General features: G+C 46.0%; 5 protein-coding genes across 13 annotated transcripts; 2 read left to right on the forward strand and 3 right to left on the reverse strand.

Annotated features, from left to right (window-relative positions):
- Positions 1 to 14,430: 14,430 nt before the first annotated feature.
- HEMK2 (HemK methyltransferase 2, ETF1 glutamine and histone H4 lysine) lies at positions 14,431 to 23,696 on the forward strand. Of its 2 annotated transcripts, XM_084873559.1 has the most exons (6): positions 14,436 to 14,752; positions 16,950 to 17,036; positions 18,141 to 18,231; positions 19,364 to 19,447; positions 21,696 to 21,837; positions 22,959 to 23,696. In XM_084873559.1, exons 1-6 carry the CDS (start codon positions 14,619 to 14,621, stop codon positions 23,087 to 23,089), a joined length of 669 nt encoding a protein of 222 aa, XP_084729685.1. In that variant the 5' UTR covers positions 14,436 to 14,618; the 3' UTR covers positions 23,090 to 23,696. The 2 variants fall into 2 exon arrangements, with proteins under 2 accessions (XP_084729686.1, XP_084729685.1); XM_084873560.1 differs by lacking the exon at positions 16,950 to 17,036 and having other exon boundaries at positions 14,431 to 14,752.
- A 2,994-nt stretch (positions 23,697 to 26,690) lies between these two features.
- Positions 26,691 to 75,442, reverse strand: LTN1 (listerin E3 ubiquitin protein ligase 1). Its single transcript, XM_084873528.1, has 30 exons — positions 75,325 to 75,442; positions 70,297 to 70,500; positions 69,496 to 69,594; positions 67,903 to 68,133; positions 63,662 to 63,714; positions 62,121 to 62,301; positions 60,435 to 60,608; positions 59,727 to 59,917; positions 58,743 to 58,878; positions 56,632 to 57,441; positions 56,293 to 56,334; positions 52,745 to 52,934; positions 51,851 to 52,090; positions 50,507 to 50,660; positions 49,634 to 49,778; positions 48,863 to 49,049; positions 47,161 to 47,320; positions 46,310 to 46,414; positions 42,949 to 43,091; positions 41,048 to 41,183; positions 40,692 to 40,836; positions 39,699 to 39,912; positions 38,342 to 38,579; positions 37,944 to 38,018; positions 35,931 to 36,117; positions 34,061 to 34,232; positions 32,798 to 33,018; positions 31,077 to 31,271; positions 30,110 to 30,277; positions 26,691 to 28,859 (listed from the first exon to the last, which is right to left on the reverse strand). The coding sequence occupies exons 1-30, from the start codon at positions 75,364 to 75,366 to the stop codon at positions 28,797 to 28,799; spliced, it is 5,301 nt and encodes a 1,766-aa protein (XP_084729654.1). The 5' UTR covers positions 75,367 to 75,442; the 3' UTR covers positions 26,691 to 28,796.
- Positions 75,443 to 79,366: 3,924 nt separating this feature from the next.
- On the reverse strand, positions 79,367 to 88,405 carry RWDD2B (RWD domain containing 2B). 3 transcript variants are annotated; one of them, XR_014794087.1, is made up of 6 exons: positions 88,005 to 88,405; positions 82,087 to 82,313; positions 81,940 to 82,007; positions 81,455 to 81,817; positions 79,464 to 80,920; positions 79,367 to 79,418 (listed from the first exon to the last, which is right to left on the reverse strand). XR_014794087.1 is itself a non-coding variant. In XM_084873558.1 (6 exons), the coding sequence occupies exons 3-6, from the start codon at positions 82,291 to 82,293 to the stop codon at positions 80,686 to 80,688; spliced, it is 873 nt and encodes a 290-aa protein (XP_084729684.1). In that variant the 5' UTR covers positions 82,294 to 82,313; positions 84,904 to 85,039; positions 88,005 to 88,405; the 3' UTR covers positions 79,367 to 80,685. The 3 variants fall into 3 exon arrangements, 2 of the variants coding, with proteins under 2 accessions (XP_084729684.1, XP_084729683.1); XM_084873558.1 differs by adding an exon at positions 84,904 to 85,039 and having other exon boundaries at positions 79,367 to 80,920; XM_084873557.1 differs by having other exon boundaries at positions 79,367 to 80,920.
- Positions 88,406 to 88,433: 28 nt separating this feature from the next.
- Positions 88,434 to 114,420, forward strand: USP16 (ubiquitin specific peptidase 16). Of its 5 annotated transcripts, none has more exons than XM_084873533.1 (19): positions 88,434 to 88,598; positions 89,187 to 89,419; positions 92,810 to 92,911; positions 94,529 to 94,707; positions 97,705 to 97,808; positions 98,921 to 99,024; positions 100,189 to 100,373; positions 100,836 to 100,931; positions 101,475 to 101,605; positions 101,893 to 101,980; positions 103,120 to 103,198; positions 104,463 to 104,554; positions 104,822 to 104,878; positions 105,709 to 105,885; positions 108,797 to 109,463; positions 110,370 to 110,464; positions 111,032 to 111,118; positions 113,787 to 113,943; positions 114,045 to 114,420. In XM_084873533.1, exons 3-19 carry the CDS (start codon positions 92,851 to 92,853, stop codon positions 114,164 to 114,166), a joined length of 2,481 nt encoding a protein of 826 aa, XP_084729659.1. In that variant the 5' UTR covers positions 88,434 to 88,598; positions 89,187 to 89,419; positions 92,810 to 92,850; the 3' UTR covers positions 114,167 to 114,420. The 5 variants fall into 5 exon arrangements, with proteins under 5 accessions (XP_084729659.1, XP_084729661.1, XP_084729662.1 ...); XM_084873535.1 differs by having other exon boundaries at positions 100,192 to 100,373; XM_084873534.1 differs by having other exon boundaries at positions 88,464 to 88,598; positions 89,272 to 89,419.
- A 917-nt stretch (positions 114,421 to 115,337) lies between these two features.
- CCT8 (chaperonin containing TCP1 subunit 8) lies at positions 115,338 to 127,974 on the reverse strand. 2 transcript variants are annotated; one of them, XM_084873546.1, is made up of 15 exons: positions 127,448 to 127,974; positions 125,867 to 125,957; positions 125,264 to 125,343; positions 123,538 to 123,687; positions 122,921 to 123,101; positions 122,770 to 122,831; positions 121,618 to 121,755; positions 120,569 to 120,747; positions 119,931 to 119,997; positions 119,769 to 119,856; positions 119,573 to 119,688; positions 119,168 to 119,239; positions 118,932 to 119,096; positions 118,619 to 118,738; positions 115,338 to 115,537 (listed from the first exon to the last, which is right to left on the reverse strand). In XM_084873546.1, exons 1-15 carry the CDS (start codon positions 127,505 to 127,507, stop codon positions 115,460 to 115,462), a joined length of 1,647 nt encoding a protein of 548 aa, XP_084729672.1. In that variant the 5' UTR covers positions 127,508 to 127,974; the 3' UTR covers positions 115,338 to 115,459. The 2 variants fall into 2 exon arrangements, with proteins under 2 accessions (XP_084729672.1, XP_084729673.1); XM_084873547.1 differs by lacking the exon at positions 127,448 to 127,974 and adding an exon at positions 126,878 to 126,973.
- Positions 127,975 to 142,014: the final 14,040 nt, after the last annotated feature.

The following is a 142,014-nucleotide window of genomic DNA, read 5'->3' on the forward strand; positions in this document are numbered from 1 at the left end:
ATAATAATAATAATAATAATAATAATAAAATTAAATTTTAAAAAGCCGAAGTGGTTTGGCTCAGCGGTAGAGCGTCAGTCTGCGGACTGAAAGGTCCCAGGTTCGATTCCAGTCAAGGGCATGTACATTGGTTGCGGGCACATCCCCGGTAGGGGGTGTGCAAGAGGCAGCTGGTCGATGTTTCTCTCTCATCGCACTTTCTAGCTCTCTATCTCTCTCCCTTCCTCTCTGTAAAAAATCAATAAAATATATTTAAAAAAAAAAATAAAGACTAGCTGTTCCCTCTTACACAGTTCCACAGAAAGTTCAAGAAATTTGTGGGGAGCTGGCCATTACTCTCAATTTTAGGGTGGTGCATAGAAGAATCATCACCTTTTATGCTCTGCCTTGAAGCAACGAATAAGCATGTCCCCAGAGCAATGCTAATTGGAGGATTCCAGCTTAACCCTGTGACCTTGGTTCAGGGATCACCACGAGTGTAGCCACCAGGTCCAAACCACAAGTACAATCCCACCCATTCTCCTTTACCTGATGGATATTGAGCCAAAATGAAGAAAAAGACAAAAACAAAATACAGCATCTTCCTGCTCAAGGCCATTGTGGGCAGAAGACGTGTCTCTGCATCTCTGAGGGAACAGGAGGCTCACTTATATTTGAGAACCATGTGCCCTGCTCTTGGCCAGTGAAGTGAATCAACAAAGAGAGCACACGGACATGCTCCATTTCCCAGGTTCAAGAGCAGACAGGATGGGGACAGCCCTCAGCCTCCGTTAAGCACTCACTCGGGGGACCTTCCTGGGGTCATGGAAAGAACAGCAGGGGGGCGTTGAAGCCCAGGGCCTCACACAGCTGTGCCCAGGAAGGGGGAGTCAGTTCCTCCTCCATCAAATGGAAGAGAGAACATGGGCCTCCCACCAGCCTCTCCAGGTGCTGCGAGGCTCTGTGTGGTGATGTCTGGACAACGGGGTCCTCACTGGAGGCCTGGCCCAAGCTCAGCAAGGTGGGCCAGCACAGCCCTGGCTCCCATGATATTGTCTGTAAATGACCCAGGAGGAAGGGGGGAAGCAGTCAGGCCAGCACACAATTCCTGAGCCAGTAACAATGTCACCCAGCAGGTCCGAGTCATGTGACCAAGTCCTGGGAATTCATGAAGGAGGTAGGAGTTAGAAGTCGTCTTCATGTCACTGCAGCCAAGACTGCCTACCCTGTTGCCTCTGAACAAGTGATGCTCTGTCCTCTGTTTCTGGAACAGACAACAGGACCACCCACCAGTGCAGACTCTGAGGACAGACAGACTGAGTTTTTAAGGAGATGACCTTAAACATAATTAATTTTTTTGAACTTCACATTCCGTATTCTTAACATGAGGATGTAGTCGTGGCAGGTCCTCACAGGACATGGGAGGGAGTGGCCTGAAAGAAGGGGTGGAAAGTCTGACCTGCGTACCTGGCTGTGGAGACTGGTACGACCTCACTCTTGGCTCCATCCAGCTTGGAGCCAGCTTCTCCGGAAGTGCTTTTTCAGGGCCACCGTTCTCGAGGGACTGTCCCGGCCGGAGAACACGCCAGCACTGATGGCGGCATGCTTGTCCCCAGGCCTTGGAAGGTCACCTTCAGGAACACAATCTTGTGTGTGTGGGGATATGGCTTAGTTTTTTAAGGTGATGTTTGGAAGAGAATAGGGAAATTTTGCATTTTCAATCTATCATTCTTAACTGGATTATTAATAATTTATAATGAACATGCACACAAAAAATACCTAAAAATGTCATAGTGACCAAGGCTGAGGATGGATGGGACATCCCCTAATAGTCTTTTTAAGTAAGAATCTTCAGTTAATGAAAAATTTTAAAGATAGTACAGTATCCTTTCCACCCACCCCTATTATAATATCCACATTATTAATTACTAATGTTAATAACCATGGCACCTGTTCTTACATAAAATTTTGAAGGCTATTTAAATACATATTTAACACCTAAACTATTACTACTACTACTACTACTACTACTACTACTACTCACACACACACACACACACACACACGCACACACACATGAAATGTCAATCAAGTACCCCATAAGCTCACAACTATCCAGGGAGCTGTTTGAGAATTTACTCTGATGCATGTGGCACTTAAAGTGTGTGGCATACAGGAAGAGTTGCTTTTTTTTTTTTTTTTTTTTTTTTTTTTTTTTTTTAATTGATTTCAGAGAGGAAGGAAGAGGGAGAGAGAGAAACATCAACAATGACAGAATCATTTATTAGCTTCCTCCTGCACGCTCCAAACTGAGGATTGGGCCTACAACCCGAGCATGTGTCCTGACAAGAAATCAAACAGTGACCTCCTAGTTCAGAGGTTGATGTTCAACCATTGAGCCACCTGACCAGGCAGGAAGAGAGAGTCACATCCTATCTAATAAAAGAGTAATATGCAAATTGACCATCACTCCAACACACAGATGGCTGCCCACATGTAGTCAAAGATGACCACCCACAGGTGGACACAAGATGGCCAGCAAGGGAGAGCAGTTGTGGGCAATCAGGCCAGAAGGGGAGGGCAGTTGGGGGGAACAAGGCCTGTAGGGGAGGCCAGTTGGGGGGTGGGAGGGAGGACCAGGCCTGCAGGGGAGGGCAATTGGGGGGGGATCAGGCTGGCAGGGGAGGGCAGTTACAGGTGACCAGACTGGCAGGGAAGAGCAGTTAGGGGCAATCAGGCTGGCAGGGGATTAGTTAGGCATCAATCAGGCTGGCATGGAAGTGGTTAGAGGTGATCAGGTTGGAAGGCAGAAGCAGTTAGGGGCAATCAGCAGGCAGGCAGGTGAGTGGCTGGGAGCGAGCAGTCCTAGACTGTGAGAGAGATGTCTGACTGCTCATTTAGGCCTAGATCTAAACGGGCAGTCGGATGGATAGTCCTCGAGGGGTCCCAGATTGAAGAGGGTGCAGGCTGGGTTGAGGGACACACACACCATACACGAATTTCATGCACCGGGCCTCTAGTTTTAAAATAAATGGTGAGCCTAGGAGTTGAGCACCAACCTATGAATCATGAAGCCACAATTCAATGCCTGGGTTTCGGACTCAATCCCCAGTGTGGGGAGTGCAGGAGGCAGCCAATCAATGATTTGCATCATTGATGTTTCTCTCTCTCTCTCTCTCTCCCTCTCCTTTCCTCTCTGAAATCAATAAAAATGTATTTAAAAAGATAAATGGTGATAGGTATGCCCCATGAAGCAATGTGCCGAGTGTATGCGGCTCATAGATACTGGCATGGGAACCCAGTCGCCCCTGGGCTTGGCACCAGCTCTGCCCGACACATTGGGACATCACCCAGGTCCTGCCAGTGTGCGGGGAGCAGACCGAGGCTGTCATGGCGCGTTGGTAGGGTTAGAAATCCCAGCTGCGTTTCAATTGCTGACACATACCCATAAGAAAACAACCCTAATGGGATTATTTAGAAACAAAAGTACAGATCCGTTCAGAAAGGTAAGAAGCAGAGAATCCAAGATGGCTGCACAGGTAAATACCTAGCCACAGCCGCACACAACAATTTCAATAAAATACAACTAAAATATAAAATAGACATTACCCAGAACTACAGGAAAGTCGACTGACTGGAAATTCTACAACGAGAAGCAAGGAGAAAACTAGAAGGAAGAGTTGAGGAGCTGTAAAAGCCTAAGGTACGGAGACACACGGCGCGCAGAGAAGATGGAGCCGGATAGGAGGGCGGCTGAGGCCTGGCTGGCGTTCCCTACCAGGAAGGGGATAAAAGCTCCAACTGTGCTGGGCCCCAGACCCGACAGCGCTGAACCCCAGTTCTAGGCCAGACCCTGGGGACCCAGGCTCAAATAGAGGGAGCTGGGGTTGTGAGGTGGAATTTCAGGGGAGCGGCGAAAGGCAGAGCCCCCGGAGGCGAGCACATTGCGTGCAGAGGAAGGACTGTTGACTCTGCTGCTGGATTGCCCTAGCGGGAAGGAGACAAAGGCTCCGGACTGTGCTGGGTCCCAGTTCCAACTGCTCTGAACCCCAGTTCTAGGCCAGACCCCGGGGACCCAGGCTTATACAGAGGGAGCTGGGCTGTAAGGCAGAACCCTGGGAGAGCGGCAAAAGGAGGTCCCGGGGTCTGCTCTGAACGCCACCTCCAACTCCACTTCCAACTGAACCGAATCCCAGTTCCGGGCTCATTGGGGGAAGAGCCTAGACTGTTTGGTAGCAGGCAAAACTCGAGGGCACCTTTCTCTCAGATGTGCTTGCAGCGAGTACTGAAGGACCCTGAGGAATACTGAGACTCAGGAGCCACATAGGGCGGGGCTGACGGAAGTCAAGGCTGTAGGCTCCACCCTGAAACCCCGCCCCATCCAAGCAGAACACTTTTAAGGCTACTAACTCAGGGAAGCTGCAAAAATGCCGAGACAAGAAAATAGATCACAAACGAAAGAAATGGAGGACAAAAAGCGACTGGATATAGAGTTCAAATCTAAGCTTATAAGGTTTTTCAAGAATTTCCTAGAAAAGGTCGATAAGACCTATGAGGATATGAAAAGGGATCAACTAGAATTAATAAGGAATCAACAAGAAATAATAAGGGATCAACAAGAAATAATAAGGATCAACAAGAAACAAAGAATACATTGTCTGAAATAAAAAATATTATACAGAGTACTAAAAACAGAATGGAAGATTGAAAGGATAAAGTCAAAGATTTGGAACATAAAGAGCCAGAAGACACTCCTCCGCAGAAGCAAGAAGGCAAGAGAATCCAGAAAATTGAAGATAATGTAAGAAACCTCTGGGACAACTTCAAGTGAACCAACATCAGAATTATGGGGGTCCCAGAAGATGAGAGAGAGCAAGATATCGAAAACATACTGAAGGAAATAGTGACAGAAAACTTCCCCCACCTGGTGAAAGAATTGGACTTACAAGTCTAGGAAGTGCACAGAACTCCAAAAAAAAAAGGAATCCAAAGAAGACCACACCAAGACAAATCATAATTAAAATTCCAAGAGCAAAAGACAAAGAGAGAATATTAAAAGCAGCAAGGGCAAAGCAGGTAGTTACCTATAAAGGAGCACCTATACAATTGTCAGCTGATTTCTCAACAGAAACCATGCAGGCCAGATGGGAATGGCAAGAAATATTCAAGGTGATGAATAGTAAGAACCTACAGCCAAAAATAATCTATCCAGCAAAGCTATCACTCAGAATCGAAGGCCAGATAAAGAGCTTCACTAATAAAAAAAAGCTAAAGGAGTTCATCACCGCCAAACCAGAATTATATGAATTGCTGAAGGGGGTTCTTTCGGAAGAGAAAGTAAATAAAGATAAAAATTATGAACAACAAATATGTAACTATCAACAAGTGAATCTAAAAACCAAGGAAGCCGAGACCGGTTTGGCTCAATGGATAGAGCGTCAGCTTGGGGACTGAAGGGACCCGGGTTCGATTATGGTCAAGGGCATGTACCTTGGTTGCGGGCATATCCCCAGTAGGGGGTGTGCAAGAAGCAGCTGATTGATGACTCTCTCTCATCAATGTTTCTAGCTCTCTATCTCTCTCCCTTCCTCTCTGTACAAAAATCAATAAAATATATTTTTAAAAAATAAAATAAAATAAATAAAAACCAAGGAAATTAAAAAAAAAAAAAAACACTGATGAACAATATTAACTGGTGAATATAATCGAATCAGAGGTATGGAAGGGGAGTGAACTGACGATTCTTGGGGAAAAAGGGAGAGGGGTACATGGGAAGAGACTGAACATAAACTGTGCACCTATGGATGAGGATAATGGGGGGTGGGAACCTGGTGGAGGAGAGCAATGGAGGGGAAGGGGGGAGAAAGAGGAACATTTGTAATAATATGAACAATAAAGATTTATTTTTTTTTAAAAATCCGCAGCTCCTTCGCCCCTGCTGACACGTATGTCTGTGCTGGGTCCTCAGTGCACACCTGCTCTGCCCTCCCGACAGCCCCACGTTCTTTCTTGGGAACTGTCCAGAGTAAAAACACCACCCGGACAAGATGCAGGCTGACACCCACCGAGGTACGTGGGCTCGGTGCAGCAAGTGCAGAGACAGTTCTACATGCCTCAGCGATCAAGATGGGATTGGGTCTGGGAAATCGCATAAATGGGCTTACTTGCTTCATTTTTCATGGACACCAAGCCGGTCTCTCCAGACCCTGCAAGTCATGAAGACGATCTTCTTTCTCCTCGCTGTTTTCCTCCTTTTGGCCTCAGGTAACATGAGCCCCTTTGCAGGATGGGCATCGGAGGTGGTGGACCGGAGACCAGGCCTGCCTCAGGGAGGACGTGGCCAAGGTCGGCTCCAGAATCCAAGGGTGCCCTGGGCCCCATGGCCCTCAGGGGACCACTGGCTCCAGGAATGACACTCCCCTCGTGCCTCTTCTACAACGCTCTGCATTGTCTATTGCTCTCTGGGTCGGGTGGCAGGATTGCAGAAACATAGATAAGCCAGGAGAAGTGACCCCATGCTCACCAGCCAATTTCCAGCGTGGGGCGTGCAGGAGGCAGCTGATCTACGATTCTCTCTCATCACTGATATTTCTGTTTCGCTATCTCCCTCTCCCTCCCTCTCTGAAATCAATAAAAATATATCCTTTAAAAAGTTAAAAAAATAAAAACCAAACCCACAGATTTGATAAGAGAATAATATTGTCTGTTTCCCAAAGCCCCCAGAACACTGGGAGCCACGTCTGTCCTTCCTGTTCTGAGACCCGATAGAAACCATTTCCCCTTCCCTCTCAGGGCGGGAGAGGCACCAGGCCATCTAGGACAGAATATTCCCCACCAGTGCCCTCCCTGGCTGTGCCTGGTAACCAGAAATGACTGAGAACTAACCCTGATGGCCCTTCCCTTGTGTAGCCAGGAATGCGGTTTTTGATCAGAAATGCTTCGACCTGAAAGGGAGATGTGTGAAATCCTGTCAGAAAAATGAAGAGCTCGTTACTCTCTGCCGGCGGGCCCTGAAATGCTGCCGCGCCCTCCAGCCCTGTTCCGACAACGACCAGGAGTTATTCCAGAAGAAGCCTTCCAGGATCACCGAGGTGGATCTGACCAGAGCGCCTATCCTACCTTCCTTAAATCTCCCACCTTTCAGGTCTCCTCTCCCACCGCCAGGTGGGTCTCCTCTCCCACCTGTCATGTCCAAGCGCACTTGAGATGCTGCAATAAACATGAGTGGCTGGCTTCCAGCAACGTGTCACGTGCTTCGCCTGGATGGGGACCATAAGTTGCTAACCTTGACTGTCCCTGGATCCTTTTTCTGGGGTTTTGTTGCTGTTGCTGTTGTTTTGTTTTGGTCAGGGAACTGTCCCAAAGACATCTGATATTTCTTTTAAAGGGGGATTCCTGGAGTCTATAAATCAACAGACCTCTAGATTCCTCTCATGAAGTCAGCCCCAAGCAACCTGCTGAGATAGATAGACTATGATGATAGAGACACAAAGATGGATATAGAGACAGAGAAAAATAGAGATAGAGATGTAGATGTAGACATAGTCATAGAGGTAGTTAAAGACAAAGACATAGACATAAATACAGATATAGACAGACAGATAAAGAAATAAATATACACCAGCATGGACAATTATATTAATAATAAATAATGACCTTGCCTGAACTGGTTTGGCCCAGCAGATAGAGCGTCAGTCTGTAGACTGAAGGGTCTCAGGTTCAATTCTGGTCAAGGGCATGTACCTTGGTTGCAGGCACATCCCCAGTGGAGAGTGTGCAGGAGTCAGCTGATCGATGTTTCTCTCTCATCGATGTTTCTAACTCTATCCTTCTCCCTTCCTCTCTGTAAAAAATCAATAAAATATGTATTTTTAAAAAAGCAGAAAGACCTTGGCTAAGATTACCAAAAATAAATATAGATAGAAAGATAGATGATAGATAGATTGATAGATAGATATACCCTGTTTCCCTAAAAATAAGACAGTATCTTATATTAATTTTTGCTCCCAAAGATGCTCTAGGTCTTATTTTCAGGGGATGTCTTATTTTTCCATGAAGAAGAATATGGTACACATTTATTGTTAAATGAAAATAAAGGAAATTTATTACCTGTATATGGTACGGTAGTACGGTAGTTGTCAACACAAACCAGACAAACTGTGAATCCTACAGTATCAAGAATTTACTCATTTATTCAATGACAATCATGTCATCATCTTCTGGAACATCATCATAACAATCCAATTCCTGAATTTCCTGGTGAATTTCTTGTGACTCCATTTCTTTCAGAATCAGTGGACCAAATCTCAAATGTTTAGCAATAGCACTGTCTTTAAATGAGTACTTCTTGTCAAGGTAGCCTGCTTGCAGTGCATTTGCAATGCAACTGTCAGTGATTTTCTCCCATGAATTATTCATCCAAGTCACAACTTCTTGCAGTTTAGGTTTCACAAAGTTTCCACATTGATTTCTCTCCATTCTATTTTCAATGTAGTCATTAATTTCCATGCACAAATTGTCTTTGAATGGCTTGTTTATTGCAATATCAAGAGTCTGGAGATAGGCCGTCATTCCTGCGAGAATCATTATCTGATCTATTTTTCTTTCGTGAAGAAATGTCTTCATGTCTTTAGTGTGGTGAGTGCTGGCTGCATCCCAGACTAGCAGACCTCTTTGGCTTACTCGCATAACAAGTGGCAGCATTAAATCGACCCACTTCCTTATAACTGCTGTGTGGTCCAAACTTTTTCAGTTTCAAGAATAAAAATGCCCAAAACACGTTCTATCTTTTCCTTCTTGCCCTTAGAAATGATTAAAGGTGGGATTTTAGTGCCATCCAGACGAATTGCCAAAATACAGGAAACACTTGCACTTTCGTAAGCAGTGGAGGAAATGTACACTAAGGAGGCACCCCACGGTTCAATTGTTGTTTGAGATGATTGGCCCATAAACACTACAGTTTCATCCATAGCAATCATGTTGGAAAGATTGTATTAAGAGAAGTCAGCATCATCAATAAAGGACTTGAATGCAAGTGCTTGCTTAATAACTTGAGTATCTTCCAACCTAAACAATGTTGTAGATCTTCTTAAAGACAGTTCATTTCGCTGAAGGAAATTATCCAGCCAGTATTGTGATGCTTTGAAGTCTTCGGGGGTTATGTCAAACTGTGGTGCCATTGCAAGGGCAAATTCTTGAATCTGAGCCCTATTCACAACCAAAGCCTTTGCTATCCTGTCAACAACCCATTCACAGATCAGGTCTTCCAGCTCGGAAAATAATGGTTGCCGACCTGATCCATACTTGCGCTTTTTAGCATTTCCCTTGTCCACTTGTTCAATGAGGTTACCATACTCTGCTCGCCATTTTCGGACCAATTGGATACTCAAATCTTCTCTTTGCAGAAAGCAGTAAGATTTTGGCCCCAAGAGTCTTCCACGATTCCTTTCTTGTACTCCACGGAGTAGCTTTTTCTTTCTGTGCTCATTTCTAGGGGTAAAAAAAAGGAATTGGGGTATCAAGGTGGGGGGAGGGGGATCACTTAAAATGACACAGGGGAGATCAGAGGGGTGAATCAAAATGGCACAGGAGAATCAGAGGGGGGATTACCATTTTAGTAACCCCTTTTGATCCTCCTGTGTCATTTTGATCGCCCCCTCTGATCTTCTTGTGTCATTTTAAGTGATCCCCCTCCTCCCACCCCTGTGCCATTGAACACCTTCACCAGATATCCCCCCTACCCCTTTATCAGACATTTACCCCCTGGAGCCTGCCTGGGGACTGTCACTGGGCTTGCTGGGGCCTGGATCTGGGCTGGAGCAGGGTCTGCCACTGACTAAGAACCTTGAGTCATCATGAGGGCAGCCACAAGCATCAGGTAGTGTCACCAGAGACAGACCAGCACTCACCACCTTCGCTGCATCCCATCCGCTCTAATCCTCCTGTTCTTCTACATGCATCTGCGAAAGTCTCCTCCTCTCTCCCGCCCAGCGCTCACCGCTCACTCTGACCTCCACTCCGCCTCCACACAGCAGTGACATCAGGACTCCGCATAACGTCACTGGTTGCTAGACGCCTGTCGGGGTGGCCCTAGTGGCCAGTTTACGGTAAATTAATTTTCATTCTAAGACACAGTCTGGGGGGGCCTTATTTCCAGGGGGATGCCTTATATTTCACTCAGAAGGAAACCTGTAAGTAGGTCTTATTTTCAGAGGATGTTTTATTTTTGGGGAAACACGGTAGATAGATGGATTACCTACTTACCAAAAGCTCGCATGTGTCACTCACCCATGGAGGTTAATTTTTGATCCAGGCCTTTAATTGGAGGCATTGCTGCCTAGGCATTTGTCCTGCTTTCTACATCTGGATTCAAATTTGCTGATGGGCAAATAGCTAGAATAAAACCCTTTTTTTTCTTCTCCCTGCCTGATGCTTCCAGAATTAGGAAACTATTCTTTATTCTTATTTCTACATCAACATAATTATTTCAGTAATATCAATTAAAATGTTATCCTTGTAACAAGACACAATTGGAAACACTGCTTCTATCACCTCAACGGTGACTGGAATGCCATCCTTGTTCCTAGAATTAGGCGCCTAGAATCCGGCTTAAGGAGCAGAGTTGACTTTCGGGAGCCCAGTTCCTGGGTAACAGGTTCCCCAGCCTTATGGGTTCAGCACTTCCTGGCGGGCCAGGCTCCTGGGGGTATCATGGGACCTCAGACATTCTCCATGTCATTTCAGTCTTTCCCCACAAAAACCAGCTGCGAGTGTCTTGCCTCTTATTCTCGGGGGCAATTGATCACACTGACTGACTGTTGTTTCAGTGAGAGGTGACCTTGACACAGACAAGGTCTGTGGCTATGGGACTGCTCGCTGCCGGAGGAATTGTAAGAGACAGGAATTCAAAATTCGATTCTGCCCAACACTAACCCATGCTGTCTGAAAGGACGGATGGCACCTCATTGAATCCTGTGAAATACCCAAACCCACTGGGGCCTGGTCCCTGGACGCGCCAACGGCCGAACCTCAGAGCCTCCCCTTTGTGAGAGCTGACAGCCGGAAAGCCCAGGGGCAGCCCCTGAGCTGGGTGTGAAAGGAGGGTTTGCTGAGAGGCAGAGTGGGGCCGGCAGAGTGGGGCGGCAGCACAGCAGACACCAGGGCCTCGACCTCCGGGCCCCCGAAAGCCCTTCTCTCTGTGACAGGAAGTGCAGCAATGCAGGTAAGCTGAGTCTCAGCACTGTAAAGCCTAACTAACATCTATCTAATCAACCACAGCCTCAGTGAGCATCGAGTGTTTTGTTGTGGCTTAAGTTATAGCAAATGATCTTTGTTGTTTTTCTGATCAGAAGTCCTGCTCTACAGTCATGTATGACTTTTGTTCTTTAATTTAGAAAATAAATAAATAAATATTAAAGTTGTTTGGTAAACACTGGAAACACATCAACATCCTGGGAGGAAAACAATGTATGATGAGAAGCGTGCAGACTAAGGGTTGACCCACGTGGATGTCTGTGAGTGTCACACCCAGCAGGTGGCAGCAGAGAGCACATGCCCTGGGCAGTGTTAGGAGGTTGCTTCCACTCACTGTCCCTAAGGAAAGGGAGTAATAGAACCTTTCTCCTGACTTTCCTGTCCGAACTGTGTCATGGTAACCAACAGATTCAGGACGAAAAGCTTTTCTCTGCAAAAGTAACACAACTGATGAATGAAGTAAGGATAGAATGAGAATGTCACTATTTTGCAAACACATAGGGGACTAATGATCTAGCCTGTAATGAGAACAACGACTGGTACTGCGTGCCTCCTAGTAGACGTCACGCTGTCACCTGTTAAGCCCACCTATGCTCTCCCTGGAACCACCTCACCAACCCAACCCATCCCTAGACAAGCCTCCTCCTGGATTATTTCCAAGAACACTCAAGATGCCTTATCATTTCCTTGGAAAACACTTCGGAATACATAACCCAGAGAAAAATGTAATCACAGTGCTATTTCCACACCTGGAAAAAAACTAGCACTTGCTTCTTAATATAACTCAACAGTCAGCGAGTGTTCAAATGCTCTCAGGTTTCGTAAGCGCTCTCGTCAGTCAGTTTCTGAGAACTAAGTCCCTAAAGGCCCGCATAACGCCATTGGCCGTGTCTGAAATAGCCCCTCCCCCTCAAGTGTGATTGACATAGCCATGTTCATAATGACCGCTCCCCTCAGCCCAGACAAAGTCACGCTATTTTACAAAGTTGCACTCTTTTAATTGTCATGAATTAATAGCAAAAGAACAAAGGCAGATTGTTCTAGTTTATTGTTTCCATAATTAGCAAGGCATAGTTGACACGCTGCATACACATTTGGAAACTAGACAGCATTGCTGTGTCTTCATTCTGTTGTGGCCGGCAAGGCCCAGTCGAGGCAGGGCTCCAGATGGCCAGCAAGACCCTATGGAGGCAGGACTCCAGGTCAGGGAAGGAACGAGCAACCAGACCCACAACAAAGAATGTAGCATAACTTTTAGTCATAAAATAGTTCTGTTGCAAGGCTCAACCCCCAGGCAGGCATGTCCTGTTTCCAGTAGCCGCAAGGCAGGACAAACAGACCAAACCAGGTCATACAGAGATTGCTTAAGCGGAAAATAAACCCCCACCCCAGGTGTTGTATAAACTTTAAATGTTACTGTACTAGTAGAATTTTTCTATAACTTATAACTGACGTTTCTTTGTTAAAACTTTTAGCCAATCATAATCTGCCAGGCATCTCTAAGACAGGGATAAAAGTAGCATGCTTAGAGTGGGTCAGGGCTCTTGTTGCAGGGAGGTGGGGGGGAAGACTGCTGGAGGAATGCATATAGACAATTATAAGAAAAAGGCAAAGGGGAGAAGGAGAAATAAGTATGGGTCTATAGCAGTTGGGTCTATAGCTAAAACCTTAGGAATACCATTCAAGTCTGTGGACAAATTCTACTGCAATTATCACACTAAATATTAATCTTTGGGGATCTTGAGTCACTGAAGAAAAAAGGCTTAGTAAATTCATAATAGATCAGCTCAGGTAAACTAGTGAGGAAGTGTATAGTATATGTTAAAATAATCTTCATCAAGATAATTTTTGAAGTGTCATCATTTAAAGGGGGAAATCAGCTGCTATTGGAAAAATGCCTTTCATAGACAAAGTGATGGATAAATGAGGCCTTACTGTATTTAGTCTTCTCAAATGTATTGTTTCCTTTTTTAAATGTTATCTTCAGAGAGAGATCTGCTTGCTTATTACTTGCTTAGCTATCTTTAATTATATGATTTGCTCCTTGTTCAAGTTGTTTATGAAAGTGTCACGATAAAATATAGTGACCTACAGAAAAATGACTTATAGGCCTAATTCCATTCCAAGAATTCAAGGGACTTTCCAAATTAATTTATTTGAATTCTACTTGGAATTTGCAGTTCAGAAAAGAGAGACACTAATGTTTTTATCATCTATAAAGTTAGGGTTTCTAAGCAGATGATTTATGTTTAACTTCCAGAAAACTAACTTCTTAAGTATCATCAAGTTTTGTTACAGGTGTTAACGAAAAAACCATTGAAACCTGTAAAGAATTTTTTTAATGAGTTTATTTGAGCCAAAATTGTCGACAATTGCCGGGAAGCAAAACCTCAACGGATTGAGATAATGCTCCGAAGAATGGCGAGTTACATTTCTCTATTTATACACCGAAATCAAAGGGGGGACATAGGTGGGTTACATGAAATTCATTGGTGATGGAGTAAGGAGGCGGGAGAAAGCAAAGCGGTGGGAAACTCCTGGGATTGGATAAAAAGTAAAACGATGGACGTGTACTCAGGTGAGTGCAGGAACAATTAACATGATAAAGAAGGAATTTGAGGCATCTGTCCTGGCGCCCACCACATTTGGTTGTGCCCCAGGGGCTCCGGAAAAAAGGGAAGTTACAAGTTACCCAGACATCTCACAGATATGTTATCTTGGAGGCAAAAAGGCAAATGGGCTCAGTAAAAAGATCAAAGTTGATCTTTGTCTGGGAAAATATCTGGGACATGACTACCTACTATAACCTGTTAGATATTTAATTTTCAAACCATCTTTTGTGGTTATCTTAGGTCTCTGGGTTTGCAAGACTGCCACGCAGGCCTTCCCTGAGCTTGTCAGGTTAGCATGTGGCTTTTTTCTTTCACACAGGTCTCTGTCCACAAACAAATGGTGTGTAGTATATGACCTTACTGATCTATTTAACTTCCAAGGGTTTTATTTGACAACAATCTTGAAATGATTGATTTGTTTTTCAAAGAGTCAGATGTTTTTTCCAACCCTCTGTCATTTCTTAAATGAATCTGGATTAGCGAGGTGTAACCACGTAATTTTAAATTCTTTGCTAACTAGGAATAGGAAATTTGTAAATGTACAATAAACATTCCGCTTAGTCAGAACGATTGAGGATGACTGTCAGGTGCTCAGCTACAAAATGAAATAAATTTACATGTTCAAAAAATAAAGCAAATGTCAGAAACTGCAGAGTAAGCAACTGTTCACTTGGAAGTTCCAAGAGAATTTACTCCGTCAGCCATCAGCCCGGCGTCACCGGCCCGCCCTACGCCCGGCGCTTTGCGCCTGCGCGGGGGACGCTCTGGAGCAAGATGGCGGCGCCCAGCCTACCCACTCCCGAGCACGGGCACGTGGGCCGGGGCGCCTTCCGCGACGTGTACGCGCCCGCGGAGGACACCTTCCTGCTCCTGGACGCTCTGGAGGCGGCGGCGGCCGAGCTCACACGGTGCGAGTAGGCGAGAGTCCCCGTGGGACCGCGGTCGGGCGTCCTGGAGGCGGCGGCACCGGGCCCAGGAAGTGACCGGAGGCGAGGTCCACCGGGCAGGTTAACACCGGAAGCCGTCACCAGGTTCCCCCCAGAAACAGTAGCGAGGGCGCCGGGGTTCCCTCGGGTCGGGGTCGGGGTCGGGGTCGGGGTCGGGGTCGGGGTCGGGGTCGGGGTCGGGGTCGGTGTGGGTATCCGGGCGACGCGCGCTCCGGGCGGCCTTCCGCACCTTCCCAGCCGCACCGGCCCCCGCGGCTCTTTAACGCGAACGAGGAAGACCGGCCCTCGCGTCGCTGAGTTTACCCGGAAGCCGCCGGCGCCGGGGCACAAACCGGAAGTGAGGTTGAGCTCCCAGGATGGAAGTGATTGTGTTAATTCTCCCTGGAAGATATTTTTCTGGTTGATTTTTAGAAAGAGAGAGGGAGAGAGGGAGGGAGGGAGGGAGGACAGAGCGAGAGAGAGAAAGAGAGATTGTAGAAACTTAGTTACCCGCAGCCTCCATGGTAGCACCTTACAAATAATAACACTGACCTGTTGAAATGCTCACTGTAAACTTTAAATTTAATGACCGAAAAGAACGAATGCCTACATTGTCAATTTTTTAAATGAAAGGAATTTGGGTAGTTAGATGTATTTTAAAATTAAGCCTTGAAGTGGCCTTTCTCAAGATGAAACAGCTATGTGTTCATTCCTCTTTAAAAAAAAAAAAAATATATATATATATATATATATATATATATATATATATATATATATATATATATATATATATATATATATATATATATTATTGATTTTTTACAGAGAGGAAGAGAGAGAGAAACATCGATGAGAGAGAATCATCAATCTGCTGCCTCTTGCGCACCCCCCACCGGGGATGTGCCCGCAACCAGAGTACATGCCCTTGACTGGAATCGACTCCAGGACCCCCCCAGTACGCAGGCCAACACTCCATCTACTGAGCCAAACCCGTTTTGGAACATTCCTCTTAAACTTGGTTGGATTTTTCCATGTATAAAATGGCCCGACTATTATTACAAACTAGTTTTCATTGTAAACTATGGAACTTTTGAAGTTACTGAAATCTAGACTAAAACGTTTTCTAAATCATGGCATATCAATGATTTACAAGCACAAATTGGGCTCCACAGTATGCTGTACAAGAACCTAATTTTGTTTTAAAGTTTTGGATATTTCTGGTATTGGAATTTTATTTATTTATGCGGTCATAACAGTTTATTTAAAATATAAACTGCCTGGTAAGAGTCAGTAGACCTTCCTATAGCATAATAAAGGTTTATCAGCTATGGGACTGGTTCCTAAAGTTAGGAACCCAAAATTCTGTTAGTGGGTAATTGGGGAATTGGGTATTAGTGAGACCCCCTAAATCCCACCAAACCTATTTCTGTAGTGGGGATACTTGGTGCTTTTCACACCAGATATGTTTGTAGTTATAGGTAAGGAATTAAATTTAATTGAAGGACAAAATACAGTAGAATGGAGATACTCACTGGCAGCCTTAAGATTATTACTAATACTTTAAGATCAAATACTTCGTTTTCCCAATTTAGTATATAGTACAAATATGGGATTTCTTTGCTGCTCTAAATCTGTTATCTGTAGAATGGGGTAACTTTCCTTCCCTAGGATATGCTGACGGGTTTATGAATGTTAAATATGTTTAAATTATAAAGAAATGTCTTTCACAAATAAATATAATAATCTAACTATCATTTTTGGAAATACTAAACTAGGAACTCCTCCTGGAAAGAATTGTCTTTCATATTAAAATGTCTAACCCTAAATTAACAATATTTCATAGCTTTTATGTAATATGCTATAGAAATGAATTGAACGCCAACTATTACTACATAGTAATAGACCACTATATTACTATCGATATATACTACATACAACATAGACTTAAACTACATACCCAAAATTTTAACAATTTTGAGCTGTGCAATATTAAATGAGGACAAAGCAGTTGTCAGAAAATTAACTCATTTATAAACTTATTTTATATTTGTATATTTTTGTGACATCCTGTACCTCAGGTGGATGGTAATAGGGGAGAAATGGGTTAAAAGGAGCGTGAGAGTTCTTTCCTGTGATGTGTGTTTGCTGCAGCTGCAGTAACGGACTTTGTTTTGTTTAGAGTGGAGCTATGCCTGGAAGTGGGATCGGGGTCTGGAGTGGTATCCACATTCTTGGCCTCCATGATAGGCCCTCAGGCTCTGTACCTGTAAGTGTAAGGAGGTCAAAGGCACTCAGAGATTCATTGTACATACTATTAGGTATTGCATGAATGAAATCATTTCTGTAATTAGATAATATGTACCTGATGGCGTCTGTTTTAGTAAGAACTCAGAATGCACATGAACTTCCCTAAAAATTGTAACTGCGTGTTTTATTCCATCAGAATGGATAATTATAGAAGCTGCATAACAATTTTAGGTCATCTCTAAATTTGAATTTTTTGAGGTAAATAGTTTATCACAAATTAATTGGAAGTTACCAGAATTTCTTTTGAAAGTTCAGAATATAGAAATTATAAAGGTAAAAATTACCTATAAATGTTATCACATGTTTGCTTCAGTTTTTTTTTCCTGTTTCCTATTTTTCAGTTAATATGGTATCATAAGCATTTTTCTTCCAAAAATTCTTTAACACCTAGTCAGTCACTGGTAACTGACACTATAATTTGCATCCAGAAGATGAAACAGGCGTGGTGCTTAATGGTTTAAATTTTATTTTTCATGGCTGTAGAGTATTCCTTCATTGGATTCATAATTTAATAACTTCCTTCAGATGTGCATGTGGTTATGTGTATTCTACTTTTGCACATTATCCTAGATAATAAAAGGCTAATATGCAAACCAACCGAACAATGATGTGCACTGACCCCCCTGGGGGCAGACGCTCAATGCAGCAGCTGCCCCCTGGTGGTCAGTGTGCTGGCAGCTGGGGTCACAGCTGACCAGCACAGTGGCGGTGGCGGGAGCCTCTCTTGCGTCCACAGCAGTGCTAAAGCCACTGGGGAGCGGGCCTAAGCCATCACTTGGACACTTCCCAAGAGCTCCCAGACTACACTGCAAGAGGGCACAGGCTGGGCTGAGAGACCGCCCCTCCTCCCTGTGCATGAATTTTGTGCACTGGGCCTCTAGTATCAATATAATCGCCTTCTTTTTTAATCAATGTAATAAATCTTTATTCTTTTCCTACCATTATGAAAATATTCATTTTTTTAAAAAATCTGTTTCACGAAAAAGGAATGGAATTCCTTGAATTTTTCAGAAACCAATCTGTCCCCTGGGCATAGGATATAGTTCTTCCTTTTCTGTTGTAGGTGCACTGACATCAACCCCAACGCAGCAGCTTGTACCCTGGAGACCGCACGCTGTAATCAAGTCCATGTGCAGCCCATAATCACTGATCTGGTGAGATGTTACTCCTTGCCCAATAATAATTAATTTCCTTTTCAGACAAGTTAGGGTCAGCAGGATTTAAGTCAAAGATACTTGAGTGATTAATTTTTAACCCACTAAGCAGTATATCTCACAATTTATAAGTTCTTGACTGATATAATAAATACTTTGTCCACAGTTCACGGGGGATTTCTGTTGACTTGTGTACAGCAGGCTCTGTCTGTCACAATGACAGAATCCACTTCAAACTGGCTTCACTCGAGTGGGTGGTTTCAGGCACAGCTGACTCTAGGAACTCAACTGCCGTTACAGGCGTCCTTTCTTGGGTCTGAACTTCTCTCTAGTGGCTCTGTTCCTAGGAAGGCCTCCCTGGTGGTAGCAGGATTCTTTCCTGTCTGCATCTTATTCTCCAGCAGCCCCCATGGAAAGAAGCCCTGTCTTCCAGCAAAAGCCCCAGAAGGACTCTAGCGTGGATCGGCTGGGGTCATGCATCTTTCTTTCAATCTAAATCCTCATAAAACAGTTCTCCTGGTTGTAGACAGTAAATACTTAGCTCAGAGCCTATAGATTTAAAGCTGTGCTGTCTGTACAGGACAAATGTACCAATTAGACCTTCCTCCTCACTTCTAAACGTGCAACCACGTGTCACAACATGGGCTGAAGGGCTGTGTCTCCTGAACACCATCTTCATTCTGATAGTCTTATTTCCTTATTTTTAGGGAAATTCATATAATCTTTATCTGAGTAAAAATGTAAAAATATTCCTCTCCACTTCTGTTAATTAGTGTAGTTTGACACATTTTTCTTTCTAAAAATAGATATTTTTTAATATGGTTGATTTAATTTATACTCTGGTTTAAAGTCTGACAGTTGTTTGCCGGGACCGGTTTGGCTCAGTGGTAGAGCGTCGGCCTGCGGACTAAAGGGTCCCGGGTTCGATTCCGGTCAAGGGCATGTACCATGGTTGCGGGCACATCCCCGGTAGAGGGTGTGCAAGAGGCAGCTGATCGATGATTCTCTCTCATCGATGTTTCTAGCTCTCTATCCCTCTTTCCTCCTCTCTGTGAAAAATCAATAAAATATATTTAAAAAAAAAAAAATTAAAAAATAAATAAATAAAGTCTGACAGTTGTTGAACATTTAGGTCAAAGGCTTGCTACCAAGACTGAAGGAGAAGGTTGATCTTCTGGTGTTTAATCCCCCATATGTAGTGACTCCGCCTGAGGAGGTAAGACATAACAGAATTTAATCGTTAATGCTGTCTACTGCTTCCTTTCTAAAGGCAAGCGAATTTCATCATTCGATGTCATCTGTGGATTAACACAAACTGCTCTGATTAAACTGACCCATTGCCGTCCTTTAAATTGCATTCGAACCGGGCCATGGCATTTAAATTCATGTGTGTGTAACTGTGTGTGTGCATGCCCTTTAATTCCCCTTAAATTCTCATAGGAATTCTTTTTGAAAGTTTCAGGTTCCCTCCTCTCAAGGGTATTATGAGGCAGTGTGTGTGGGAAAAGGAGGAAGTTATGAAGGTAAAAGATAAACTTAGAGGTTAGATCCGGGAGAGAGAATATACTGGTGATAGAGGTGCATACAGAAAGTTGTGGCTGTACTTACTAGTGTATCTAGACACACACACACACACACACACACACACACACACACACACACGGGAGCTGTTGGGTGTGTCCCTGATCTGAACAGGTAGGTCAAGGTCTGGTCCCGCTCAAGGCTGCAGGCCTGGCTTGACTCTTCCCTCCTGAGGGACACCTCCCTCCTCTGGGTGTAAGAATGTGGTTGGTGCCAGCTGATCTTCCCAAGGGCCCATCCAGTGTGAGCACCAACACTGGCTGAGCATCCCTGGGGGGCAGATCAGCAGGGCCAGCCCAGAGGGCCTCTGTCCACCTGGGAACAGAATGGAGAAGGGCCTGGCCAAAGCTGCCTTCCCAGGCACCTGTCCGCAGACGCCGCACTAAGTGCAACATCTGGAGGAAGGCACGAACCTGGAAAAGGAAGGAGTCCTAGGAATGCCAAAAGGGAAGTCTCTAGGAGGAAAGTTGGGACAGAAACAGGAAGGCGTGGATTTTCTCAGGATTCACTTTGTGGAAAGTTGTACATTGAGGAAGATATGAGAATAACTTAAATACAAATGAAATTGAGCAAGTGGACACATTGAATGTTCATCAATAACTATATATGATTATTTTCCATCATAAAATGTTATCCAGTCATTAAAAGCAAGTTAGAACTCAACTAGAGTACATGAAGAGATTTCATAAGGTATTGCATAAGAAAAGAAAAATATACATAAATATACATAAAATTGATGATTGAACTATTGCCTCATTTTTCCCCCAAACAGTGGGAAAATTAATTTTTTATCATTATTTTCTAACTTTATAATTGGAAAATACTATTTTCCTAATTTTACAGATAAGGGAGGAAATGAATTCACAAAGACTACAAATTTATACAAGGTCACAAATGCCTTTTGTATGGCAGTAAAATACAAAATACGTACTTGTTTGATGACTGTTACTTGTCAAAAAGAATAAGTTTGAGCCTGGCTGGTGTGGATCAGTGGTTGAGCGTCAACCTATGAACCAAGGAGTCATGGTTCGATTCCATGTAGGGCACATGCATGGGTTTCAGTCTTGATCCCCAGAAGGAAGCATGTAGGTGGCAACCAATCCATGATTCTCTCTCATCATTAAGCTGTTAACCGAGCGGGACTTATAAATACGTCAAACGTAAACAATATCTGGAACAAGGAGGACATATGAATACGTCCTTGAAATATATGTTGCACCCTGAAACAGACAGTATATATTTTTTGTAATCTTTATAATTGTTTGTAAAATTTATAATTTTTTAATTCGATGTTTCCATTTTTTTTGTTGGTATTCTTTTCTATTTGTTTGTAATTTTGTATTTTCCTTTGTGCTTTATATATAAGTAAACGAAAAAATATATATTTCATTTATTTTAATTAAGTATAAATAAAAAATAATAATAATATGAAATTACATCCACCGGGCGTGATGTACTGACACGTCCTAGTGAAAGAATATGCGCCCATTATACGTTGCATAATTAAAAAGGGAACTCCCTGGTTAACAGGTTAATGTTTCTCTCTCTCCCTCTCCCCTCTTCTCTGAAATGAAAAATATATATATTAAAAAAAGATTAAGTTTGTGCCGAAATTAGTTTGGCTCAATGGATAGAGCATCGGACTGCGGACTGAAAGGTCCTGGGTTTGATTCCGGTCAAGGACATGTACCTTGGTTGCAGGCACATCCCCAGTAGGGGGTGTGCAAGAGGCAGCTGATCGATGATTCTCTCTCATTGATGTTTCTAACTATCCCTCTCTCTTCCTTTCTGTAAAAAATCAATAAAATATATAAGAAAAAAAATGACTAAGTTTGTGATTCTGAACGTAAGTTGAGTCAAAACAATCTTTCCACTGGTCACAGGTAGGAAGTCATGGAATAGAAGCAGCGTGGGCTGGTGGCAGAAATGGTCGAGAGGTCATGGACAGGTTCTTCCCGCTGGTTCCAGATCTCCTTTCGCCAAGAGGGATGTTCTATTTAGTCACCATTAAGGAGAACAATCCAGGTATGCAGACCACTATCAGACTGTACTCTATAAAGTCACCTGGGATGGTAGAATAATCACTGACCACCGATAGTGCGGAACTCATGCTGGAAGAGGGATTGTAAGAGGCTGGTTTGGGTTTTTAAAAAGGACCGTCCTGCGGTGGGAATGGCAATTCAAACACAAAACCTTTTTTCTTCAACACTTCACCCTCCATGTTGTGAATTCTCTCTCCTCTGGTCTTCATGCCCTTGAAAATTCTGCTGTGCACATTTAGCTCATCTGAAGTTTTATCATGAAAGTGATCTCATGTTATGGATGTTTATGCCTTAGCTTTCAGATTGCTTTGTAACTAAATTGACCATGTACACCTCAGGGTTTGATTTTTTTATGTTATACCTATATCCTCAGCCCTTCAAATCACATTATGACTACTAGGTTTTTGTTTTTTGTAACTCCATTTTCTTAGTTCAGTCTTCAGTGTTGTTTGTAAAAGGGAAGGTTTTTTGCTTTTTTTCAATGCACCTAAATGAAATGAGCTATTTTTATTTTTATTTTATTTTATTTTATTTTTTTTACAGAGAGGATAGAGAGCTAGAAACATCAATGAGAGATGAACATCGACCAGCTGCCTCCTGCACACCCCCTTCTGGGGATGTGTCCACAAGCAATGTACATGCCCTTGACCGGAATCGAACCTGGGACCTCTCAGTCCGCAAGCCGACGCTCTTTTCATTGAGCCAAACCAGTTTCGGCGAAATGAGCTATTTTATTTACTATCATTGTCCCATGTTACTGTACACTTGGTCCAAATCTTCATTGTTATTTTTTATCCAAAGGGAAGGATTTGAGCAGAGAATGGAGCTAAACAACTAAAAATCTTATTGCTGTAATAACAAGGAGGCTCCACTGCAACACAGGCCATTCAGTCTGGCTAGAATTCTCAGTATCACCTGGAGGGTACAAGTGCTCCCACCTTTGTCAAGTCCAAATTCACTGTAGTAGAGTCCTGCTTGGGGTGCATTGTTTTCTCAGATGAATATAATTTATAAATAGTCTGTATATTATTTATTAAACTGTTTAGCTATCATATACACTTCACCAAATGATTTGGTTTACCTTTGTTTTAATTTCCGTTTTAGAAGACATTTTGGAAACAATGAAGGTGAAAGGTCTTCAGGGGACCACTGCACTTTCCAGGCGAGCGGGCCAAGAAATGCTTTCGGTCCTGAGGTTCACCAAGCCCTCGCACGCTGTCTGCTCCCCGTTATAGCGAACTAGCAGCCCATCGCCCGGTACCACACACAGCAGGCTGCCCCCGACTCCGCAGGAGCTGGGAAGGAGCCGTGCCCGCCGTCTCCTCTCTGGGCTTGTGTTCGGCTGTGGGCTGGCCCCCCATCCCTGTCCCTGTCCATGTTCACTCCGGCTCCAGGGGGGCATGAGCCAGGGCTCAGCAGATCACCAGCCCCTTGTCTCCATCTCCGTTATGGGCCTCACCTGCGTGCACAACCTCCTTCTGTCTGGTTGTGACCCATTGTGGCATCCTGGCCTAGTTTGCATATTCTCTCTCTCTCTCTCTCTCTCTCTCTCCTCCTGGCCTAGTTTGCATATTCTCTCTCTCTCTCTCTCTTTCTCTCTCTCTCTCTCTCTCATTTTCCAGCGTATGAGACGACTTTTGAAACAAAAGTCAACCGAAAATCGGGGGTCGTCTTATACGCCGAATATATCCCAAAAATAGGCGAATATAGGCCTAAACCTATGTTTTATCTGTAAAATTAGGGGTCGTCTTATACACCCGGTTGTCTTTTTCGATTGACTTTTTTTCATTTCAAAAGCCGTCTTATATGCCGGAAAATACGGTGTGTGTGTGTGTATGTGTGTGTGTATAAAAATATGTATTACATTGAATATACATATGGATATACTAGTATATACTGTGTGTGTGTATGTGTGTATAGATTGGCTGAATGTATTCACCGTATTTTAAACTGAAGTAATTTTTGGTTAACAAGTAAAACTCAGAAATTCGTCAAATAGAGAAAGGTAAGAGGTCTGGGCATCATCTTTCACCTATGAATCAAGCCTGCAGACATACTTACAGGAAGTGCAAGGAAATATGTACACTGGGTATACTTGGTGTTTACATATAAACGATAGTTATATTATATGTGAAAGGCCATCATTTCAGCATTGCCTAAAACAGCACAACAAGGAAGTCAGCCAATGTGCCATCACCAAAGGGGTTGGTAAAGTAAGTTACAATATGCCCAGGATCCTGAATGAGTGACATCTGGCCATCAAACGACTCGGATCTGTATGGCCTGAACCAGAGGGGTTCATGACATACTATTCAGTGAAAGAAATGTTACAGAACAGTATTGTCCCGCATGTTTATTTTTAAAAGACCCACAGAGAGGGTAGATTGGTGCATATAGAAGTCTCAAAGACATCAGGTGGGAATGGAGGAACTTTTGCTTTTTTGTAGCAGCATTTGTACAAGGATAATGTATTATATAATTTTAAAAAATTTAATTAAAAATTTTTTAAATATACTTTCACTTGTTATTGTATTTATTCTATTATTTATAAATTATAATTTATAGTGGCCCAGTGCACGAAATTCATACACATTAAAAGAGAATTAGAGGAAATATATTGCTATTTGCCCTTTATAATAGAAGTGTTGAGATGAAAGAAAATTAGTAAAATGTATATGAAAATTATCCTCTTGTCAGAGTCTGGGGCCTGCCCCGGGACCCAGAGTCAAGTCCCCAACCACCAGTGCACGCTTCAAAATCGCAAGAGACTGAGACCCAGACCCAGCTGGACCCATCCCTATTGGGCAAGATCCAGACCTGGCCAGCCCCACCCCCATCAAGCCCCACCGGGGGCAAGGGGAAGTGGGGGATGGGGGAATGCAGCCTCAGGTCCCTTGGCCTGGCACCAGGCAGGGGGCACAGCCTCAGGGCCCGTCAAGCCCCGCCAGGTGGGAGGTGCAGCGGGTTGGGGCAGGTGTGTGTGTGTGTAGCCTCAGATCCCCTGGTGCATGCTGGGCAGGGGGCGTGGCCTCAGGTGCCCCAGCACACCCTCAGGTCCCCTGGCTCAGCACCAAGGTAGGGGAAGCATCCTTGAAGTCCTTTGTCAAGCCAAGCCAGGCTAGGTGGCGCAGCCTGAGGTCCCTGCTGATATTTGTTATGGGAACCCCACCTCCGCTGTCGGTGCAAGCCATCTTGTGATAGCATGAGGGTTAATTTGCATATTACAGCTTTATTATTCTCCTCCTTGGTATTTTTTTCCCTATCTTTTATCCTTTACCATATATTTGTTTTCTTCTTGCATAGATATTGCAAATTGCTATACATTTTTTCTTAGACCAAGAATTATATGCAAATAGAGGCCTGATGCACGACAATTCATATACCGGGCCTTCCTTCCCCTGGCTGCTGGCACCACCTTCGCTCCAGCCGGAGACACCCTTCCACCTTCCCCCGCTGCCAAGGTATGGAGTGACTGGGGTGGTGCGGAATGCCTGCTGGGTTAATTAACCCTGTTGGGTTAATTTGCATACTCCTCCCGATTGGCTGGTGGGCGTTGCGAAGGTATGGTGAATTTACATCTTACTCTTTTATTAGTATAGATAAACTGACCACTCAAGTGCAGTGGAGGAGATGCCTATCCAAGAAAAGTCAGAAGAACAAGGGTTGAGGACTCTACTCTTCAAGGTTAATTAAAAAAAAAAAAAAAAAAGTGTAGAATTAACACAGATAAATAGGTCAGTGGAACAGAACACACCCGGGAATTTGGCAGCACGAGAAGGTGCAGGAACCTGGGACAAGATCCCGCTTCCTGCACCTTGTGATGCTGTGAGAACTAGCTATCCATATGGCTCAGGAGTTCCATGGTCCAGCACTCCAACATTTAATTCCAGGTGAATTAGGCATAGAGTTTTTTTTAAGCCCTGGGGAAAGAACAAAACTTTAAAGATTGACAAATTTGACTAAATCTAACTGGGAAATTATATACAATTAAAGAAAGCCACAGACCACATTATAGCCAAGCCCCGGCCAGTGTGGCTCAGTTGGTTGAGGCTTGTCCCATGCACCACCTGTTCAATTCCTAGTCAGAACACACACCCTGGTTGTGGGCTCAATCTCTGGTAGGGGGTGTGCAGGAGGCAGCTGATTGATGTCTCTCTCTCTCTCCCACTCTCCCTTCAACAAAAATATTTTAAAAGTCAAGCCCTGTACTTGAAGAAACCTTGTAATAGATGAACATTATAATCAATAAGATGATAAACTTACAAAATAATGACCAATAAAGAGATGAAATGAAGTCTCTTGGTAGACAGGTAAATAGAAATGAAGATGAAGACCTACCATCTCACAGCTGCCCAGGGAGGAAGCGTCCTGTGAGACTGAGTGCTGGAGAGGAGGAGGGAAAGCAGAGGTCCCTTGGTGCACACCCCGGGGAGAGCAGCCTGAGCCCACCGGAAGCCACAGAGCAGGCAGCCCCCAGCTGCGGTCCCTTTGGGGCATTTACCCAGAACATCCAGCACATTTGCACAAGAAAACACATCAGGAATGCACAGGCAGCTCTGTTAAAAATGGCAACCAACACCAATCGGGATGACCGGTAGTGGGGGAACTGGTGAGTGCACAGATGTAATCTGACCCTAAAAAGTAGTTATATTGAGTTAAAAAGCAAGTTATGAAATATAACATAAAAAAGGATATCACAAATATGAATTTTTAAAAAAACAACTGTATATTATTTATGAACACAACACGTGATAAAGTGTAAACTCTCAAATAGGAAGGAGTCCCACCAATTTCAGTTTAGCTCCAGGGAAGGAGAGGCGAGGCCTCAGAGAGGAGTACAAGAGAGTAACATTTTATTTCTTTAAAAATTAGAAGCAAATGTGGCAAAATAGTCTGTGAAGAGCACAAGGGCTTTATATTATTACTCTGTATATTTGACATATTTTGTAATTAAAAAGAATTTTAATGGGCACATATGGCAATAACAACAAAATAATAAATTATTATTCACAGCACAAACTAATTTACTAATAACTTAGTTATTTAAACTATGGAAACTTATGTACATACATTAGAGCATGTTCTACAGAGAGTTAAAAATAAATCCTAAAATTTGCAATTTACATTAGGGTTTTAAGTTAATAATTTTGCTAATGGACTTTGAATCTCATGCACGTTAAAATGTCCCTACACTATAATGTAAGGGGTGTTCTCTAGAGTTGCCAAAGCTACGGAAATAAAACTTTATTAGTGTGGTACTCTGAACGCCAGTCTTCTTTGGAAAGCGCTCTCCTCAGCAGGGACCAGGAACAAGCACTATGTACAGGTGTATGTACAGCTCGCGGAGTCGGCGCGTCTGTGTGAGGAGTGGTGCCCACTGGCTACAGGCTGCACAGCACAGGGCCGAGCCCCGCCGGAAACACTGCTCCCTCTCTCCTTCCCTCCCTCCCTCCACTTCCTGCCTGGGGTTTGGGTCGGAGGCCGAGAAGTACCAATACTGGAAAAGCTTTATAAAACAATTTTTAAAGAAAAAGTGTACCTTTGAAAGAGAAGTAGAGAGACCTGGGAAGATTGGCCGTTTGAAGAGGGTGAAGAAGAGGTAGTAGGGTTTTGCTATCTGCACTTACTGAATCTCTGAGCCTCGACGTGGTAGGATATCAAATACTAAGAAGAAATTCAGGAGACAGACAGAACTGGGTAGAACTCTGCACCTACAAACACAACTCCAGAGATTGAAACTCACATAATGTCATCCTCGACAGCAATACTCTGATCACATTCATACTATTTCAACAATAACCATTTGGTGGTGAGCGGCTGTTTTATTAACATGAACTGCTTTTGCCAATTAAACATTTGCAAGAGATGATTAGTTGATCTTTCAAGTGACCTGGCTGCTAGATATGCTAAGATTCCCCAGGGATGAAAGATTGCAATGAAATTATTCCAAGTTCCAAACCTCACACGTTCTGTTTTGGGTACATTGTTATGGTGACACTGCTGTGACAAAGGCAGGTTTCACTCTGCTCCATGTCAGCCTGTCCTATTCCATGGTACTTTGTACTGAAATCCTTAACTTGACTAGAAAAGTTAGCTTCCTCAAATCTAATTTAATGTAACTTTGGCAGTATGAAAAGCAAAATTCCCTTACAAAATTGAAAGTCATCTACAGCATTTAATTTTTTTAAATTTCCTCCATCACCAATCTTAAGTTTCAGAACGACTCATTAATTTTCTTCCTCCCTCTCACAGAAGGCTAAATGCCACTCTGCTTCATGAATAAAGTAATCTGATTCCTGTTCTCTCAAATTCTCACGTAACTGAGTAATAATTCACGGACGAGTCTACAGTTCAAATGCCACTGGCGCACGGAACCTCTTCCACAGCAAAGCTCCGTGGCAGGAGTTCATCCCTAACAACGAAGGCCAGGAAGGCCTGCTGCCTTGCTGAGGGAGGACTACAGAGCATGCTTCAAGCAGCTCAAGATAAACTATATTGATAGCTTAGTCATTTTTATCATTAATCTACAAATAGCAAAATGCTAATTTTGACATAACTAATAAATAAGTCTTAAAATATTGCTAGGTATAAATCTTCCCTCTCAATTCTTTTGTCTCACTGGACTGTTCTAGAACATAGATCAATGCAAATTCCAAATCTGTAATTTAGGGGTTTTCCATATTTACTTTTAAATATACAAAGAGATTAAACTATTTTATAAATATTTTCTCTCAAAGACGTAATATTCATATATAATATCCGTAAGTAAGAGAAACTGTTACAAACCAACGTAAAGGTAAGTAGACCAGAGTGCAGGGCCATTCCATTAACAAGGGCCCCGAGCAGGCTGTTTAAGTTCGCTCACTGCCTCCGCACAGCGCTTCTGGGCGGCCCGCCCACTGCCTGTGCTTTCCTTCAGGGTCGCTTCCAGGGGGGAAGGTCTCAGAAGAAGGTCTCACGACAGAGTGGACAAGTGGATTTGTTGCTCGATGTAAACCATTTGTACTGAAAAAGAAAAGGTTTTAAATGTTCAAAGAACTTCTCAGAGTTGTTACGTTACCTCTACATCTAAAGGTACCTTGAAACGATTCACTGAGAAAGGCGGACCACTGACAGCTCCTCCCATTCATCTCCAAACCACCACTCAGTGTCACTTACAAAGCTACAGTGTGGCTCTTCCCAGGGCTCATGCACCCCGGCTGAGACCGGCCAGGAACACCTCCAAGCAGCTAATGTCCATGTGCCCTTTAGGAAGAGCAAGAGTGCCCTGGCCGGCCTGGCTCAGTGGCTGAGCGTCAACCTACGAACCAGAAGGCCAGGGTTCATTCCCGGTCCTGGCCCTGCACATCCTCCGGTTCTGGGCTCAGTCCCTGGGTGGGGTATCAAGGAGGCAACCAATGATTCTCTCTCATCATGGATGTCCTGTCTCTCTCTCCTTCTCCCTTCCCCTCTGAAATCAATAAAAATAATTTAAAAAATAAAATAAAAAGAGCCAAGTGCACTGATGCCAGATGGCCCTCAGTTCCACATTTTTTCCGTTCACTTCATGGTCTAGATTAGGGGTGTCGAACTCAATCAGAGAAGGGGCCAAAATCTAAAATCCAGCCTAAATCGCGGGCCGAATGGTTTACTGAACAGTCATAAACTGACAATGTCATAAACTGACAGCGGAGTGCAGTGATGACAGCGTGGTGCGGGCCACATTGCAAGGCCTGGCGGGCTGGATTTGGCCCGCGGGCCTTGTGTTTGACATATGTGGTCTAGATCTTATAAGACCACCTGTTTGAGCACTGAGACCTGTATTAGAAACACCCAATGATCAAAATGCTTGCATACCATTTTCTTGCTACCATTTTCACTAACTTACTATTTACTTTGTACAGATTTTTAAAAACCAACTTAGTATGTCTCCCATTAACTACAATTAAGAGTTTATTTTTCATTGTTTTCTTTTCCAAAGTTAGATATATTTTATACAGAAAGTAATAAATAAGTTAATTTCTTTTCTTTCTTCTTTTTTTTTTTATTTTATTGATTTTTTTACAGAGAGGAAGGGAGAGAGATAGAGAGCTAGAAACGTCGATGAGAGAGAATCATCGACCAGTTGCCTCTTGCACACCCCCTACCAGGGATGTGCCTGCAACCAAGGTACATGCCCTTGACCGGAATCGAACCTGGGACCTTTCAGTCCGCAGACCAACGCTCTATCCACTGAGCCAAACCAGTTTCGGCAGTTCATTTCTTTTTAGACTCACCAAACAGGCTGAGTGGAACTTCTTCTTGCATGTTCTACAGGCTTTTTTGGGAAGAGAATAGTTGAACCCATGGATGACTGAAAAGCAGATCATGCAATCTTCAACACCCTCAAAGCGTTTGTCTACATTATTTTTCCATAATGCTAAGCCTTCCATAATACTTCCATTCTGTTAACAAGAAGAAAACAGGAATATACAATGAAAACAACCAATCAGTTATTCAACTTCAAAAATTTTAAAGTTGACTTTTAACTTGGAGAAAAGAAAGTCTGTGTTGCTGTATTCACTTCTTTTAAGTTTTATGAATATTGGTTTTCAAAATGAACACCGAAATTTTGGGACAGATAAATCTTTCCCCAGTGAAGACAGGATTTAAAAAAGGGTTTTGCACCAATACTTCAAGGTTCAGTCTCAGCTTGTTGCTTTATGAAACTCTTGCTAAGTCAATCATTTAGATTTTTTCTGAATTTTAAACTAAAACAATCATTTTATCTTCCCAGCTGCCGATCGGCTCCAGCTCTAAACACTGATGAATATATTTACTTTTTTAAAAGTTTTCTTTACTGTGCAATGTTCACAATGTGTAAACAAAGCTGGAAAGATTTATAGGTGTTTAAAAGTTAAAGGTCTTTAAAATACTGGGATTTCTATAATCTAGAAGTAGAGTTGAAATGTTAGACTAAGAGTAGCTTGGAGGGCATTCATCTGTCTGGCATCTTACAAAACAATTCCACTCCAGTCCTTTCCTTAATCACGACGTTTGTTCTGTGTCATTTATAACGTCAATGAAGTCAGATCGATTCCTCTCACACACCAGGGATTACCAAGTCACTCAGCACATATCTGTGCCACCCAAGGGCCCAGGCAACCCATTTCCACCTCAAGCAGGAGACGTGTGTCAATCTCCTCCACGGGCAGGAGCCGAAGGGGCCCTCAGTGTGGAGGCCAAGTGTGAGCGGGAACAGACCTGATGGGTGAGGTAGGTGCTCAGCTGCAGCATCCAGTTCCGCCACTGCTGCACGGCCACGCCCACGCGCCGCCCGCTCTCCACGGAGATGGAGCCCAGCGGGTAATTGGACGGCAGCTGTATTATCAGCTCGATGACGATGTCCTCGATGCTGTAAGTGGCCATCACTTCGCGAGTAGTGGCGCGAGCCTTCACCTGCACCACATGGACGGTAACGTTGGTTTTGTCAAATTTCTTTCCTTTTTTCACTCAAAAAGCATTTCAATAGGTCGACTATTAGCAGCCAAAGTTTTCATTCAAACAAAACGCAGGTAAACACTTTCACTTATTAGACATCTCTATTTCCTAAGCACCTGACAGTCGTCCCTCGGCACCCACAGGGGACGTAGCAGGACTCCCTGCCCCCACGAGTGAGTCCCTCTGCCCGTGGGTCCACAGCCCTGGAAACCAACTGACTCTGGACCCGAAGCTGCTGAGCCGTGGACGGAGAACCCACTGGTGAGGAGAGCTGAGTGTCTTTTGTGGTGGTTTAGGACATTCCAAGTGTATTTTACTGGGAATCCACTACCATAGAATGGTTTTATTTTATTTTATTTTATTAGCTTTACCATATAACACTACTTTCTGCCTAAACAGACAGGTTAATCATCACCGCTTGCCTTCCAGGGCACCCGATGCCACGCGTCTGTCAAGTCTCCCTCTGCAGCAGATTCTGAGTTTCACAGCACAACACGCACCCTGGTTCTGGTTTTCGTTCAGCATTGCAAATGCGTGAGACACCAATGACCACCCTTCACAACTCTACTCTTCTGACGCCCGAATTTCCAGGCTAACACCTTGCATCACCTCGAATGTCTCCTCCAGCTCCTCCCAGCTCTTCAAGCTTTAATAAATTTCCACACAATTCCCCAACACCCGTTACGTTCTCATCAGCACTGCCCAACCAGGCCTGCCCCTGCTCACAGCACTCCCCACACGCCTCAACCCCGCGCTCTCCAACAGCCCAGGTTTCTATCACGGTCAGAGCGGCTGCACAGAGGTAAGTCCACTGCCTCCGCCTCCACAGGAATGGTCAGCGGCTGCACAGGACCACACGCTGCAGATGCTCGGGAGGCCTTTGCCAGCGTGACTGACCCTTCGTGGAGCTGCCTGCACTGACGGCCGCCTGCAGGAGCCTCCTCCCCACGAACTCAGTTCCTCGTCCTCCTCGGCAACTACAGAAACCCTCGCCCCCCGCCTGGGCTTCCGCCCCTGTTCCCGCAGCGAACGCCTCTCCAGCGAACGTCTCCCCAAACTCCGGCCCTCACAGCACCTTCTCCATCGTCTCCCCTCCCTCAGCCAGCGGTCCTCCCGTGGCCACACCTTCTCCTCCGTGTGGTCAGTGTCTCCCCTCCCCTGACCAGAGGGCACGTCCCACAGGCCAGGCCCTAGTACTGACCACCTTGCTCGCACCCAAGCCTGGACCCGGATGCGTCCAATATATACTTTACCAGAAATGATGAATGTTCAGAAACTCCTTGGTGGGGCTAATGAGATTTTACCCGTTTTAATCTATGCTTTAGTAGGAGAGTTGATGCACAAGAGTCAGAAAACACAGTAGGCAATTTCTGTGAATTCTAAATCAACGGTCCCAATTGTGATACTTAACTCACTACAAATGTCAGCCACAATCATTTAAATCACCTTTAAATCACATTTAAAACACGCAAGACCACACTAACCGTCATGCCATTGAACAGCTGTGTGCTCGTCTGCACGGCGGTGATCTCCTGGGAAGACAGCACGCTGCTGACGTACTTGCTGGTGAACCTGTCGACGATGTTAAAGACGCGCTTCTCGCTGCTGTTCCACCACAGCCGGACCATGGCGGGCAGGTCCTTCAGCGTCATGTGGTAGACGGAGCAAGCCAAGTGCGGGATGTGGTACGGCAGGGTGGTCATTTCTGGGGGGAAAGCAAAGCCTGCTTAGCAACACGGAACCCACACACAGAATAACAGGCTAATTCGAGTACTTTCTCAGAAAATCCCAGTTCCTCACGGGAGGACTAGCGTCCCTACAGCAAACATTAAAGCTGGGACTGGGCCATATTAGCTTTTTCTACATATTTAAAATGACCCGTTACCATCGCAAACAGCATAAAAAGAAGATTCCAACTGACCCTGGAGAATCTGCCTGGAAACAGCGTTCTGTGTTTCACACGAAGAGTCACCATGACAGGAAGCACAGCTTTAAAGGGGGAAGAGACGACGGAGGAGCCCTGCCTCCTGTGCTCCCAGTCTTCACGCGAGTCCCGGAACACCCACCTCAACCTCAGCCCGCCGTGCTCTAAGGCAGCGGCCGCCGCCCTCTCGGACCTCACGGACACCGGTGGTCCACGGAGGTCTGCCGGGTCTAAGGCATTTCCACATTATTCCGAGGAATCCATTAAGTAGAACAGCCTGAGCCCCGGCTAAAACCTGAGCTCACAGTGAAGGAAAGAACTTGTACTCATCTTTGTTTCCCCAACAGCAGATGCCTGATTACAGGCTACAAACCATCCTCACATGACACACACCTGTTTACAGAATAAAATGTAAGTCTCAACAATCTAGGCTTCAAAATGTGTTAAATTCTTAACGTTATCCATGTGAGCACGTGACAAGTACTGGACCTTGAGGGACAAGGAGTTCTCCAGATGGGTTCACAGGAGAGCCAGCCCAGAATTTAACACATTTTGAATGAATGTCCTACTTAGAGAAACATAGAAGGATTTGAACTCAGGCCCCATCTGGGGCTCAGCTATACCCTCAGGTCTGAACCTTCTCCAGGAGAGTTCATTTGTGTGTGCACACACATACCACGAACACACACACACCACACGTGCACGCACACCACACACACACACGCCAAGTACACACCACCATGCACGCACACACCCCCACCCATCTCCACACACACATACTGCACATACCACACACACAAGCATACACACACACACCACTGACCTCTGATACTCAGCTGGACCTCCTCTGTGAAGAAGGTCTTGGGCTCCTTGCTCGAGAGCTCGGCGGCTGCCTCGGGGCAGGTCGGGTTTTCGGGCATGAGCCTGAACAGGTGATAGAGCAGTTTGTTTAAACTCTTGGTTTTCCGGAGGTACATTGAATACAGAGCCCGAAGCTGGTGGAAAGCAAAAATGTGTTAGTAAACCCCGCTAAGCCAAGATCAGTCGGTAAGAACAAATCAAAGTAAAACAGACTGCATGAGAACAGTAAGAAAATGTTTAGGGGACATATGTAATACTTTCAACAATACAATTTTTAAAAACCATTAATCTGAGTACTCAGAGTTACACAGAGGAGTCCCGCAAAACAGATGCCACATCCCTCCTTCCCCGATGGGTCATGCGATGGCCCTGCCTCCTTTCCGTATCGACCTGCAGACGCTGTCGCTCCTTCATCACGTGACACGTGCTCTGAGGTCTCACCCCAACAGGCTCCAGGAGGCACACCTGCACTTGGAGCCCCTGACGATTCACTCGCTCTCCCACGCCTCCCACCCCCAGGCCCTCGTCTCTGGAAACCTTGCTAGAACCAATTCCGTTTCCTGGCGGACCCGCCCCACCAAGACCCTGCAGCGTCCCTGCAGGACAGCACCGCCAGCAGCCCGCCTGTCGCTTTAGGATCGGGAGCTTCAGGGAAAACCAGGGGCGGCCCAGGAGAGCCGGCCCACGGGCACTGTGGGCACCTGTGAACCCATCTGGAGAACTCCTTGTCCCTCAAGGTCCAGTACCTGTCACGTGCTCACATGGCTTTAACATGATTTCCTCCGTGCATCCGCAGAGCTCCTCCCAGTATAGATGCTGAGGGCTCAAATGCGGGGATCAAGCCATCATAGGGTTTCAAACCGATTCTTAAAATACGTTGATCCAAGTACCTTTACCATGAAGCATTCTGGGGGCACTATTTTGACCAAGTACCATACTCAATGTTACCAACAGGAGGCCCGGCCATGCTGGGCCTCTCGGGACATGGTGAGACACATCACCTGGGCAGAAGCCCTCCTGCTGAAAACCAACCAGCATCTAACCACCAGCGAAGTCAGAGCCGAAAAGTCTACAAAATAACTGACCTGGTGAGCTCCCAGAGAGAGAAGAAAGGTGGGGCTCGGGCCACGGGGAGGCGCGGGCCACGGGGAGGCTCGGGCCACGGGGAGGCGCGGGCCACGGGGAGGCTCGGGCCACGGGGAGGCTCGGGCCACGGGGAGGCTCGGGCCACGGGGAGGCTCAGGCCACGAGGAGGCTCAGGCCACGAGGAGGCTCAGGCCACGAGGAGGCTCGGGCCACGGGGAGGCTCGGGCCACGGGGAGGCTCAGGCCATGGGGAGCGAGGCCTAAAGAGAAACCAAGTGATTCCGACACCAAGGTCAATGGTGTCCTGTAACCTGATTCCCAAGATACAAAGGTAAAGAGGCCACTCATGACCCACTGCACCAAGAGGCGGGTCCTGCCAACAGAAGACCCATAATTGAAAACGTGCATCGGCACGGAGTGCCCACACGCTCAATCTGAAGAGGTAACCCCTCCTCTGGGAAAACGTGCCCAGGAAGTCACTCCACCAGACTGACTCAGTCTACAGGAATTCTCCAAGCTGGTATCTGCCTTAAAGATGTTAAAATAAATAGATACACTGGAGTGCGTCTTCCAAGTGGACCTGAGGCTGCAGAATCACTTGGGCACAATTACTGTCTAGGACATTTCCCCACTTAGCGAGAACGGCAGGGTGACATGGGTCGTATGCACACGCCTTCTTCTGAACACGGCTTTAAATTTGGCGGATTGGCCGAGGACAGGCTTGTCCGAGCTCCCCAGGGTGCTGACCTGAGAGGGAGAGGCTTTGAAGAAGGTGAGGATCAGCTTCCAGGTGAGGAGGTATCCCAGCACCGAGCAGAACTCCTCGCTCAGCGGCCGGATCGCCACAATCTGCCCCACAGGCACACCGCCAAGGATGCTCTCCAGCTGGTCCTCTTGCGTGTGGAGAAGGGACATCAGTGCTGCCGGCGGGGACCTGGGAGGCGGAGACACCCCACTTTCTGCACAATGCACCCTCAACGGCTGTCAGCATGCTTACACTTCAGACGTTTCAGAAAAACCACTGAACAATCTCCTTTCATAGATTCACCTTGAAATCCAAATTTCACATAATGGCAATTATAGAAAATGAAAGACCTAAAATATATATCATTTATACATGAAAACATATGTATTGTACATTATATATTTCATATTAATAAAAATGTAAATATAACATATATCACATGTAAAATATTTTTAAATATGTAAACTTTTAAAGTATATATTTAAAAGTTACTGGCTATAAAAATATGGACTCTAGAAGTTACCACTTAGTATTTAAACATCTGTTTCAACCTTCTGCTTTATAGATGGAAAAATCACACCCTTCACAAAGCTGAAATGCCTCAAGCCCCTGAGCGACTGAAGAACAGGCTACCAGGTCCTGCCAGGTTGTGTCCGTCCTGTGTGTCCCCCACCTGCAGTGGGCGCCGAGACACAGGCTCAGGAAGCTTAACAGTCACAGTCACGGCAACGCAGGCCCATGTGCTCCTCTCTGAACCTCCAGGTCACCTGGGAGGCTCTCTGCAGGGGAACCTGTGAGACCCTGGACCCTGCCCTTCACCTGTGTCCTCTGTGGCTCCGGCCCATGCCCACCCCCACGGGTCTTCCAGCTTCTGCATGTTTTCCTCCACCACACTGGCCTTTCTCTACTCCAGGCTCAGTGGAGAGTGTTGGCCTGCAGACTGAAGGGTCCGGGTTTGATTCCAGTCAAGGACACATGCCCGGGTTGCGGGCTCAATCCCTAGAAGGGGGTGTGCAGGAGGCAGCCACTCCAGGACTCTCTCTCATCACTGATGTTTCTATCTCTTTTTCCCTCTCCCCTCCTCTCTGAGATCAATAAAAATATATTTTAAAAAACGAACATTTATTCAACACTGTATCCTCCCCTCAGCATTTTAAAAATATATATTTTATTGATTTTTCACAGAGAGGAAGAGAGAGGGATAGTGAGTTGGAATCATTGATGATAATTTTTTTTTAAATATATATTTTATTGATTTTTCACAGAGAGGAAGGGAGAGATAGAGAGCTAGAAACATCGATGAGAGAGAAGCATCGACCAGCTGCCTCTTGCACACCCGCAACCAAGGTACATGCCCTTGACCGGACTCGAACCCGGGACCTTTCAGTCTGCAGACCGATGCTCTACCACTGAGCCAAACCGGTTGCGGCCTCCCCTCAGCATTTAATCAACACTTTGCACTAAATGGGTGTTCAAGTGATATTTGGCCACAAAAAATACCATGTGGCCTAGGAAATTTTACTAAACATTAGCAAACTAAAATATAATTAAGGAGCCAAAACCGGTTTGGCTCAGTGGTAGAACGTCAGTCTGCGGACTGAAAGGTCCCAGGTTCGATTCCGGTTAAGGGCATGTACATTGGTTGCGGGCACATCCCCGGTAGGGGGTGTGCAAGAGGCAGCTGGTCGATGTTTCTCTCTCATCAACGTTTCTATCTCTCTATCTCTCTCCCTTTCTCTCTGTAAAAAATCAATAAAATATATATTTTTTAAATTAAAAAAATAAAAATAAAAAAATAAAGTAAAATAATAACAAATTAAAATATATATATATATAATTAAGGAGCAATTAAGATGAGAAACAATCCTTTTGGGTGAATTCCAGATTTCATGTACACCTTATAGATAGCTGAGAACACCTGCTGAATGATTACACGCTCCACCGGGGGAAGTCACTCTACGTGAGGTCAGTTATGACACTACAATAAGCAATAAGCACATCATTAAAAACCTTACAAGGCTGGTTCTTCCTCTTCGTCTCCGTATGACTTCAGATTATCCTGATCATACTGTGGCAATTCTGGCATCAACCTGCAAATCAGAACATTACTTTAAATTACTTTATTTTGAATTGTTTTAAAAATCATGTTTAAGAGCAGAAAGACCAATGTAATGAATGTATTTTTTAAAAGTTTCCTGAAATAACTACCTATGGCCAGGATTATCTAAATGTAAACTCCACGGAGAACACAGCGAAAGATCAAAAACCTGGCTTTCCTTAAAAAATGCATAGTCAAGTTTACTTCATTTTTCTGTTTTGTTTTGTTTTTTTACTTTAAATGACTTTAAAAGTGTTAAAACTGAACATATATTCTATTATTTTAGAGCGCCATGACATCTATTCAGACTCTTACTTGTACAGCATGTGATAAACAGCAATTTGCACGGGCCGAGCTCTGAAGAGGAGTAACGGGGCCAGTGTGTTCAGTAAAGTCTGGAGATGTTCCGGCAAGTTTGTTTTCTGGCCGGCAATCAATCTTGCAGGGAGCTTGTGACCCACAAGCTGATCCTTTGGGATGTATGTTAGTGTTTCACACATGGGCTTTAGCACAGCATTCTGAAAGGACGTTTCAGAGGTATCTCTGCTTTCTCCTGATGACAAAAAGAAACACACACATGCATAGCCCAACACAAAATGGGAAGCACAGCCTGACTGATTCACAGGTGATCGACATCATTACAGAAAATGCACCTGGAAAACAAAAGAGCCCTGGCCGGTGTGGCTCAGTGGGCTGGGCATTGTCCCGGGCACCAAGAGGTCACTGGTTAGATTCCCAGGCAAGGCACATGCCCAGTTGTGGGTTCGATCCCCACGAGATTTGTGCAGGAGACAGCCAATCAGGATTTCTCTCTCATCAATGTTTCTCTCTCTCTCTCTTTAAAATCAATTAAGAAAACTATATTAAAACTTAACATTAGCCGAGACTGGTTTAGCTCAGTGGATAGAGCGTCGGCCAGCGGACTGAAAGGTCCCAGGTTCGATTCCAGTCAAGGGCATGTACCGTGGTTGTGGGCACATCCCCAGTAGGAGATGTGCAGGAGGCAGCTGGTCGATGTCTCTCTCTCATCGATGTTTCTAACTCTCTATCCCTCTCCTTTCTTCTCTGTAAAAAATCAATAAAATATATATTTTTTAAAACTTAACATTAAACCAACTATAACTCTAGAACCATGAACTGAATACATTAACATTAAATGTTCCATGACTTCTATTTTCCTCTTAAAAAAAGGCAGGCTTGAATCTATCTGTGCCATCTGGTTACTCCCACTTTATTTTTTTATTTTTTAAATATATATTTTATTGATTTTACACAGAGAGGAATTGAGAGGGACAGAGAGTTAGAAACGTCGATGAGAGAGAAACATCGACCAGCTGCCTCTTGCACACCCCCCACTGGGGATGTGCCCGCAACCAAGGTACATGCCCTTGACCAGAATCGAACCTGGGACCTTTCAGTCCGCAGGCCGACTCTCTATCCACTGAGCCAAACCGGTCCCGGCTGGTTACTTCCCACTTTAATCTGCAATGGCCTTCGATGCCATTTTCACCTTCCCATCGTGACTGAGCATAGGCTGCTCGGAGATGCCTGATTCTCTGGCTCTGGTCTTCTCTTCTGCTGGACTGTGTGACTTACAAACCCACAGATGCTGCTTGGAATTTTCTGACAAGTCGTTTTTACTGAATCTCGTGATTACACCCTTTTTACTTGCCTGTAACCGTCACCAAGAGAGGTAAAAGCAAACTGTGGATGCCTAGGGAAAAAAACTCTTTCCATTCACTGACGAGGTTTGCAGGAAGCTGGCCGGCAGGGTCCGGCGTGGTGGAGGCGAAGAAGGCACTGAGCTCACAGGCCAGAGCACAGCTGACGCAGGCCAGCAGCTGCACCAGGGGCACCGAGCGCAGGGCGTAGTTCTCACGTGTCGTCTGGGAAACAGAACGAGCCGGTCAACGGGCCTCTCCCAGAACAGCCACAGGGCCACACAGCAAAGTCCCTTTCCGTTCCCAGGGACCCTGGGAGAGTTTACATCCAAACAATGTTTAAATTAAAATACTAGAAATTGCAATCAACCCATTTATTCTGAAATGTTCTATTTTATTTTTAAAACTACAAAACAAAATAGCATCAATGACCACTTAGCAAGTGGGATGCATTAAAGACACATTTATAATCTTCCCAGGAGCCCTGCTGACTGGGCATTATTAAATTAAAATAAGGACACTGATGCTCAATGAGGTCACGTTTAAAGCCCCGGCCACAGCACACAGCCAACAGCGGGCGAGGCAGAGACTCCAACCAGGTCCCCTGACCCCCTGCACGCAGGCACCCACGAGGATCTCAGGAAGACGCCGATCAGTTACTCTGGCAATACTGACAGTGTGTTTGAAGAATAACTCAACTAGAACCCAAAGTCCAACCATCTTGTCGTGGACAGAGAAAACCAGAAAGGCTGGGCAGCAGATACTACATTAAAATGAGGGAATGAGAAAAATAAAATAAAATAAAATAAATAAAATGAGGGAACGAGGAGGTCAGCTCAACAGCGTTGGGAGGCGGTCATGGAATGACAATGACCCTGTCCTTGAACCGTCGTCCCGTGAAACGAGAGGCGGCGAGGAGTCCGTCCCCAAAGGCACTAGTCACCATCGTTACGTGAACGACACGACTGGGCGGGGTTCTGATCTGCAGACTCCCGCGCGCTCACCTCCAGCCAGGCCAGCATGGCGCACATGATGAAGTCCCACTCCCTCTCGGCCAGCGGAGGGGAGCAGCACCTCAGAAACAGGGAAAGGAACCGCACGATCTCTACGTTCAGTCCCAGGACCGCTGGGCTCACTCCTGACAGGTCACTGTGACGAGGACAAAGCAGAGCAGAACAGAAGCATTAAAGCACTCTACAGACCACATCCCTTTAACCTTACATCTTATGAACGAGCGACTGAAATGACCACCGTTCTACACTCTGCAGACTCATCCTGTTACTCTGCAGAGTTGACTATAAAATACACGCCCTGGTCCAGACTGTATACACGGAGGGAAACAGTATAAAGAATCACCCACCAACTGAAAAGAAAAATATCTTCGTGGTCTTTCTTCCAGCACATTAGGATGTCCAGTATGCCATGCAATAGCTCTCCATCGTCTATGCTTCTGGTTTGCAGACAAGAATTTACAATGGCAAGATGTCCAAAACCTCCTAAAAGGAAATTCAAAATGAATATTAACAAAATGTAAGTTATACTGCTACTATAATAAAGACTACTTTGAGCTAGATCAAAACTTTCTTGGAGCCGAAACTGGTTTGGCTCAGTGGATGGAGCATCGGTCTGCGGACTGGAAGGTGCCAGGTTTTATTCCAGACAAGGGCATGTGCATTGGTTGCGGGCACATCCCCCATGGGGTGTACACGGGAGGCAGCTGGTGGATGTTTTTCTCTCATCAATGTTTCTGGCTCTCTGTCCCTCTCCCTTCCTCTCTGTGAAGGATCAATAATTTTTTTTTTTTTAAAGAGAAAGCTTAAAAAAAAAAACACCTTTCTTGGACAGAGGGGGTGTTAGAGGCACCAACCTCTATGCAGTTGAAAATCTGCACATAACTTTCGACTGCCCCCAAACTTCCTCGCCCCATACCTATAAAGAATTGGTTCCAGGACCAACCCCCGCCCTCACAGACCCTAAATCCTTGGGTGCTCAGGTCCCCTGTATAAATCTGCCAGGAACACGCACTGCTGGCCTCTGCACCACAGGTAGCAAATACCCGGGCCACACAGGGGAGCTGCACACTTATTGAGAAATGTGTGTACGAGTGGACCACCCGCTTCAACCATGCATTTCAAGGGTCAACTGTGAATGCATCTCCTCTTCCTTCAAAGGCAGAGCTTTTTTTTTTCTTTTTTTTTTAATTTTCCTGGCAAAATAGAAGAGACTCAGGTACCGGGTGAAGAAAAGCAGGTTTCCAGTTGTTCATATAAAAAATAACAATGAATAAAATAACACAAGAATAAACTCTGTTTAGCATACTCACAACTGAAAACCTACTTCTGTATAACCAAACTGATTTTCTAAGAAATAAATGTCTTTGTCTCATCAATTTGGCTGAAAGACCAAAACCGGTTGTCAAATATCAACACATCACTCTAACCGGTTTGGCTCAGTGGATGGAGTGTGGGCCTGCAAACTGAAGGGTCCCAGGTTTGATTCTGGCCAAAGGTACAGGCCTGGGTTGCAGGCTCAATGCCAGTGGTGGCCATGCAGGAGGCAGCCGATCCATAATTCTCTCTCATCATTGATGTTTCTCTCTCTCTCCTTCTCCCTTTCTCTCTGAAATCAATAAAGAAATATATTTTTAAAATATAGCAAAATAAAATAAAAAGTCTCCTTTTATAAATTCATTGGGACTTTTAAGAGCAACCCAGCCAGTGTGGCTCGGTGGTTGAGCCTTCATCTATGAACCAGGAGACTGTGGTTCAATTCCCAGTTAGGTCACATGCCCAGGTTGCGGGCTCCATCCCTGGTGCTGGAGGCAGCCAATCAATGATTCTCTCATCATTGATGTTTCTCTCTCTCCCTGTGTCCCTTCCTCTCTGAAAATCAATAAACGTGTATTAAAAAAAAGAACTTTAAAAAAATACAACAAAAGCTGTTCCCTCTTTTGCCTTTCTGTGCTCACTCCCTGGCTGACAGTGATACAAGGCACTGCTCACAGAGCTAGAAGCAACCAGAGGGTCTTGTGGTTGTCGGTCTTCCCTGAAGTCCTAGCACTTCTGTCCCACACACGGTGACAGACACTCTCCACAGACACTACTCCCGCTGCCCATCGCCTTGTCCTGTAGCAGAAGCATAAACTAGGAGTCAATTAGCTAGAATTTATCTCTGCGAGACTTGGGTTCAGATATTAAGAGACACTTGTTTCAACTCAAGCAATAATTAAAATAACAGAATATTTACTATCAGGAAACTAACCATTCGTTTTGCAAAGGTCTTCCCTGGCCCAGGCCCGAAGGGCAGGCACACACAGAGCTATGAATTCTTTCTTGTCGTCCTCGGGCAGAAACGGACAGAGGCTTTGGATGGTGTGCATCTTGCCTTCCGTTAGGGGGAAAAACCTGTGTACAGAAAAGGTGTGAATTATATTTGCCCCAAGTATGAGTTATTTCAGAAATGCTTACTCAGACTCTTCTGGATGATGAGAACGCACACAAATGCAACGTGCTGCTGCTTTCTCCTTTAACGTGCTTCTAATTTTTAGAACGAGCACGTGTGTGTGTGTCCCCCTAAATGTGGCTGCTCTGAACTGCACATACAGTGCGTGGGTAAGCTCTCTGTGGGAGCCCCCGAGGCCATTCACGTGGGAGCTGAGATTTGCGCATGTGTGCATAGCGGGGCTCACCTATATAACAAGGTCACACTAAACATGATTAGCTGCCGCTTCCATACTTGAATACAAAATATATAAGTTGTTACCTGTCACTTACATACTTTGTAGATTTTTCTGTCAGAACACAGAGGTACAAACTGTTCTATTTTAAAACAACATGACTTTAACAATTAGAAACAAAAACATCCCATGCTATGCACATGTCAGAATCTAACTATGTCTCTGTTAGTGGACACTGAGGTTTTCTCCCCGCAGTTTTGCTCTTATTTAAATAGTAGATGTTCTGAGCACACGTGCAAACACCTGTTCTGGCAAGATTCCTGGAATTAGAATGAGATCAAAGGACCGAAATGTATTGCACTCTAGTCATTTCAAATTGCTTTCCAGCACACACACACAGGCTCCATTGTGCTTTCACCAGAATGTACACACGAGCGTCTTGCTATGCTCTCAATGAACCTTTTACATTCCTGGTAACATGGCAGATAACATAGGCTTCTCTAAATCTGACTTCCATCATTGCTAATAAGGCAAATCCTTTATACAGTACTTTACATTTCACCTGTGAATTACCTTTGACTATTCGATCTGTGAATTACCTGCTCAAGTCCTTTACATATTTTTCAATTTGGATTGTTTTACTAATTAATTGAAACTATTATATATTATGGACATTAATTCTTTACTGATTGCAAATGTTTTCTCCCATTTTGTCACTTGGCCTTTAATTTTGCTGTATTTTTGTCATACAGAAGTTGTTGTTTCTTTTAATATATTTTATTGATTTTTTTACAGAGAGGAAGGGAGAGGGAGAGAGAACCAGAAACATCGATGAGACAGAAACATCAATCAGCTGCCTCCTACACATTCTACTAGGGATGTGCCTGTAACCAAGGTACATGCTCTAGACCAGAATAGAACCTGGGACCCATGAGTCCGCAGGCCAATGCTGTCTAAGCCAAACCGATTATGGCAGAAGTTTTGTTTTTTTAAAAAAAATTTAATTCTGACCCGGAGCAGCTGGTTGTGGAACGAACCAGAGCAACAGAGGCCAGGCCCGGAGCAGCCAGGCCCGAAACAGCTCGCTCCTCGCCTGTACCTGCCCACGGCTGCCTCTCAGACATGGCTGGAAACTTTTGCGGGAACTTGAGGGTCTGCTGAATCAAGTGATGAAGGCTTAGATCTGGATGTGTTGAGTTAGTATAGCGCTGGGGTGTTGATCTGTGAGTGCCTTGGGTGGGGCCTGGATGAGGCTGGTTGACCTATTTGAAAATGTCTTTTGTGTGAAGTGTATCATTGGGCATGTGGAGGTATTATTGATATGAGAAAATGCTAAGTAACAGATTTACTATCTGAAAAGGGATTTACTATCGGGGAAAGGGAGGGAGGAAGAGACTGAACATAAACTGTGCACCTATGGATGAGGACAATGGGGGATGGGGAGGGGGCAGAGGGTGGGGTGGGAACCTGGTGGAGGGGGGAAGAAATGAGGAACCTTTGTAATAATATGAACAATAAAGATTGATTTAAAAAAAAAAAAATTTAATTCTGGAGTGTGAATACAAGGTATATGCAATGCAATCAAACTATACACTTAAGAATGCATGTCAGTACTAATTAGTTCTAATAGTTTACTAGTTAATTCCCTACACTTTTATAAGCAGAAAAAATATTAAATTATGCTGAATAAAACAGCCAGTATCAGAAGATCATAAAGTGCATTCCTTTACATCACAGTCCTGAGTGATGTAATTAGAGGGAGGACAATGGACTGGTGAGGGATGAGGAAATGGGACCAGGGGAGGTGGCTGTGGCTAGCAAAGGTAACACAGGATCCTTAGGATCAAAACTGTCCTATATCTCATCCTGAGACTTTGGTGGTTGGTGGTCACACATGTGATCTACACAGAACACACATGAAGCAAACAACCACATGTAGCCTGGTCAACAGATCGCATCAATGACATTTTCTTTATTGTGAAATTGCACTAACTGAGGGGGAAACTGAACTATGGAATCTCTTTGTATTATGTTTATTATTTGCATGTGAATACTGAATTATCTCAAATAATAAATCTATAATTATCTCAAAGTACTAAGGTTTAACAATTTTTAAATAAGAATTACAACACTGACATTCAGTTCACAATCCTGTTGTGCCAGAACACATACACGTCACCCTCGAATACTTTTCAGAGGCCAGTCGATTCCAAGCCCTTGGAGAGCCTCAGCCAGTGCTGCCTCGGGTGCCCGGCCCCTCTCTAGCAGATCGGGCTACATCCCTCGCACGTCCGACCACAGTTTAGTTCTTTGTCTTGAGGACGTACTTACTGAATTTCTAGAATATGCCTCCACAGGATGACCCTACAGAGAAGAGTAAGGAACTTTCCATAGAACAAATGATGTCATGGAAAAGGATGCAGGAGACAGAAAAAGGAAAGACATCAACAGAGATTTTGGGGGAAAGAGAACAAGTTTATGAAATGCTACCTGTGTAAAACAAGTATGAAATTCTACAACAAAGTGTTATAAAGCCGAAACCGGTTTGGCTTAGTGGATAGAGCATCAGTCTGTGGACTGAAAGGTCCCCGGTTCGATTCCAGTCAAGGGCATGTACCTTGGTTACAGGCACATCCCCGGTGGGGGGTGTGCAGGAGGCAGCTGGTTGATGTTTCTCTCTCATCAATGTTTCTAGCTCTCTATCCCTCTCCCTTCCTCTCTGTAAAAAATCAATAAAATATTTTTTAAAAAGTGTTATAAAGTTAAAACTGCTTATTATAAAAGTGTGTTCCAAGCCTTAAACGATCGAAATTGTTTTGTCTTTCTCGTTTCCTTTAACTTAATTTCTGCATCTCCTAGACCTTGTTTTCCTGATTCCTTAGCGACTAGTAGTTGGAGGGAGCCACGGTGGTCACATCACAAAGATTAAAAAGTAAACAGGCATACCCTTCTTTCCTTCTGTAAAGCTGTTTTACGTCCTCAGGTGAAACACTTCTTGAAAGGATCAACTTAGCAATTATGAGAGACCACAGTGTGCCATGTTCCATGGATCTATAAAAGGAGGGAAAAACCTATTTAGAAAGGGTACTTATACAGATTTTTAAACTGTTACGGAATTCAATCAATTCTGGGTTTCTGTTACAGAAACTACCCAGGACTCCTGCACCAAACAACTGCCATGACGGGGAGGGCTGGGAGCAGAGCTCTCGTGACAGAACTTCCCAACACAGGGCAGCCCAGCCCCCGGTGTCCCCACGTGGGCGCCCTTACAGCAGGCCTGCGCGACGCCAGGCTGAACTGGGAAAGGACACATCCGGGGACCCGGAGGCTGGCGGACTGAGGGACTGCGGAGGCGAGTGCGGGCGGGCAGTGTGCAGGGGGACTGCGGAAAAGCCCAGTCCAGCGGTCAGCCAGCAATTTCAGCCACAAGACACCTGCCTGCTGCGACCTCTGCGAGGACGTATTCCCACCCACTCCTCACCCCGGGAGGACTCAGGGTTCTAAGATCAGATGCAACGCGAGCCCCCAGCAGCAGAAGGGGCACAGGAGGCAAGCTGAAGCCACGCCCACAGGCTGTTCCTTCATCGCCTGCCCCTTGAACACATTTTTACATTTAATAACACCAGCCAAGCTCAAACATCTCCCCAGAAAAACAAAGAGTACCTAGTACCCATAAGTTTTTATCAAAATTTTGGATTAATTTAGATCATCCTCTGACTGAAAAACTGGTATGAAGAGGGCTTAAAGCCATAAAGTAGTAAAATGGTTGTTTAAAAAACGGAAATAGAGAGTTTTACCTGTTGAACAGCAGGTGCAAAAGGCCAGACGTATTGCCGAGCCCACACAAGTTATCGTAGGTAATGTCCATCTTCTCCAGCATTTCACGGAAGCCGGCGAGGGACGCAGGGGGGCTGTCCAGCTCCGCGCACCACTGCAGTGCGTAGAGCAGCTCTGTGGCTGAGAAGGGCGCCCGTCAGCATCTGCGCTCGCCCACAACCACCATCCTGTCACTCCGCCCCTTTCCCACCACTGCTTTCTGTCCACTGGTCTCAGATCTGCAAACTGACTCGAATCTGCTTTGGGGTCTTCGAGATAATGAGCACTGAGAACATGTGTTTGATACAACATACCACTCCTCTCCCAAATCTTATTTCGTCCCTCCTGTAGTAGTTAGAAATGTGACAGGAGCCTTAGTTACCAGATAAACACCTAAGGGGTCCAGGCCTGAGTGAGACATTCCGACCAATGTGTTAAGAATGGGACAGCAGGATACAGCATGGGGCGGGGCCTCGGTGACTGACACGGCTGCCTTCCAATGGGCTGTCCACAAAGTTATCAATTAGAAACTACAACCTCCCTCACGGGACTGTTGAGAGAATTAAATGACCAAGTATCTTTCACAAAACCTGCCATGTCAGAGATTTTTATTATAAATTTAGTCACAACTCTCCTTTATAAATCCATGTGTGATTTGGATTTTGAAGTCAGAAGGCTAGAGACCTGGCTAATATCTAATCCTCTCCTTTTCAAGCTAAGTAATTCTAAGCAAGTCAAGATAAGAAAAACAGCCTGGCCAGTGTGACTCAGTGGTTGAGTGTCAACCTATGAACCAGGAGGTCACAGTTCTATTTCTGGTCAGGGGACAGGCCCGGGTTGTGGGCTCCACCCCCAGTGGGGGGACATGCAGGAGGCAGCTAATCAATGATTCTCTCTCATCATTGATGTTTCTCTCTCTCTCTTCTCTTCTCAAATCAATAAAAGTATTTTTAAAAATTAGGAAAGGAAAGATAAGAAGAGCAGTAGCATCTAACTGATAGGGTTGACGAGATTGAATACATGATGCTGTCCGTTTGGAATCAGGGATCCAGTGAACAAAAAAGACGATGCTCTCCTTCCCTGTTCTGCTTTGGGACAGGTTCCCTCTGAGCATCATCCTGTGTGCGCAGCTCCTACCCTTCACAGCACGTGGAGCTGGCCAGTCCGTGCTCCTGCCTCCTCGGCACAGCCTCCGCCCAGCGAGGTCCCGGCTAAGGGCTGCCCCTGAGCCGACACAGGAACTGGAAAGGCCCTCCCCCCCAGCGCCACCCTGTACGGTCACACGGACCGGGAGTGTGCACCATCTGAGCCCACTCGCGAGGAAGAAGGTTCAGCCGATGGAGACCGAGAGACAGTGGTCCACACGTTACATTAGGTCAGGCCCTCGAGGAGCCACCAGACTCGCTAGATGCTCTACTGGCTCAGGACACAGGGTCGCTGATGCGGATGTCCTGCTGGTCTGAAAAGTGTTCTGACACCAAATTCTGCTCAACACCTGACGAGAGCCAAGATTCCGCTGTTTCCACCCGACATGCAACTGAACATTCATCACTTAACTGAGCTCAGATTTCCCATTCCTAAGAGAGTTAATTAGGAGCTGAAGATTCTGGATTCTTGAAAGATTTAAATCGCAGTATAATCAAAAGTATTTCAAAATTTGTATTTATGCTCATATATACTTACTTATTTTCTCGAGCTCATTATTTTCTAGGACTATTTCCTTTTTCAGTGCAACTAATATCATTTTGCTCATTAATGCCGAAGTACACAAATGGCTAGGGAGTTTCTTTGTATCTTGTTCTTTATAATCTGCTTTGAAACACTCATAATTCAAACTCAGTCGTCCTTCTAAAAGAGGTCTATGCAACCACTGCAAAAATATAAATTATATGCACAATCATTACATATTCTATTTACCATCTAGTGTACAAATGTGACAAGAAAAATACAGTTATCAGAACATTCACATTGTCATTAAAATGACTTCAGAAATGAAGCTGCATCCGCTCACTATTAGTCTGTTAGCACCTTAGTTCAGGGGTCTTCAAACTACGGTCCGCGGGCCACATGCGGCCCGCAGAGGAGTCTGATCCGGCCCGCCAGGTTTTTTGGGCAGTGAGCGCAGCCGAGGTGTTACAGTAGGAATTAGTAGTTCATATAGTCCGGCCCTCCAGCTCTCTGAGGGACCGTGATCTGGCCCCCACTTTAAAAAGTTTGAGGACCCCTGCCTTAGTTTGTTAGAAGCCTAGGCTTTGGTTTCTGCTGCTGGAGCCTCCCACATGCACGTTCCTGCAGACCCACGGACATCACACACGATACAGAGCATTCAGAGGCATCAGAGCAAAGAGAGCTCTATTCTCACTCACTTGCTTTTCTTCGCCAGAAATGAATACATCTACGCTCACACAAAATCCAAACCTCAGAGTGAGAAATGCTCTCCGGCCTCAAACATACCTGCTTCGGCAGCAACCGTCTCATCCTCTCCCACTCCCGGTGGTCTGGCATCACACTCGCAATGTAGATGCCCAGAAGGGACGCGTCTTCACTCTCTAAGAGCTTCTTCAGCAAATCGTCAGCAGCAGACAAGAGTCCCTGGAGACTGAAAATAACGCAGAGGACTCAGTCGCTGCTGTTAGGCTGAATGACCTCACGCCCTGGCACATGGTCAACGCCCCGGCAGGCGACAGCTGACCTGAACGAGACGCCAGAGCAGCACAGGCAGCAGCCTTTCCACGCCACTCCTCCCACACACAGGCCCACGGGGGACGCAGGCCCATGACTGTGATTTTAAATTGAGTGATACTTCCACCTCAGCACGAAGGGAACCTGACCTATTTCAGACCCGATCTTTCTGAAACACAGCTCCCTTCTTCCATAAAAAGAGCACGGTGACCAGAAAATGTTTGTCTCAACCCCGAAGGCCTCTGGGTGCATCTGATTAGTTTTCACTTTAATACGTGGATTTAGTAAGAGCTGTGACGTACACTGCAATTCAAATGCCTTAGAACAGTGGCTGTCAGACGGGCCAGGTAACCAGGCGAGAACGACCACATGACCCGCCAGGAGGCTGCGGTTACACCACCCAGGGGAGACGGAGGACAGCACCAGCACCCGCCACCGGCAGCAGCCAGGAGTGGGCAGGCCTGTCACGCCGTCATTCTTCCTTCCAGGAGCTTATGATCCACGTGGAGAAATCCTCTCGGGAGTCCTAGCACTTTCTTACCTAACAAGTCATTTTCCACAAGCACCCACACTAGTATGAAGCCTGACTAAGGACAATGATCAAGTAATAAGAGATGGTGTGCAAATGAGCACAGAAATGGTCACCTCGTAATGTCCAGAGACGGAGACTGAGCCTGGTTCTTCAGCCATAGCGCCGACGCCCGCAGGAAGGCACTCTGCTGAACTGGACGGCCAGGATGGTGGACCAACAAATTCACGCCAGAGAGCCACGTATTCTTCAGTTTACAGATAAGAAAGTCTAAAATCAAAATGTCAACAGTAATTTGTAAACCCACTGAAGTAAGTATAATCATTATAAAACATCTGAAAGAACTCACTGCAGATCTCAGATTTCTAAGGTGCCATTTAAAAAAGAAAACAGCCCTGGCTGGTTTGGATAGAGCATTGGCCTGCGGACTAAAAGGTCCCAGGTTCTATTCTGGTCAAGGGCACGTGCCCGGGTTTCAGCCTTGATCCCCAGTAGGAGGCAGCTGATCAATGATTCTCTCTTATCCTTGATGTTTCTATCTTTCTCTCCCTCTCCCTTTAACTCTGAAATCAATAAAAATATTTAAAAATAATAATAAAGAAAACCAAATTGCTATTCAACGTCAAACAAAATGTGTTATAAATATGCAATAATAAAGCTAGCTCATGCCACGTCAGGTAAAAAATGGTAAGATTTTTAAAGTTAGATTTTTTTCTGCTCTGAAATCCTTTAGGTGTGAAAAATAGTATTCCTTTTCCAAATATAGAAGTTAGCACTGAAGAAGGGTTGGAGAGGAGGGCTTCCTATAAGTAGCATTTTTTAAATATTCCTTTTATAAATAAGTCTAAATTAACACAAGGCAGAATATAATCCTTAAAGAAGGCAATCTAAATTTCATTTTGACATACATCAAGATTGAAAGTTTATTAACATTGCGGACGGAACATGAGAATTCTTGCTTCATATTACATAGTGTTTTACAAAGTATCATACTTTCAAAAGATATTTGTTTGTAAGAACATGTAATAAATAACTTCAAAATGTAATGGGTATTTAATTTTAAAGCGTGCCTTTAACATTTACGTAAAACATTTTTGGTTCTCGTTCAATAGAAACTTATCTGGCTACTGGTAAAGCTAGCAATAAAACTACTGGCCTGCATGTGTTAAGAGAAGGAAAGAGATATTAATAAATGTGGAAACTGAGGCATGAAGAAAGTAAGCAAACTGCCAGAGCTCCCGAGTAAAGGGGCTAACATTCTAACCATGGTCCTTGCAAAATGCTATCACAGAAGAACTTAAACATCACATCCATATACATCCTTAACCTGGTTTCAAAGCTGAAAGTGTTTATGATTTGTAGTCCTTTACTCAAAAGCATGACTCCGTTAACGAAGCCTCGCACTGACATGCGAAGGTCCGGGCCAGAGTGCAGCAGAACCGGTGAGCAGGGGCTGTTACCTGGCAGGCGGGCGTTGGCTCTGCTCTGAGCACACAACTGAAAGAGAGTGAGCAGCAAGTCTTCTGAGGATGGCACCAGTAGGTGCCCTGTCGCTGAGCTGAAATAGGCATAGGCCACATTGCAGGTGAAAGACACTGAAGAGTCAATACTGTCAGCTTCTGACAGTTTCTTTATGTTGGATAAGGTTTCATGAAGTTTAACAATAATTCTTTCAACATATACCTCTCCAATCAAGTAATCTAGAGAAAAATAATCACAAACAATAGAAAATATTAGCAGTATAATTTTGAATAACTTCCACTTGAGTCTATGTGTTAAAAAAGAAAAAGAAAAAAAAAAGGTGCTAGTGTATTTGACAAAAGAAAATCCTATCAGCCAAACTGTTCTCACATAGAAAAGCCCTCACATGAAAAAGCAGTTCTAGCCCAGCCGGCGTGGCTCAGTGGTTGAGCATCAACCTATGAGCCAGGAGGTCACGGTTCGATTCCTGGTCAGGGCACATGTCCTGGTTGTGGGCTCGATCTCCAGTGTGGGGCGTGCAGAAGGCAGCCAATCAATAATTCTCGCTCACAATGGATGTCTCTCTCTCCCTCTCCCTTCCTCTCTGAAATCAATAAAAATAACACTTAAAAAAAAAAAGCATTTTTACATTAGATTTAAAAACAATGCTCTACAAAATTAGAGCGAAGAACTTTGCTAAATTCAAAACCCTTTAGAAATAATAAACTAAAGATATTAAATGTCATCCAAGTCATGCTACAAAGATAGCAAACATTTAGGGTACTTATAAAATTAAGATATTTTAATGAAGTAAGTCTTGTTATTCTCAACCAATAATATGCAAACTTAGGAGCATGAAACCCACGGAAAGAGGAAGCCGCAGTGTTGCCTACCGTTGTTAACATGCTGGGATAACACCAAGCTTAAGAGCGTCCATCTTTCTGAGAAGTAAGGTTCAGAAGTCACTGTGGATTCCAAGTCCTTGTTGCAAAGATGACTTGCCAAGGTTACCAACTTCTCTCCAAGGATATCTCCTTTCAGCCAAGAAATTACTAAAGCATGTTTATCTGAACTAGAACATGCCTAAAACCACAATTGGAGCCATGGTTAGGAATAAGATCAGCATGTTATCTGCCTGAGGGAGGCCTCGTCCCAGACCGCATGCCTCCCTTTGTCACGGGGCCGGCACACGCCCCCTCCTCCTCACGTCTAAGGCTGGGCCTCCTGCTCCCACTAGGCCTTGCTCACTGCACTCCATGCTCTTCTCATCCGCCTCCCCCACCATGAGTACCCCCTCTTACCCACTCATCTCAATCCCGCCTGCTTTATGAACCCCATCTTCTCCAGCCCATGCTCATCGCTAACTGTCTCAGACTGTCTAAGGCACTTACTGGACTGTATTATTATTTACACTGTTTCATCTGCGTGTGTCTTGTTTCCAATGAGACTGTCAGTTCCTTGAGAGCAGAGACTGTCTTAAACTTCTTTGACACCTATCAACACTGCAGACATGCTCAACAACAGAGGGCTCGACTTTGAGGACACTTTTTTAAAATGCTCTATAGGTATGTAATTTTGTTCATTAATTTTTTAAAGAACAATTAATATGTAATAATGGAAAATTACTTCAATAGGAGTAATGGGACTTATTGTTTCTACAAATTCTTTGAAATAGTTACCAGGGCCAGATATCTGACAGCAACTGGTTTATTTTCATGGGGTGGGGAAGCAAGGGAAAAAGGTGTAAATCCACCCCAAGAGCATGCTGATCCATGTTCCCCGAGCTTCTTTTGCTTTAAGGGCTGAGAAGAAAGGAATTTGCAACTTGGTTCATTTCAAAGCAATCTATGGAGAAAAAAAAAATCCAAGTGTGGATTGGGTGGTGCCTGAAAAACTGTTTATCCTTTTACTTAAAAAATTGTAGGTAAAGGGGACATCTGTGATATTCTCAATAAAAATGAAAAAAAAATTGTAGATAACCAGTGCTTTTATTTTAGCCCAAGCTTTACCACTATTCTGGCTTTATGACTTTGGACAAATCTTTTTAAAAAATCCTCACCTGAATATATGTTTTCATTGATTTTCAGAGAGAAAGGAAGGAAAGGGGTGGTGGGAAAGGAGGGGGGAAGGGAGGGGAGGAGGGAGGAGAGGAGGGAGGGAGGGAGGGAAGAAGGCAGGGAGGGAGCCTCCCATATAGGCCTGGACCAGGGATCCAACTAGCACCTTATGTGCGCTGATGGGAAATCAAACCTGAAACCTTTTGATATGGAATGACATTCCAACCAACTGAACAACCGACTGGACTAGGGCATTGGATAAATCTCCCTCTCTTTTTTAATATTTTTATTGGTTACAGAGAGGAAGGGACAGAGAGATAGAAACGATGAGAATCATGGATTGGCTGCCTTCTGCACTCCCCACACTGGTTATTGAGCCTGCAACCCAGGCAGATGCCCTTGACCAAAATCAAACACAGGACCCTTCAGTCCACAGGCCAATGCTCTATCCATGAAGCCAAACCAGCTAGGGCTGGCAAATCTCTTAAATCAACCTGCACCTATTTCCTAATGTGAAAAATGAAGATTAAACTAGAAAATCTCTAAGGTCCCCTTCTAGATACAAAATTCAGGTTGTTTTTAAAAAGGGTGACTATAGGACTCTTCTCAGAGTATGAGGTTGCATTAAAAAACAAGGGAAACTAGAGTTTAGACAGCTACAAAATAGGCTTTCTTACTACAGTTTATCAAATAAACCAATCTATTTTACAGAATCCAGAAAATAACCTTCTGAATAAAATGTGTCTCAGGTTAGCAAGATGTGAAATTCAACTTCTGTTTTAACCAAGCTACAGAAAGAATGAGACCAGCTCTAAGGAGAGGGAGTGCCTCCTACATGCACGCGAGGGAGGCAAACCCTGCCCAGGAGGACGACCTCCCAGCACGTGTCTGGACTGTGTGCAGGTCCTTTCCAAGACGGCAGTGAGCACACTGCTCTCATCAGTCCCAGCTCCCTGGCTCTGACTCTAGACCCGCAGGCAGCGCTGTTAGTGTGGCTCCATGCCGCCCGCCTATGGGGAGAGAAGGCACTGGATAAGGCGAATGCAAAGATGTGCCTGGTAGGTCACATTTCTCGTTAAAAAACAGTAACGTTCTGTTTTTCTTTTGTAAAAACAAACTATTGGGGGAAATGGGAAGTGACTGTTTAACTGGCAGAGCTTCAGTTTTGCAAGATGAAAAAGCTCTGGAAACCAGCTGCACAGTAACGTGAGAGCACATAGCACTACTGCACTGCACACTGAGAAATGGTGAAGGTGGGAAATTTTACTTATGTTACACCACCACTTCACTTTATTTTTAGTTATTTTTTACTGATGGGAGAGGGAGAGGGAGGGACGGAAAGAGGGAGGGAAGGGGGGAGAGAGAGGGGGGGGGGAAGAAGAGAGAGAGAAACATTGATTTGTTGCTCCACTTATTTATGCATTCATAGGTTGATTCTTGTATATGCCCTGAACAGGTAACAAAACCACAACTTTGGTCTATTAGGAAAACGCTCTAACTGAGCTATGTGGTCAGAGCTGTAACATAATTTTAAAAGAGAGAAAAGCCCTAATCGGTTTGGCTCAGTGGATAGTGCCTCAGCCTGAGAACTGAAGGGTCCCAGGTTCAATTCTGGTCAAGGGCACATGCCTGAGTTTCGGGCTCAATCCTCAGTGTGGGGCCTTCCCGAGGCAGCCAATCAATGATTCTCTCTCATCACTAATGTTTCTCTTTCTCTCTCCCTTCCTCTCTTAAAAACAAAAAACAAAATCTTTTTTAAACAGATAGAAAAACACTTGTAAATTAAAGAGTTATCTGTGTAAAACTTAAAAATAACCTAAAAATGCTTTAAAAATGTAGGTACTTAGTCCTAAAATTTCTAGGGGTAGAAATGTGTTAAGTTACATCTGTACCTTCATTAGGAAATACTGAAACTATTTTAACTTTCGAAATTGCTTATGTTCCTTGATTTATTTTCATTATTCTCATCACCAATTTCTTATTTAGTCCAGAGGCCATCAAAGGTTGGAAGCTGGGCCAACAATTGCCTGATGTGTTCTAGTCAAAGCTAGAGCCACTCAGTCCCTTTATGTAGAAGGAAAAGTAATTGGGGTAAGAGTAGAAATTTCAGCCTCTGTTTAAAAAATAGCTTTTAACCCTGCCTTTGTTACCTGCTAAGAAGAAACCCTGGATATTCCAGAGACTGTTCATCCGCCCCTGATACGCCTAACCAGAAAAACACTGCAAAAAGGCAAGCACCAACGTCTTCCCAGCTACAGGAAGTTACAAGGACGAGGAAGTCCTCCAACAGACACCTGACCGCATTCCAGGGAGTGATTGGGACTGCGGCGTTAATGTTTCCACACTCATAAACACACAAAGAAAGGAAATCATCCCTGTGATACCTTTTCAATGATCTGAAGAACCGAATTCCATTTCAGATCCACCTAAAAGAAGAAAGAGTCAGGAACAATCTCTGAACGAACAGTACACATATAGAAGTACATTAAGTAACCTGTGATCACTGAAAAATAAAACCTTTCTAGCTCGTCCAACTGTAACGCATGGAGTGAAAGCACTGACCCTTTTACTTCCAAGCTCTTGTCTCACCGCTTCCCAAGTCACAGTCACCACGCTGCCTGTCCTCAGAAACCACCCCCTCACCACCCAGCAGGACCCACTTTTCTTGTCTGTGATCACAGGTGGGTACACCATTCCTCTGAAAAGATACCCAGCAGTAATACCTCAGTGAGATCATCCAGGATGTCTTTCCTCTCCTTCTCATCCTTGCAGCAACAAAGGGCACTGTACAGAATGTCCACCACGAAGCCGGCCTCCGTCCTCGTGTCTTCGTTTAGCCAACCCACCACTTTCTGGTATAAGAACTGCACTGCCGGGTTTCTCTGTATAAGTTTGGCTATTTCCAGAGGTTTGGATTTGGTGATACTCGGCTTTTCATCACCTAGTAGCATCTTGAATACTTGGGTTGAAGAGAAGGAACTGAGCAGAGTGGAAAGAAACCTCAGGTGTTGCTCTGACTTCTGTTCGTTGACATAATTAATACTCATCTCTGCTAGTCTGCAGACTAAGTCTTCCAGCGGTTTCTTCCGCCGAGGAGACATCAAGTCTGAGTCGGGAGGGGCGGGGAGAGGCTTAGCCACTAATGCACAGATCTCCCTGTGCTCCCCTTCGGAGGAGGCACGCTTCTCGTTCTGGTCGTCACCTTCAGGGACCTCATCAGCAAACCTAACCTTACCCGCTCTTTTGGCACTTGACTTCAGTGAGCTCTTCGGCTTCTGAAGGACCTGCAGTAGGCTCGATACACCTGAAACACACTTCACATCAGCTTCTGGCACGTTGATCTTCTTGTAACAGACCTCGGAGAGTCTTTCCCAGAAATTCAGCAGCACTTTCTCAAAGTTCTGAGCAGCTTTATCGTTTTTCTCCATGTCTGCTTTGGCTTCCCAAGAACTTAAAGTTTCTGCTAAATAGTCAAAGAGTTGCCCATCATGCAATCTTGGGTCTTTAAGAACTGTGTCAATCACAGGAATCAGCTGAAAAATAAGGTGAAACAGAAAAGTTCAGTTTTCAGGAGAAATACGTAACATTTAAACAAGGTATTTGCAAAATATTATAAATGTTCATATTTAATGAACGAAAAACATGGATTCCCACCCCCGAACTCTGAAAAGAGTTAACTTGAAAATAATTTTCATATCATAGAAAGAGCATAATGATTTCACACTATTCCCCCTGCATTACTTTGTTTTTATAATGATTAACCAAGATTACTGTCATTAACAGATAATATAGTTTTCTCTTCATCTTCTGAAGTTATTCAAGTTTTCTTATTTTCTAAGCCATTATGAAAGACACAGAAGACCTACAGAAATCAGAACCCTTTTTATTAAATTACAAAAATAAGAGAAGTTAACTATCTGTGAAAGCAAGGAGGATCTGGGCTTTTATTGTATCAATATTCCACCGTAAGAGCCATTATTCCAAAACCTGCTTGTATCTCTGGTTCTAAAAGCCAAGCACAGCTGTTCACAAAAGGATACAAGGCCCTGCCGGGCGTGGTTCAGAGGCTGAATGTCAATCCAGGAACCAAGAGGTCACAGTTCAATTCCCGGTCAGGGCACATGCCCAGGTTTCAGGCTCAATACCCAAGAGGGGCATGCAGGAGGCAGACAATCAATGATTGTCTCATCACTGATGTTTCTCTCTCTCTCCCCTCTCCCTTCCTCTCTGGAATCAGTAAAAATATGTACATATTAAAAAACATACAGGTATGTAAATATCCTATATAATATAAATATCCTATATAATAATAGTAATTGCAGGCAAGGGAGCAATTAGGCATCAATCAGGTTGGCAGGGGAGTGGTTAGGGGGTGATCAGACTGGCAGGCAGAAGCGATTAGGGGCAATCAGGCAGACAGGCAGGCGAGCGATTGGGAGCCAGCAGTCCTGGGATCGGGCCTAAATAGGCAGTTGGACATCCCTCGAGGGGTCCCAGATTGGAGAGGGTGCAGGCTGGACTGAGGAACACCACCTCCATGCACAAATTTCATGCACCAGGCCTCTAGTTTTTAAATAACTGTTTGCATCATTTAAACTTAATACAAAAGGTCACAAATAGCAATTTCTAAATTCCATTTTGCATTTCAACTCTTAAAACAGGCAGGGCTTGTACATCCAGAGACCAGTCCCCAGACATGATAGCATGAGACTATTCTACTACCAGCTGTGACACCCTTAGGAGGAAGGCTAATCAACAGAAATGGCAACAAGACTCAAAGAGCTGTTCTCTTCATGGTCAGGGTGAGGCCCGGGTGGTTCCACACTATGCATACCTGGTCGTTGACAAGCATCTCCTCCATCTCCTCCTCACCTAAGCTTTGCTGCATTATAAAACGCAGGCATTCAAAAAAAGCAGACATCACTGCTGAGCACTCTGAGAAGCTGGCTTTGATTCTCTCTGTTGACAGCCTGAAATAACAAAAACTGTGGCTTACTCTTTCATAGAAAAGAATATAAGCAATGCAGAAACACCAAAACAAAACCATGGAAAAGGCATCCACCAAAAGAAGATGAATTTTTACAAATAAAATTCTTAAACTGAAAACTGAGAATACAGTCTGATAGAATATAAACTTGAAGAACTGTGAAAAAAGCCGAGACCAGTTTGGCTCAATGGATAGAGCGTCGGCTTGGGGACTGAAGGGACCCAGGTTCGATTCCGGTCGGGGGCATGTACCTTGGCTGCGGGCATATCCCCGGGGGGGGGGGGGGGGGGGGGTGTGCAAGAGGCAGCTGATCGATGACTCTCTCTCAACGATGTTTCTGGCTCTCTATCTCTCTCCCTTCCTCTCTGTACAAAATCAATAAAATATATTTAAAAAAAAAAAAAAAAAAAAAAAAGAACTGTGAAAAAAGTCTCAAGTACCCAAGAACATTTACAATTAAATTCTCTAAAAATTTGAAAAGTGTTAAATGAACAGTAAAGCAATTTTGGGAAAATTTAAATAAGACACTAATGTATATGTGTTCTACCCATCCGAGAAAATAGCAGAAAACTCCTTCACTTTATAGAGCAAGACTAGCCTGGCCGGTGTGGCTCAATGGCTGAGCTTCAATCTATGAACCAGGAGGTCAGTTTGATTCCGAATTAAGACACGTGCATGGGTTGCAGGCTTGATCCTGAGAAGGGGGCATGCAGGAGGCAGCCGATCAATGAGTCTCTCTTATCATTCATGTTTCTCTCTCTTCCATCCTCTCTCTTCCTCTCTGATAACAATAACAAGTATTTTTAAAGATCAAGACTTTAAATTCCTTACCCTGCAACTAGAGAGGTGAGGAAGTTTCTGAAGAAGTCCAGCCTTGGGTCTGTGATGGACTGAGGGAGTTTGCTGATGAACGGCAGAAGATAAGGATATATAACAGTGGCAAGACCCCGACCACCTTCACGAACCACAGCTGACAGCTTGGGGAAAACACTTTTTTTTGCATTTACATGAAGCCAACAGTCCTAACCAAAGAAAGATTATAATAATAAAGATTATAAACATAATTTTCCCAACTAACAGAGAAGACACATAGGTCTTAAAAATAAAAATCAAGTATTCTACCTAAAAAAGCTAGTATCTCCCACTGTCTTTATAAACTAAAACTCTGAAATTATAAGAAATTTATTACATATAGTATCATGTATCCTACATGCTTCCAAAAAATATTCACCAGAAATAACTACTTACAATTAAAATATTTCTATAAAAGCTGCATTCTCAAAATAACAGCAATATTTAGTCTTAAATATAAGATTCAGATATGCTTGCTTCAATGAGCCACATAAGAATGAGTGATGGTTAAACGAAAGTAAATAAAACTCTTTGCCATTTTATAATCAGTTTATGATTTACACAAGTTTTGGATTAAATATTTTATTTCCAAGAAGCTTTTTTCCAATAACTTTCAGATATTATAACCTAGAAGCTCTCTCCAAGACAAGTGTTCCCGGGTGTACTAAATGTGCTTCTCCTACGTACCTCGATAGTTGTAAGTGTATAAAGTACAGCTTCCCAGAGAGCACGGCAGACAATGGGGTCACTGTCATCAATGCTAAGTAGAACAGACGAGCTCACTTTTGATGCTTCCTTTTGCATCAACTGTGGAATACGCTGGCACAAAGCAGAAACTAACTCAAAGTAAGCTGAGCGGATCTAAAAGAAAACACAGAAGTTGAATTAAATTCAAGCAAAATAAAACTAGGATAGGCTTTTATTCATTGTTAAGGACAGATAGGTTACTCATAACCTTCCCATTAATAAAATGAAAACAACTAGAAAAATATGTCAAAGAATATTCTTAAGAGTATGGAATGAATGAGAAGCCACTAGGAATAAGCAAGCCAAAAATGTAAGTAGAAAGAATTCAACTTCCTGTTTCTGTGGCTGAAGCAAATCAGAGCTAAGTGCAGAACCCTTCACTGGGGCCATGGATTATTCCTACAGACATGCTAGCAGCACAATGTTACACAGAATCAGACAAAAACAAGATACCTAGAGCCACTATCACTAGAAACCAAAGTTAACACAGAGATCTGAGACTTTAAATCTTAAAATTATCAGTTACAAACTCCATACCAACAATCCTTATTACAGTTAACAAAAGTTTAAGAAATTTGAGAGGAAGGACTATTAGAAAAGGCACAGATCTGAAAAATAAGCAAATACAATTCCTAATCTAAAAATAAATACATAATTATTTAAAGCTCAATTAAAAAAAAAATTATCCAAGTAGCTTAAAAAGACAAAAAGAAAAACACCAACGAGAGTGTAAGACACACAAAGAGGATGAAAACAGCACATCCCAAGCAAGAAAAGATGTCAACAAGCAGATTAGAACCACACACACAGCACCATCAACAGAGTGTCACATAGCGGAGTAACTCAAGTTAGAATCACTGAACTGCTATTGCTCTGGTGACAACGAGGAAGCTGCGTGGCTAGACCAGAGATGCGCAGGACTCTGCATGCACTGATGGTCCAGTCCAGCGTAACAGCCGTTCAAGTGAGCACTCCAGCCCGAGTCCATATGCATTTACTCTCAACTCAGCAAATGAGGTTTTCGGAAAAATAAATGCTCACAGATCTGAGGATACAGGCATGAAGAGCTGTGAGGGTGAGGAACTAGAGGAATCGGTGCCTACCACAGGGGTGAGGGGTGTGGGGGGTGGGAAGATAAATGGAGTGGAGGCACCTTCTGAAAACTACTCAGCAGTCAGAAGCCATGGCCACATACACATCTAGGAACATGATGAGTGTAAAGTATTTTAACACTTTTTTAAAGTACTAAGAAAAAGCAGTAAATGGAAAGGAATGTAACACGACGCCATGTGAGCACATTTGGAAGGTCAGCGGGTGGAGGCGGAGGTGGGGACAAAGGAAAGGGAAGAATGAACACGTGCCCCCAGAATAGCTTTGTGCTCCACAATGGTAAGGTGCCAGGAGTGAGGAGGACGACAGTTCACTTAGAAGCTGACGCCCAAATAGGAAATAACAAAAAGAAAATATAGTGACATCTGGTAAGAGAGGTGACTCAGTGCCACCACAGAGATGCATTTGTAGAGTTTTAAACATAAACAATACACATAAAGCATAAACATAAACTAGCAAGTTCAGAGGGAAAAAATAAATCAGAGAAATGTCTTAAGATAAAAAAGATTAAGATACCTGAGGTATATTGTGTTTTCCATACTTCCAAAATTTATTCTGTGATAGAAGAGACTTAAATTTCTCCTCCAGGGAGTCAAGTTCATTATCAGGTAAGAGGCAAAGCAATTTCTTTAATGCCAATAAGGAACAGGTTATAACCCGATAGAATTTAGCTTCTCTTTCTTCCTCTGGAACAGTTCTTATTGTAAAAAGAAAATAAATATGTTTAATGATTAAATATAAGCCAAACTACATACTTTAAATATCTTCTATTTTAAATGCCTACCAAAGTTGCTTTATTTCTATATTCTATTCTTCCTATGCCAACCCCTCCTCAAAATACAAACAGCCACGAATTCCAATCAGCTTTCACAGAACAGGTGGCAGTGATGAGAGCCACAGCTGGGGACGTGCACAAGTCCACTGCTCTCGGCAGCAGGCAACGGGATGAGCCTCAGGGGCGGGTGTCACTGCGTCTAAGATTCCCTTCCCGACAGACTCAAACAGTGTGATTAAAACGTAAGAAAAGTAAAGGGAACATTTTACTACTATTTCAGTAAAACTATTCATAGTCTCTAACGATTTTCAGCCAGACCACAGAATGGTTCCTGCTAGGACTGTCAGAAGGTGAATGTGGCCTGGCCAGTGTGGCTCAGTGGCTGAGCATTAGGCCATGAACCAGGGGTCTTGGTTCGATTCCCAGCCAGGGCACATGCCTGGGTTTTGGACTAGATCCCCAGGAGGGAGTGTGCAGGAGGCAGCCAATTGATCAATTGATGACTCTCTCTCTCATCCCTCTCCCTTCCTCTCTCTAAAATCAATAATATATATTTTTTCACCCTAGTCAGTTTGGCTCAGTGTATAGAGCATCAGCTTGCAGACTGAAGAGTCCCAGGTTCAATTCCGGTCAGGGGTACATGCCCAGACTGCAGGCAAGATTATTCAGTGGGGATGTGCAGGAGGCAGCCGATCAATGATTCTCTCTCACCATTGATGTTTCTCTCCCCCTGCCCCTCTCTCTCTCCCTTTCTCTCTGAAATAAAAGATATACTTAAAAAAAATAAAATAAAATCTATTTTTAAAAAGAAGTGAATGTGGGAAAAACCTAAAAGCATCTCTTTGTAAACAAACCAAATATGTGGCTCCCAGATCATGCACCTCACCCAGCAGGACGGACCACAGGGAGCAGCACCGAGGACAGTACCTGCCCACAGCACTCCAGTCCATTTTCTTTTTTTCTTTTTTTCAGATATATTTTATTGATTTTTTACAGAGAGGAAGGGAGAGAGATAGAGAGCTAGAAACATCAATGAGAGAGAAACATCGACCAGCTGCCTCTTGCACACCCCCTACTGGAGATGTGCCCGCAACCAATGTACATGCCCTTGACCGGAATCGAACCTGGAACCTTTCAGTCCGCAGACCAATGCTCTACCACTGAGCCAAACCGGTTTCGGCTCCAGTCCATTTTCATCTCTGCATGCAGCACCCCTTTACACATGTCACCTTATAACCCAGGAGTGAGACAGTCCTTAACGCGAGTTCCACGTACAACTTACTGTGGGTCGCTGAGGGAGTCGGGAGTTTCCTTTAGCAGGTGGTCCTGCAGCACCTGAGGGGGACAGCGGAGCCTTGAGATGCCATCGAACTGAAAGTGAGAGGGAGAGCCAACCTCACCCTACCTCAACAGGTCTCCCGCCCCACAGAGAAGCTGCAGTAAGCAGCAAAGCTCAAGGTTTGAATTTACTTATTTTCTTTCCCCATCATCCCCAAGACTGGCTGCTGCTGGCTGGGGTTACTTTTCCAAACACCTGCCGATTCCATCAGGAGAAAGTGTCCCCGAGACACTCCTGCCCTGGCTTCTCGGTCCGGCGTGCCGAGTGGTGCAGGGCGTGGACTCCCTGTCAGTACTTAGGAGAATCAGGCCCTGCTCCCCTTCCCCTCTGAGCGCTTCCCTGCTCAGAGAAGAACACGGCTGTGCTCTGGCTGTGCTCTGCCCCGTCACAGGCAAGTCTAGCTCCTGTCGGAAATGCTGGGTGCGTCTGCCTCCTTCTGGGCCCAGCACAAGCGAGGACCCAGCTTCGGTGTCAGCTTCACCAGCACCAACAGACGCGACACTAGCTGAGCATTCCCACATGCCAGGCAATGCTCGGAGCACACTTCCTGCCTCACCTCCCTCCATCCTCACAACTTCTCAATGGAGGACAATCCCCATGGTGACAGACTGGGAAACGGAGGGACAACAAGTCATCTGGGGTCACACACCTTGCTGATGGGAGAGGGGCCCTGAACAAATGGTGTCCCCAGGCCCTCCCTTTTACAGGCAGCACAACACACGATCTGCAGACAGAATCTCCGAGACCTGAACTGGGGAACTAGAATGCACATCATGTACCGTCTAAGTCTGGCATTTTGACTTTCATTTGTCTAACTCCCCTCTAAGTTGGCTTTGTCTTTGGAACAAAGTGCAAACCTGTACCTGCGATGAACTGTGACAGAAGCTGAGGGGAAAGTAACATGGAGGAAATCACTCACAGGTTCCACAAAAAGCCAGCGCGCGCGCACACACACACACACACACACACACACACACACACACACACCCCACCATGAACAGCCAATCAGTTATCTCAAAATCCATTTTCTAAAACTCTTATTCTTAAACTTTTTTTACATTTTAAACTTATTTTTATTGTATATATTTTTAGTGAATTCAGAGAGAAGGGAAAGGAAGAGAGAGATAGAAACATCAATGATAAGAAAAAGTCCTCCCCATTTTGGCTCAGTGGATAGAGCATCGGCCTGAGGACTGAAGGGTCCAAGGTTCTATTCCCTGTCTGGGCATATCCCCGAGTTGCGGGCTCAATCCCCAGTGTGAGGTGTGCAGGAGGCAGCCAATTAGTAATTTTCTCTCATCATTGATGTTTCTATCTCTTTCTCCCTCTCTCTTCCTCTCTAAAATCAAAAAAACATATATATTTTAAAAATTATGAGAGAGGCCGAAACCAGTTTGGCTCAATGGATAGAGCGTCAGCCTGCAGACTGAAAGGTCCCGGGTTCGATTCTGGTCAAGGGCATGTACTTGGTTGCGGCACATCCCCGGTGGGAGGTATGCAGGAGGCAGCTGATCGATGATTCTCTCTCATCGATGTTTCTAACTCTCCCTCTCTCTTCCTCTCTGTAAAAAATCAATAAAATATAAAATAAAATAAAAATAAATAAATCTTTAAAAAAAAAATTATGAGAATCATTGATTGACTGCCTCCTGCACGCCTCTCACTGGGAATCAAGCCCAGTGGGGATGCATGTTACCTTGACCGGAATCAAACCCGGGACCCTTCAGTCCACAGATACTCTATCCACTGAGCCAAACCAGCAAGGGTGCATTTTCTAAAACTCATGGTGTCCAGACTCATGACACTTCACTTTCATAACAGGCACCACTTGATATTTACATAAACAAGCGACTCTTGCCTTGTGGTTGCTTAGAGAACTCCCTTTGAGATGATTGAAGGTACAAATCCTCTCCCCTAGAAAGACAAGCTTGGCACAAACTGAGAAATGGAGCCTGGAAGGATTGAGACCCTCCTGGGGAAGGAGGCTGCAGAAGTGTGCCTGTGGGAGAGGAGTCGGGGGAGGACCAGCCAGGAAGAGCCCTGGAGTCCATGTTGTAGCAAGCAGGGGAGACCACAGGAAGGCTGGCTGTCTGATGGGAGCAGGGAGGAAAGGAGGACAGACATGGGCTCTGAAGACCCAGGAGCACTGCATAAGGGAATGAACAGAAGTATACATTTTTTAGATCCTCAACTCCCTCTCACTCACAGTCCATCCATTTTTATTTCATGTAATATTGAGAAGACTGATCATCTGTTTTTCTAGTCCATATTTCAGGAATAGCAAAAAGGAGGGACAAAGGAAAACAGTACGAGATGCAGACTAACTGAAAGCCACAGAAGTTATGGCTGATACCAGTTGGCAAAGTGTGGGCCGGGAGATGAAGAAACTTTCAGGAGTCCAGATGTGTATAGCAATTTGAAGGGTAATTTGTCAACACTTATAGAAATTTTACACGTTCAGCCGAAACCGGTTTGGCTTAGTGGTAGAGCGTCGGTCTGCGGACTGAAAGGTCCCAGGTTCGATTCCGGTCAAGGGCATGTACATTGGTTGCGGGCACATCCCCGGTAGGGAGTGTGCAAGAGGCAGCTGGTCGATGTTTCTAACTCTCTCCCCCTCTCCCTTCCTCTCTGTAAAAAATCAATAAAATATATTTAAAAAAAAAAGAAAGAAATTTTACATGTTCATATCTTTTGACCCAACAAATGATGATTCAAAGTCCTGACAGTTATCACCCCCACAGGTGGGAAGAGATCTACTCATGATGTCCACTAAAGCAGTGTTTGTTATATTGAAAATATTGCAGTAAAACTACACATGTATATTTTAAAAGTTACCTGGACTGCCATATATCCATACAGAGGAATAGCAGAGAGCCAGAAAAAAGAATGAAGTAGACATGTAAACATGTGTTAACATGGAAATACGGGGGAAGGAAGTTTAGATTGAGTTTTCAGATGCACTCTTTTTTTATATTATAGAGGCACGAATACGTGCATGGGTGGGGTCTCTCAGCCTGGCCGGTGATTGGGCCGATCAGGGCCATCTCGCCCAGTCCCAACAGGGGTCGACTGGGCCAGTCAGCCAGGGTTTGGGACCACAGGAGGTTGGTCGGCCGTGAAGGTTGGCTGTGGGAGTGTACTGACCACTGGGAGCAGCTCCTGCATTGAACATCTAACCCCTGGTAGTCAGTGTGCGTCATAGCAACCAGCCATTAGGTTGACCAGTTGTAATGGTTGCTTATAAAAGGCTAATATGCAAATTGTCCCCTCAGGAATTTGACCGTGAGACCTGGAGTTTGATCGCTTGCTGTGACATGCACTGACCGTGTGAAGCAAAGGCAGGTCCCGGCCGGCAGCTAGGAGGCCCCAACGGGCCCTGAATGCCAGCCAGGCCTAAGGATCCCGTCTGTGCACAAATTTCATGTTCCGGGCCTCCAGTGTTAATCACATTTATTTTATTTTATTTTCTTAAATATATTTTATTGATATTTTACAGAGAGAAAAGGAGAGGGATAGAGAGTTAGAAACATCGATGAGAGAGAATCATCGATCAGCTGCCTCTTGCACACCCCCACCGGGGATGTGCCTGCAACCCAGGTACATGCCCTTGACCAGAATCGAACCCGGGACCTTTCAGTCCATAGGCTGATACTCTATCCACTGAGCCAAACCGGTTTTGACCAGTGTTAATCACATTTAAAATGCAACATGAATAGTTGTGTTAAACAATCTTCTGCCCGGCCGCTGTGGCCCAGTGGGTGAACCAAGAGGTTCCCAGTTTGATCCTGGGCAGGATACATGCACGGGTGTTTCAGGCTGGATTCCCAGCAGGGAGCATGCAGGAGGCAGCGATGGATGTTTCTCTCTCATCAATGTTTCTGTCTCCTATCCCTCTTCCTTCCTGTGTCTAAAAAAAAAAAAATCAATAAGAACATATACCTATGTGTGTGTATACACACACACACACACACACACACACACACAAATACATACACACATATATATTTTTTTAATGATAATTTTCTGTTGGAAGATTCCACACACATACTCCCTCATAAAGCTAGGTAAGAAAGCTGTCACTGGAAAAAAAAAAAAAAAAAAAAAAAAAAAAAAAGCTGCCACTGAAATATGCCTGCTACCCCTTAAATACTTTAATACTAAAAAACAGAGTGGCAAGAACTTACACTTGTGATCTCATCCTTACAGAATGCTATGGCTTCAGGCTGTTTGCTGGGAGGGAAGGCTGCTTCGAAGGCATCTTTTGCTGCGGACGCGGCTGGTGCATAAGTATCACACTGTGCTATGAGCCAATAGCCCATTAAACTTTTTAAATAAGGAGCCAAGTGTTTCTTAACTTTGAGGATAAGTTTTTCAAAAGCTTGCTGTGTGGCTTCTCGAACCCGTCGGTCATGGTCCTATTGAAAACATAAGATGGTTTAAAATAGATCTAACTCATTAAAATAAATATACATAATTCTGTACATGCTATGACGACCCCTTAATAAGAATTCAACTATTTACAGAACTAAACAATAGAAACTATGTGAAGTAATTAATTTATTTCCCTTCTCCCAAAGACATAAAAACTACATTCAAGACTGAGCCAAGGCTAGGCCTTAACCCAAGTGTGGGGAACTTTTTTCCTGACAAGAGCCATTTGGATATTTATGACATCATTGGAGGGCCATACAAAATTATCAACTTAAAAATTAGCCTGCTAGCCGGGACCGGTTTGGCTCAGTGGATAGAGCGTCGGCCTGCAGACTGAAAGGTCCCGGGTTCAATTCCGGTCAAGGGCATGTACCTTGGTTGCAGGCACATCCCCAGTCGGGGGGGTGTGCAAGAGGCAGCTGGTCGATGTTTCTCTCTCATCGATGTTTCTAACTCTCTGTCCCTCTCAATTCCTCTCTGTGTAAAATCAATAAAATATATTTTTTTAAAAATTAGCCTGCTATATTTGGTCAAACATTTAATTAACTCACCAATAATGCTTTGGCAGGGCCAGACTAAATGATTTTGCGGGCCTTATTGATTCTCATTCTTCTGCATCAAATATACACAGAAATTAAACTACCCAAATTTATTGTGACTGGAAAGCATTTGAGTAAATCTAACCTAACTTTTGAAAACACAGACTCCCTATACACGTCATACAACGTGTAATTAAGATCCAATTAGTGTAACATTTCATAATCCTTACCAAAAATGTACTATAAACATTACAGACTCTATAATTTAGATTAAAAAAATATACAACTGCTCTGGCAGGATAGTTCAGTTGGTTAGAGTGTTGTCCTGAAAGACCAAAGTTGTGGGTTCAATCCCCAGTCAGGGCACATGTATGAATCAAACAATCTATCTACATGTATAAAACCTAAGCAACTGTTATGACCAGTCGACCAAATGACCAGTCCTGTGATGCACACTGACCAACAGGGGGCAGGCGCTCAATGCAGGAGCTGGCCCCTGGTGGTCAGTGCACTCCCACACCCAACCTTTTGTGGCTGACCAACCTCCTGCAGTCTCTCCCCCCAGCTGGCCAACCCCGATTGCTCCAATTGCCAGCCAGGCTGAGGGACCCCACCTGTGCATGAATTTGTGCACCGGTTCTCTAGTAAACACATAAATAAATGGAACAACAAACTGATCTATCTCTATCTCTTCCTCCTTCCCTCTGGACCTCCCTCCTTCCCTTCAAGGCCTTCCTCTCTCTAAAAGTCAATTAAAAAAAAAAAAAAAATACAACAGAAATAAGCCAGTAAAGTCTGGATACTTACAAGTGAAATTTTGCAAAAAATTCTTGGCCAGTATGGAAGAACTCCTTTTACAATTTCTGTGTCTCTCTCTGTGCACATAGTTCCAAATTCTTGCATAGCCTAAAGTAAATTATTAGCATTGTTAAGGATCAATAGCCATTATATTGGCTTTTTATTACATTCATTCTGTTCTAGAAGCTTCATCTGTTTTATTTAATGGGAGAATACATTGTTTCTATTTGTGCTGATACATAGGACTAATATAAAGAGTTCCTTTACAAGCTAGTATGATAGAAAACTTTAAGTTGTTTTTAAAAAGATAAATACACAGGATTAAATTACATTCTCTAATGGGATAAAAAGAATACAGCGAGAAAGCCAAAGTGGCTCCAAAAAGTGCAGAGCAGCACACTGATTTATAACTAGAAGGCAACTGCAAACTACGCTTAAGTCTGTGTGTCAGAAAAAAGTGCAACAGAGAAAAAAATTACTAGCGATGATTCATTTCTCTCTACATGAAATATGCCAATGATATCTTAATAAAAGGATTATTGCCAAAACCAGTTTGGCTCAGTGGATAGAGCGTCGGTCTGAGGACTGAAAGGTTCCAGGTTCAATTCCGGTCAAGGGCATATACATTGGTTGCGGACACATCCCTGGTGTGGGATGTGCAAGAGGCAGCTGGTGGATGTCTCTCTCTCATCGATGTTTCCAGCTCTCTCTCCCTTCCTCTCTGTAAAAAATCAATAAAATGTATTTTAAAAAAATAAAAAAAAATAAAAGGATTATCTTCATCATTTTCATGGAAACAAGAAATCTCACTTTTAATTTCGTGGTGACATCTTTCTTAGAAAGTTTCCGCAGCACCATTCGGAAATCAGAATCCACAAGGTTGTCTATTTCCTCAGCTCCTTGAACGGCAGGAACGTAGCCCAGGTCACTCTGAAATGTTCCAAAACCAATGAATCCAGGCACAGTTCCCTGTTCTTTGGCTAGAAGTTCTGCAGCTCGGCCACTGTTTGAAGGCTGATAAGAAAAGAGAGAAAAAACGTCAGAGTCCAGGAAGAGGTCAAATGTAACTTTGAGTTGAGTCATCCTTGGTAATTGCCATGGAAAAACAAGCTTTTATTTGAGAACTACTACTTTTTAGCCTAAGATTTCAGTGCAATGTCCCCAAGGGTGAATGTTTCCATCACCAAGAGGGTCTCAGTAATGATCTCAGCGCACTGCGGACGGATCATGAGATTTCTCATGTTTTCATATTATACAGTGCTTTACAAAGTATCATATTTTAAAAAGATATTAGCTTGGAAGAACATTTATGTAAAATGTTTTTTGTACTCATTCAATAGAAACTTATCTGGCCACTGCGTAGCGCTAGCAATGAAACTACTGGTCCACAATGTGTTAGGAGCTATTTCCTGGTTTCCTAAACATCAGAAAAATGTTCTTTAAACTAGGTACATGATATCAAAGTTAATGAGTCATGACACAATGGCAGAGCGTCGGTCTGTGGACTGAAGGGTCCCAGGTTCGATTCCAGTCAAGGGCATGTATCTTGGTTGTGGGCACATCCCCGGTGGGGGGTGTGCAAGAGGCAGCTGGTCGATGTTTCTCTCTCATCGATGTTTCTGGCTCTCTATCTCTCTCCCTTCCTCTCTGTGAAAAATCAATAAAATATATTAAAAAAATAATAATAATAAAAAATAAAATATTTAAAATCAGAGAATGCATCACGAATGCTAAGCCCAAGTATTGTTTTATCAAATGTTTTACTTCCAATGTTTTTATAAATAATATGTATATACACTTGTATACTGTGTAATGTAAAATTAACTCAAAATGGTTACAAATTACATTATTATGGACATAAAAATCAATACGATTATCATAAGATACATTATTTTGTTTTGAACCATAATCAGTGGTCTGCTTGACTGTCACACAAAGTGGTAGTCTCTCAGCACTAAATGTTAAGGGATTAGTTGTGACAGAAAGAAAATATTTGAACTGTTGAAAGAAATTCATATGGTGTCATCAAATAGGAAAATGCCTCAGTTCCAAGCCCAGGATGACAATCCCTCTAAACTAGGGGTGTCGAACTCAATCAGAGAAGGGGCCAAAATCTAAAATCCAGCCTAAATCGTGGGCCGAATGGTTTACTGAACAGTCATAAACTGACAATGTCATAAACTGACAGCCGAGTGCAGTGATGACAGCGCGGTAAAGGCCACATTGCAAGGCCTGGCGGGCTGGATTTGGCCCGTGGGCCTTGTGTTTGACACATGTGCTCTAAACTTATCTGCTTCTTATTTCTCTATAAGAATGTTCAAAAAGGGCTATCAAATGTGATTCGGTTTGCCTGTACCTAACAAAAGTGTACAGGGAGAACTTATTTGTCAAGGAATAATCTGGATTACTTTCTAAACTAAAGTGAGTGACCAGAAATGGAAATGATGGCCTGAATTAAATTTTTTCAAAATAGCAGCATTTAAGACTAATTGCAACAAAGGTTCTCTACTTTAAAACATTATTAAAATGAACGCTATTCAATTTGTCTTTCTCAATATTGACACATGAACAAAAAGCTACAAAGAAAGTTAGTGAACTAAAATACAATTCTGAAAACTAAATATGATAACCTTAGGACATCAGAATTTTATCTATAACCCCATTTGTAAACAGCTTTATTATAAAACAGAATAAAAAACTAATTATTGCTAAAAGCTAAAGGAGTCAAGGCTGAATTCTGAACTGACCTCAATTATCGGAGCTGGACAGTGATAACTGGGCGTGGGAGAAAAGGTATCCCATTTCTAGTTTCCAATTTAAAAGTAACAAATTAGTTCAATGCTCTGATTGTATTTTTTACTCAATGTCTACTTTGAGTTTGAAATACAGTTACTGTATCTTTTTAATTATTCTATTGTATGTCAGATGTTTATACCCACAGCTCAAAGAACAAGAACCTGATTTTCTTTCCGGCAATTAACTTTCTCATACACCTACCTCACTCCTTTGTGCCTGTCTTCCAGTTTTTAGACCACCATAGCAGTGGTGGTCTAGCAATTATCATCAAAGAATGATAAAACTAGGAGATGGAAGTTTGTGGGAGAGAACAAAGTATTTTGAAGTGGTGAACTTGTGTCTACAGTTTAAACACCAAACTCAGAACATATCTTTCCCCGGCTGGTCTCACCGGTTCAGGAATGATCTGCCCTCTTTCCTCCCTTTGCCTCAACTGACTGCCACAATGTATGTTCCAGTCATAAAATGAAGGTAAGGGTCCCTGAATAAACTATGCCCTTTCACAAATTACACTTGCGTCTTTGCATGATCTTTTTTCTCCACCTGAAAACCTCTACATTTTAATTGTCTGACAAACTCCCACTCCTCCTTCAAAACACACTCAGGTTTTCAACATTTGCCTCACTCAAGTCAATCCCCATTCTTTTCTATTCCCCCACTTCCTCTCTACTCATACCTCTATCGTAATTCTCTAATATATTACCATTATTTATATACTTATCAGTGTCTATCACCAAGAAAATGGGCCCTAGACAGTTTCCCCAATGGGTAGAGCATTGGCCCGCAGACTAAAGGATCTCAGATTCAATTCCAATGAATGACATGTACCTGGGTTGCAGGCTCGGTCCCCAGCCCTGGTTGGGGCGCATGCAGAAGGCAACCAATCACATCCATGTTTCTCTCTTTGTCTCCCCCCTCTCCTTTCCACTCTCTAAAAATCAACGGGAAAAATATCCTCAGGTGAGGATTAACCAGAGCGAAGGGGGCATTTGTCTATCACGTTTGAATACCTGGCATTCAGAATTCAAGGTCTTCTGCTGCATCAATGACTGCCACTCAAATCCCAATTCCACAACTCCTGGTTACATGACCTTAGATAAATTCATCTCTTAAGCCTCAGTGCCATCATTCTTAAAATGAGATAACTGTAGCTAACTTGTTATGTGGGTTTTTGTCAAGATTAAACGTAAGTTTTTAGACCAACATAGCAGTAACTAATTCCAGCAATTACTAACAAAGAATGCTAAAACTATTAGATGGAAGTCTGTGGGAGAGAACAAGGTATTCCCAGTCTCAAACTATCACTTAATATATATATATATATTTTTTTAAAATATATTTTATTAATTTTGTACAGAGAGGAAGGGAGAGAGATAGAGAGTTAGAAATATCGATGAAAGAGAGTCATCGATCAGCTGCCTCTTGCACACCCCCTACTGGGGATATGCCCGCAACCAAGGCACATGCCCTTGACCGGAATCGAACCCGGGACCTTTCAGTCCCCAAGCCGACACTCTATCCATTGAGCCAAACCGGTTTCGGCTTAATATATTTTTAACTAGAGGCCCAATGCACGAAATCTGTGCATGCGGAGGGGGGTGTCACTCAGCCTGGCTTGTGTCATCTTGCAATCTGGAACCCCTCGGGGGATGTCCAACTGCAGGTTTAGGCCCCATCAGATATCCCTCTGGCAATCCGGGACCCCTCACTCCTAACCGCCTGCCTGTTCACTCTTTACTGCTTGGCTCGCCACTCCTTAGCACTACTGCGGAGGCAGGAGAAGCAACCGCCACCACCACTGCACTCACCAGCCATGAGCCCAGCTCCTGACTGGAGTACACTGACCACCAGGGGGCAACTCCTGCATTGAAGGTCTGCCCGGGTGGTCAGTGCGGTCATAGCGATCAGTCGTTCTGGTTCCACCATTAACCGTCACTGGGCTTTGGTAGGTAGGTAGGTAGATAGATAGATAGATAGGTAATCAATGGAAAAAACTCACTTTATCAAGTGAAGAAACAAATACCACCAGTGATGAGACAAACAGGCTATGACACAGGGAGAAAGTCAGAGCTTCATCTAGGAAGCATTCCTGTCAAAATGGTTTAACCTGAATCAAATCATAAGGAACGAGGAGACAACTCTAAGTTAAGCAAAACAATTGGCCTAGACTCTTCCAAACTGTCCATGCCATAAAAGAACACCCCTCCCACCATGGGGAAAAAGCCGGGAGACTGTCAAGATCTAAATAACACATGGAAATGAGTGGTCTCCAGCTGGATCTTGGCTTTTTAAAATGTTTATTTCTTAAATTCTTTAAAATATGTTTTTACTGATTTCAGAGAGAGAGAGAGAGAGAGAGAGAGAACACATTGAGATGACTAGAAAAATCTGAATACAATGCTGTATTCTGTTAGCTAACAGTATTATATCGAAGTTACATTTTTCTATGTTAGAATTGTTCGCGGTTATGTAGAGTGGCATTATTCTTATAATTCACACAAAGTACTCAGGAGCTGAATTTCTGCAAGTACTTCTCATATGGTTCAACAAATCACACATATTTAGACCGAGGAAGCAAAGATGACCAATTATTGACACCTGGTGAGTCTAGGTGACCAATATATTGGTTGTCGTTATAATAATCTTGCATATTACTCCCTAGTACTCTTTTCTTTATATTTAGAGTATTTAAAAAACAAAACATTGAAGGCATCTTCAAAATAAAAACAAATCATTGAGGACATCTGGGCTCCGTGCGGCTGCAGAAGGGATGGGGAGGCGGGAGGGCGAGAGCCTGTCCTGGACCCCGGCCCTCAGGCTCCGTCCGGCAGCCTCCCACCCCCGGAGTCCGCGGCCCCAGCGCGCCCGCAGGTGCCTCCCGGTCGTCCGCCGCCGCATTCAGGAAGGTGCGCGGGCGGCAGCCGGCGTGGACCCCTCCTCCCTCCGCCCGGCTCACCGCCGCCGTGGGGACGCCCGCCCGCGGGAGGGCACGCTCCCGCACCCGCCGCCCCGCCGCCCGCTCGGCCGGCCGCCCGCTCTCACCCGCAGGTTCCCTTTGGTCCGCTGCTTGTTCTTCCCGCCCATGGTCGCGATCTCCGCCACCCTCAGCCGCAGCCCCCGGGTTGACACAGCCGGGCCACAACTTCCGGCCCTGCCTCCGGAAGCGGTCACACAACAACTTCCGGGCCCTCCCCTTCCGCCACCCACCCGGTCTTCCGGCCGCCCCTCTTCCGCTCCGGCCCTCCGCCCTCCGCCTCCCGCCGCGGCCCTGGCTGCCTTCCGCGTCACCTCACAATTAGAGCCACGTCTCTGAGTGACGTCACCGCTGCCCAATAGGAAGCCGCGCCTGGGACCGCCGCGCTGACTCCCCTTCCCGGGCTGCAGGAGGCGAGATTGGTTCCGGCGGAGGGGAGGCTGTAGGATGGTTGCAGTGGGACGGCTGGCCAGGGCAGTGTGAGACCTTTGGAAATGCAATCGTCAGCATCATCTGAGTGTTCGTTAGAAACGCAGGCTAATAAATCAGATTCTGCATTTTAAACAAGATTCTCAGGCCATGTCAAGTTTGAGAAGTAGTGCTCTAGGCCAGTGGTCGGCAAACTGCGGCTCCCAAGCCACATACGGCTCTTTGGCCCCTTGAGTGTGGCTCTTCCACAAAGGGCCACGTGCGGGCGCCCACGTACAGTGTGATTGAAACTTAGTGACCCAAGCACAGAAGTTGGTTAGTGACCCAAGCACAGAAGTCGGGTCTCTAAAGAAATTTCAATAGTTGTACTGTTGATATTTGGCTCTGTTGACTAATGAGTTTGCCGATCACTGCTCTCTGCTCTCAGCAATATTCCCTCTAAATTCCCACCTCTTCGTATAACTGTAACGTGCAGTTTTAGAAAAGGGGGTGACTGTAGAAGTATGTTATATTTGAAATGTACAGATCTTGTAGTTCGTGATTTTGCACCTGAAAATGAGAAAAAGCACCTGTTACTGGTTATGGCCTTGTGTCCACATTCCCCCTTTTGACACTGAGCCCGGCAAACTCTCCTTTATTTGACTGGCTCCTCAGTTGGCACTGGGAGACTGGACCAGAACACATCAGGGACAGCTCCACTGGGTTAGCCTCTTGGGTCAGACTCCTGCCCTGTAAACTATCAGACCAGCCTCATTGCACCCTTGGGAACCAGATGCAGCCAGGCACCACCCTATCTTCAGGGTTTTAAACTAAGCCCTGTCAGGGCCTCCTCCAAACTACTCTGATCGCCAGCTTTCCTTCTTTCCTTCCTTCCTTCCTTCCTTCCTTCCTTCCTTCCTTCCTTCCTTCCTTCTTTCCTCTCTCCCTCCCTCCCTCCTTCCCTCCCTCCCTCCTTTCTCCCCTCCCTTCTCTTGCTCTGATAACAGTGTATGAGAGGGGTTCATTTCCCCTAGTTGCTCGTGGAAGTGGGGTTCTTGGGATACTTCTAGAATAAGCATTTCCAGAGACCCCATGAGAGGATGAGATATAGTAGAAAACTTTATTTTCACAGAATTACACCTCTGGATTTCCAAAGTCCCATTTCCCTTAGTCCAGTCATGGGAAAAGGGCAGGTTGGGCTTCACTAGGTCTAAATCAGAGCCAGTGTCCAGAGTTTCCTTTCCATGTTGGAGCAGAGTCCAACCCAGCATCAGGCGAGGTGCAGTCCATGAGTCCATATGGCTATAGAGGAAACATGGGCAAGAACCAAACAGAGCCCCACAAACCGATGGCGAGGAGCAAGTCTGAAGAGTGCCTGTTTAGGGGATTATACATTTCCAAATGTCCACACGCTTGCAGTGGCCATGCTCTCTGGCCAACCATCTGTCTCCAGGTGTGAGTGGCAAATTAGTCCCTTCCCTGGGCCACCACAACCTTATCGGACCCGTTTCCCTTCGTTGGATCCCTTCCCCCAGTGTCTTCCAGGAATGGGCAGGTGCTCCCTGGGCAGTGTGATTGCAGCGTCCTGGTGACGCTGCCCAAACGACATGCCTGTAAGTCTGCCTTCCCTTTCTCCTCTCCTGTTATCAATAACTGCTAATAGCAATGGTATCACAGGGATTGTAGCTGCTGCTTCAATGCTGACCTCTGTTACCTCTTTTGGCTTTTAAAATCCCTTTAACCAATCTCCCACATTAATTTTTTAACATATCCTTATTGCTTCCTGAGTGGGAGAGGGAGAGAATCACTGATTGCCCCCCTGCACGCCCCACACCTGGGACCAAGCCCAACCCAGGCATATTTAGTTAAATAAGGAGTGAAGTTTGTTTTCTGAACCAGATGGCATCAGGTTCGCTAGGCTGTGCTTCAGTGGGAGGCTTGTGGTGCCCTGGACAGAGTTTCTATGGGCTCAGTTTATCCAAGGTTGTGTAATCAATGTGTGTGTGTGGAGGGGGGGGGGGGGCGTGGGGAGGTGTTAACTCCCAGCATCTGTCCTTAACTCTAAGTTGCCTTGCAGTTTTACAGAAACTGTTGGATTCTTCGATAACCTGAAACATGATTTCTTAAACAGATAAAGCTCTGTAACAGCTGTTTTTATACAAATACTGAAAGTAGTTTTTAGTGCATTTTATCAAATTAATGTGCAGATGATAAGATTGGCTTCCACGTTTCAAGTTCAATGGATCTGGATTTGTGGGATTGTTATAATTTTTGAATTTTGTTTTGCTTAAAAATACTACTGCCCTAGCTGGTTTGGCTCAGTGGATAGAGCTTGGCCTGTGGACTGAAGGATCCCAGGTTGAATTTTAGTCGATGTCATATGTCAAGTTTCAGGCTCGATCCCCAGTAGGGGGCTTGCAGGAAATAGCTGATCAATGATTCTCTCATTGATGTTTCTAACTCTCTCTCCCCCTCCCTCTTTCTCTCTGAAGTCAATTTAAAGATATGAGTAAAAAAAGAAAAGAATTAAAAACTAATAATACTATTGTTGCCCAGCCAGTGTGGCTCAGTGGTTGAATGTTGACCTCGGAACCAGTTCAATTCCTGGTCAGGGTACATGCCCATGTTTTGCCCTGGATTTCTGGTTGGAGAGTGTTAGAGGCAGCCAATCCAATCAATGATGTTTCTCTATCACTCTCCCTCCCCCTCTCTCTAAAAATCAATAAAACTTACTTAAAAAATAGTTCTATTGTTTGTATAGGAATTACTTTTATAAATAAAAGTGGACATGTAGCCAATGTTTTCTGCTCACACTGTTTTCTATAGATTTTTAACTTTTTTTTTTTTAATATATTTTATACAGAGAGGAAGGGAGAGAGATAGAGAGTTAGAAACAATGATGAGAGTCATCAATCAGCTGCCTCTTGCACACCCCCTACTGGGGATATGCCCGCAATCAAGGTACATGCCCTTGACCGGAATCGAACCCGGGTCCCTTCAGTACCCAAGCCGATGCTCTATCCATTGAACAAAACCGGTTTCGGCAGATTTTTAACTTTTAATCAAAAGTTGATTTGGCATTAAAAGTTTCTTTTAAGGCCGGCAACGGTTTGGCTCAGTGGATAGAGCGTTCGTCTGCGGACTGAAAGGTCCCAGGTTCGATTCCGGTCAAGGGCATGTACCTTGGTTGTGGGCACATCTCCAGTAGGGGGTGTGCAAGAGGCAGCTGGTCGATGATTCTCTCTCATCAACGTTTCTAACTCTCTATCCCTCTCTCTTCCTCTCTGTGAAAAATCAATAAAATATTTAAAAAAAAAGTTTCTTTTAAGAATAACACTTTCTTCATAGATGATTCCAGTTCAAGACATATTATCGGGATAATACATAGAAAAATTGTCATTATGGAATGAATATACATATTGAAGTTTTACATTTAAGGATCTTTATATTAAATATATATTCATTTTTAAAGTCTAAGGAAGCCATATTGTTCTAACATTTAACTAGTTTCTTACAGCTTTTATTGTGTTTCTTACCTTAATGTATGTAGGACCATCTAACTTGCTGTTTTCTTTTTTGCTGACTAGTACTCTCACCCATTTTCAAAGAAATTTACTAATCACGAGGTTGGAACATCTATATTCTCTTTGTCATTCTGTCAATAATCCAATGTCTAAATTTGACAGATTTGTCTCAAGGAAGAAAACTAATAATATTTTATTATATTCTATGTGGTTTTTGTTACACTTGAGATCTGTATATTTGTACATAGCAGTGTATTTTTTTTTTCAAGGCAAACATCTTTATTTCTATGTAGCAGTGTATTTTTAATTAAAATAATGTACAGCCTGGCTGGTGTGGCTCAGTGGTTGAGCATCAACCTATGATCCAGGAGGTCATGGTTCAATTCTGGTCAGGGCACATGCCTGGGTTTCTGGCTCGATCCCCAGTGTGCGGCATGCAGGAGGCAGTCAATAAAATATACTCTCTCATTACTAATGTTTCTATTTCTCTCTCCCAAATCAATAAAAACATTTTAAAAACGAGATTGAGCTCAGTTCATGCCTTACATTTCTGTAAGGTGAATTCAGGAACAAAGCATTAAGTATACAAAAATATATATGAGCTGCAAACTCTAAGAAATACTTCATGTATTTGTATATCAAATGGTTGGGATAGAATAGAAACTAAAGCTCTGGAAATATTTATTTGGCAAACAGCTTTCCACTGCTGATAAGTGGCACAGAAATATAAATACGTTGGTTTTTATTTCATAAGTAGAGGCCCGTGTAGGGTCTAGGTTCCCTAGGCCTGGCCAGTGATCAGGGCCATCCAGGGCCTTCCTTCATTCCATGCCTCCCCCTGGTGGCCAGTGCACATCATAGTGAGTGATCCAACTCCTGGTGGAACTCCAAGGGGGCACTATGCATATTAGCCTTGTATATAGATAGATAAGCTGTCTACAGCAAGGCATGGGCTGGTGCTGGGTCAGCAGCTCACACAGGCGCTGGCATCTCTGTGGTTCTCCTGGCCCCTGCCCTCGAGCTTGAGGGGCTATGCAGCTCCAACCCTCGGTGTTGGTGTTGCAGCAAAAAGCGGGGGAAGTGCTCTTGCTGTGTCAATCATGTTTGCCAGGAAAACAAGTTTTACCAGGCAACCATAGCCAAAGCCCTGTCCACAGGCCACCTAAGCTTTAAGAGAGGCTTGGAGAGCTGATGGAGGCAGGTAAAGGGCAGGGGTTAGAGAATGGGTGGCAAGTTGAACTACCAATATTATCTAACTCAAGTCAAATTCATTTCTCTTTCAAAATGGGTAGATATGTCAAGGTATTTCTGTCAATAATTTTAAGATTATAAACTAAGACTCAGTTCTGTTTTCAATCAGGACATATTTTTAACAGATGCACTTTAGCTATGCTACTTTTTCTTTTTTTTTTAACCCCTAACATTCTAGAATGTACTAAAGGAAAATTACTTAATGGCCAACAGTGACAATATACTTTCAATGACTCCTCTACTCAGCTACTGTCCTTCCACGCCAAAGAACATCTGGAAAACATCCCCACATCCACTGGCATTTAAAAATTGATACAGTTGACCAAAGTCCATATGGTTTCCTCTGGCTCCACTAATACTGAACACTTTTTCTTCAAAAACTGAAAATTTTCTCCATCTTTCCATTTCATCATTTGTACCATCCAAAGGAATGTCTTCTCGATGGCGAATCAAAATTCTCTTCCAGTTTAATTTTTTGAGTCTGAAAAAAATTTTTCAAAGTAGAAAATTTGAAACTGTACTGTGCATTCTAGAACACTGAAAACATTATTTTCCCAGGAAGGAAGAAATCTAGTTTATCTCAGGGATTTATTTTAATCAAATGTGATTCTGGTCATAATCCTGACCCCAAAGTTATTTGTTGCATTATCACTGACACAGAAAGTGCTGATTCTCAAACTCCCGAAAGGGACTCCTCAGAAACTCATTGAGGGTAGCATTAGAGAAGTAAGAGGATTAGAAATCCCCAAGCTTCACAGGGAATACACAGCTTACGATGAGGGAGTATCATATCCATGGGAATGGAGGGCCTTGACTCAACACCTCTTTACAGAACCCTCCCATGTGCACTGTCTGATGAGGGAAGTGATGTGATCACATGTGAGTTCTACTTTGTCCGCTGACTTGAGACTGAATCCCCCTGACACCACCCAGGGGAATGCTTATTTTCACATCCCTAGGATCTAGCTGAGAACTGCGATTATTGGCACAGCAGAGTTTGTGAGAGTGCACCCACCTTGACCAGAATTCTTCGCAAGCACCGTGGGGGCCTTCCACACAGACCACGCCTGGCTTCCCAGGCATGCTAAACCCCGTCAGGGCGAGCTCCTTCGCCCACTGCAGAATGTCCTTCCGTTTGCACTTGTTGTAGATGTGATGGCTATAGATCCAGAGTCTCGTGAGAATGACATGGACAGGCTGGACTGTACTTCCTGGAATGGGGGGAGGGATGGGGTCTCTGCTGACATAGCCAGAGGCATGTTCTCTAACCCAGTCGGTGGCATTCAGTATACAGACATCTCCTAGGCAATTCCTCTGTAGGTATGTGGTCAGATCTGTGTTCAGCTGGGTCTGCTGGGATCTACTTAATAATATCGACCTGGTTTATATGGAATAAAACATTAAATCAATTTTCTTGTAACAGAAAATAAACTCAACAATTGCTATTAGTATTCTCCAATGAATTTTGACTTTAAAAGCTAGCCAGTTCCTGTAACACACCTGACAGTGATTTCAGGCAGAACTGCAGGGTATTCAAAAGGAAGAATACAGGCCAGAGAAAACACCACCTGATCAAAAGAGAAAGAAAATGCCCTCAGCGTTATGTCTTGACTTGTTTCAATTCTCCCAAAAGCAAAGCTGAATTACCGCTGTGTCCGCAGACATGTCCAGGTTCATGTTGATAGTAAAGTAAACTTTTGAAGATCGGCCCTCCATCGTCCTCTTTTCAATGCAGTCTTTCAGTTCTGCTACAGCAAGCTGGTCATTCACTATGAGCTCATTCTCACCAGGGAACATGCTGGCCAGCAGGTCTAACTCGGAGAGCTGGGCCTCAGCCTGCTCAATCTCAACCATTTTTGGATATCTGTAGGTTTCTAAGGAGGTAAAAACAAGCGACAATTAACACAAACAATCTTAGGATGAAGGGGATTTATTAGATTAGTACCATTAATTCAATAGATTAAGGTTACTTATTTAAAAAGTATTTGATTTCTTCAGAAAATGTGAAATTTAATCAGAGTATCATTCCCATTATTCTACTTTGTAATATGTGTGTAATAGATGTAATATGTTAATATGGGACAATCCAGTGCAAACAACAAACTAATAACTACACAGCGATTCCCACGTTTCGAGATAGTTGATCTGGCATCTTGATCTACTTCATAAAAGTAACTGAAAAATGTAATCAAAACCCACATCAATGTCAGAGCCAGGAAAGAGGCTAAGACATGTCACCTTGGAAACCTAGAATGAACAGAGTAAGTAGAGCTAATTGTATTATATGATAGTTTTTTCTTAATATTAAGTATATTAGTTTTAAAGGCAGGAGACTGGGAAAAGGGAAAATAAAGGCTGCTAATTATTCCACAGCTCAAGTAACCCCTGTCAACATTAAAAAAGTACAAGGTTGGAAAATTCAAGTAGTAGAGAAAAAAATTAAGATATAGAGTCCTGCTGCTAGTCTCTTCCCCTACCTACCTAAGTCCCCGATCCAAGGCAAAGAGTTTTTGGTGTTTCACATCCAAAAAATTTTTAAGCATTATACATAAACACAAATGGAAGATATATGCTGATATTATCCTATCTAATAAAGAGGGAATATGCTAATTGATCCTCACACTGTAGCAATGATGGCGGCACCCACAGCTACAAAGCGAGGGAAAATGCTAATTGACTGCCCCACCCTAAATATGGCAGCAGCCAGGGCCAGCCCGAGGTGTGATGGGGCACTGCCTTCCCGATCGCCAGGTCGCCTCCCACCCCTGAGAGCTCCCGAACTATGAAAGGGGGCAGGCCAGGCTGAGGGACTCCCCCTCCAGTGCATGAATTTTCATGCATCGGGCCTCTAGTATGTAAATATATATATAGAGTGAGGCATATAAACATAATTAAAATGCGTCCAAAGGGATGACACATACATCTCCCCCCACCCACTTCCTATCCCTTTTACCCCTCTTTGGAGATCTAATCACTGTCATCACGTGGCAATCTAGCTCATTCTCTCTAGGGTAGGGGTGTCGAACTCAATCAGAGAAGGGGCCAAAATCTAAAATCCAGCCTAAATCGTGGGCCGAATGGTTTACTGAACAGTCATAAACTGACAATGTCATAAACTGACAGCGGAGTGCAGTGATGACAGCGTGGTGCGGGCCACATTGCAAGGCCTGGTGGGCTGGATTTGGCCCGCGGGCCTTGTGTTTGACACATGTGCTCTAGGGGTTGTCATCCTGAATCAGGTAGGCATAATTTATTGCATTCTTTACCTTGGATATTTGGGTTGCTCCCACACTTTTGCTATTATGAACAATTCTGTAAAGAAGTTCATTTCAGCCGAAGCAGGTTTGGCTCAATGGATAGAGCGTCGGCTTGGGAACTGAAAGGTCCCGGGTTTGATTCCGGTCAAGGGCATGTGCCTTGGTTGCGGGCACATCCCCAGTAGGGGGTGTGCAAGAGGCAGCTGATTGATGACTCTCTCTCATCGATGTTTCTAGCTCTCTATCTCTCTCCCTTCCTCTCTGTACAAAATCAATAAATTATATTTTTTTAAAAAAAGTTCATTTCATATATACAGTTTGATGAGTCATACACACACACACACACACACACACACACTAGTATATATAATTTGGTGACTACATATTCAAGGGTAAGTTTGCTGAGATGGCTTGTTGGAACAATAAGTTCAACATTTAAAAACTGGGTAAAAATTACCAAGTTGCCTTCCAGAAAACTGCCATACAAAAGTTTGAATTTTTTACATAGTTCCCTCCTTTTAAAAAATAATTTTTAATACATTGTCTTGTGTGTGCAATGATGGCGGAATATGTGTGTGGCATTCAAACAGAGTTTGAGGGACATACGGGACTATAACAAAAAAAACCTAACAACATTCATGTCATCTGAGTTCCAGAAGGAGAGAAGGCAGAGCTGAAAAAGTACTTGAAGACATAATGGCTGAAAATTTTCCAAATATGTCAAAAGGATATACTTGAAATCCTTAGGATTTCAAGAAGGATTTCAGGAAGCTGAACATATCTCAAGCAAGATGAACCCACAGAAATCCATATCAAGACACATCATAGACAAACGTCTGAAAACTAAAGACAAAGAAAACCTTGAAAACAGCAAGAGATAAATGAAGAAAAATAATTCATGTAAGAAAGCATTTCTCATCAGAAACTATAAGGCCAGAAGGAAGAGTCATAATATTTTCCAAGTGCTGAAAGTAAAGAAAAATTATCCCACAGTTTACATCCAGTGAAAACATCCTCAGGAATGAAAGGGAAATCAAGACATTCTAAGAGGAATGAAGCAACTATTAATAGTTGACTAAACATGGTACAAGGAAAGAGGAAAAGGCTTTTACTTTCCAATTCGGATGCTTCAATATAATTTGAAGTTTCGTGATTAGCCTGCAGCACTTTTAAATTTCACAGAAAAAAGGAGGAAAATATTGCTTACCTTCTCAAAGAGAATCTACTCAGTGAAGTCAAACACCATTATTTCTGTTAGTGGTATCCTGGGGGAATTCTTTCTCCTCTTTGGTAAAGTTTTATCAAGCAGCTACTATATGCAGAGCTTCACCCATTCTTCCTTCCTGGAGCATTCTATTTATTTATTTACTTATTTAATATATTTTTATTGATTTCAGAGGGGACGGGAGAGGTAGAGATAGAAACATCAATGATGAGAATCATTGATTGGCTTCTTCTTGCACGCCCCCTACTGGGGATGGAGCTGAAACCTGGGCTTGTGCTCTTGACTGGAATCAAACCCAGGACCCTTAAGTCCATAGGCCGAGGCTCTATCCACTGAGCCAAACCAGTGAGGGAGAGCCTTCTATTTAGTTTGAGGATCAGGACATTAATAAGATCTAGAACAATGAAGATGAAAAGACTTAGTGTTAAATGATCAGTATAAATATTATCACAGGCATGGGAGTAAGATGAGGGCACCATCAACGAAATGGGCCACCAGAAACTTCGGGCAAAGGCCACAGGAGCTGAGCTGAGCCTTGAAAGAAGGGTAAGACTTGGACAAGCTGAGTGGGAGGCATAATTGGGAGAGAGAAGAGAGGTCTGTGAGGCAGGAGAGCACAGAAAAATCACATAGCCCTAAACCTGTCCCTACCTCACAACTCCAGCGACCAAGGCCTACTCCAGAGGCTCATGATTTGGACTATTTTCCCTGGTGCTACTGACTTTGTGACCTAACCCATTTTGGCCTTCTTTCCTCTCTGGACAGCTGACTTCCACAGCCCACAGCACCCAACTCCTGAGCCTTTCTTGTGGCCAGGTTCAGCCAATGGGCTGGGAGGAAGTGGGAGGATGGGAGGAGAGAGTCCATGGTACTTTGCCACGGTTCTCTGCTTTGGTGGGATTCTGACAATGGCTGGGACGGGCTAAAGACCACCCTTCTGCAGGCAGCCCTTGTTCCTCATCTCCAGCAGACCTTTCAGGCCTAGACAGTTCCTTTAAACTTGGCCACTCCTCTATGAACAATCTCCTCACAGCTTCATAGTTGAGTGTGTGTTATTTCCTTCCAGACCCTTTGGTCCTCCTACCCGGAGTCTGGTTCTAATGTCTCACTCAACTTTCACTCAGCACTGTCATCACATTGACTGTAAGTGGTGTCTAATACATGTATATTGAGACAAGCAAGAGAGTACCAGCAGCCCTGTCATCCCCAGCTTAGAAAAACCTATTGTAACTGGTGACTGAGAGGAAGGAGTTCCTAGAGTTCCACAGGGGAAGGCAATTGGCTGACCCCCGACAGCTCCCCATGGAGTGAACTGACCGGTTCACCATCTGGCTGTTAGTTTCAGACTCCGAAGCAGGAAACGCCTTCATGTAGAGTGGACCCACTCCCCACAGGCTGCCTTGGATAACCCATTACTAAGTGCTTTAGGACATTAGCTGCGATGGATCCTGTCAAAAACAGACCACAGATTATGGGGATGTCTGAGTTATGAGGGGTGTTGAGTTCATTAGGATGAACTGGATGGATGCAAATCTGGAAAACATGAAGAGCTCTCTGTCTGTACCCGTGTGAGCCAATGACAACACTACATTATTCCTGATGCCAGTGTGGTTCCAACCCAAGTCCAGGTGCCGGTGCCATGCTGGGGAAATTTTACACAAAAGCGTTTCTGCTTAAATAAGTTCTTGAGGTGCAGAATGACAAAGTTCAACCAGTTTCTTTAGGGTGCTCAGGGTCTCGACTGATCTAGTGTTTATCTTAGACAAAAGTGATTGCATTTGGACAATACATTATATGGGCACTTTTTTTTTTTTTGTATGTGGCTTTTCAGCCTTTATTGTTAGATCACAGTATGCACCACGAGTTTCTAAGAGGAAGGTTTAGTATGTGTTGTACCTCAAACCTATCTGACCCTGGAACACTTTTCTCCAGACCTAATGACATTAGCGTTTCTTGACACAGATGCGTTATTCCTGGCTGGTCATCTAGCGGCCCCAACTTAGTGAAATACCAAGGCTACAACCCATCTTCATCAAGTCCTTTTCAAATAACGTTTAAAATTCCAGGACTTAGCCGAAGCTGGTTTGGCTCAGTGGTAGAGCGTCGGTCTGCGGACTGAAAGGTCCCAGGTTCAATTCCGGTCAAGGGCATGTACATTGGTTGCGGGCACATCCCCGGTAGGGGGTGTGCAAGAGGCAGTTGGTCGATGTTTCTCTCTCATCGCAGTTTCTAGCTCTCTATCTCTCTCCCTTCCTCCTCTCCGTGAAATATCAATAAAATACATTTAAATAAAATTCCAGGACTTAGAATTCCAAAAATACCCTTCCTAGTCTGCTTTGGAGCTGAGGACTCCAGGAAACAGCTTATTGGTGTTATTAGAGGAAAGGAGGTCATGATGGTCCTTGACTAGTGGTTTAAGTATGCACTCTTGCCAGTCTGCCCAAGTGCCACCTGCAGCCCATGACCTTGACCTTAGGCCAGTGGCTTGGTTTCTTGTGCCTCAGCCTCCCAATCTCCAAAGCGGGAGGACAGGGCTGCTGTGAGGACCGAGTGAGGGTGTGGAAACTGCACAAAATAATGCTTAGCACTAGAGTAAGTGCCCTACAAGTGCCTGCTAGGACCGCGATGGGCTCCTCACTCAACAAGTGTTTCTTGAGCACCTACTGTGTCCAGTGCGGTCCTTGGCACTAAATGACAACAATGAACAACAGGACAAAGAAATCTCTGCCTCCAGGGAGATGCCCTCTGGTGGGAGGAGCCAGGACGCGCCCAGCTGTTAGGATGAAAAGGCAGGAAGGGGTCAGGAGCCAGCAGAGAGGTCTGGGCCGAGTTCCCGGCCAAGGGCACAGCACCCTCGGGCCCGAGGCAGGAGGATGAGGACCGGTGGCGGGAGCAGGAAGCAGGGAGCTGGGAGCAGGGAGCAGGGCGGGGCTTCAGTAGTCAGGGCTGGAGGGGAGACGCTGGCAGTGCTTTCGGGGCTCACACGGGCCAGAACTTTCCATCCTGACTACGGAGGCTCACGCGGGGTCAGGATCGGTCACGCAGAGGCCTCACTGCTGGCCGCGCGGGTGAGGGGGACGCACCTGCTGGCAGGGCCTGCGGCTGGAAAGGATGCCCGTGGCTCGTTTAGTCCCCGGCCCGCATTTCTGTGGACACCAGCGTCTTCCTCGCCTCGGCGTTTCTGGGTCAGACCGGGCCGGGGGCGCCCACCTGTTTAATCCCCCCACGGGGCTCGGCGCCCATATGGGTCCGGAACCAAAGGACGGAGCCGCAGGTTGTCCACACGGGTCGCTTTGGGGCTCAGAGGGTACTGAGCAGAACCAGAGGGCCCACCGAAGCTCAGGAGCGCTTCCGACGCCCCGCGTTGGCCTGAGGAGCCGCGAGGGCCCCGCGCCTCTGGCAGCAGCAGCTCCCGCCGACCAGCAGGTGAACAACCCGCAGCCACGCCCCGCGGGGGAACTCACTCAGGACCGGACCTTCAGGACGGCGCGACTGAACTTCCGGCTCGAGGCGCGCGCACGCGCACAGCAGAGCAGCGCACAGGAAGTGGCTGCTGCCGGGCTGCTGCCGGGCTGCTCTGGCTTCCGCTCCGTCGCCTCCCATTCGCGGTGGTGAGGAGGACGGAGCCGGCCGTGCGGAGCCCGCGAGGAGCGCAGGGATGGGCGCCGTCGCCGCGGGTAAGTCGTGGATTGGCCGCGCGGCCTCCTGCGCCCGGGACGCGAGTCTCCTGCCGGCCTCGCTCCCTGCGCCGCGGCCTCGCTCGGAGCGCGGGTCCCGGCCTCCCCGGCGCCGCGGCCTCGCCGGCCTGGTCCTGTCACTTCCAGGAGCTGCCCGGTGAGCTGTGGGTGCTGGCGCCCCCTCGCCCCGGGAGCCCGCGGTTCCCGAGGATGGCGGCCGTTGCGGGGAGAGGGCTGGGGCGCGGGGGAAGCGGGCCGTCACCTCGGCGACCCTGTGCTCCAGGGTCGGACCCCAAACTCGGCGCCGCGGACCAGACCTGCTGACAGCAGTCCAAACGCTTCCATGCTTTTTAAAGAAATATATTTTTCTTGATTTCAGAGAAGAAGGAAGTGGGAGAGAGAGAAGCATCCATGATGAGAGGGAGTCATGGATCGGCTGCCTTCTGCACACCCTACACTGGCGATCCAGCCCGCAACCTGGGCTTGTGCCCTCACCAGGAATTGAACCCTGATCTCCTGGTTCAAAGGTCGGCGCTCAACCACGGGCCACACCAGCCGGGCCTAATAAGAGTTCTTGATGTTTTACAGCTGACGGTGCCCACGGTACTCCCTTCCCATGACTCACTAGATGCCCTGTACAGCTGTCAAAACTTTACTGCGGCTGTTTCCGCAGCACTGAAGTCACCGCCACTCCAGTCACAGCTCCTCCTTCCAGTTTCCCTCAAAGCAGTTCCGAGAGCTCCGCCTGCACGCGAGGCGCCAGCATTCTCCACGTGGTTGCTTCGTAGCTCTGCACCCCGTGATCATCCTTAGTCCATCAGGTATTTCCATGCGCGAAGTGTTTCTTGAGGACCTACTAACACCGTTTTAGGTAATGCAGCGGCAGTGCCTAAAACCGCTCCTTTTCTGGACCTTTAGATCCCAGGTGGAGAAATCGCACATGTCCAGGTTGAAGATGCCCCCCCTCGGGGTCAGAGGCAGGTGTTTGGAGGGCACCCAGGATTGACTGGGTGGGAGAGAACGGTCTGCTCTTGGTTCCATCTCTGACGCCCTGTGGTTCACCATCTTGTTGTTGAGTTTCCTCCTCTAGTGAAACACTCAGTGTACAGAGTTGTGGTGAAACACCAATGGGATGGTGATCATGAAAGGGCATGTGATTACTCTTCACTGGTTCTTTTTGATAAGTAATGAGGGTCAGGATTGCAGACCATTGGGACAACTTGTGAAGGACCCTAGTGCAGGCTCGGGAATGTGGAGCCTGTTAATGCTTTCAGTCAGGAGTGATGTGATGGAAATGGCATCATGGAAAGATGTTTCTGGTGCCAGAATGCAGCACAGGTTAGAGGGAGTTTGACTGTAGGCAAGAACTTGAGTGGTATTTTCCCCCCTAAAATCTACAATTCTAGATAAGTTATGTTAAATGTTATCTTTAGGGCAAGAAAACATAACATAAAATATACCTTGTATTATATATACCTGTATACTTTGTATTCTTTTGTTAGTTTATTTACTTACTTTGTAAGCTTGTTACATTTTAGATTATCTTTGTAAAGGTTAACCATTACTTGATGTGGCACTAATTTTTCATAAAGGCCTTTTGAATTACTTTAATTACACTAAACCAGCGGTCGGCAAAGTCAGTCAACAGAGCCAAATATCGACAGTATAATGATTGAAATTTCTTTTGAGAGCCAATTTTTTTAAACATAAACTTCCTCTAATGCCACTTCTTCAAAATAGACTTGCCCAGGTCGTGGTATTTTGTGGAAGAGCCACACTCAAGGGGCCAAAGAGCCACATGTGGCTCTCGAGCTGCAGTTTGCTGACCACTGCATTAACCCATTAAGAGCTAAAAGAGGTATACTTGTAAGACGAGACTTGGTGACAGCTAAGTAGCAGAATTAATTGGGAAGTGTTTTCAAAACATATGTTCCAAGTCTAACTTTACACTAATGTAATCAGAATTTTAGTAAGTATGCCAGGTCAGATATTCAGTGATTAAGACACTAAGCTATTGTAATGTATGTTAAGTACAACTTTTCAAAATCATTACTATTATTTAAAGTTATGTAAATACTTTCAGTACTTTCAGTACTTTTCATATATACAAATTTTGCATTGTTGCCTAAGGAGGTGCTAGATTTGTCATAGTATTCCAAACCAACTTTATAATACAAATATTTGACAATGTGATTATAATAAACTAGTGGCCCATTGTAGGAAGATTCCTGCAATGGGGCTTCCTGCTGGGTCTCTGCCCCGCTTGCTTCTCTGCAGCTTCGCCCCCTTCTGCAGGCTTGGCTTCTTTCTATGCTGCCTTGATATGCAAATTAGCCACCATCTTGGTTGGGGTAATTTGCATGATCTCCCCAGTTGGCTGGTGGGTGTGGCTTGTGTAGCAGAGTGATGATTAATTTGAATATTACTTTATTATTAGGTTAGATTATTGTATAATATCCATATATGGTAGAATTCATATAGGAAATCCTAATGTGGGAAATGCAGAACAATTTATCCTTGTTTTCTTTTTTTGCCTGGTAATTATTTTGCAAACTTTCTAACTCACTTTAATAGTTTGTTTTCAGAATTATTTATAATTTTTCTTAGAGAAATTATTGATTTAATTTACATAGACCTCAGAGCTAAGAAAGGAAGCTTAGCCTGGCCAGCATGGCTCAGTGGTTGAGCATCAACCTATGGACCAGGAAGTCACAGTTTAATTCCCTGTCAGGGTACATGCCTCGGTTATGGGTTCCATTCCCATTGTGGGCCATGCAATAGACAGCCACTTAATGATTCTCTCTTATCATTGATGTTTCTATCTCTCCCTCTCCCTTCGTCTCTGAAATCAATAAATATATTTTTTTATTTTTTATTTTTTTATTTTTTATTTATTTTTATTTTTTATTTATTTTTATTTTTTTTAATTATATTTTATTGATTTTTCACAGAGAGGAAGGGAGAGGGATAGAGAGTTAAAAACATCGATGAGAGATAGACATCGATCAGCTGCCTCCTGCACATCCCCTACTAGGGATGTGCCTGCAACCAAGGTACATGCCCTTGACCGGAATCGAACCCGGGACCCTTGAGTTCACAAGCCGACGCTCTATCCACTGAGCCAAACCGGCTTTGGCTAAATATATTTTTTTTTAAAGAAGAAAGAAAAGCAACTTAGAAGGGAAGGACATTGTCTGTGTGCCACGCATTCCACGTGTGCTTAGAGGTTGAATCCAAATGGTGTTATGTGCCGAGACTTCAGGTCTGTGTAAGAAGACCTGGGTTCTCTCCTAACCTTCACATTTATTAAAAACCTATTTTTTGCTCTAACCTGTTGGCTCAGTAGATAGAGTGTCGGCCTACGGACCGAAGAGTCCCAGGTTGGATTCCGGTCAAGGGCATGTACCTTGGTTGGGGGCACATCCCCAGTAGGAGTGTGCAGGAGGCAGCTGACTGATGTTTCTCTCTCATCGATATTTCTCTCTATCCCTCTCCTTCTCTGTAAAAAAATCAATAAAATATATTTTAAAAAAAATAAAACTTTTTAAAAAAATGTATTTTTATTGATTTCAGAGAGGAAAGGAGAGGGAGAGAGAGAAACATCAGCTACAAGAGAGAATCTGTTTCCTTCACGCCTCTAATGGGGATCGGGCCCACAATCCAGTCATGTGCCCTTAACTGGAATTGAATCTGGGACCCTTCAGTCCTCAGGCCAACACTCCATCCATTGAGCCAAACCAGCCAGAGCTATTGAAGACCTCTTAAACCTGATTAAGAGTCTGTTTTGTAAGCTAGGAAACCAGTGTAGTACCTTTTAGTCTCTCTACTTTAGAGTTTTTATTGAAAAGCACATGATAAATGTGAATGGTCTTTATAAATGACTAGAGGCCTGATGCACAAAATTCATGCAAGAGTAGGCCTTCCTTCCCCCGGCTGCTGGCACCAGCTTCCCTCTAGCACCCAGAACCTGGGCTGGCTTCCTTCCAGCTGCCTACAAGCATCAGACCCTGGCTGGCTTCCCCTGTCCTGTCCCAGCTTTGTCAGGAAGGATGTCCAGAAGATGTCTGGTCTAATTAGCATATTACCTTTTTATTATTATAGATAGTATGTGATAAACATGTAAAATGTTATCTATGGCTGAGTTCTTTTACTGTCTCAGAAAAGTATAAATGACTTTTTTTTTATCAAGTTAACTTTATCTTGTTTTCTAGATTGTTATTTTGTGTCAGGAAGTAATCCATGAAGTGCCAACATGGGAAAGAAACGGATAAAGGAAAAAATTGTTCCAGTTGATGATTCTTCTGAATCTTCAGGTATATTTTACCAATTGAACCTTTAAAGTGATATAAATGGCCATTTTTTAATGTGTAAAAATGGGATCGTCCTAACTCAGTGGATAGAGCTTTGGCCTGCAGACTGAGGTCCCAGGTTGGATTCAGGTCGAGGGCACATGCCCAGGATGTGGGCTTGATCATCCCCAGTATGGGTGAGCAGGAGGCAGCCAATCAATGATTCTTATCATTGATGTTTCTCTCTCTTTCCCTCTCACGTCCTCTCTGAAATCAATAAAAGATATATTTTAAAAAATTATTAAAAAGGGATTACATTATTCTGTAATTTGCATTTTTTTAAAATAAAATTGATTTCAGAGAGAAATTGATTTCAGGTTGGGGATCGAGCCCGCAATACGGGCATGTGCCCTGACTAGGAATCCAACCTGGGACCCTTCGGTCCACAGTTGACACTATTCACTGAACCACACCAGCGAGGGCTGTAATTTGCATTTCAACTTAATGTTTTTATCTAGTACACTAGGGGCCCAGTGCACAAATTCGTGTACCTTGAAAGGAACTGTGGGCTATGAGGCTGCGGTAGACATAGGAGCAAGTCCTGGCCCATCTTCTGTACCCCCGTCGGGTCCCTCCTGCTGTGGTACCCTCACTTTCCTCCCCTCCCCTGTCCCATCTTTCTGGCAGCCCTACTACCTGCTGCCTCTGTTCCCACATGCTGCAGCACAGCCCTGCTAGCACCCATTGATGGCATGGAGCGATCAATGGGTGCTAGCTGGGCTGTGAGCTGGGCCAGTGTCAGCAGCAGAGGCCAGCTCTGGGCAGGACCGTGATGCGGAGCAAAGAATTCTCAGTAACCACCAGAGCCCCAAAGACAGCGACCAGCACCCCACCTTGGTCTGGTGCCCCTGCTCACCTCCACCATCCCACCACGGCCAATACCTGCCATGTTCTGTGCATGCCCCTGGTGGTCAGCGTGTCATAGTGACCAGTTGTTTGGTTGTTCAAGTTGTTCAGCCATTTGCTATATTTGCATACTAGCCTTTTATTATAAACGAAACATCCTATATTGTCATTTAACAGTTTTCAACATTTTAATGGCATGATTAGTCCATTGATAAGAAAGACTATGAGTTCATAGCTCATGTCTACTATCTACAGTTTGAAACTTTCAGTGGCTGCCGTCTCCTCTCCTTGTGCTGCTGTAACGTACTTTGGGATTCCTGTACATGTACTTGTTTTCCCGCCTCTCCTGCCAGAGTGTGAACTCCTCAGTGAGAAGAGCTGAGCTTGGTTCTTCTGGATCCCTGGCACCTGCCTCAGCACAAGGCCTGCTGACTGAGCAAGCACCTCTGCAGATGTTTAAAATAAAGAGGATAATCAGTAGCTAATGGCCTAAATGAAAGGAAGTGGTTAAATTCATCGAAGTGAATGTATGTAGGACTATAGAAATAGCAAAATTCCAGATTTCTCACATAATCAACTAATATTCAGATACCAAAAAAATGTTACTTTTTCAGATTATCTAACAATTTGTACCTAGGATAAATTCATATTTGAAGTTCAAATGCAAGGTAAGCTTTGAGATTCTCTGAAGAAAGTTGTATTTTATCTCATCACTCGTGTTATTTGTTTTAATAGAACCCATGTGCAGACACATTAGAAAAGGATTGGAACAAGGTATTCTGAAAAAGGCTTTAGTGAATGTGGAATGGAACATTTGCCAAGATTGTAAGACAGACAATGAAGTGAAAGATAAATCTGAAGAAGAAGCAGAAGAAAACCCTTCAGTTTGGCTGTGTCTTAAATGTGGCCATCAGGTATGCTTAGATGTTGGTCGTTGTGGGATTTCACAAACAGCTTGCTTTGGAAGGTGTTACCTAAGTCCTGGGTGGCGAGGAGGATGCCAGCTCACAAAGGCCATGTTCCCCAGGGAGCACGTTTGTGAGATTTAGGTGGTTTCCCGGGGTGTGTTTGCAGTGTGTCTTCACCAGGAAAACTGTGAGGGAGGCAGGATTAGGCTGAGGGAGAGCAAAGAGGCAGACCTTCAGGGCTTCAGCTAATCTCAGGATGAGCCGTGGTCTTGGTACCTGTGCATAGACCAGTCCTTGGACGTGGGCTGCCCTTGGTGTTGGGAAGGTGGGGTGGGGAGGCCACCCTTGGCCAGGCCAGTTTCCTTTCTCAGGATAATTCCTGAGGATGGACAGACCGAGCTGTGAGCTGTCAGCAGGCCGCTGGGAGAAGAGAGTACCTTGATCTTGTGGGTGGGGGTATTGGGTGGCAGAACAGCTCCCAGGTCAGGGTCTCATAGGCACCTGTGCTGGTTAGGCCCAGTGTTGCTGAGTGGTTGAGGAGGTCACAGGGCACATGCCTAGGTTTCGGGTTTGATTCCAAGTAGGGGGCATGCAGGAGGCAGCTGATCAATGATTCTCTCTCATCCTTGATGTTTCTATCTCTCTATCCCTCACCCTTCCTCTGAAGTCAATCGAAATATATATATATATATTTTTTTTTTAAATGTAAAAAAACAAACAAACAAAAAAACACTGAATGATTCCAATATCACCTGGACCTCTTCTTTACCCTTTTATAACCACACTTTCCTCCTCCTGTCCTCCCCTCAGGCAGCTACTAGTCTGTTCTCCATTTCTAAAATTTTATCACTTAAAGAATGCTATACACCCCTGGCCGGTTTGGCTCAGTGGATAGAACGTCTGCCTGTGGACCAAAGGGTCTGAGTTCAGTTTTGGTCAAGGGAATGTGCTTTGGTTGTAGGCTCCTCGTTGGCCCAGAAGTGGTCAGGGCTCATGCAGGAAGCAAACAATCGATGTGTTTCTTTCCCATTGATGTTTCTGTCTTTCACTCTCTCTCCCACTCTCCCCAAAAACCAATGGAAAAATATCCTCGTGTAAGGATTAACAACAACAAAATAATAAGTAAATGTAATAAAAGTTACTCTGTTGTCAGTATTTAAAAAAAAATGACTATACAGCCTGGCTGGCGTGGCTTAGTGGTTGAGCTTCAACCCATGAACCAAGAGCTCACTGGTTTGATTCCTGGTCAGGGCACATGCCCGAGTTGTGGGCTCAATGCCCAGTTGGGGGCAGGCAGGAGGCAGCTGATCAATGATGTTTCTATCTCTCCCTGTCCCTTCCTCTCTCACTAAAAAAATCAATAAAAACATTAAAAATAAAAAATGTTATATAAATGGGACCATATCATATACAACATTTTTGGATTGGTTTTTCACTTACATAATCACCAAAGAGGATAGTGAGCTAGAAACATTGATGAGAGAGAGACATCGATCAGCTGCCTCCTGCACACCCCCTACTGGGGATGTGCCCGCAACCAATGTACATGCCCTTGACGGGAATCGAACCTGGGACCTTTCATTTGGAAGATGATGCTCTATCCACTGAGCCACACCAGTTTCGGCTCACCTGCTGTCTTAAGACAACTCGTTCTTAATGTTTCAGTTGATTTGCAGTGGTGATATTAAGTTTCAAAATTAATGTCAAATTTAATTCATTTTAGACTTAATGTTGAGTGGGATGAACTAATCAGTAGTGTTTTATATCATAGTTAGAGGATTAGAAGCCACTGACAAATAGTCCCCCTCCAAAGTGTACTTTAGCTGCACTGGAAACCACCCATCACTGTAGTGCTGTCCATGGGAGCTGGCCTGGTGCAGGCAGACGCACAGTCCAGGTGTATTTCTTAGCAGGGACTCAACCAGCTGCAGGCAGGAAATGCATGATCTTTTACAAATCAGACTTTAGATCTTGTGGGTAAAAACCTCTCATTTACTTGCATACATGCATAGCCCATGGGCATAGAGAACAGACGGTGGGGGGTGGAGGGGGTCAGTGAGAGGAAAAAGAGGGACATCTGTAATATTTCCAACAATAAAGAAGAAAAAGAGAAAGTTACTATGAGTTTGGAGCTATTAAAAAAATCTCATTTGCTTGTTCAATTAATGCTATTGACTTCCCTTTTTCTAGATAATTTTGATAATAGAAAGACTAACTCATTATTTGTGCCTTCAGGATTTACGGTTCAGGGGAGGATGGACATAAACATTATGTCCATCTTTAATATAAGGTAGAAAGTAAGGAATGCCACCAGGAATTTACACCAGTTTGATAGGAGAGTATTCACTGGGAGAACATAAGTTTTTCCTCTGGAGTACAAGCATAATAATTCTTCTGAGGGAGGTAGCCTTGGAGTGTGATCAGAAAACTGGGTGGGATTTGAGCAGAGGCAGTGGCCGTAAAGGGTTCCGTGAAGGGAATCACGGGAACAAGATGCTGTTGGTTGGGAACATGCCGAGTGTGTCAGCTGGTAGATGTACGCGGACAGGAGGATGGACCTGAGCCTGGAGAGCTGGTTCGGTCAGGGTGTCAGGTTTGTTGACTAGGGCTTTAAGAGCAATTTATAATCTTTGAGTTAAACATATAAACAGAGCTTTGTTTTATGAACATTAAACTGAAAAAATACATATGTGAACAAAGAGGTTGAAGTTAGGAAAATACTATTTCTGAAGCCGATACAAAGTCCAAACTAGACCCAATAAACGACTGCATTGGCATGGCGGTGGGGACTGGAAGGGCAGGCTGCAGGGAAGGAGCACTCCTGCTGCGTGGTTTTCTCCACGCCGAGGTCTTCACAACATCGAGACTCTTTAGAGCCTAACATTGTGTTGTCAAAATGTGAACAAGGCAGAATTTCTCGAGCCACTTCTTGTTATAGAACATGAATTCCCTCCTCTTGGGTGAACTTCTGTGGCCCTGACACTGGCGATGCTGGTTCCCTAGGGCTGCGGCAGGAACTCCCAGGAGCAGCACGCTCTGAAGCACTACCTGACACCAAGGTCCGAGCCCCACTGTCTGGTGCTCAACTTGGACAACTGGAGTGTATGGTGAGTTTCAGCTTCCTGGCTGGAAATCCTTGGAGAAGGGAGGTATTGGGCATGCTAAAGGAGCAAGAAAGTTAACATTTTGTGTTTGTTTAAACCCACCACTTGCAGAAGGCTGGCGACTGGTGTTATGAGAAGTGTCTGCTTAGTGTTGCACTAGTACAAAACTTGTAGCATGTAGGAGACTAGGAGTCCTCATCCTTGTCTCTTGCTTATGATACTGTGAAGCGTATGATTGGTTGCTTTTAGTTTAACAATTGGAACACCAAGAACAAATTCCAGACTAACAGGGTAGAGCAAAACTTTGGCAGTGAAATTACATGGCAATTTTCACATCGTTTTTTTTTTTTTTTTTTAATATATTTTATTGATTTTTCTTACAGAGAGGAAGGGAGAGGGATAGAGAGCTAGAAACGTCGATGAGAGAGAAACATCGACCAGCTGCCTCTTGCACATCCCCCTTTGGGGATGTGCCCGCAACCAATGCACATGCCCTCGACCGGAATCGAACCTGGGACCTTTCAGTCCGCAGACCGACGCTCTACCGCTGAGCCAAACCGGTTTCAGCAATTTTCACATCTTTCTAAGCACTTACACAGCAATGTTCACGGAACATTATCTGACAAATAGAGGCCTGATGCACAAAATTCGTGCAGCATTAGGCCTTCGCTGCCTGGGCCCTCACAGCCCTGGCTTCATCCGGAAGGTCGTCTGGACGGCTGTTTGGCCGTTCGGTTGATTTGCATATTAGGCTTTTATTATTGTAGATAGATTATAAAATTTGTTAATTTTGATGATGTAGGCTTGTATTTTGAACTATGCATAGAGAAAACTTTTGACTTTAATGTTATAAGTAGCCATTTCGAGTACTATTAGTATGTTTGTTTGGGGTATTTTTCACAGTGTTTATATGTAGCCATAATTTGGGCTTATGTTATTAATAGTAAACCAGAATTAATATGGACAGTCTTCTTTAAGAAAACATATAAGTTTTATTTTTATTTTCTCTAATAAAACAATTTGATGGTTATACACTTTGGATTCCAGGAATCATAATTTGTGCCCTTTTTGGTTGATAGTTTGTCACTTTTTTCTCTGTGGTCTTTGGGACACAGGTGTTACCTATGTGATGATGAGGTCCAGTATTGTAGTTCAAACCGATTGGGTCAGGTGGTTGATTATGTCAGGAAACAAGCCCATATTACAGCTCCAGAATCAGGTAAAAAAAAATCATTTGTTTCTTAATAGATACTGTAATGTTGACTTATATATCTTTTGATATTTGAATAATTTACTGGACTACCCAGTATTGCATATAGTTGAGTAATATTAATTATGGTTGACTTTAAACTATGAGACTATTTTTGGTTTAAGGATGTAAAACTGAAAATATAGATAATTCTAAACTGTTAGAATTAGAAGGGAATCAGAAATAACCTAGTTCCCTGTGATGAAGAGTCTGGTCTCATTGATGAGCAGTCATGCCCTCCCTGCACAGGGGCTTAAGGTCGACCTGCTTTATTTTAAGACTTACATAACATATATATATATATATATATATATATATATATATATATATATATATATATTATTGATTTCAGAGAGGAAGGGAGAGAGATAGAGAGATAGAAACATCAGTAATGAGAGAGAATCATTGATCCCCCTTCTGGGGATTGAACACACAACCCAGGCATGTTGCCCTTGACTGGAATGGAACCTGAGACCCTTCAGTCCACAGGCTAATGCCCTGTGCACTGAGCCAAACCAGTTAGGGCAAAATTGACCTGCTTTAGACTGAACTTACTCTTGTTTGGATGTTATAAAAGTAAAGTACTTGTAAGTCCTTCACAAGACCAGATACTTTTCAGCTATTTTTCACACATAATTAAGTTAATTGGGTGCTGTGCATCCTTAGCTTTAGGTCTGTGCAGGTTTTTACAATCACAGAAGTGTCTTTGGCAGAGCCACAATTGTTTGTTCCTAACTTCAGGGTGCGTTTTTGAATTCATTACAAAATTTATTTCATGTCTACATTCTTTACTTGATTGCTCTGTATTCCAGTTGCACAAGGTAAGATATACTCATTTGTAGAAAACTTTGTGCATTAACAAAGGGGTTTTTCCTGAAAAGCATAGCCTGTTTGGCTTTATTTGTCAGACTAATGCTCACCTCAGTTTTGAGTATTTTTTATTTACTGGTTTTTCTCTCTCGATGGCAGTTTACTTATATTTATTAGAAAACATTTAAAATCAAGAGGTGGCAAATAATGATAGTGGGTAAAATTCACAAACTCTAGTACTCCGTCCTCAGTGTAACTTTGCATTTGATATGGCTATATTACACATTTTGCTAAATCATTTTTTCTTTCTTTTGTTTCCTAAAGCAGCAAAAGATAATGGTAACATGGAACTTGAAAATAAAAAATTAGAAAAGGAGAATAAAAATGAACAAGAAAGAGAGAAAAAGGAAAACATGGCTAAAGAAACTTCCATGAATTTTACTTCTCAAATATCTGTGAAAGGACTCAGTAATTTGGGGAACACTTGTTTCTTCAATGCAGTTATGCAGGTGCCAGTGTTAATTTTCCTCCTGTAAAAATCTAGGATCTCCCTCTTTGTTACTTCCAGTATTGAGTTTTTTTGCCTTAAGTAATTTATTCCCATGTTTTCAAAGAAAACTCAAGGTAGTACTTACTTTGCATGTCAGTAAAACACTGCTGAAGGGTTCAAAACATGACCCCTGCCCTCAGGACTTGCCGTTGGTGGGGGAGTGAGGGCACGGCTAACCCTGGACAGAACAGTGGGTGCATGGGCAGAGAGAACCGTGGTGGGGGCGGGTGGTGGAGAATGCCTTCCCAGGGGCTGCTTGTGCCCAAAGTGGAAGTGCTGATGAGCATGGAGAGCGGGGGGAAGAGCATCCATTGCCTGTTTCCTGGATAGAGAGTCGAGATTGCAACGTTGGGATGACTTTATGTTTGGATCAAATGGGTTAATTTGTCTTGCAACTTTCCTTTTCCATCCTACATTCCAGAATTTGTCACAAACACCAGTGCTTAGAGAACTACTGAAAGAAGTAAAAATGTCTGGAACCATTGTAAAAATTGAACCGCCTGACTTGGCACTGACAGTATGTACTTTAACATTTTCTTTATAATCACGAATTTTCCTCTGTGAATGTCCATATTTTAAGTTACTTTAAAGCATTGATGCTCATTTTCATCATTTTTGTTTGTTGTGTCTTAGGCTACCAAGTTAATGACTTTCAGACTAACAGAAAGTATAAGGAACCCCCACCCCCATTTCTTTGTTGCTGCTTTGCTGTGTCCTGCTGTGCTCTCGTGTGTGGCTTCCTTCTTGGGAATGTTGGGGACGTTTGTGAGGCCCTGGGCATACAAAATTGTAGCCACATGAATTCCACCTTAGCTTTTGCATTAGGTCTTTTGCTTCTTAAGTATTCTAAGTCCCTGATCATATAAAACTAAACCAGTAGAACTGAATTCTTCATAAAATAGTCTGTGACAGAACCTTTCTACATCTGTTGATGTGTATTTTGAACTTTTCAATAGCTCAATCAGGCACATTGACAGTATAGGTTAACTAGTTACATTTCACTAAAATAAGTGATTTCTAAATTGGAATGATGAGAGTATTTTTTTGTTCCCATCTTCAGGAGCCCTTGGAAATTCATCTTGAGCCTCCGGGCCCTCTTACGTTGGCCATGAGCCAGTTTCTCATTGAGATGCAGGAGACCTCCAAGGGAGTCGTGACCCCTAAGGAGCTCTTCTCCCAGGTCTGTAAGAAGTGAGTATCTGCGCTGTGGGTGCCTTCAGTGCCTGAGTCAGATGCTGAGAAATTCGATGAACATTTGTAGCACACATGAAAGCATCGACTCTTGCATCTGGATTAAATACCATGTGCTCTGTGTGACAGTGACATCTGCCACCGGTGGTGTTGGACTACACAGAAGTTTTAAGAAACCAGAGCACATCGAGATTTGGGATATGATCCTAAGATTTTGTGGAAAGAGTTTCCCATTGTAGTGGACTCATCATCACTTTTCTCTTTCTCTGTTTTCCTCTCTTCTGTAGAGCAGTGCGCTTCAAAGGCTATCAGCAGCAGGACAGCCAGGAGCTGCTCCGGTACTTACTGGATGGGATGAGAGCAGAAGAACACCAAGTCAGCATGTTTTATAACCTCCTCTCACTCACTCTCCTGTCCTTCAGTATCTTAAGGGGCATTAAAGCAGTGAAAGTAGTCACTGAGGCCATTGGATCGGCAAGACTTTTCTGCACCAGCCTTTTCGGTCTGGCTGTCATTGGAGTGATGACGAGCATTAGAGATGATGCTCCTCCTCATGATGCTCTGTGTTGTGTGACATTCCAGCATCATGTCATTCGGGGTTCTGTGGTCCCGGCCGCACCCGTGAGCTCCAGTTCCCCACAGCACCTCGCTCTGATTCTGAGTGGGACTCTGTACAGCCTCCCGAGTCGGGGAAGCACAGTGGCCTCAGTAACAAGTAACGTCGGGTTGTCCGTGTTGTGTTGCTATCACGTTGATGAGCCTTAGGGCTTAACTCTTTATGTCAATCAGCGGGTGGTAACATTGGTTTTGTTGTATGTCATTTTGCTTAAAGTCACAGAATCTACTGACGACGTTAGTAAAGATTTACTATACATTAACTCACTTTGTATGAGTTGGGACATTTGTCTCATTTTAAAGTTTTTGTTACTTACCAGGATTGAAAGTAATGTACTTGGGGATGTGAATATAATTAGTAATAATATAGTGATTTCAGCTAATATTTATTTTGCTCTTACTTTATGTCAAGCACTGTGCTTAGTATTTTATATTTATAGCTTAGTCTTCACAGTCATTCTGCAAGGCAGACGTGGTTACCCTCCCCTCGCTCCTAGATTCTGGAGCTAGACTGTAGGAAGCCTCAAGCCCCTAGGGATTGGTGGGCTGTCCGGCTGGAGTCTGTCCCTCTGGCTCTCAAACCGTCCTGCCTCTAGGACGAAGCTCGGTGGTCTCTGCACAGGAGATGGGCCTGTTCGGAAAGCTTTGGTTTGATAGGTTAAAATTTTGAAATGATAAGATAGTGCCTTTTCCATGGGTTAGTGGTTTTATAAGTATAATTCTTTTTAGCTCCTTGAATTAATTTTAAAAATGTGACTTTAGAAATATTAATTTTTATTCAGTAAGTTTGGAGAGCTAATTCTTGATCACTTTCTTGACTTGATCACATATTTTCTAAGGAAAATAATTATAAAAATTTAAATTTAATAGTATGCATATATTCATTTTATTACTTTTAGAGAGTGAGTAAAGGAATTCTTAAAGCATTTGGTAATTCTACTGAAAAATTGGATGAAGAACTAAAAAATAAAGTTAAAGGTAATGTTTGACTTTTTGAACTAAACCACTGTAGTTGAGTTCCTCTGCCCCTAGGTGCAGATGCTTGCACATGTACTTTGCATCCAGTTATTAACATACTTTCTCTTTATCACCATTGACCTTTAAAGATTGTTCAGTACTTCAGAGATGGATATTTTACAAAAATTAAACTTCTGACGTATTCTTTTTATGAAATGTTATAGTGACATTTACAAAGATGGAGCTAAGATGACATGACTATTTGATTTTCAGAAGGTTAAACTTCTAGTTAGCAGTGGTCAGTGAAGTACACTTGTCTGCGTGAGTTGGCAGGAGCTGGGTTATATTGTGGAGCCAGCCTCGCTCTGACTGTTGTGTGACAGGTAGCGACCTGGCCTCGGTCTGTCTTGGAGCTTGTGAGGTTGGGACTCTGCTCTGCCTCCTGTCGCCACAGTCGCCCCCGCTGGGTGCTGAGCCCTGGAAATGGGGTTGGAGCAACTGAGGGGCCACATCTTTATTTTCACTTACTTTGAATTAATTTGATTTAAATGCCCACAGGACCAGTGGCTACTGTATTGTAAACCACAATTTAGAATCAACAGATAGCAGCTCTTTGCCTCTGTGGTGCCCCTAAGGGGCCTGGGTGGTGACAGAAGGACCTTCCTGCTGTCACTGTCCATCACAACATGTGTTTCTGTATACATCGGCAGCTGCTATTTGAACAAAGTATGTAAGTTTCATCTATTTAGAAAAAAGGGTGGCCAGGTAGTAAAATTATTATACGTCCCCTTATACCAAATTTATCAAGATTATTTCTGGAACATAGAAAAATAAAAGGAGGAATTTGTCTGAGACATTTTCCTTAAAGTTTTTCCTTGTTTGTTTTGCTCTGGGTGTAAGGAACTCAGTCTGAGCCGCCTCAAAGCAGGTCCCGTGCATTGTCGCCAGCTTGCTGCCAGTGTGGAAGGGAGCGGGTGTCGTCCAGCTTGCTTGTCTGCCTGCTTCTCTGTGGAGACATAAGCACAGCGTCTCCCTGCCCTGCACAGCTGTTTTCCACTAACTTGGTCTTGGACGAGAACTTTTTCTTTTCCCCGAGATGTGACTGTGAAATTTGTTGTGCTCAAAAGTGCAGTATGTGCTGCTGATTATAGCATAAATAAAACCATGGTAATTTTGTGAACAGAGAAAGACAAGCCTGAGACAGGAAATTAAAAAGTAAAATTTTAGGGCTAGAGAGGCGAAGAAGTCGATTTTGTAAGTGTAATGACACATTTCCTCCGTGCAGATTACGAGAAGAGGAAATCAGTGCCGAGTTTTGTGGACCGCATCTTCGGTGGGGAGCTCACGAGCACAATCATGTGTGACGAGTGCAGAACGGTGAGTGGCGGTCGTGCTGGGGACTCACTGCCAGCTGTGCGTTCACAGAGGCTGCGCCACAGCCGTCCTCGGCGCCACAGCCGTCCAGGCGCCGTTCGCTGCTGGCCGGGCCCCTTGATATCGGAAGTTGTTCCCGTGTTCTGCTTCCCTAACCCACAGTGCTCAGTGCTGTTTTTTTCAAAGATTAGGCCCCGCCACCAATCTTACTATTTGATGTTTACAGTGAATCTTTTCCTTCCTTTTACTTTTCTTTTTTGGTTGGTTAAGGTCTCCTTGGTTCATGAGTCTTTCCTTGACTTGTCTCTACCAGTTTTAGATGATCAGGTAAGACCGTTGAGTTCATTTTATTTAAGTAGATCGTTTTCCTGTGTAGATTTAATGGGGGAGCCTTGTCACCTTTTCCAAGTGTGTACATCACTAGCCTGTGGATAATTTTTCTTAAATAGTTGGATAAAGAATGGGGTAAATACTTTATTTACAAAAAAAGAGAAGACTGTGTTTGGAATTCTTTATAGTTAAATTGATTAGTTTATATGTAAAGATGTATTTTCTTCATATTAAAAGTTACTATTTATTTTCATTATTTAAGACTAACCACAAATGCCTTACAGTCCTAAGTTCTTAGATGTTAATAGAGACTATCTCAGTTTTAAGCCATATGAATTTGGTTTCTAGTAGTAGGAAAAAATGTTATGAATTTTGGATAAATCATTATTCAATTAAATATGAATCAGGGGTCCTTTTAATTAAAGTCTTACAAATTTATTTTCTTTCCCCAAAACTGTCATTTCCATGCAAGAAAAAAATGAGTAAAAAGAAACACCTACATTGGGACATGGAGATGATGGGACAAAGTGCAGTTGGAAGTGGACAGGCTCCATCGGGCTGCGGCCTGTGTAGAAGGCCGTGTGCTGCCCGCCTGCTGTTGCCCTTCCAAGTGGACTTACTTTCTTACTGTGGGCTTGCTTGTTTTGTTGGGATATGAAGAGTGCTATTTAGTGTTTGAGATGACCAAATTTTGTCCTGGGTATATTTTTAAACATTGTGGGTAATCAATTACTGTAAAATAGGAGTAGAAAAATATTTATGTAGCATGAAGTTTCTTTACCAAATGTAAAATTTTATTTTTGGCCCATTTTTTCCCATATTTTAAGAGTGGTAAGAAAAGTATTAATGATAAAAATCTGAAAAAGACAATGGAGAATGACAATAAAGATAGCGAGGAAGAAAAAGATAACGACACTTACATGAAAGAGAGAAATGATATTCCGTCAGGAATAAGCAAGCACTTGCAGAAAAAAGCAAAGAAGCAAGCCAAAAAGCAGGCCAAGGTGAGTCATTGGGAGACGGCCACCCTCCTCTCATTTTCATTTCCCGTTTTGAATGACTGAATGAGTTAGATTGACGTCTTGAACAGGCCTTGTGAACAGTAGCGTTTGCACTCAGGAGTCCAAGAGTAGTTCCCTGCGTGTTCTCTGCTTAAAAAAAGTTTTAGTTCATTTTTAACATTTTTTATTTATTTTTTTTATTTTTTATTTTTTTAAAATATATTTTATTGATTTTTTACAGAGAGGAAGGGAGAGTGATAGAGAGCTAGAAACGTCAATGAGAGAGAATCATCGACCAGCTGCCTCTTGCACACTCCCTACCGGGGATGTGCCCGCAACCAATGTACATGACCTTGACCGGAATCGAACCTGGGACCTTTCAGTCCGCAGACCGACGCTCTACCACTGAGCCAAACCGGTTTCGGCCATTTTTAACATTTTTTAGTTACTTATTCATTGACATCCAAACTTTAAAAATACATTCATGTGTACAAGTCCTCTTGACCGTCCTTTTATGATACTCATAACCACTTCACAAGCTCATGTGTTCTCTGGAGTTTCTTTTGGAAAATATAATCAAATACAAGTATGTTTTTATCTCCTTTTAGAAATTATGCACATGGTTTTGGAATTTGTTTTTTGTTTGTTTCTACTTTATTAGATTATCTTTCCATTTTAGGACACAAACCTTTGTTTTTGTTTTTTAAATATTTTTATTGATTTAAGAAAGAGGAAGGGAGAGGGAGAGAGAGAACAAAACATCAATGATGAGAAAGAATTATTGATCTGCTGCCTCCTGCACTCCCCACAATGGGGATTGAGCCTGCAAACTGGGCATGTACCCTGACTAGGAATTAAACACTGACCTCCTGGTTCATAGGTCAATGCTCAGCCTGAGCCACACCAACCAGGCAGATTGTACCAATTTATATTCCCACCAGCAACATCTGAGACTGATTTTTCTCCTTGTCCTCACGACAGTGTGTTCTCAGACGTCTAGATTTCTGCTCGTCTGATGGTGGCATATAGTAACTTAGTGCACCTTATTTTCCACTTAAAAAAAAAATAAAGATATATATATATATATCTTTATTAATTTTAGAGAGGAAGGGAGAGGGAGAGAGATTGAAATATCAATGATGAGAGAATTGCCGATCCACTGCCTCCCACAACACACACACACACACACACACACCCTCCCCCCCCCCCGGGGATCAAGCCCAAAACTTGGGCATGTTCCCTTGACCGGAGTTGAACCTGGGACCTTTCGGGCTGCAGGCCGAAGCTCTTTCCTCTGAGCCAAACCAGTCAGAGCTATTTTCCACTTATTTTAATATAAGTTCAGCACATTTTTATGTTTTAAGAGTCATTTGTGTTTCATTAAAGTATTCACTTATGTTCTTTCCCAATTTTTATTTTTTTTAATTGAACTTATTGAGGTGACATTGTTTGATGAAATTATATAAGTCTCAGGGGTACAGTTCTACGATACATCATGTGTGTCGCACCTTTCTTTAAGGTGTGACTTTTACTGAAGCACCTAGGAGACCGTTTGTGTCCTGTGCTCCCTTCCACCCCTCTGTTCACGTTAGCCTCACGGCCTGTCCTCTTAGTTACAGCCAGATGGTGACCCTCTTCAGGCAGGACTCTTGATGAAATGCCTTTGTCCCTCAGTGCGGAAATAGGCTGCAGATGTGTCCCCTGTACACAAGGCTTCCTTGCTTCTTCCCTGACTTGGGAACATTTGTTTCCTGAATGTTTCCCTCTGTGTCTGTCCACAGTAGCCCTGTCTCATCAGGGAAACCACCTGAGTTGTGTGTGTAAAGCAAGCATGTCAAACTCAAAGGCTAACAACGGGCCAAACAAGGTTTAAGTTTATGTGGGCCAAAAAATAACAAAAGCTTCAGTTTTCAAAGAAACGTAGGTTTATTTCACTAGAAACATGCTGAATGCAAAGGGCTGAAATAAATGAGTCATCGTTACCATGAAATAATAGAACATTTTAATAAAACCTAATATTTTTCTTGAACATTAACTTACCAGAGACTGAATAACTGCACAATAAGTGTAAAGCAAATAAACCTATTTTTCTTCTCCAAAAGCGAATTATTTCCTGTTGTGCACACCAAACAAGTCGTTCCAAGACCAATGATGTGGCCATCAGCTGCTAAATATTCGCTGCTACAATAGTATTAGTGGAGAGAAATGGTGTTTCTGCACATAAGGGAAATGATGCAACACGATTATAGTCATCAGTCATTATCGAACATTGTAGTTCGTCATTAATAATTATGTATAATTGGACATTGTAAAAATTAAGTTGTGAAATATTTATTAAAACGTTTCTTACATACTATTACCTTGGCTGGGCCACGAGTTTGACATGTTTTGTGTAAAGTGACTACAGGGTATAACAGTCTACTCCTCTGTCGAGAGCACTCCTCTTAGAACAATATCCTGCACATTTTTATTTGTTCTAGGGCAATGGTCAGCAAACTCATTAGTCAACAGAGCCAAATATCAATAGTACAACAATTGAAATTTCTTTTGAGAGCCAAATTTCTTAAACTTCTAATGCCACTTCTTCATAATAGACTCGCCCAGGCAATGGTATTTTGTGGAAGAGCCACACTCGAGGGGCCAAAGAGCCGCATGTTTGCAAGCCACAGTTTGCCGACCACTGCCCTAGTGTGACAGTTGTTTGTTGATTGATAGTTTATTCCTACTTTCAATCAAAGACATTTTCTTCAAAACTTACTTGATCCCTGATAGTAAAGGAACTCTTAGGATCAGTTTTAGGGATAAATTCTTCCTTATCAACTTCATTTTTGATGAACAAGCAAGAGAACCTGATGTGATACATGTACGCTCTTCCTCTCAATTAAAAAAAAAATGTTTTATACTTTTTACATAGAACCAGCGAAGGCAACAAAAAATTCAAGGAAAAGTTCTTCATTTAAATGATGATGTCTGTGCCTTGGACCATCTTGAAGATAATGAGTGTGAGGCTGAAATGTCAGTTCAGGGAGAAGTGGATATTAAGTCCAACCATGTCTCACAAGAGGAAGTTATAAGTAAAGAATATTGTGTTAATCCGAACGACTTGAATGGCCAAGAGAAAATGATAGAAAATGTAACTGACATTCAAAACTTCACAGAGGACGTAGATGTGAAAAGTGTCAGTGTGGATACCGACCTGGAGGTCTTGTCATCTTCTCCCACTGACGGTCCTGGGAGTTTGAACGGTGCCTTCCTGGATGCGGGGGGCGGTGGGGAAGTGGACATTTCTAGGGGTTTCCGGAACCTGCACTTGGATGCTGCTCTTCACCCTGACGACATCCACCTGGAGATTCTGAACGGCAGCCCTGCTCCCGGGACCACGCTGTACGAGTGTGTGGGCCAAGACCCAGAAACTGCTTTCTGCACCCTTGCAAACAGGGACGCGTTCAGTGCTGACGAGTGCTCCATCCAGCACTGCTTGTACCAGTTCACCCAGAACGAAAAGCTCCGAGATGCCAACAAGCTGCTGTGTGACGTGTGCACCCGGAGACAGTGTGGTGCAGCAAAGGCAAACCTAAAAGGTACAGCCCCTCACAGAAAGCACCCTCGTGTGGGGCATGCTCTGCCATCGGAAGGGCACTGCTGCACTAGTGGTGTTAGGACTTGGTGGCACCAGAAAATCCCCCTCCTTCTAAATATTCGAATGGGAGGTCGGGTCACCCCACCTGGATTATAGGGCTTCCCAACATTGTGCCCCTGGACACGTCCCCCCCGGGTGACCGTCCCGACGGGCCGCGGCGGCCGCCTTGCTTCCTCATTTCCCACCAGCACTGGGCTGGCCCTCCCTCCGTGCCCCAGGAAGCCACACTTCAATACCCTCAGGTGCTCGAGGGACATGCCCAGCGCGGTCCTGCGGGCAAGGTTTCCTTAGTCTCCCTCGAGGGACGAGGAGGGGCTTGGGAGAGTGGGACAGGGAATGTGGGTGCTTAAGGGTGCTTGCTAGATAGAATCTTTGAAACTAATTTTCAAGTCTAGTTTCTCATGTATTTACATGTCCACACAGAATAAACTGTGGTTTCCACCATTCTGTTTAGAGCAGGTGTTGACAAACTAGTCCCAGGTTCAGTGTGGCCTGTGCCTGTTGTATGGTCTCTGGGGAAAAGCTTTTCATACATAGATATTTGAAAGTTATTTTATGGTAGAAAACACTAACTTTGAACCTCAGTTAACTAAATGTTCTCTCTCCAAAAGTAATTGCATTATTTTCTTCAGTAAACTCTTACCATACTTTATTACATTTTGAATTCCATCAGTAAAAATTTGTTGAAGTTTTTATCTGATGTATAAAATCCTTGATTGGTCCTTAGTCCATAAATCCTAAAATATTTACCTGGTCCTTTCCAGAAAGTGTACAATTCTGGCTTTTTCATCACAAACTGAATGCCTTAGAGTTCTAAAATGTTCACACTGCTGTATTTTTCCCTTAGGTGAAAAGAAACATGTTTACACCAATGCCAAAAAGCAGATGTTAATTTCTCTTGCTCCTCCTGTTCTCACCCTTCATTTGAAGCGATTTCAGCAGGTACCCATTTGTTACCTGAAATGAATTTTAAACATGTAACACCTGTTTTATTTATGTCTCAACGTAATACTTTTTCTTTGGCTTTCTGTTACTTCTTAATTCTACGTCAAAGAAATTTGAAAGTAAATATATGTTTGTAAGACAAAAATTTTGATTAAGGTGCAAGTAAAGGAGTTGGAGGGTTTAGGCACAGTTCTTCCCGTTTGCTAGAGTTCACATTGCTCTTCTTAGTGATGTGAGCATTGCTGCAACCTTAGTTGCGTGCCCCCCTTAGAGCTGGCCCGCGTGGAGGCCGAGTGCCTCTCAGAAGAGCATTCTGCTCAGTTTTCAGCACCAGACCTCAGGTCTAACGCGCGCTCCTCACTGCCGAAGCAGAAACGTTTCCTCACAGGAGCAGCTCTCCTGTGTGTGTGTGTGTGTGTGTGTGTGTGCGTGTGTGTGTGGCGCACGCGTGCACGCAGCCACACCTTCAGCTCAGTGAGAGACTGAAGTTGGGCGGCAGGGCTGGTGTCCGTAGCATGCACAGCTTGTGCAGGGCAAGAACCTAAACCCACTCCTCTTTTTCAGGCTGGTTTTAACCTACGCAAAATTAACAAGCACATAAAATTTCCGGAGATCTTAGATTTGGCTCCTTTTTGTACTGCTAAATGTAAGGTAGGTACAGTTTTCTTTTTTGTGAAAATTCTTTAAAGGGAAATCATCCTTTCACAAATAGAGCCGCAGCTCACCACGTGTGAAGTTGAGGAGTATTTCGGAGCAGAGTGGACCTTTGGCTCCTGTGTCTTCAGACTTTCAAGGTCTGTGATGAATTGTTTTGAACGTCAGCTTTCAGTTCAGCATTTTTTGAACTCCCATTATTGTGGCAGACGTTGTCTGGGGAACTGAGGGCACAAAACTTAACGGTGAGCAGACAGTAATGGGCAGTCAGTCTGTTCAGTGAGGCTCAGTGTAGATTGGTGCACACGGAGCAGAGTGGCTCCAGGGAGGTTCTGTTGAGTGGACACATCTCAGCCAGCACTGGCCTGGGACTGGTGCGTGAGTGGAGTGGCCATGTGAGGTGGCATGGGACGGGGGTGCAAGCAGTCCTGGAGCTCACAGGGCGAGGTCTGGGGAGTGTGGGGAGCTGAGCTAGGAAGCTGGCTTTATTAGGCGAGCAGTGTGGAGCCACAGAAGCAGGTCCCTGAAGATCTGTGAATTACGTGGGCTCTGCCTGAAGCCTGGAGGCTGGGCTTTGAGGAGGAAACTAGAGGCAGGGGAACTAGTTGGAAGGCTGTTGAGTTCAATCTGTGGATGCTGGGCTTAAACTAGGGCAGGAGAAAAATTAACCAGATTTGTGATCCAGTGGCCTGCAAGATAGGACGGAGGCCTTTTCATAAATGCTGAGGGTGACCAGAAAGGGGCGGAGTGTAGATCCCAGGGCCTGGCTGAATGACGGGGAGTGTGGGCAGAGGGAATGCCATACATTGATGTGGGAAACCCACAAAGAGTGGAGAAAGTTAATAGTGTTCTGTTTGGGGCAGAGTTTCAGGCTTAGCCATCAGTGCTAGGTGGTGGTTCAAGCTGGGAGGTGAACGCAGAGCCCTGGCTGTCAGTGATCTGGAGGTGGAAGTCTGCCAGTTTGAATACGCCCGTCTAAGTACATCAGTCTTACTTTATCCACGAAACTTGAATGACAGGAATTCCTCTTCCCCATCTAAACTGCCTGCAGCGGGTTTCAGAGCTGGCAGGTAGTGAATTGCAGTTAGTGTGTCCGTAGGCCACTGCCACTTTTGCTGTAGTTTTGAATACAGGGCATCGGGAATCCAGCTTTTGCTTAAAATGCCATTGCCCGTTGTTCAGGTTCAAGGGAAGGGCCCCATGTCCTTGACATTAGAATATCAGAGAACAAGAGTGGAAAGTAGTACTGACTAAACAGTGTTGAGATCATGGCAAACTTCATGTGCTGTTAACTTCCAAGGGTTGAGACAGGAGATCCTGGGGATAAAGCAGGTAATCCATGAAGAGGTTTGGTTGGAAAGGAAAAATGGCAGATCCTTGAACATTTTTTTTTTTTTTTTTTAAATCTGGGAGACTTAGGTAGGTTTGGAGTCAAGAGGAAAATGTAGACCTTGAAGATACAAAAGGTACAGATCCTCAATATGGGAAGGCCCTGAGAAGGACATGGCATGGCAGGGAGAACAGGCCCTGTGCAGTGTAGGGGAGGCTGTGCCTGCTTCCTGCAGTGTAGGGGAGGCCAGTTTCTGTGAAGGACATCCAAGGACAAGTTTCAGGGTTGTGCAGTCACACTGAGGACCTGCTAAGGGAGGAATTCATGAATGTACTGCCTACATGTACAATGGTTTCCTAGCAACAGCAGCTGTGTGGCTGGTTTGTGATGAACTGATGTGGCCATGCTAGTGTGTGCAGGAGGTTGTGATGCTCATGGTCTCAGATCTCCAACGCTAACAGGCATTGGAACCACCAAGGAATCACTAGGCCACACGGGGTCTGAGCTTCTGTATTTCTAAGCTCTCAGGCCATCCCATTGCTACTGTTCAGTTACAGAGTCTTGGACAGGTTTTGTTTTTATTTTTTTTTAGAATTTTTATATTTATTTACAGAGAGAAAAAGGGGAGGGTTCTTTGGACACGTTTTGTCTGGGACCAAAGGAGGCAGGAGAAAGTGGGACTGGAGGGTCCTGTTAGGTTAATCTGGTGAAGCGAGGCTGGAAGAGCTGTGCACCGAGATTAGACTTAGTCAGAATCTTGAACAGCCTTGAGCGGTGAGGCTACACTAGAACAGCAGGGACAGTACTGAGGGTCTGGACAGTTCCTAAGGGAGGGTGGCTGGATTTGGAGTAAAGCAGCATTAAGTGAAGAGGGGTATTGATTAGAGCTGGGTGTACACACAGCACCACTGGAGGGCAGGTGCTGGTCGAGTGGTTGATAGTGGCCCCAGCTGGAGACACCTGTCCAAGTCCATCCAGCCTGTAACGGGCGGGACTGAGGCTCCAGAGGCAGAGCCAGGCAGAGCCAGCCCCTCATTGAAGTCTGGGGCGAGGGGGGGAAAGGGGAGTAGATGTTTTGAAATGTAGTTTTTAGCAGGACCTAGGATGAGAGTGGTTGAGGCTTTGGGGATTACTTGATGCCAACTCTCCCGAACGAACTTGGGCAGAAGCGATGCCATGGGGTGGCCTCTGGGAAAGGGCCGTGGCTACTTTGTGGGCAGAGTGGGCTTGGCTCAGTGGGCAATCAGATGACCTCTGTGTAGGACACACGGTCATGCGCACATTTCCCGTGTAGAAGGGACAAGAACTAACACGTGAGTCCTGTTGGTTCTACAGAATGTTGCTGAAGAAAGCACCAGGGTGCTGTACTCCCTGTATGGAGTTGTGGAGCACAGCGGTACCATGAGGTCCGGGCACTACACTGCCTACGCCAAGGCGAGAACGGCAAACAGTCGCCTGTCTGACCTTGTTCTCCGCGGGGATGTCCCCCAAGGTGAGCTCTTCAGTTCTGGTAATGTGGCATACACATGGCAAACCAGAAAGTGAAGAACTGGAATCATCCCATTTACACTTAATTTTCCATCTCCTTGGCAGATTTTGAAATGGAGTCAACCAAAGGGCAGTGGTTTCACATCAGCGACAGCCACGTGCAAGCTGTGCCTACAGCAAAAGTCCTGAACTCACAAGCATACCTCCTGTTTTATGAGAGAATTTAAGTTTTTATAACAGCTGTAATAATAATAAACAAGTGAAGACTGACTAAATCATGTTCACGGTCAATTACATCCACATCAGGAGAAATCTCGTGTTGAAATATCGAAGGAACACCTGCAGGTTGACCACAGTTTTGTCCTGTCACCTGTCGTCATGGTGTTCCTTCCTGCTTCCAGGTTCTGGACGGATTCTGGATCAAGTCCTCTGGTTAATGTGTCTGGTGGTTATAGCACATCAATAAACTGACTTACTCTAACACTTGTTTTATTACTTACAAATAAGACTGTAAACTGTGTTGACTGACCCTACCAGGTAACATCTGACTAAGGGAACTTCACTCTGTGTTAACTTTTTGAACATACGGTAGGTATTTGATATTGGCACTGGTGTGTGACGGGCAGAAGCAGGTCTTTAACACTGATACCACGGTGGGCATGGCTGCATGCAGGTTAATGGCAATCAACTGGCCGAAGGCACCAGGTCCCTTTAAGGCCAGCATGCCGGGGGAGCCTGCAAACTGCCCAGTTTACCAGGCTGTCAACAGTCCTGGGAGTTTCTCTAGCAATTTGAGGACCCTGACTATAAATTTACTGAAGAGGTGTCACTTTTAACACGTGTAGAGCTTAGCTGGGACCCTGTCAGCCACCAAAAACAATATAGAATTTGAAAGTTTTCCAACATGTACGTGACACGTCCCATAAACATTAGTTAACTTTTACTGATCTTATGAAAGCAAACTTGGTTAATTTGTGCTGGTCAGGAGGGACATGCTCAGCTGTAGCACAGCATCTTTGCAACTTTGTGGCTAGAATATAAGGATTTCAACCCTTCACTGCTAATGAAACAAGTTACTGTGAGTCCTAGGGTTTCCAGAGTTAGGATAAAAACAATGAAAAACCTAGTTCAGGAGGCAACAGGCTTCCAGTAAAGGCCAGTCAGTATTTCGGCCTTGGGCCACCTGGTCTGTCACACCCCTTCACAAGGCCACGCCCATGAGAGCAGCACAGACCATGTCTGAGCACAGGAGCACAGCCATGTTCAATACAACGCATGCACCACCAGGCAGCAGGCCAGGCACACACTGGAAACAGGCCCGATCACTCCCACAGCCAGTTCGTGAACCAGGTGGAGCCCAGTCTTAGATCCAAGGACGGTGTTAAACAGAAATGAGGCTTTGATAGTAACAACACCTTTACTGCATTGTCCAGCCAAGGACACAAACACAACACTTCTTAAGAAAAGCGCCAGGCAATACCTACTCACTACAACTACTACCTACAGCAAAATTAACCCCCTCAGTCATTTTGGTCGTCATCCCAGTCTTTCTTCCCAGTGGGAGGCTTGGGCCCACCGGCCGGTTTGGCCATGATGATCTGCAACAAAAAACAAGAATATACTTAGAAACTCGAGCTTTAGGAGGAAGACAGACGTTTCTAGTGGCCTGGCTGAAGACTGCGCAACCACCTAGCGATGAGCCATGGGTTCACAGTGCACGTGAAGTTCACCCCCACAGCAGACCCTGGTCAGCACTCAGCAGGGCGTTCCCTGCTTTCCTCATTAACCCCAACAAAACCCACATTGGTTAGGAAAGGCATTCATTCCCTCCAAAACGTGCAGGCCAACACCCATGGAGCCGGAGAGACTGGCACGCGCCACCGGCGTGAACTAATCCACATGGCACCCGATTTGCTATTTATACACGAGTGCTGTCTTGCCACCATCTTTATCACAATTTCCTTGAGGTGGTGGAACTTTAGGTCCACCTGCTAGTTTTGCCTTTAGAATCTGAAGAGATTAATCTTGGGAGAAGCAAGTGAGGTGGAGACTAGCAACCCGAACACAGGGACCAGTTGGTGATGTTTACAGGAATACAAACTGCAGCTCGGTACAAGGAAACCCCTTCCCCCTCACAAGAGGACCAGAAACACAGCTGGGGTTTTATGTAGATTTAAAAATACATATTTTATTGACTTTACAGAGGAAGAGAGAGGGATAGAGAGTTAGAAACATCGATGAGAGAGAATCATCAATCAGCTGCTTCTTGCACACCCCTACTGGGGATGTGCCTGCAACCAAGGTAAAGCCCTTGACTGGAATCGAACCTGGGACCTTTCAGTCTGCAGGCTGATGCTCTATCCACTGAGCCAAACCGGTTTTGGCTTGCGTAGTAGATTTATTAGTTGGGTGTGTTTATATTGATGTATTGGGTAGTTTTCGTTGAAAATATGTAATTTCTAGTTTTAAAATATAGCAGAAGCCTAAGGAAATGCTTATTCTAAAAGTTATCATGCGGCTAAGAATTAAAACTATCAAAAGTAAAAGGAAAAGGCAATGGGAGCAGATTGGCTGCAGTTGCCGAGTGCCTCGGGCACAAAGGTGCTTTTGGGTCTTGGGTTTCAACGTGAGCCTGGGCTTTGTTAGTTTATTGTTGTCTGCCTGGTCTGCACTTGGGAAAACAGGTACCCAGCAGCCATCTGACCACACTCAGGAGTTTGTGTTGCTGCCGTGAGTTTGTACCTAATTTTGCGCAGCATATATACTGGGATGGGACTTGGAAATCCAGTTTTAAGTGTTGGATGATGTAGGATGGATGGATTGATCTTTGTCAAAAAACAGTCCACAAATCAGCATCACCTAAAACTTGTTAAAAATTCAAATTTTGGGGCCCACCCCAAACTCACTGAATCAATAAATCTGGAAGGAGGCCCCACAATGTGTTTTAAAGAAGCCCAGAAAGTTTGAGAACTAGTCTAGGTACTTTAAAAAAAAATCAAGCTACACTTAGATTCTGAAATTATAATTGATCCCTTTAAGTTCAATCTGAACTTACCTTCAGTTTGTAAAGTGGTATTCTAAGAATTTAAGATTCATGGTTCTTATGGAAGCTTCTGAAAAGAGGTGTGAGGGAGTGGTATTGTGCTTTAAACAGAAGCCAAACATTCCTTAGTATAAATTGGTGAGGTGGTAATTGTTTCTAGTTTTGAGATTCAGAAATTAATTACAGTGTCCTGAGGAAACCCAACTAATTTAATTTTAGACTCCCCAAATTAATTTCAGCCCTAAACTATCACCTCTCTTCTCCCTTTTTTCCAAACAAATCTTTCTATATAATAAAGGCTAATATGCAAATTGACTGAACTGCGATGGACTGGATGTGCACTGACCACCAGGGGGCAGACGCCCAACGCAGGAGCTGCGCCCTGGTGGTCAGTGCACTCCCACAGGGGGAATGCCACTCAGCCAGAAGCTGGGCTGGCGGCTGGAGAGCACAGTGGCCCACCTCTGCGGCTGTGCTAAGGCCGGCTCCCTGTCAGTAGGACATCCCCTGAGGGCTCCCAGCCGAGACAGGGCACAGGCTGGGCAGAGGGACCCCCACCCCGAGTGCACGAAGGTTGTGCCCGACGCCTCTAGTCCTCTAACGATGCTAGATGGCGGTTCCTGGGGAACGCTGGGCTGCACCTGGTAGATGAAGCAGAGGCTTCTGGTGTGTGCTCTCCAGTCACCAGGGAGCTGGGCAGGTGAACTTCTGTTCACCACCCCCTCTTGCCGCTGGAGTGGTCTCAGGTGCACCGCTAGCAATTTCAGTGTTGAACTTAGTGTGTGTTTATGTATTAACTTGGCGTAATTGTCACTTAATGGACGTATGCTGTGCTCCCACAAATTACAACTTTCTATTAAGTACTTATAGATATTTCATTGCTTAGAATCACTTCTAGAATTTTGTAGAAAAATGAACTTCATTAAGTTTACTAGAAAATACCTTGAGAAATTATGAATTTGGGTTTGTCTCTGAACCTAGTCATTACCACAATTTTCTTAAATGCAGAGAAATACTATTTTTAATAGCTTTAAAATCTACATGTAATTTGTTGCAGTAGAAAAGTTAAGCATCCAGTTCCTACCGCCTCATGAATTCCCTACAAGCGGTGACCTGCTGTGTCTGCCCTCTGTCCTGCCTCATTCCTCACCAATGTCGCCCCAAACTTCCTCTCCATGCTGTTTTACAAAGGGCCTGAAAATGAGGACTATAAATCCAATCGGTCTGACCCATTCCAGTTTAAGAATTAAAGACACCAGCCCAGCCAGCAAGGCTCAGTGGTTGAGTATCGATCTATGAACCAGATGGTCATAGTTCGATTCCCGGGGAAGGCATATGCTCGGATTGAGAGCTCAATTCCCAGTAGGGGGCATGCAGGAGGCAACCGATTGATTTTCTCTCATCATTAATGTTTCTATTGCTCTTTCCCTTCCTCTCTCTAAAATCAATAAAAACACATTTGAGGGGAAAAATAAAGAATAAAGATGCTGGTGCTGGTCCTCCTACACCCATCAGGCGAAGATGAGGCCGCTCCTTTGAGCAGAATGAGAACTGTGCTCGGCCTAGGTCCATGAAAACCCAGTATTGAACCCCATGAATATTCGTTTTTCTGAAGATCAAACCTCCCTCCCCTCACCTGGTCCACTCTGAGCACAGTGACGGCGGCGTTGGTAGCCAGTTTGATGGCCCAGTACTTCCCCAGGTACGTGTCCAGGACGCCAGCCTCCAGCATGTCCTTCACGGCAGGGACTTCAGCCTGTGGCAGAGCAGTTCTCACTTTAGATTCTTTTATGTGGAAATGTTTAAAGGATAAAAGTGCGACCCTACACACCCTACAAAAGATTATTAATAAAACAGGAACACTCAATTCTCATTCCTTTTCTTACACAAGCATTTCTACTTTTAGGTTTTGCATTCACAAAATAAAGTTCAGAGTTTTTCCCAAATACCTCAATATCTAATCCAACGTTTTTATTTCCTTCCTGATGGACTGCATAGAGTTTGGAGATGACTTCGTTGGCTTTAACCCCCGAGTTCTCCGACAGTGCCCGGGGAATAGCTTCAAACGCCTCCGCGAACTTCTTGATGGCGTACTGTTCCAGCCCAGGACACGTCTGCGGCAGAAACAAGCTCGTCAGTGGGTTTGTCACGTCGCAGGAGGAAAGCTCCTGCCCGAGCGCGGTACCTCTCCGTAGGACGTGATCTGCTTGGCCAGCTCGATCTCTGTCGCTCCACCGCCAGGCACGAGACGTTTATCCTGTGACGCGCAGAAACAGCCAGTGAGCCAGGGCTGTTTTCTGTGCTCCCCGACTTGCTGGTGAGGACCGGCTCCTCACTGAGCACAGCTGTCACCCAGCTGCAGAGCTCTGGGCGCCGGGCACGTGAGGAGGGAGAAAGCACTAACGGGAGCAGGTGCACCGGTGCAGACCGGGCACGAAGAGCTGTGCCTGCGATGGAACAGCTCCCGGACCTCAGGTAGCAGGGCTCTGCTTCCCACCTGCCGCCCACGGGAAGGCCCCCCAACGCTTAGGAGTGTGCACTGCGCCTGAGCCCTGCAGCGAGCACTACCTCCAGACGCCTCGGTACTGACCCTGGTGAGAACTTTGAAAGTGTTCACAGCGTCGTCCACCGCCCTCTCCACGTCGTCCATCAGGTTGTCTGTGGAGCCTCGGAGCACGATGGTGGAGATGGCCCCGTCCTCCTTTTCTGTGGACCAAGGGCAGCCATGTGGGGAGAGTCCAGGCACCAACACCCATGCTGCCAACACCTGCGCCCTCCCCACCTACCATGCTTGAAGACCACCACCTGGGTGTCCCCCACTTCCGAGAGGGAAACACTGTCACAATGCCCCATCTCTTCAGCCACAGGCGGAGTCTGTAAGAAAGCGACCGTTGTAACAACAGTAACCAACAGGCTCGGCCGTTTGTTAATGTGTCCAAAATGCATACCAGCCTAGGCAGAGCCGTAGCACCAACGGTCTTACACAGCCGCCGGAGGTCCCACTTTGAGTTCAGCCTTAAAAACAAAACCCAAAAACAAAGACCTTAATAGAAGCCTTGATTCCAACAAGGAGGAAAAAATGCAGAGGTTCAGCAAGAAACTGTACCCTGGTCCCCATGCCACAAATTTCTGACCCGAAGATTCAAGCTCAGAAAAGGTTAGGACTGCATGGTGAGCCCAGGTGTGTGTGTGTGTGTGTCACGCATTATCCTAGAACGGGGAGCTTCAAGTCCCCGTCAACATTGAGGGGTCAGTTGTGAAGCACGAGGGTACGTAGAAAAGGTCTGCTTTCCTGTGGGAGCCACATCTGCAGGGAAGAGAGCAGGGGTTGACCTGCTCATTAGATCACGTGCAAGAAGGGGGCAGGGAGAGGGCCTGTCCAGTGCCTCATGCCCTGACCCCACTCTGGTGACTGTGCAGGCCTCTACCGCAACGCCTTCCCTCCCTCTCTTCAAACGACGCCCCAAGACTGTTAGTTCTTTAGCTCTTTGATCTAATGCCTTACGCTTCCCTTTTGGACAGTTGTCAGGTGTGCTGAACGAGTTTAGTGTCTTATCGTCACAGGCGGACAGAGGAAGGGCCTCACCTCACCAGCATGACGTTGTACTTGTTTGCATAATGGAGAGCCATGTCTGCCACCTTGCCGCCCGTGACGATGACGTTCGCCCCGGTGTCAGCGATGGCTCTGACCTGGGCGTCCATCAGGTTTTCTTCCCCCTTGCTGAAGTTCATCAGCTCCTCAGCAGTCTTTATCAGCACTGTTCCCTAGCAACACAAGCAGGAACTCTCTTTAAAGCAATTTCACTGCTTAGATGTTCACAGTCATAAGAGAGCATTCTACTGAAGAAATAAAGATTTGAGAAGCACATGAAAATACGTGAACGTATTATGAAGCAGAATATGAAATCTTTACAACAGACACCCAGCTTGTTCCCCGACTCCCTGTTCCAAACGGACGCCTGCCCTCCGACAGGCACCTTGGCAGAAAGGCTGGAAACGCCTCACGTCAGATGTTCTGTTGGGCAAGGGTCTGGCATCGGACTTTGACAAACAGTTACCGATGTAACAATGGGGTTCTTCCACTACATCAACAATCATCTGCCCAGTGCAAAATGATAGGCTTCACTGTGCCAAGCAGACATTTCTATAAAAAAGTGAACTGATGGCCACTCCCCACCCAGACCTGTTGCACTTCTGAACCTATAAACTCGGATTCCAACTATCTAGGATGAAGTCAGCAGTGACCCATAAACGTCACACCTGACCTGCACGTGGTTAAGAAAAACACACCCGTCCGTTTGAATCACATCAGCATGTTTTTAGGAGCCAGAGGAGCCCAGCGCCACCTTAAAGCATGAATGGACAGCAGGCAGCACGGGGACTCCCTGTGGGCGCCTGCTGCTGAGTGTGACTTCAGAGGCCAAGGGCCATCTCAATCACAACAGAAGCCACACTCCTGTGTAGACTCAGCTCAATACTCAGTGTTAGAGTTAATTTTCAGATAGAAGCCCCGCTCTAAAACCAGACGTGATCTGTGGTTTCCAACGACCTCACAGTCGTCACCGGTGAAGAGCAAACGGCCCAGAACACAGGATCCAGGCACCTGCGAGGGCAGCCCCACTCCCCGGCCGGTACCTTGGTCTCGGTTATCATGCCGTCGAAGGGACACGAGTACACGGCTATCTTCGCGTCTTTGACAGAGGTCACATCCCCTTCCGCTTCCTTCTTGAAAACCATGCCATGCAGGACCGAAGAGGAACAGATGCCTGAGCCCTGAGGAGCAACACCAAAGCCATCGGTGAACTCACCTGCATCTGGGCTGTGCTGCCTCTGCAGTGACCAACACACCCCCTTTGACTGAAGACACAGACGGCAGGCTGGCTACTGGGGACGGGTGGGAAGGAGCCACTGATATGGGGAGGGGAGAGGGCCTTCAGTTCAATGGGAGGAGCCAAAGACAGAAAACGGTTCTCATCCATCCATCATCCACCCACCCACTGTCCACCCCACCCCCAGTACTGGGGCAGAATAGAGAACAAGCTTCTTTTCAGATCTCCCAAGCTCCCCACTTAATAGGCAGGGGAGAGTGCATGGAGGGAGTCAGAAAACAGCATGTGCACATTCACACACACAGAGCGGGCACGTGTGCTTGGGTCGGCAAAACTTCCGCTACATCAACAATCATATGGCAACATGCAAAACCACTAATTCTGGTTTTAATGTACCAAGCAGGCATTTTTATAAAAAATACATACTTATTTCAATGCCAACATTAAAGTTATTATTGCAGAGCAAAGGACAACTTCCACCCCACTCAAAACTGCCAAAGCTCGCGGCTCTGACGCAGCACATGGAAAGAATATGAAGATCAATGTTTTGCTATGCACGCTCTCACCCTTCAAGCTGTCATGGAAGAATGACAGCTGTAGCCCTAACCAATATGGCTCAGTGAATAGAGTGTCAGCCTATGGACCAAAGGTCCTAGGTTCGATTCTAGTTAAGGGCATGTACCTTGGTTGTATGCTCCTCCCCAGCGTGGGCCATGGTCAGGGTGTGTGCAGGAGGCAACCAATTGACAAATTTCTCTCACACCAATGTTTCTCTCTGTCTTTCCCTCTCCCTTCCACTCTCTAAAAATCAATGGGAAAATATCCTCCGGCGAGAATTAAGATAAATAAACAGTTAAGTGCCAAAACCCAAAGCAAGGCTCAGGTGTAGATTAACACCATTTCCCCCACTAAACAAATAACTTATCTAGGTAATGTCAAACACATTTTCTAAACTTACCAGAATCTTACAAACTCTGATGTTATCCACGTTGAAGTGGCCCGACTCGGGAAAGATGGACACTGTTGAGAGAGGACGCATCAGGAGCTGCATGGGGGACAGCAGAGGAAGGACCGCTGTCCCGTCAGACAAGGATTGGATCTGTACTCACCACAGGCCTGGGCGATGAGCTTGGCCAGAAAGGCTTCGTTACCATACTGCTTGCTCATGATGGACGTGTGGAGGAGAGACGCCACTTCATCAACATCTCGGAGATTTTTTGCAGAACAACAAACCAAACTAGGAAGAATCTCGTGGGCTTTCCTGCAGGCTATTTCATAACCTTCGATGACCTAACATGTGAAATGCAAAAACGGTTCTTATTATAGTGACCCAATGAACATGCACATTTTCAATATACAATAGCAAAGCACACGTCCAGAAGGACATCAATGGCAGAGCCTACGAGCTAGGACGGCCGTGGGCGAGAGGCCACATCTGAATCCTAACTGCCATGTATTAGCTACAAGGTCTCGAGCACCAAGTGCCCGAGGCCTCACGTTCTCCTAAACGGAATGGGGTGTAGGATTAGCCTCCCGGACAGGCTCCGGTGCGGACGAGGCTCCAGGACTGATCTGTGCTGGGCTGTAGAGCAGGCCCGCAGCACTGGCAGAGGGAAGGCTCACGCTGCTGGGCTGAGGATGGCTCTTTGAAGCAGTGGGGGTGTGCGTGCATGAGCACACACATGAGCACACACACACTAACCAGGACACTGAAATGACCACTTGCCTCGGAGACCGACAGGCCGATCCTCAGGAGCTCCTCAGCCAGCTCCAGCAGAGCGCCGGCGAACACCAGCACGAAGTTGGTGCCGTCACCCACCTCTTGCTCTTGCATGTGCGAGGCCATCACGATCATCTTAGCAGCAGGATGCTGCACCTGGTGGAGGGAGTTTAACAGCAAGTGAAGGCACCTGATCTTCAAAGCAACACAGCCACTCATTCCCATTCTTCACCAGTCACTCCCATCTCCCATCTCCCAGTAATCCCCTGCACAGATGGACGGTGTGGTCACAGGGGTCCCATGTGGTCACTGCGCACGGGAACGACCTCAAAGCCGCCCGCTCTTCACCTACAGCCGCCAGCACGTCCATCTCCACACCAGGTCAGAGATCATTGTATGTTCACTAAACTAAAAACACAGCAGTGCCCACCACTGACTCAGGCCTTTAAAAAAAGCTGTATGAGAGCCAAACAGGTCCGGTTTAAGTGGGATGTGAGTCTCTCTCTGGGTTTATTCTCACTATAAGGGAATCAGTTGTGACTTGAAAAAGGGAATGGAAAGGTTTCTTCCAAAAAAGCACACCGAGATTTACGCGTTTCCCCCTAGGATTCAGACGCTTTTTTAGAAACGAAAAGGGGTACCAAGTGGTGGCGAGAAGATGAAGCAATCAGTACCATGATCGCATCATGAGGACTGTACCCCCACAACCGCATGACCACGAGAACAGCACAGCCACCACCCTCACAATGACAGGTCCTCCGGCATCTCGTTTTGTTCAGTACGTTAAGAATGTATTGTTATTTAGCAATGTTAACTCTCCTGTAGGGTTCATTTAAAAGGACTAAGTCATGCGGCTTTAAGAGCCAAGTTCAGGAACCCGGCGGAGGGTCCCTCAGCCTCTGGGACAGGCGGTGGCAAGGGACGGTGCTGCGTGGGCTCAAGTGCTGACTGTCCCGAGAACCTGCGGGCGCTCCTCTGCTGCACTCTGCGTCAGAACGGCGCTGCTTCATTGTCAGAGCCAAACAAGTGGCTTTTCTTCAAGTCACCGCTGAGCACCAGCTGTCCCTGCCTCTACGCCACGTCAGAGCCACACACACTTCAGAACCAGACCACAGATCCATCTGTGTGATTAGCTAACATCCTTTTTGTTGTTGTCAATCCTCACCTGGGGACATTTCCCCATTTATTTAAAATTGAAAAACAAATGTTTTCACTGATTTCAGGAGGAGGAAGGGAAATATCCACGATGAAAGAGAAGCACTGATTGATTGGCTGCTTTCTGCGCACCCCTTACTGGAGATCAAGCCTGAAAAACCAGCATGTGTCCTGACCAGGAATTGAATGCTGACCCCTGGATTCACAGGCTGACGCTCAACCACTGAGCACACCAGCTGGCCTCCACTGATTTGGAGAGAGTGGAAGGGAGGGGGAGAGAGAGAAACACTGGTTGGTTGCCTCCCACATGTGCCCTGACCAGGGATGGGAATGAGCTTGCAACCAAGATACGTGCTCCTGACCAGAACGGAACCCAGGACCCTTCAGTCTACAGGCCGATGCTCTACCCATTGATCAACCCAGCCAGGCCTGATGGGTTGCCTTCCAAAAGCACCCGACAGGGGACCAAACATTCTGGAGCACGGGACGATGTCCAACCAACCGGAGCGGGCCGGGCCGGCCAGGGCCGAGATAAAGTTTCCTCCAGGTTCTTGGCCTTTCAAAAGAAGTAACTTACTTCTAGCTCTCTTAGAATGGTCGCAGCATCATTTGTCACAAACAGCTTCTCCAGGTGGTTGATAACCATTTTGTTCATCCCTCAAAGGTAAGTTAGAAAACAAGTCCATTACCATTCAGATCCTTCTCCCAACACCCAGGGGACTCGTTAAAACCTGTTCCCGTGCATTTCTTAACCTGGAAGAACCCACCACTCCAACTCCCCCATGCACACCCAGCTCACGCCTCCCCTCGCATCTCCCCAGGTCACCTGGGACAACGCCAATCTCCTTTTCGGTCAATAAATATAACCCTGCACTGACTAGATTCCATGGACGGCAGGAGGGGATCTGCTCCCTAAGCCAGACCGGGGGGAATGCGGGCACTTGGAACGAGATGTGAGCGCCTGTCCAGTGTCAGTGCTCCAGCTCCTCCGTGCTCCCCGGAGAACAGAAAGGAACGTTTGGCTCCTACTTTCCTAAAGGTGACCAGAGCTGCTGACTGACACTGGGAACCTGACTGGTGTCGCTGAGGTCAGAGGCATCGTCAAAGCCGCCGTTAGGCCGCTCTCCAGCGAGCGGAGGAGCCGGAGTCTGTGCTCTCCGAAAGCAGAACGTGAGCTTACCGTTGGGCCCGTACGCCGTGCGAGTGGTCTGGGCGAGCTCCTTGCAGGCCTGGATGTTCCTGTACACGGCCTCTTCCAGCCCGGAGAAGTGCTGCGAACAGACCTTCTGATTAGAACGGGAGGCGGACCGGACCTTCCCAGAGAACAGCGGGTCCCGCCCTCGGGACCGTCCGACCACCAGGAGCCGCAGGCTGAGAGCACGCACATTGCCTGGTGTTCGTAGTCCCCACTCGTGTAAGGGGTGGAACACGGCCTTTAGGGGCCTGGCCTGTTCTCAGCCTCTCTCTGCAGGGAAGGCCCACGAGCTCCTTCAGGAGGGAGCACCGTCCTAACCGCCGGTGGGAAGTGGAGGGAGCGGTTTCTGTCGGGGCCTGAGCTCAGCGAGGCCAGCAGCTCAGGGTCCCTGGGAAATCCCACTAGTGGCCCTGCCGGGGTGCTCGGGGCCTGGAGGGCAGGTTCCCAATGCCCCTCAACCCTCTGCCCCCACCGACGGGCTCCCCAGTCCCACACAGAACGCAGGACCCTGCTTCACTCCGGATGCTCTGCACTTGGGGGTGACTGTGGCCTCAGCCTCCCCTTCCTTAGGGCTGCTTCCCCAGCACAGCAGCCCAGGGAGCCACCCTGCGGAGCTCAGCCAGTGCCCCTCCCGCCCCGCGGGGCCAGTCCCTGCACACAGTCTGGCAGCACCGACTCCGTCCCGGTGAGGCTGCCGTAATGTCCGCAAGAGGAACCGTGACCCAGGCAATGCCAACCCCGACCTGACCTGCCGCCGTCTTCAGCCTCCTCTTCTGCGCCCTCGGTCCTCCACCTGCTCTCACCTCTGACCCCGAACCAGGCCCCCCCTCCTCCTCAGGGACAAGGCCCTCGGAGCGCCATCTCCTTCCTCCCGGTTCTCCGTGGCCTCACCCCACTTCCAGGGCCTGGGCCCTCGGGCCCCCTCCGGCCTGTCACCGGGGCCCTCTCCACCGCCGGGCTCTGCCATCACCGAGCTCCCTCCCCTCCTGTCTGAACCTGTGATCCCCGCCTCCGGCCATGGCTTCCCCCGCGTGTAAATCAGTGGCCGTCACGCTGTCCCGACCGTGCGTCCTGCCTGCAAGAAGCTCGCCCCCCGAGACTGTCCCCCGAAATGGAACCTCGCTGCCCGGTTCCGTAACCGACCACAGGAGGCCGGGGCAATGAGCGAGGCCACGGCTGGCAGCCGGAGCCGGCGGAGCGCGGACAGGAAGGAAGCGATGCCCGGACGGCACTCCGCTCCGCCGCCAAGCCGCGTGGGCCGGGTCCCAGGTCCCGCGGGCGGGCGCACAGCTCAGGGCCGCTGCGGCCCGACCCCCATCGGAGGGGCCCGGACCACGTGGCCGAGGCCCGCCGGCCCCCGCCCCGCCGCCGGCCCGGGGGGCGGGACAGGCGCGCGGCGGGACGCGAACCAGGGTCGCGGGGGGACGGAGGCGCCACGGCCGGACGCGCCCCCACCCCGGGCACCGCCCTTTCTAGAACCTTCTCTCCCTCCGACCGCGGGACCGGGAGCAGCCGTCCTCCCCGCCGCGGCCGCCACGCCCGCCCGCTGCCCAGCGGCGCCCCCACCTTCGCTCCCTCCTTGAGCATCTGCGCGAAGCCCGGGGCTTTAGGGACGTGGAGCGCCATCGCTGCGCCGCGGAAGCCGTTCACGCGCCGACCCGGAGAAGCGAGGGCCGCACAGCCTCCTGGGAACGCCGCGCCGCCTCGGGCCCCGCCTTCTCTCGGGATGCCCCGCCCCTCCCTCCGCTGGCGGCGGCCTCGCGAGAGGGAGCAGTTCTCGCGCCCAGACCGTGATGACGACCCCCGAGCAGGTCGATCGACCGGACCGAGCGCGGGTGCACCTGCGGCCTTCGGTCCGCGCACGTGCAGGCCCCCAGGCGTGGCGTTCGCTCCCCACGGTTCCGGCTCCGCGGGCGCGTGGTGCGGACCGTCGCGTTTCCTGTTTCCGGGCGGAGGCCGTGGCTGCCCCTCAGGTTAATTCGCACGCTTTCCTCTGGAGCCGCCGACAGGGTCGGGGCAGATCCCTTTCCGCCCAGATGCCCGGCCTGCGGGTGTGGTTCGGCGTGTGAGCGTCTGACCCCGAGGTGCCCGCGCGAGGGCAGGAGGGGCGGGCCTGGTCCCCGGGAGCATTTCCCGCTTTGCTGCCGCGGGGGCGCGGCTCGGGGGCTGAGGCTCCGGCTCTGGGCCCCGAGTGGTTCGTACTTGGTCGCGGGCCGGCCAGCGGGCCCGGTGCCCCGGTGCCCCGGTGTCCGCACAGAGGCTGTGGCTCCTGGCCGGTTCTGGGCGCTGGGATCGGTCCCTGGACGCGGCCGCAGAGCTGGCTTCCCCACCCCGTGTAGGTGTCTGAGCCTGTGATCCCTGGTATGAAAACTTTCTCTCCCTCTCCCTTCCTCTCTGTAAAAAAAACAATAAGTTATATATGTATTTTTTTAAAAACCACGTTCTGCTCTGCCCGCTGGTGGTCAAGGCATACGCCCGGTGGCGACCCCCAGAGCGGGGCGGGCAGGAGGCAGCCGATCCACTATTCTCATCCATGTCGCTCCCTCTCCCTTCTGCTCTGAAATCAATAAAATATATTTTTTGATGTTTACATTATTATTTTTATTATTTTTTTATTAAATTATTATCTGTGTACATATTTTAACATTGCCCCCCCCATATATACCCTCCCTCCCCAGAGTTTTGTGTCCATTGGTTGTACTTATATGCATGTATATAAGTACATGTATTCAAGTCCTTCGGTTGACCTCTTATCTCTCCCAGATCTCCCTAAAATATTTTTAAACAAACAAAACTCTTTCTGCTTATAAACCCAGATGGTTTCTGATTCCTACCCGAGATGCCGATTGAGGGTTGTGAGGAAGGTAAAAACAGTCCCGGCCAGAACTCCGCTTTGACGATATAACTTCTACCCATCTTACCCAATCCCAGTGCAAACCCTAACAGAAAATGGCTTTGAGGGAATTCGCTGAAGGCCACGCAGCATTCAGGTGAGAAACCTGCCCTGGGTCACGCCAGCAGCTGGGCTCTCCGAATGGCCTTTGACAAGCATTTTGGTATCTCGCTCTCGCCCTCGCCCTCGCCCTGGCAGGGTCAGGGATAGGGACAGCACGTGCAGTGGTCAGTTGTCTCCGTTCTAGGTCTGTTGTTGCTGTCAGACATCTCGTTGCGTGGAATCTTTTTTATACGACCTGTGGGGAAACGTGTCCCGGTAACCGCTTTTTATTTTATGGCCTCTATAACTTTATATATTTTCTGTTTCTCTTTTTAAAAAATATATTATTGGCCGAAACCGGTTTGACTCAATGGATAGAGAGTCTGCTTGGGGACTGAAAGGACCCGGGTTCGATTCCGGTCAAGGGCATGTACCTTGGTTGCGGGCATATCCCCAGTAGGGGGTGTGCAAGAGGCAGCTGATCGATGACTCTCTCTCATCGATGTTTCTAACTCTGTATCTCTCTCCCTTCCTCTCTGTACAAAATCAATAAAATATATTTAAAAAAATAAATAAAAAATATATTATTGATTTTTGAGAGAGAAAGAGAAACATCAATGATGAGAGAGAATCATTGATCGGCTGCCTCCTGCACATCCCATGTTGGGGATCAAGCCCACAACCCAAGTATGTGCCCAAACCCGGAATCCAGCCGTGACCTCCTGGTGCATGGGTTGACATTCAACCACTGAGCCACACCAGCCGGGCTTTTATTTCTCTCTTAAACTACTAGGAATATTGAGCCAAATGTGAGGCCCAGCTATCACAACTATACAGGTGATGTTTTTCTAAGCCACATCATATCCTTTAGGGCAGTGGTCAGCAAACTGCAGCTCACGAGCCACTCAGACACACTCACGTCCTTATAAACACGCACACACATATATACACACTTATGCACACGCATGTATACACACATTCACATCCATGTTCACAGACACAAAACACACACAGATACACTTATACACGCAGGTTCACATATACTCACACATGTACACACGGACACACTCGAATACACACATTCACACACACACTCATATACACAAATACACACTTATATACACACATTCCCACACTCACACTTTACCTGTGTCACCTGTGCTCGTGTCACATGGTGGGCGGGCCCAGGCTAAGGCTCCTGTGACGATGGTAAAGCTAGGCTTTGGGAGGCTCAGGAGAGAGATTTGTGTTACGGGTGTATTTCCTGTTATCATTTTTATTATTTGCTGCATAACTTTTTAAAACCAACCCATCCCCTTTTAGCTGATGGAGTAAATCGGCGTCGTTCCGTTGACCTTTGCAGGGTGTGACGTACGTAAAAGGAGGAGGAGCTGGAGGAACCCAGAAACCACATGTTAGTCCTCACACACAGCTCAGCACGTGGTGGAGGTAACGCAGGCCCCACCCTGCGTGCTCTCTGCTAACTGCACACCGCTGTTTTAGAACAGGAGCATGTTTTAGAACAGAAGGTGGGCGGATGAATGAGTTGCTCTTTTTTTATTATTAATTTATGATCTGTGTACATTAGTTGCTCTTTTTACGCTCACAGTTAAACGTCTCACAGAGAACACGTGGAGCTGTGTCTAGTTCAGCTGCTGGAGAATGAAAATGTCTGTCTTTACCAACGATTAGGACCAAGGAGAGAGAGGTTCAGGGCCTGGCCGGTCCTGACCGAGTCGGGAAACCCAGCACCTCTGGGAGTGTGCTTCACGCCCGCAGCTCATAACGCAGCTCTTCGCCACTCCGTTAACCAGGATTCCCTTCTGGAGCATCAGAGCTTTGTTTTCATTATAATCTTTACCTGAGCTCGGGTCCGATGTAAAGAAATTCTGTAATTGGCCTCTGATAGAAAGGCCACGGTGGTTAGAAAACGGGCTTTGGCCTCAAGCCTGGATAAATCCTTTGGGAGCTGTGTGTCCTGAGACAGATAGCCTAACCTCTCTGTGCTTCAGCCTCCTGGCCCAACAGAGTCCATTCATTCATCGAACGCCTAATGGGTGACAAGCACTGTTTCAAGGGCTGGAAACATAATAACGAATGTGTTTGGTCCAAATTCTCAGGAAGATGACATTCTTATTGGTGGAGAGATTTTTAAAAAATTAATTAGCATTAAAAATTTGCAGGGGTATTAGGTGTTCAGATGGGGGCAAAACAGAGAGGTGTGGAGGAGGGTCTTTACACAGAGTCATCAGGGGTCTCCCTGGGAGGTGGGACTTCATCTGGGTCTGATGGACAGGAGGAGGCACCCACGCCCAGCGGGAGGGCACCCAGCCAGGCAGCGGGTGCCAGGGAAGGCGGGAGGGACGTGAGCTGGGTGGGAACGAAGCGGCCGAGAAGCCGGGATGGGCGCCATCTTGGGGGAATAATCAGGTGGTTGTGACGATCACCCGAGCCGACGCACGAGGCTCAGACAGGGAGCCCGGGCTCGGGGTGAACACACGACTGGAGACGCCGGATCCAGCCCAGGCACAGAACACACCGCGCATCTTATGAAACTCCGGTCGAGCTACTGCCGGATGGATGGCGTGAGGAGGGGCCTGAGCTGACTTGGGAACCCATCGCCCACCACTCCCTCTGCCCTGGCTCCCACCTGGTTTGGCCATGCCCCCTCCCTCTCAGCACCTCTAAACTCCGATGCCTTCCCCCCTTCCCCCCTTGACATAGAATTCTTACTCAAAAAGTGACCCCTGTTCACGGGGAGGAAGCCTGAAAGGCCATGAACTTGGTCTAAACAAGCTTCCCAAGAACACGGCAGCCACGGAAGAGGAAGACGTCACTAAGAAACTGTTAAAAACATCATAATAATATGAAGTGATGTGAAAAAATAGCAAACAAAGTTTTAAAACAAAGAAAACTGCCAAAACTGGTTTGGTTCAGTGGATAGAGCGTCGGCCTGCGGACTGAAAGGTCCCAGGTTCGATTCCAGTCAAGGGCATGTACCTTGGTTGTGGGCACATCCCCAGTGGGGGTGTGCAGGAGGCACCTGATCGATGATTCTCGATGTTTCTAGCTCTCTATCCCTCTCCCTCTCTGTAAAAAAATCAATAAAATATATATTAAAAAAACAACAACATAGAGAACTGAAATGCATAAATGCCACAATATCTGTTTATATGCTGTACATGAGGTCCCTAGAACCACACGAAACGCAAACACTTCACTGTTCATAACTCATTCTCGAATCGCCCCTAAAAGCCAGATTGCCCCCCTGGGGCGTGTGCCCACATGGGAACCACTGGTCTCCAGTTCTCTCTCATGGTCGCGGGCGGCCTCACTGGGTTCTCTGTCATCATCACCAATTAAAGGGGCCCCACCCCAGGCCGGCACTGCTCACTGTTCTTGACCTTTGCCACTGCCGTGACATGGCACCAGCCTGTGGCAGAACGCACCTGAAGGACCCCCAAACGCTGTGGTCGCTACGAAAGGACAGCAACAGTCCGGTCTCCCCGTCGTCCTCGGTGGCCGAGCTGCTCCGGCGTGGAGAGCCTGCTCACTGCGCAGAAGCTCAGAGATGCTCCCGCCCTGGTCGGTCGGGCTCCGGGGGCAGAGCGGCAGCCTGTGGCCGAAGGACTCGGCTCCGGAGCTGGGGAGCAGCAGGTGGTCTCCGGGCAGGATTCAGGTGCCCGGGGCACAGCAGGGCTCCCTCCTGGCCGTCCCTGTGACTGGCCGGCTCCTGCTCTGAGCAGCCGTCGGCGCAGTCCTCACTCCGTGATCCACGCCAGGTTTGCTTTCCCCGGGATCTGTTTTCCAAGGTCTGGAGCGACTTGCTGGGCACTGGCATTGTTCGGAGGGAAACGCAGTGTCCGGTCTCAATCGGCCCCTGGAGGAACGGACAGGCGGCCTTCCCCCGTCACCCGCCCGCCGTGCCAACAGCAGTGTCCGCTCAGAGACGGCCCCGGTCACTCCTCTCTGCTAACCCAGGAAGCTGCTCACACTGAGGGTCCCCAGGTGGGTCTTCCTTCTGTCTTTCCCCTGAAAATGCCGCTGTGCCCTGCCGCCTGGCAGACCGCGTGGCTGTCGGCCGGCTCTCGGCTGCCATGTAGGTGTGTTCACGTTTGCAGATCTGCCGGGAACACGTGAGGAGGGGGGTCCAGGTCTGAAGCAGCCTGTGACCTGCGTGTGGGGGCAGCCCTTCCTGGGCCGAGGGCTGCTGCGGTAACACGGTCTGCAGCCGGCGAAGGTTTGTGCTCTTCCTGTCCTTTTCCTGTCTGTGAGGTTGGGCTTAGGAACCAGATCAAACACTAACCTCGTGAAGATACCACATAGAATCAGGCAGCATCCATCTCAGAGTTGAATTTGACCCTGTGGCTTGTGTTTAGAGAGGATTCATTTTTAAAAAAAAGTGTGTTTCAGTTGTCCAAAGAGTGAAAAAAAAAAAAAAAGGAAAAGAATAAAAAGAAGGAAGGGAGAGAAAAGAGAAAGGGCAGCCCGGCTGGTGTGGTTCAGTGGTCGACCTATGAACCAGGAGGTCAGGGTTCGATTCCAGGTCAGGGCACAGGCCCAGGTTGCGGGCTCCATCTCCAGTGCGGGACGTGCGGGAGGCAGCTAACCCATGATTCTCTCATCATGGATGTCTCTATCTCTCCCTCTCCCTTCCTCTCTGAAATCAATAAAATTACATTTTTAAAGAAGAAGGAAGGGCCGAAACCGGTTTAGCTCAGCGGTAGAGCGTTGGTCTGCAGACTGAAAGGTCCCGGGTTCGATTCCGGTCAAGGGCATGTACGTGGTTGCGGGCACATCCCTGGTGGGGGGTGCGCAAGAGGCAGCTGGTCGATGTTTCTCTCTCATCGATGTTTCTAGCTCTCTATCTCTCTCCCTTCCTCTCTGTAAAAATCAATAAAATATATTTAAAAAAAAGAAGAAGAAAGGGTTTGCCTGATCCAGAAGTAGTTTCCACACCAGCAGTCTGTCCCTTGCCTCCGAGTGAGTGCGTGGGGACAGCTGAAACGCAGCGATGGGAAAGGTCTCTCAACCTCCCCTGCATCTCTCTTCCTCCTTCGTGGCTTCCGTTTCTTTTAAAATATCACCACGCAGCCTGCAGAGGGCGCTCTTCCCTTAACGTACCTACATACGTCCGTACGCCTTTCTAACCACTTCCCAGAGGACAGGTTTTATGAGTAAAAACTATTGTCCAACTCTCTCATTCATGTTTCTAGCTTTCTATCCCTCTCCCTTCCTCTCTGTAAAAAATAATAAATAAACAAATAAATAAATAAATAAATAAATAAACAAACAAACAAATAAAATAAAAATAAATTAATAAAACATTTTAAAACAAAACACAAACTATTGTCCAAGGGTCCAAGGGGAGAAGGAGGGTGGGACAGCTTTGCTCCGCTCTGTCCGATGTGACGAAGCAGAATCTATAAAGGGCACAGGGATTGCGGTCTCTCAGCTGACAGAAGAGTCAATCTCTGTGACTTCCTTTTTAAAAAATAAGATGGATTGATTTCAGAGAGGAAGGGAGAGGGAGAGAGAGAGAAACATCAATAATGAGAGAATCACTGATCGGCTGCCTCCTGCATGCCCCCATACTGGGAACCAAGTCTGCAACCAGGGCATGTTGCCTTGACCAAAATCAAACCTGGGACCCTTCAGGCTGCAGGCTGACACTACCCATGAACCACACCAGCTAGCGCTATGGCTTCCTTTCTTTAGGTGGTGCTGGAGTTGCCAGGCCATGTCCTCCCTCACGGACCGCGGTTTTTCAGTTTGTTACATTCTTGGGACTCCTTTTCCCTCATGCATGCGTGTGCGTGTGCGTGTGCGTGTGTGTGTGTGTGTGTGTGTGTGTGTGTTCCCCTCTTTCAATATCAGCCTGTCTATAACACACACTGCATATGTCATTGCAAAGTTTTTTAGTATCCAACATTAAACAAGCAAAAAGGAACAGGTCAAATTCATTTTAAAATAGACCCTATTTCCTCCAACTTATCAAATGTCCGTCCTTTTAATGTGTGGCCAATGGAGCAGCATCAGTGCCATGCTTTGCACACCAAGTCCCCTGAGTCTGGTGCGTGTCTCGCCCTCGGGCACGCCTCCACGCGGCCAGGGGCTGCTGACCTGCACACGCTCTCCTCCCCTTCCTCCAGCCACGGCCCCGCCCAGCGAGGCCACAGAAACCAGGTTCCCACCGGGGGCTCTGTGGCGGGGCCGTGTCCAGTCCTCTGCTGATTTGGGCGACACGTGTTCCTCGGGGGAGACTCCCCTCTCCTCCTGAGGCCTGGCCAGTGGGATGGAAACCTCTTCTCAGCCAGCCCACGTCAGTGGCTCTCACGCCCTCTGCTTCAGCGCGGGGAGGGTGCTGAAACCTCCCTCTGTGTTTCCGAGGGCCCTGAGAATGCCAGCTGGCCTGCCAAGGACCGTGTGACAGCTGCTCACCTAGGTGTCCCCACTCCGTGTGGGGTATGTTCTGACCTCTGTTTAACCTTGAGGATGGGCGGGTCAGGGAGTGTCCCCGGGACCCAGCCAGGACCCCGCAGAGCAGGGATTCCACGCTGGGTCTCGAGCCCCGATGGCGGCTCCTTTGACGCCATGCTCCGTGTTTCCCAGGTTGTGGGCCTGTGAACCACAAGGTGAGGACGAGACGTGGCGAAGAGAGAAGGCTGCTGTGGGAGCTCAGTCAGCAGGTCTCTCCATCGAACAGGCACAGAGAAACCCAGCCCTGAGGCCGGGCGCAGTGGCTTCTCGCTGAGTTTCCAAGACCAGACTCAGGGCTCGCCTCCCGAGGAAATGTTTCCGGATTTAAACTCCGCTTCACAGGCCATTAACGGTCCTCTCTGAGGAGGAGGCGAGAGGGTTCAGATTCTTCTCAGATCAAAAAAGAACTGACATCAAACGGTTTGCGTGGGGTCATTTGCCTCCTCCTGACTTTGACTTGGCCTTGGTCTATACTTAGCGTTTCAGCTTCAGGCCCTGCAGCCTCGTGGAGGCCAGCCAGAGGCCACAGGCGTGGCTGGTGGTCACGCCGAGGCCACGCTGTCTCTGCGCCCCGGGACCCCTCGGGATGCCTGGGACCAGCCCTGCAGGGTGCGGTGGGAGCGGAGGGCTCCCTGGCTTATGGCTCCGAGGAGGTCTGGGCTCCTGTCTCACGCTCAGGCTCCCGTTCTGCTTCACTTTCTCCCGGGACTCGTTCAGAGAGAAAGGCCTGCCCGCGTGTGTGTGATTGAGCTGTTTTTATCAATTTTAAAAAAATCAATTTCAGAGGAAGGGAGAGAGAGAAACATCAATGGTGAGAGAGAATCATGGATCCGCTGCCTCCTGCACGCTCCCCTCTGGGGATCAGCCTGCAGCCGGGCCTGTGCCCTGACCGGGAGTTGAATCATGACTTCCTGGTTCATAGGTTGACACTCAACCCACACGCACTGCCCACCTGGTGCAGGGCCCCGCTGGGGGCTTCCTTGCTGCTCTGGCCTGCCCTCCCACGCTGTGGCCATGGCTGTGGCCGTGGCCATGGCCGGAGAGAGAGGCCAGCCTGTGTGGGCTTTGGGGTGGCGTTCACCCCTGGGACGCGACACATTCTGTCACAGAGAGTGGCCGTGGTCTGAGGGTGAACGCCCAGGACTAGAAGGGAACAGTCTAGAGACTGCCCACGGCCCATGCAACAGCCACGTCCTCTCCTGGCTGCTCTGTGCAGTGGCCCTCGTGAGTCAGAAACATCCTTCTTCCCTTCGCAGTCCTGAGGGCACGCATGTGACCCGGTCCCGGGGAACCTGCTGCGAGCTTCGGGGGATGATTTCCTCCCCCGTCCTGCCTCCCCCACTTTGGAAGGTGGTGTGTGGGCTGTGGGGTGGGGGGCTGCAGCAGCCACGGCGAGGCCGTGAGGACACCGAGGGGTGAGGACAGCAGGGACCTCAGGAAGCCTGGCCGTGTGGGCTGTGGGGTGTGGGGCTGCAGCAGCCGTGGTGAGGCCGTGAGGACACGGCCACAGTGAGGCATGAGGACACAGCCACGGTGAGGCGATGAGGACACAGAGGGGTGAGGCATGAGGACACAGAGGGGTGAGGCCATGAGGACACAGCCACGGTGAGGCCGTGAGGACACAGAGGGGTGAGGCCATGAGGACACAGCCACGGTGAGGCACGAGGACACAGCCACGGTGAGGCCGTGAGGACACAGAGGGGTGAGGACAGCAGGGACCTCAGGAAGCCTGGCCGTGTGGGCTGTGGATGAGCCAATCCCTCCTCGGGACTTGGGTTCTCGGGGTGTCCGCCGGTGAGGACGTTCTGTCGCGGGCTCTGTTGGCGGCTGATGGCGATGACTTCTCGCTGTGCTCGAGTTTGTGGTCGTCGTCGCTGCCCCACGGGATGAACGCTGCCCCGCTCTCTGTGGACCTGAGGAAACGCGAGTGCAGAGACACAGTGCTTTGTCCCACCACGTGGCAGGCAATGTCCTGGTGCCCACGTTTCCGTCCAAGGGACACCCCTCGTTACCTTTAGTCAGCGGTTCCCACGTGGGCCCACGCCCCACCAGGGGGGCAATGTGATGTTTAAGGGGGCGATTCCAGAATGAATAACTAACAGTGAATGTTCTGCATTTCTTATAGTTCTAGGGGCCTCAAATACAGCATGTCAATACACATTGTGACATTGACGGATTTCAGTTCTCTGTTGTATGTTTTGAAACTTTATTTTTCACATCACTTCATCTTATTATTATCATTTTTAACAATTTCTTAGTGACGTTTTCCTCAGGACCCCACGGGCTTTGTCCTTTTATTTTTCTCTTCCGTGGCTGCCATGTTCTTCGGAAGCTTGTGTAGACCAAGTTCATGGCCTTCCAGGCTTCCTCTTTGTGAACAGGGTTTTTTTTTTTTTTTTTTTTTTTTTTTTTAACATATATATTTTATTGATTTTTTACAGAGAGGAAGACAGAGGTTCAGAGAGTTAGAAACATCGATGAGAGAGAAACATCGATCAGCTGCCTCCTGCACACTCCCTACTGGGCATGTGCCTGCAACCAAGATACATGCCCTTGACCGGAATCAAACCTGGACCCGTGAGTCCTCAGGCCGACGCTCTATCCACCGAGCCACACCGAGGTCACTTTTTGAATGAGGATTCTGTGTCACGGGGGCGGGCAGGGGCTCAGGACATTACAGACGCTCATGGGGGCGGGGGGCGGGGGACGTGGCCAGAAGCAGGCCGGGAACCAGGCTTGGCAGGGTGGACGGGGTGGCGGGAACCTGAGGGCGGGGCTTCTCTCCATGGGGATGTGACCTTTGACCCGTAGCCCTCAGGAAATCTGGGTTTTTATTTTGGTGTTTGATCCTCTCTGATGCAAGCCTTTTATTTCTGTTGCCCGTTGGTTGCACAGGGCGGCCGGAGGTCCTGTCTATAAAAGGCAGCAAGCCTCGGACGCGTGCCTCCGTGGTGCGGCTGCTAACTTGGTCCCTTCCGCGTCGCCCGCTGGAGCCCGTCCCTGGAAGCTCTAATTCGGGGACCGGAGCTGATGGCCTCGCGGGATCTCGCTCGCTGGTCATTGAAATAGCTGAGCCCCTGCCGCGCGTTCAGCCTCTCCTCTTTCAGTCGGCTCAGCAGATCTTCCTCCACGTTCGGCTTATTTGTGAACACAAAGCCTCCTCTTCCTCACCCGCTGCATCGGCCTCTATAAACAGCGCCGGCGGGAGGAGGGCCTGAGCCCCACGTTCCTGTGATGGGTGACCTCGGCGGGAATGCAGGACCCGCAGGAACGGAGCACTCGGTCCCCACGGCTCCCGGCGGGCACGGAGGCGGGCCCCCGGGTCCTGGCGCCCACGACTCACTGTTGGCCCCTGGCAAGGGACTCGCCCGCCCACTGCCTCAGTTTCCACGTCTGTGAAATGGGAGCCATCGCAGTGCTGGCCTCACAGACAGGACTAGTGACAACATGTGCAGAGCCTCTTGTTCACATTTCGGTGCCATGACAACACTGGGCCCCTGCTCCAGGTTCGAGGTGACGATCCAAGTGTGAGGCCCTCTCGACTGTGGGGCCCAGGGCCTGGGCCCTGGTCGCAGGACCAATGTGAGGATGAAGTGAATTCTTGTATTTAAAACCCTCAGTGAAGTGCCTGGAGAGGCGGGATCCAGGTGGATGTTAGTGAAAACTGAGAAAGAAACAGGCAGGGCCCGGCCAGCGTGGCTCAGGGGTTGAGCGTTGACTATGAGCCAGGAGGTCACAGTTCAGTTCCCCGTCAGGGCACAGGCCCGGGTGGTGGGCTCCATCCCCAGTGGGGGGCGTACAGGAGGTAGCCGATCCCTGATTCTCTCTCCTCATGGATGTTTCTCGCTCTCCCTTCCTCTCTGAAATCAATAAGACAATAAAAATAAGGAAACGGTTAGTGAATCTGGGAACTGAAGACAAGGCCACTGGCTCAGGGGCGGCGGGTGCGTGTGAAGCCCGTGGCCCCCACCGTTCCCTCACCTGTGCTCGCACCGAGCTTGCTTCCGGGAGGCCTGTTGTCCGCCGGCACTTTCAGACGCCGTCCATGTCCCTCGCTCAGCCTGGGCGTGAGCTTGGTGTGCTGTTCACTTTCATCTGTAAGATTCCAGACTAGACCTGGGCCTGTGCTAGCTCTGTCCGTGGGTGGCCACATGACTAAGCCACATGATTAAGCCACATGAGTTTAGAGGAGTCGAGTAAATGGCATTGGGATCTTGTCATCAAAAGTGAACGAAACGGCCGAGACCGGTTTGGCTCAATGGATAGAGTGTCGGCTTGGGGACCGAAGGGACCCGGGTTCGATTCTGGTCAAGGGCATGTACCTTGGTTGCGGGCATATTCCCAGTAGGGGGTGTGCAAGAGGCAGATGATCGATGACTCTCTCATCAATGTTTCTAACTCTCTATCTCCCTTCCTCTCTGTACAAAATCAATAAAATATATATATATTTAAAAAAAAAAGTGAATGAAACGTACAAGTATAAATCACTGTTAGAAGATAAATGTAAGTGTAAATGATGCCTGAGTTTCCCCAGAGGCTCACCCGGGATGACATAGGTGGTTTAAACGAAAACTTCCGGTTTGAGTCTGTAATGTGACCCCAGGGCCGATCCACTGTCACTTGTGGGCCCAGCCAGGGAGACCAGCTTAAAGCTTCTCAGGCTTTAGTTCTTCTTGTTTTTTAAAATACATTTTATTGATTTTTCACAGAGGAAGAGAGAGGGAAAGAGAGTTAGAAACATTGATGAGAGAAAAACATCAATCAGCTGCTTCCTGCACACCCCCTAATGGAGATGTGCCCACAACCAAGGTACATGCCCTTGACCAGAATTGAACCTGGGACCTTTCAGTCCGCAGACAGACGCTCTATCCACTGAGCCACACCGGTCTCAGCTCAAGCTTTAGTTCTCAAGCTGCCCTTAAAGAGACTCATCAGAAACATCTCAGGTCAGGGACAGATACAGTTTTCTTGAAATCTTTGTTTGAAAAACCCAACTGGAGTACAAAATAATGTCTATATCCTCATTAACCTTCACTTGCTTTTTTTCTTGGTTAAAAGGGAATGTCATTCTTGTTCGTTGTGAATTTCAGGACCTAAGTTTGGGAAGAGAACTCTAAAGGCACGTAACTGGGCTCTGCCGAGAGTTCGGGAAGATTTTGACTCGATGCACATAGCTGTGGCATTTGGAGTGTGAGCTCGCTGTCCTTAGTCCAGGAGTCTTTTCAACAACATGCCTTTGTTCACGGGCGGGAATGTTTCCCGGCGTACAAACAGCTCCCATGTCCTGGGCCTTGGCCCCGGCGGGCGCTGGGCATAGGCTGGTCTAGTGCGGGTGACGTGGCTGAATTTGGCAAACGGTGAAACCCTCGGGTTCTTTCTCGGTCGCGTGCACCAGAGGAAGCCTCCTGCTGGCTCGTGGAGCCCTCGCTGCTGGCAGACGCAATGCGTTCTCAAAGCTCACGGAGGCCCCGCCGACGTGGCCCGTGGTGGCGTGTGGACCCCGAGGTCACGGGTTTGATTTTGGTGAGGGCACAGCCTGGGTTTCGGGTTTCCTCTCCACCCAGCAGGGGGCCTGCAGGAGGCAGCCTGGCAATGATTCTCTCTCACTGATGTTTCTATCTTTCTCCTTCCCTTTCTCTCTAAAAATCAATATGACATATTCAGTGTGGCTCAGTGGATAGAGCGTTGGCCTGTGGACCAAAGGGTCCCAGGTTCGATTCCGGTCAAGGGCATGCACCTTGGTTGTGGGCACATCCCCAGTAGGGGGTGTTCAAGAGGCAGCTGATCAATGATTCTCTCTCATTGATGTTTTTAGCTCTCTATCCTTCTCCCTTACTCTCTGTGAAAAATCAATAAAACATATTTTTAAAAATAAAAAATAATAAAAATCAATAGAGCCATACTCAGTGTGGCTCAGTGGATAGAACATCGGCCTGCGGACCAAAGGGTCCTGGGTTCGATTCCAGTCAAGGGCATGTAGCTAAGTTGCAGGCTCCTCCCTGGCCTTGGTTGGGGCCCTGGCCGAGGCGTGTGCAGGAGGAAACCAATCGATGTGTTTCTCTCACATCAACCTTTCTGTTTCTCCCTCTCTCTTCCACTCTCTCTAAAAATCAATGGAAAAATATCCTCGGGTGAGGATTTAAATAAATTCAATATAAACACGTTTTAAAAAAAAAAAAAAAAAGCTCAGAGGAGCGCCCCGGCCTTCCTCCCTGGGCTGGGCCCGTGGGAGCCGCCCTCGGGGGAGCTCACCCCGTTTCCGTGTCTCCCTGGAGGCGAGGCAGCCACTCGCGGTGGCGACACGGCGGCTTTCAGGGTGCTGTGAGGAAGCCGGGGCGTCTCTGAGGCTGCGCTCAGTCCGAACGTGACCACTGCCCAGGCACACGCGGCTGTCATCGACCCCGTCCGCGGGCGAGTCCGCAGCTGAACCCGGGAGCGGACAGATGTCCCCGCGGCCCGGCATCCGTCACCCGTGTCTGCACACGGTGACCGCCACACCGGCGCACTGCGAGCTTTCAGGAGCCCGGCGAGGCTGGCCACTGTTTCCGGACGTGATGGCTTAACTGGAGGAGCCTTCAGTATCACTGCAAGCTGGGCTCCGCTTGGGCAGGAGCGGCGGTGAGGGAGAGGCTCGGGGCCATGGTGGTGCTGGCCACTGGCTCCCCGGGAGGAGGGAGAGGGAGAGGAAGAGGAAGAGGAAGATGGACATCTTCCTCTT

Source organism: Pipistrellus hanaki (assembly GCF_964339955.1).
Source record: "Pipistrellus hanaki genome assembly, chromosome: 2".
NCBI classification, from domain to species: Eukaryota; Metazoa; Chordata; class Mammalia; order Chiroptera; family Vespertilionidae; genus Pipistrellus; species Pipistrellus hanaki.

Coding starts and splice junctions, on each gene's coding strand:
- HEMK2 (XM_084873559.1), top strand. CDS start 14,619: ATGGCGGCGCCCAGCCTACCCACTCCCGAGCACGGGCACGTGGGCCGG. Junction 18,232..19,363: donor AGCCCATAATCACTGATCTG/GTGAGATGTTAC, acceptor TTGAACATTTAG/GTCAAAGGCTTGCTACCAAG. Junction 21,838..22,958: donor CATTAAGGAGAACAATCCAG/GTATGCAGACCA, acceptor TTTCCGTTTTAG/AAGACATTTTGGAAACAATG.
- LTN1 (XM_084873528.1), bottom strand. CDS start 75,366: ATGGGCGGGAAGAACAAGCAGCGGACCAAAGGGAACCTGCGG. Junction 47,321..48,862: donor TAATGAGCTCGAGAAAATAA/GTAAGTATATAT, acceptor CGCCCTTCTCAG/CCACAGAGCTGCTCTACGCA. Junction 43,092..46,309: donor CTTTACAGAAGGAAAGAAGG/GTATGCCTGTTT, acceptor TTCTGTACACAG/GTTTTTCCCCCTAACGGAAG.
- RWDD2B (XM_084873557.1), bottom strand. CDS start 82,293: ATGGTTGAGATTGAGCAGGCTGAGGCCCAGCTCTCCGAGTTAGACCTG. Junction 82,008..82,086: donor ACATGTCTGCGGACACAGCG/GTAATTCAGCTT, acceptor TCTTTTGATCAG/GTGGTGTTTTCTCTGGCCTG. Junction 80,921..81,454: donor TGCGAAGAATTCTGGTCAAG/GTGGGTGCACTC, acceptor AATTTTTTTCAG/ACTCAAAAAATTAAACTGGA.
- USP16 (XM_084873533.1), top strand. CDS start 92,851: ATGGGAAAGAAACGGATAAAGGAAAAAATTGTTCCAGTTGATGATTCT. Junction 109,464..110,369: donor AGCAAAGGCAAACCTAAAAG/GTACAGCCCCTC, acceptor TTTTTCCCTTAG/GTGAAAAGAAACATGTTTAC. Junction 110,465..111,031: donor ATTTGAAGCGATTTCAGCAG/GTACCCATTTGT, acceptor CCTCTTTTTCAG/GCTGGTTTTAACCTACGCAA.
- CCT8 (XM_084873546.1), bottom strand. CDS start 127,507: ATGGCGCTCCACGTCCCTAAAGCCCCGGGCTTCGCGCAGATGCTCAAG. Junction 121,756..122,769: donor TCAGAGTTTGTAAGATTCTG/GTAAGTTTAGAA, acceptor GTTGCTCCTCAG/GGCTCAGGCATCTGTTCCTC. Junction 119,857..119,930: donor CTACGGCTCTGCCTAGGCTG/GTATGCATTTTG, acceptor GCTTTCTTACAG/ACTCCGCCTGTGGCTGAAGA.